The sequence below is a fragment of the Condylostylus longicornis genome, unplaced genomic scaffold, assembly GCF_029603195.1.
Source record: "Condylostylus longicornis isolate FDR11 unplaced genomic scaffold, ASM2960319v2 ptg000018l, whole genome shotgun sequence".
Lineage (NCBI taxonomy): Eukaryota > Metazoa > Arthropoda > Insecta > Diptera > Dolichopodidae > Condylostylus > Condylostylus longicornis.
Genome location: NW_026577987.1, coordinates 23,771 through 167,949, shown reverse-complemented (window position 1 = coordinate 167,949; position 144,179 = coordinate 23,771). Strand labels below are relative to the sequence as shown.

Sequence of the window (144,179 nt, the reverse complement as noted above, 5' to 3'; positions counted from 1 at the left end):
ATTAATTTTGATATGAAGTTGACAGAACCATGCGGTATGGACACGTATATGTATTCTTACTCACCGTAAAATTCTGCGTTAATTTGGACATCTGTCCGCCCGATAACTCAAAAATGAATAAAGCAATCGGCACCAAACTTTCACAAGTTGCTTCTTTTACGCAAACGACGGCTGGTATTGTAATTGGGCGAATTCGTACAAAGGATTCGGGTAGCTGCCATACAACTCAAAGAGGTCTTTTTTAATATTTCAAAAGCTAATAAAGATATGAATATCGAATTATGCAAAGATGTGTCCAAGTACACTTTACATATGTTCTGAAAGTTTTAACGGAATGGCTGCACTGGTTCGGGTAGCTGTCATACAACTCCAAAAGCTAATTTTAAATATTTGGACAAATAATAAAGTAGATTAATGAAACTTGACAGTCGTGTGTCCAATTATATGTCACATATATCCCTAAAGTTTTGGTAATATGATTTTAAAGCAAATTTTAATGATTTGGGAAAATAATAGAGTTAGATTCATGAAACTTGGCAGTTGTGTGTCCAATGGGTTAGACATATCCATGCAGTTTCTATAGAGTCGTTCGTCAGGTTCGAATACTTGGCATAACAATGAGAAGTAATTCTAGTTTTTTAAAAACAAATTTTAAACACAGATTGCTAACGTGCAGGGTATAATTCGGTCGGTTTATACCAACTGAAACGTTTTTACTTGTTTATTCTTAATATCGTTATAATGTTGCCGATTTACAATCTCATGCAGTAACTGATTTTACAAAAAAAACGGGGTTCTCTAGTTTGAAAAAGAGACTTACACGGCATTATAGTATTATACAATACTCTACAACTCTATACTAATTAATATTCTAATACTTAACTATACGTACTAAGGATGACCAGTTAATCAATCTGAAGACATCGCACATATATTTAAAGCCACAAATCACAAATATATAATATCTGAAAGTAATATACCTTCGATCATGACGAAACATATTCCAAAATATGTTCCATTTTTGCCTATATAAACTGAGACATTATGTGGCTGAGTGATTGTTGTAGAAAATTACAAACACAGAAGCAAAATTTTTATCACAGTTACATAAAAATGCAAACATTTTGGTGAAGTTTCTCTTAAAGTAGTCATTTCACAACAGACAAGGAGACGTCTTTCAAAAATCAAAATATGTATTTTGTTTTATTTTCCTTTAGAACCGTAGTAAAACACAGAAAAACTTAAACAAACATGGAAACTTTGAATTTGACTTCTTATGATTCTCTGTTTACGGTAACCTCAGTACAAGTGAATGAATTTCCGTGTTGGTTGCTATTTTTGTTTTTTGTTGTTCTTTTTAGCACTTTTCCAAAAAATTTTTTGAAAAAAGTGCTTATTAGTTTCACTCCGTCCGTCCGTCCGTCCGTCCGTCCGTCCGTCCGTCCGTCCGTCCGTCCGTCCGTCCGTCCGTCCGTCCGTCCGTCCGTCCGTGTGTCTGTTTACAAAACTTTTACACTCTTGAAGATAGAAAGCTGAAATTTTATATATACATAGATCTTTACTAGAAACTTATTTTCGTAGAACAAAATTTTTACCTATCTCCCCCCCTCTAGAAGTTATACCCCCCCAAAGCCCTAAAAATGGCCTTTTTTAAATATTTGTTGCAATGAAACCATAAGTATTTTTGAAATTTTGCAAACGCAGAAAGGCAGCGGCTTGCTTCCCCTAGCGCGGTATACTATAGTTAAACTTTAGAAAAACAAAATGGCCGTTGAAATTTACCGTTATCTAAAGTCCTTTTTTTCCAAATTTTTGATGTCGTTTTTCTTCTAGATCCTATATTCTAGAACTTTGAAATTTTAGGGGCTTTTAGACATTAACAAATAGTTCATTTCGTTAGAAGAAATTTTTTTTCCATCTCCACCCCCTCTCAAGTTATCACCTCTTGAAAATCGTAAAATTTGAATTTTTGACACCCTATATTTCCGAAACCGCAAGCTTTTCCAAATTTTTATAAACGCAAAAAGCTAACGGTAAATTTCGTGACACTAAAAAATATAATTATTTTTCTTAACTCACACAATTAACCCTTAAAATCGAGCATAATGTTAACCCCTTTTTATGTCAATTTTTGCTTTATTTCAAAGACTGCATATATGCGTCATCCTAAATATATGCAATCCTAGTAATAGTTTTGTATATGAATGAAAATAATTTTTATAGTGTGATAGGTATACATAGACTGTATTTAAAAGCAGAATTTTCACTTGTTGAAGGGAAAAGTGCTACAATACAAACCATTGGTTTGACCCAACTTTATTTATTCTTTATATAAATTTATAGAGCTATTATTGATTAGCTCGAAGAATTATTAAAATTATTACCACACTATTAAAATTATTTTTATTCATATACGAAACTATTTCTACGATAGCAGTTTGAAAAAGCTTGCGGTTTCGGATATATGAGGCTCCAAAAATTCAAATTTTACAAATTTCGAATGGCGATAACTTGAGAGGGTGTGGAGATGGAAAAAAATTTTCATCTAACAAAATCAACTATTGGTTAGTGTCTAAAAGCTGCTTTAATTTCAGGCTCCCACAACCTGGTGAAAACAACGTCAAAAATTTGGAAAAAACGGATTGTAGAAAACGGTAAATTTGAACGGCCATTTTTTTTTTTTGTAAGTTTAACTATAGTATGCCGCAATAGGAGAAGCAAGCCTTTTCTTTTCTGCGTTCGCAAAGTTTGAAAACTGCTTATGGTTTCACAGCAATAAATAGTTAAAAAATGGCACTTTGACGGTTTTTAAAGGGGTATAATTTGTAGAGAGGGAGAGGTAGGTAAAAATTTTCTTCTACGGAAATACATAAGTTTCTAGTAAGAATCTATGTGCATATTAAATTTCAGCTTTCTATCTTCAAAGGTGTAGAAGTCAAAGATAGACTGAAACTAATAGGCAATTTTTGTCTAAATATTTTTGGAAAAGCATTAATTAAGTTATAAATTTAAAAATATACCCGGTATACTCATTATTAACAAAGTTGGGTCAAACCAATTGTTTGTAATATAACACTTCGCTTTTCAACAAGTGAAAATACTGCTTTAAAATTACTATAAATAATATACGAATATATTTCAAAGATTGCACACAGAATGAGTAATGTATTAAATATTTGAAATAAAACGAAAAACATTTAAAGATTCTTTTATATAATGCTCGAATTCAGTGTTAATACACGAATTAAGAAAAATAATTATATTTTTTGAAAAATTGAAACTTAACAAATTTCGAGAGGTGATAACCTGGGTGCACATGGAAAAAAATTTTCTTCTAACGGAATGAACTACGCTCATCCCTCGCTTTACAGAACCAATATGTTCCGGAAATGTTGTCCGTAAATCGAACCTTTTTACTTTCATTACGTTACAACCACATAATTTTTTACCTAAACTTTTATAGGTACATATGTATATTTGCTGTTAATTTGTGAAAAATATAGTAGTTATTATTATTACAACATTAAACAACAAGAATCAACAAGAAATTTTAATTCTTGGAAAAAAGCAATTGCATACATAAATTCTTTGCATTATTTTACTCTGATTTCTGTTTCCTAAAAAACACAAGAGTACATATACATACATAATCACAATGGTTTTTATTTATCTACATTATAATTAACATTATATGTATGTGTATTTAAACAAAAAATTCCTAGAAATAAATTTTTTTTATAAAAATTGTAATTTTTTAGACTGATTTTTTTTTTACATTTTAAAAATTTGCGTAAATCGAATTTCTTTTCCGTAAAAAGAGACTTTGATTAAATTTTTGAATTCCGAAAAACCGTAAAAACGTTTTAGGAGCTTCCGTTAAACGAAGGATGAGTGTATTTACTAGGGTGAAAAAGCTGATAAAGTTTCAGGCTTCGAAAAACGAGTGCTAGAGTAAAACAACAAAGCATAGAGGTGAACTTTGTATTTTTTGTTTTTAAATTTAAGCTCATATTTGTTTCAAATAATTTCTAATCAATGGACTACAATGAGTATGGCTGGTAAATGGATGTAATTTAATTTAACTCACATAATTTTTAATTTTTCTTCCTTCATTAAATCAATGTACATTAGTAATTGACCAACTCACAAATTTAACCACATAAAAAAAGCCAAATTAAATTTAAAACTCAATGAATTGAAATTGTTTATATTCTAACTTCTATATTGTTTATATAGAACTTCTATTTCCTAAAACATTAGATCTAACAATGTCATTTTTTGCGTGTAAGATTTTAAGTTTGGATATAAATTTACGTTCAAACTACCTATATAAATGTGTAACGAAATATGTATAATTGTTTTCCCAGAAACTTGTATTAAAGTTTAGTTTTAAATATAATACATGTACTTTCTAATTCAACAAGTAGGAGTATTAACTTTTATGGTTTGAGTAATACATGTATGTAACAAACTATTTGCCATGGTTTTCTTATTTCTAAAATACTATCCTCTTTCAGTTTAACTATATTAGTATTTTATTACTATATAAAAATCTGTTAATTAAAAGTTTATTTTTCTGCTTCCAACTAGACTCAATTTACAAAATTGTTTTCTTGTCCCATTTCAGATACGTAAATGATTATTATTGTTTTAAATATTATTTAAAACAATATTGTTATAAATATTTGATTGAAAAAGAATTTAGGGCTGTGGTTTATAAAAAGTTCATAATTTTTTTTTAGATTTTTTATGTTCTTGCACTGATTTAAGATACGCTCTAATAAGTTTTACATTTTCCAACGAAATTCCAACATAAAAAACTTAAATCAGCAAAATATGCCTAGAAACATTTTGAAAAATTCTGTGACTTTGTTAACGAAATTTTACATTAATTTTAATTTTTAATTTTTTAAGAGTATGTGTGTCTATACATACTCTTAAAGTATTAAAACAGCATAAACCTTAAATATTCGGATAATTATTATTAAACATAAAGAAGAGTAAGTATAATTTAAAAGTGGAATAAAGTGGAGAAGCAGAACCTGATGTACAGTTTTAAAATTCAAGCACGTAATATATGTATATACATAAATAAATAGGAATACATATATCGATAAAACTGTAAAATTAATTTTCAGTTCATTTTTAAAAAACCGGAAATGTTTTTTTATAAAATTGATGATTAATTTTTAGTGTTTCTTTATATGTAAATGTTGCAAGATCTTGACCTTTTTTTCTTTTTCTAAATTTCTTTTGTTTTCAAATTAAATATTTTACAACTTAAAGTTCTAAATTTTCAATATTAGGCATAAAATTAGCACAGTTAATTTTTAAATTTATATAAGAAAAAACTTCTCTTCAGGTTAATCTAATTTGAAATTTATGTTATATGTGTCATTTAATACCATTATTGTATTAAAAAAAATCTGATGTTGTCAACATATTACCGTTCGCAATGTATATTGCCTAGTGTAGTGAAAGTGTTACAGAAGATTATGAAAATGCATTTCAAATACCGCGTTTCCATTTTAAGGAAGTTAGTAAGCTTTTAGCTAACATACCTAGAAAAGAGTCTAGCTAACATACCTAGAAAAATATACCTAGAAATACTTAAAAAGTTTGTCCCTTAGCAGAATTTTGCTTTGTGTCTTCCGAATTCCCTGAAGAGTTCACCAGCTAATTTTGGTGACAACCAGAACTGAGATATTAAATTTCAAGAAATTCCATCAATCCGTTCCATAGATATAGTAAAAAATGTAAAATCGGCCCCCAATTTGGTTTCCGAGCCCTGATCTTACTAAAAAATTTATAAATTTTTTGTTTTAACACCCAGAATTGGAAATTGGTTTTCCTTGCAATTATTTTTCTTTGTATACGCAAAAATGTAAAATTGGTCAAAGGTCTCTCGAGGTTTGATATATTCCAAAAGTTGATCAATCCGTATCATAGCCAAAAAACCGTAAATAATATAAAATTTAATCAAAATCGATTCAGCCGAACTTGAGATACACGCGTACACACAGACCGACAGACCGAAAGACCGACGTCTCTCTAAAAGGAATTTATTTACGCTCCCCTACTATGGAGAAGTGAGTTCCCACTGAAAACTCGACAAAATTTGGTGCCATCACATAACCTACCATATTGTATACAATGAGGTCGGTAATAATTAGTTTGTAAGGTTTAGTAGACATATAATCATGTACCTTATTTAAGACGCTAATTTGAAACAATCTATACAATTTTCGTTGTATAAATTTTGAGATTCCTTATTGTTTAATATGTTTGTTGAATTCTTGCTTTATTTATTGCAACTCATTCTCTAACGTTTACTCTTTACCTACCACAAATAATTGTATATAGTTTTACAATTTTGTAAAATTAAATAAACTATTAAGTAAAATTTCAAATTTTATATATTGAATTAAGTAGCGATTTATTAATGAAGACCCGTCACCCAAAATATTTATTTCATTATCATATGCATATAGATTATTTTTCAAAGATTATAAAATTTTATTCATTACAAATATCCAATCTAGCATTGTTGTATGAAAAACAAAATGCAAATTACTACAGAAGTCAGTTATTAATGTTTAACCATTTATAAAATGGATTGAATTCGGTAATCTATTTAAAACCAACTATCTACGCATTTAATAAACGTATTTTTTAATACTATTTGGGTAAATAATTTCACTTTCATTTAAGAAATGTCAAAAATATATACATATACCTATTTTGCAAATTGCAAAATCTCCTAAAATTCTGACTTATAATATATTTTTTTGTATATAGGCACATACATATAATGTTATTCCTTTCTTTGGTTAAATTTACATATTTAAATCTAAAAATTTTTAAAATATTAGAACATGGCGCGATTCGCAGGTCAATTTTTCAATGCTCGGCCAATTTTTGAAGCAAATTTCAGTTAATTTTGAAAATTTTTTAAAAATGTAAAGTGCAGAGAACAGCAAATTAGTCCTATCCCAGCTCACTAGGTCGCCTACAGCGCAAAAGTTGTTACAGTTTTCGGATTTCGGTGGGTATAAGTAAGAATTAAACGGTACAACAAACCACCAAAATTTCATTTCTTTTTATCTTATCCAGAAATTTGTTAAAAATTTCTTTGAAAATATATATATGTACATATTAAGAATAATTAATTTATTTATTCAAGACAATGAATCATGTATTCTTCACAATACTATGAAATAGAAAGCAATAGATTGCATTAATTATATAATTAAGCATTTCAGTTCATCAAACTTTATTAATATTTGAAACGAAGTAGAAATTCTGTTCTAAATATGTACATACATATCATTATGTAGCGATCAGACAATAAAATTATATATTACTGAATAAATACATACATTCGTATACTTCTTGTATATAAGAACAGGTATATAGAACTTGTCTTATGGTTGTGTGTCTTTCCAAAATTTATTTTAATTATGAAATTGAAAATAGTATCAGACACTAGTTAAATTAATATATTAATAATAACATGTTTCTGGGAACATAAAATAAATATATTGTGCTTAAAGTAAAAATGTTCAAATTTAATTTCAAAATAAATATTCGGATATATTTCAGGATATATTTCTCGATACTATAACGAGCTTATCAAGACATTGGAACATCGAAATTATTTAATTTCGTGCAGTAATATTACGTTATACTTGCTGTCGATACTAACAACGCTATTTCGAAATTTAAAAGAGAACATTGTAGGTACTTGTAAAAATTTTTACATGTCACATTAAATTTACAATTTTCGTAAATTTAGGTTAAATTTAAAATTAATTAAATGAACTGATCAAAAACATTTAGTATATACAACCAATAATTTTAATTTTTTAATTGAACTTTTTCTAAAATTCGTCACTTTTTCTTTTTAGAAAACAAAAACAAGAAAACTTAAAATTTTAATAGCGATCGGTATCAGAACATTTCCATTCACCAAATGGTACACAACCATGGAAATCATCGGTATCAGCAAAAAGATAACCATCATCACATGTCATCTTAATTGGTGGTAAATCTGGTTCCGGGCATACCCAATAATTATTTGGATTTAAATGCGGGTTTAAAATTCCATGATTATTTCTACAATCTGGTGGATTTTCACCACCTTTATGTGTACATTCCCATTCGCTAAAAGGTATACAACCAGTGTGTTTATCATTTCTCAAAAATCCTGTATCTCCTAAACATTTGACTTCAACACCTTGTTCTCCAGAACTTAAACATGAATAGAAATGGTTAATACTCGTTTCATGAGGCCAAATTCCTTCACCTGGACAAGTGTATGAATTAACTGTTGCTGCACAAATTGCGATTATAACAAAAATTGATAAACACCATTTTAAATCTGCGTATATACAATAATAAAAATATTGAATTTGTATTTTACTAAAAATTTTCTAATTTTTTAATTACACATAATTCTGCTTTTAATAATCCTATACAAATTGTGCAAAAGAAAATAATTTATTCCAAATGTGATTTTCTTAAATTGATCTTTATTTCGCTATACCGAAATGGAATGTGATTGAATTAAATGTTTTTAAAAGGGATTTTATACTAATTTTTGTTTTAAACTTTTTCAATTGAATGTCAATTAAATTTGCAGCTTATCAACAGTAAACAAGAAAACAAAAATATAACAATTTTTTTAAATCTCAAAGATAAAACTTTTATAACATTCTAACAATTAGAATTTTAATTAATTCTTGCATAAGTGTATGTTATCCAAAATTCCAAAAAATTTTTGTTAAATATTAAGATTTTTGTATTTTGCACACATACTTAAAAATCAGTTCCTCTATGATAAAATCGGCACTTGTTAAGATTAACGTACTCATAAATGATTTTCCAATTTGTACAAAAAATTAATTTAATTTTTTTCTTTTTCCACTCTTTTTTTACCTATGCCTTCACAATCTTATCTTTAATAATAGCGTTTTTACTTTTTACATTCATATGCCAGATTATCAGATTTAAAAGTAACTAAATTATAGTTTATTTACTAAATGATTTGAGACGTTCAATTTTTTATTGTAATACCTACATATATTCTCTTAAGAACATGATAGTTAATCCTAATAAAGTTTATTTACCTAGAAAATTCTTATTCGTAATACAAAACGTAATAATATCACGATCTCTAATAAAATATATTGAAAAGGCAAACACTCATAGAATTGATCGTAACCGACTTTGAGATATCTTTATGAATAAAAATTCTAAGAACTTTAAGTCAGAATGATTCTTAAAACATATGAATATGAATGAAAAGGTCGTATGAATAACTTCTACTATTGCAATTTTAAGATAAAGAACTTATTATCGAAATAATTGATGTTGAACGCTACATTTTGCATAGCAAAATGTTGTTTATTTGACCGTGTATATCGTAGTTTAACTATCTTAATATTATTTTATTCAATTTGGTCAGTGTGGATTTATTTCGAAAGTTTCTATGTATAGTGAAATAATTATTCTACCACGAATAAGACTTACTGAATTATTTTAAATTCACCCCAAACTCTGTCTTTTATTGTAATTTAGAACCAAATTTCCACAATTGTAATCAAGCAATTTAAATTATCATTTTAAATCCTCAAATTTCCTAAATCCAATGTAACACAGCCAAAGTATTCATTGTCATTGACAAAAACGCGACCTTTGTCACATTTCCATTTTATTGCGTGTTTCAAAGCAAGCACAAAAATAATTTGGATCAATATGTGGAAATAATTTACCATTAGTTTTTATTGAACAATTTTGGTATAAGTGAATCATTTTTAGTTGTACATTTCCATTTAGAAAATGATACACCACCATTAATTTGTTCATTTTAAATAAATCACGTTCTTATTGACACTTAACTTTTAACGCATCAGCATTTTCTAGTTCACAAAGATAATAACAATTGCAATCATGGTGTTGATAAAGACCATCTTCTGGACTTAAAAATCTACATGATTGTAGATTAATTTACTGCATGAATTAAAATTCAGCAGCAAATAAATACAATCTTTACCTGACATTTTGGCAATTTTTATTTTGGAAATTGGCCGCAAAATAAAGTTAAGTTGTTTTTATCTTTAAAACAAAATGCTTTATGTCCCAGAAAACTTTTCAAGTGCAAATTTATATAATATTTATTTTTAAAATACCTTGTTGTCTTTTTTACAATAATGGTAAAAATATTTTTAATAACAAATAAAATTTATTTTAAAATGATCAGATAATTTTTAGGTTTAATTAATTTCAAAAATAAATAATCTATTAACCTGACAAATATAGGCGAAGGGACTTTTTAAAATAATTGAAAATCCGAAATATTTGTAAAATACTCAAAAATGATAAATAATAATAAACTTTGCCACTAAAATCTTATCATCAAAAAAGGCGCGTTTCGTAGATCAGAATATTTGAGTACTGTTTTATTGAGAAAAAATCATTTAATTTCTTTTGAATAGATGATTTTTTATATAAGTGCGCAAATTTGAGTTTTATAAAATTTATAAAGTATAGCTTTATAGATATATAGAAAGGGTTGAAATTTCAACTTGTTTTTGTCTCACCTTGTTGCTAATAAAAATCAGTGGGACTTTTCAAATTTTTCTTCGGTACATTCTCATTTCATGTTTGAAAGTATACTATACTATAACTGTGTGTACTATAACTGTTGACTTGTTTTGCAAATGAAGAAAGTAAAAGCAATTTGAAGATGAAAACTACTAACGCTTTCTATAATTTTCGCTAAACATAATGAAATTAAAGATGTTAAAAAAATTATTGTAGTTTGCTTCAATGAGGGATTAGGATTTTCGATTTTAATCTGATTTATATAAAAGTGTGATAATTTGACTTGCTATATGAAAATTGGAAGTAATTCTTCAAAAGCGAATTCAAAATAGTTGCATCAGAATTTTTCGTTTGCTAAGAAATTATTATCTTAATCAAAATGTTAGATCGGTAATTGTATGAGTTTCGTTGCTTATTTCCGGTTTTTCTTTTAAACGAAATCAGTTATAAGCATAAATATTGCTTCTTAAAAAGCTTTCTACTCATACAGAAGCTTGACGGAAATTTTAAAGAGAAAATTTTTTATAAAATGAAGTTTCACCGAGAAAAGTTTATTTATGTTTAATAAAAGTAAAATTTATAACGATCATAATATTAGCATCGAATTTAGGCAAACCTAAAAAGACTTGGTGGTAAAGTTATTTGGATTTACAAAAATGGGGTTTTGTTAGAAAAAAAAACAAGTTAAGATTAAATTTTGGAAAATGTTAAATTCTTTCATTAAAACATCACATGAAATAGGACATTACTTATAATAGGGCTAAAACCATTTTAATTATTGAGGAAAAGAAACGATATTCTTTCTTTAGTATGAACGATACTGGAGTGGATTAGGCTGATCAAACAAAGCTAAACTTTTCGAATCCAGAAGTGCAATTTTTTATAAGTTAATCAATAATTTAGTTTGGCACTTTCTTAAACTATCAATGTAAGAGGCTACGAAACAAAATTTTAGGTATTATGAATAAATGCTCTTTCGATTTTAGGTAATTTTTAGTTCACTTGTACCCGTTATTTATGAATTACTACGAGCGCGATTTTAGACTACCGAAAACCATCTTTTAGGCTTGTAAGCTTGAGTTAGATTTAAGTTTACAAGTTCATACTGTTTAGATTATAAAAAAACCGTGAACATTTTATTTTTCTACTTTTCAGCTCCTCCTTTTTTCAAAAAATTTTTGAAAGAAAGTGCTTATTAATTTTACTCTGTTTGTTCGTCCGTCCGTTCGTTCTTCGACATGTTTATAAAACTTCTACACCCTTAAAGTTAGAAAGCTGAAATTTTATATGTAATATGTATAGATCTTTATTAGAAACATATTTCCGTAAAAAAAAAAATTTTCTATAAACTCCCCCAAATACGTTTTTTCCAAATACATATTTGATATCGTTTTTCTTCTAGAACCTAGGTTGTAAAAGTTTGAAACTAACAGCTTTTAGACACTATTAAATAATTCTTTGCGTTAGAAGAAAATTCTTTTCTACCTCCACTCCCACTCTCACTCCCTTTTTTCTCAAGTTATCGCCTTTTGAAATTTGTAAAATTTGAATTTTTGAACCCTTATATTTCCGAAACTGCAAGTTTTTTTAAATTCCTATAAACGCAGAAAACTAACGGTAAATTCAATCTCACTTAAAAATATAATTATTTTTCTTAACTCACGCAAGTAACCATTAAAATCGAGCATTATGTTAATACCTCTTTTATTTTTCTTTTGCTTTATTTCAGAGACTGAATAAATCGCTCATTCAAAATATATGCAATTCTCAATGAAATAGTTTCGTGTATGAATAAAAGTAATTTTAATAATGTAGTAATGTAGTAAACCATTAGTTTAACCCAACTTTGTTATATGTGCATTTGGCATCTCCAGAAACTATTATTATAGACTTAGAAATTTATAATTTCTGACTTCCCTTAAAAAAATTTAATAAAAAGCGTTTTTATGTGTGCGTATATTTTATGAAAAGTACAAACACGATTTGTTAGAAATACACATCACTGCATACTTATAATAAATATACAATTCAAAAATTTTTAAAATCCTAAAATCATTTTATTCAAAAGAACACTATGATTTTTTTGTTGTTAAAAGTACTGCCTGCGTTAAAATGTACACATTTTGTCATAGTATGTGTAGACTCTCACATATAGATATTTGTTTTTTATGAATAAAATAGATTATTTACAAATCGAAAGGGTTTCTTAATAAAAATAGCTAACAAAAATAAAAAATTTAGTTGAAACTTTAAATGGTTTGTAAAATAACAATTTTCCAAGTGAGAATACTGCTTTTAAAAAAAACTAGAAGCGTTAACATAATGCTCGATTTGAAGGATTGATTGAGTTATTTTTTGTTAGCTTTCATTCATAGAAATTTGAAAAGCTTTTCGTTTCGGAGATATGTGCTGCCAAAAATGCGACTTTTATAAATTTGGAGAAATAAAAACTGGCGAGGGGGTGGAGTTGGAAAAAATATTTTATTGGTATCTAGAAAAGGTTCAGACTTCTATAACCTATTTTATTCTATAACCGATATCAAAAACTTGAAAAGGAACGGGCTTTAGGTAACGGTTAGTTTTAGATAACGGGAAGCTATAAGTATTTATATAGGTTATAAATAAGCACTTATTTTTAAAATTTTTGAAGAGTCCTAAAGAAATTAAATGCAAATAAATGTAAGATAAAATAATCAACATCATTAGCATCATTTTTAATCATCCATCAACATCATTTTTAAAATTGTTTCAATATTTTTCAAAGTCCTCAAAATATTAAAATTTAATGAAATTTATAAAAAAAATGTAAACATTTTATTTTTCTACTTTTCAGCTTTTTATATGGGAAATTTCTACTTTTTAGTTTTAAAGAAAAATATACTGAAAATTACAAAATATATAAAAATATTGAAGTAAATACAAAAACCAAATATTACAATTATAGTTGATGACTTGAACCAATATTTTTTCTAAAAAACTGAAAAATAAAAATTTCCCTTAAATAAATTTTTTTAAGCGTATAAAATATAATTTTTAAAAAAGCGTATAAATATACATAAATATTTTTGTTAGAAACATTTTTGTTAGTTGTTATAATAAATATACAATCCAAAAATTTTTAAAAAATTTAAAAATTTTTAAAATCTTGAAATTATTCATTTCATATGATTTGATTTTCAACATTTCTTTTCAAAAGAAGACTATATATTTTTTTATTTTATTTTTATTATTAAAAGTACTGACTGCATTATTATGTACACATTTTATGAACAAAATAAATTATTTACAAATCGAAAAGATTTATTTTTAAAAATTTTTGAATTATATACTTATTTATTACCAGTATGTGACGATGTGTATTTCTAACAAAAATATTCGCATTTCTTTTCGTGTTTTTCATAAATATACGCACACAAAAAAACAATTTTTATTGAATGTTTTTAAGGGAAATTTCTATTTTCCAGTTTTTAAAAAGAATATTGGTTCGCGTCAGAAATTATAATTTTAATATTTGGTTTTTGTACCTACTTGAATATTTTCATATATTTTGTAATTTTCAGTATATTTTTCTTAAAAACTGAAAAGTAAAAATTTCCCATCCAAAAAAACTGAAAAGTAGAATTTAAAAAGCTGAAAAGTAGAAAAATAAAATGTTCGCGTTTTTTTGTATGAATTTCTATAAAACATTTTTTTGTATGACTTTTTCATTTCTGATAAGTTTTTTCTGATAAAATTGCATTTAAATAATTTTTTTACTTTATTCGATTTTTAGATTCAACAGAGTCATCTATACGTAAAAAAAAGTTTTCCAAACTATGAGACAAACCTATTTTCAGAAACTATTTTATAGGCTTATAGATTAAGAGATCGACTTTGAACCTTTTCCCTTCTCATTTAAAAGCTAGGAAAATTTATTTCTTTATTCAAATAATCTAATCAAAATTACAAAATTATTTTTCAGATATGATTATGCAGAAACAAGAAAATAATTTATGTGATCCTTGATACTCTTTTGCTATAGTTAAGGCAAACTCAAAATTTTATTGGAAAATTGCAAATGAAATTTCTTCCATTTGATATTTTTTCATAATCTTTTATAGATAAGAGCGTGAAAAGTATATAAAGTTTTAGAATCAAGTATTTCATATTTACATTTTTGAGTTATTTTGTTTATCGCAAACTATTTATTTTAAAGCAAAAACAAAGGACAGTAATTCTTGCCTCAATATAATATCTAAATATTCTTCTATACGTCAACCTGAATGAATGTGAAATTTTAAAAGCTCATAGATGTCGGTAAATAATATTTCTGAACAAAAAAAAAATCCTACCACTGCTGAGATATTCTCGTCACTGAAATTTCACAAAGTGCCAAAACTCTTTAACTAAAATAAATACAAAAAAAAAATTAAAAAGAAAAATAATACCTAAACAATTATAAATTTTTTACTGTATCCCTCAATAAGCAAAAAGATTAGTATATGGGACTGGGTACGGAATTTATGGAAGTGGTAAGAAGTAATTCGGCATCTTTTAATGAAATTGCCAAGGATCACGAAGTCCTCAACTATACTTGAAGCCAACTACCCAGAAACCAGTAGTCATCATCAGTAGAGCTTTTATAAGGAAGACTGGAGTTATCCTTCAACGATAAATTTCGAAAACTTATGTCCTCCAAGAGCTCGGGCGTGGAGTCTCTGGAGGAATCAGATAGTTCTCTAAACCGCGACGTGAAAAAATTGTGTATCAAGATATGTATCAAGACTAGACCAGCGAAACATGGAGTTACAGGTTTTTTCAATTGTTACTCCATGGCCTGCCATTTTCAAGCCAACTTTTAGCAAAGGTACATCTTTGCAGGATGAGCTAACTTGTTCTGAGTCTTGTTCTAACATTTTTAGTGTAACTCCCTAAACTTGCAATACCTGCATCAGGCCTTTTTAGTAACCAGCCGCAAGATCTTCCCTCAACTCTTAACCTCGATGTTCGATGCTATTCTTTTTAAAATTGATAACGACTACCACAGTAAGCACCCTTAAGTTGTAATTAAATAGCAAATTAAAGTACGATAATGTAACCGTAGCTAATATCACTCCAAGAAGCTTGAAATACAAGTCCAAATATAAGCCTTTCAGAGTTACTGTACCTTCTTCAATAGCTGATGACATAATTGGTTATAATTACGATTTCTCTTGAGTTTTTAACTTTACTGATATCGCGTATATGACGAGTGAGTTTTTCTTTTTTGCTGCGTTTGCACTGCTTATTTTGGTGGTCAAATCTAAAGATACTATTTCTGACCCTCGATGGTTTTCACAGGGATAAGGGGCTCCGCAAAAAAAAAGACTAAACTGTGGCGAAATCACTCCACTAAAGACGCCAGGGACTATGACAATTTCCAATTGTCATATAATCACTCTAAATTGGCAATAAAAGAACGTTATGATCAGTATATCTTTAAAGTTTTTTATGGTTTATGAACTTCCAAAGTTTTTTGGAAGTTCATAAATCATAAGAGGAAAAGTGATATCCTTTTTGAAGTTCGGTGGGAATACAACTAATAATTGCTAAACTATTTCCAAATTTTTTGTAATGTTTCCGCCGAATCTTACTCTTTCTCAAATAAATGTTGATAACATTCGGTACATTGATAACTATCCTAAAAATACCTTTACAAATTTTGTCACAAAATATTCTGCGGTTGAAAAATATTTTTCTGATTTAGGATCTATTTTGAATTATATATTTATTACTAGTATGGTATGGTGATGGTTTCTAACAAAAATATTTATATTTGTGTTTGTATTTTTCATAAATATACGCACATAGAAAAACGCTTTTTATTAAATTTTTTTAAGTGAAATCTTTATTTTTCAGTTATTTAAAAAAAATATTGGTTCAAGTCATCAACTATAATTGTAAAATTTGGTTTTTGTATCTACTTGAATATTTTTATATATTTTGTAATTTTCAGTATATTTTTCTTTAAAACTAAAAAGTAGAAATTTCCCATATAAAAAGCTGAAAAGTAGAAAAATAAAATGTTTACATTTTTTTTATAAATTTCATTAAATTTTAATATTTTGAGGACTTTGAAAAATATTGAAACAATTTTAAAAATGATGTTGATGGATGATTAAAAATGATGCTAATGATGTTGATTATTTTATCTTACATTTATTTGCATTTAATTTTTTTAGGACTCTTCAAAAATTTTAAAAATAAGTGCTTATTTATAACCTATATAAATACTTATAGCTTCCCGTTATCTAAAACTAACCGTTACCTAAAGCCCGTTCCTTTTCAAGTTTTTGATATCGGTTATAGAATAAAATAGGTAGAAGTCTGAATCTTTTCTAGCTTTAAATACCAATAAAAAATTTTTTCCAACTCCACCCTCTCGCCAGTTTTTATTTCTCCAAATTTATAAAAGTCGCATTTTTGGCAGCACATATTTCCGAAACGTCAAGCTTTTTCAAATTTCTTTTAATGAAAGATAACAATAAATGCAATTCCCAAGGTTTTTGAGTTAACATTAATTAGAAAGTGTCAGCTGGCTTCTTGAACAAGAAGCTAACGGTGACTAACATGGTGGAAACCACGACAGTTTTTCCAAATAATATGGAAAATGGGTATCAGACAGACGTAATTTAGACAGACTTGACCAAGGCTTTTGACATTTTACCACATGAAGTAATTATTTTGAAATTTAAACTTTTAGGATTCCTTGTTAACTTCCTAGGCTGGATAGAATCACACTTGTCTGGTAGGACTTTTTAATGCTGAATAAAAGAGGACTCAGTCCTCTTTTATTCAGCAATTCTAGTGTTCCAGAGGTTAGCCACTTAGGTCCACTGTTGTTCATAACTTCAGTTAATGATTTTGTTTCCATGTTGGCGCACAGTGAAGTATTAATATATGCTGATGACATATAAATTTTGAAATAAAAATTTTTATAATGTATCTAAACCGCTTTTATAAGGGTGTTTTAGTAATTACTTAAAAAGTAGTTAAAATAAATGTAGGACAAAACGGCCATTTTTAACAAACCATACCTTAAATGCCGAAGTTCCTAAAAGAGTCGATTGAATTATAGTATTTGCTTCGATAGCAGTTTAGTAATCCTTATGTCTTAAAATCCCTCTACTCATGCCTTGTCCGTCCTCATCTTGAATATGCTTTGCAAGTAGGGTCACCCTTTTACAATATACATGTTAGCAGGCTTGAGTTTACTCAAATATCTGTTTGGAATAAAAGACTGGATAAAAGACGTGATGTCGCGAATTTGTTATTAATTTTTCTCTAACCCACTAAAAACGACCACCACATTTAATGAATTAAACTAGTTGAAAACGGCTAATCATTTATTTTTTTAAAATTCCATTCGCTTGTGTTCTGCCAAAACGTCGTACTAGGTACTTGTTGTTCCAGATAAAAAACATTTAGCTAAAATAGTTTTGACGTTGATATGTTGAGATAAACTAATTTTCCCCTTCCCAGAAGCCATTTGAATTCTCTATATTTTTCTTCTGTTATGTTGATTTCCATTTATCATACACGCTCCTGTACTACAGATCATAAACATTATAATTACCTATGTACTTATATATATATACATAGCATAAACAGGTACCTCTGTATAGATTATAAGAACAGTACATAATAAGACTTTGTATGATAAACATCTAATTAGTAATTAATAATAAGAAATGAATTAAAATATAAAAAGCATTTTTAATAATTCAACATGGTGTCAGAAGTAAAGCGAAGAATAATAATATCGAAATAAAAAAAAAATTTTTTTTTTAAACTAAAGTCAAATTTTGGAATTATGGTCTAATTAAAAAAAAAAATAATAAAAAAAAAAATTAAAATTTATAATTCTAAAATTACTAAAAGTATAAAAACCTTTTTAGACACGCTTAGAAAAATTTTAAAGCTAAAGCACGTGTTTATATTAAATCAAAAAAAAAAAAATATAACTTAGCAGAAGACAAATATTGAATAAAAATTTAATACGAGTAGTTAATATACATCAAAATACTTACTAATTTTGCATTAAAAAAAAAATTTTTAAAAATAAAAAAAAAAATATATAAATATATTAAATAATGAAAAAATCAGAATCCGAAAGTGAAATAATGTCTGTCCCGTCTCCATCATATACTTCTTCGCCACAGTTCATGATGCCACCTCTAAATTTCGAGTCGACAAATTTACCAATGGCATGGAAAGATTGGTACACCCAATTTAAAATTTATTGTCGAGCAACTGGGGTAGAAAGTTATTCTAATGAAAAAACGGTCGCAATTTTACTGCACTGTATGGGTCACGGCGCTCTTAAAATATTTAGTTCGTTTAATGAAGATGTAGACAAAATTAAATATGAAGATCTAATTAAAAAATTTGAAAAATATTTTCTTCCAAAAATAAATCTAGCTATTGAAAGGCACAAATTCTTCACATGTGCGCAAAAACCAACGGAATCTATTGAGGATTATATTACGGGATTAAAAAATTTAAGTCTTAACTGTGAATTTGGCACCTTACGTGAAAGTTTAGTTCGAGATATATTTGTATGTGGCCTTAGTCAACAAAATATTCAAATAAAGGAAAAATTATTAAGCGAAGGAAATATTAGTTTAGACAAAGCCGTAGAAATTGCTAAAAGCGCCGTACTAACTAGAGTTCACTCAAGGCAAATTCAAAGCAATTCATCAGACTCTCTTGTTGTGGGTGCAGTACAAAATATGAAATTTAAAAATTCTACTCAAACCAATAAGTCATACAATAAAAAACCAGTCAACAATTTTTTTAATCAGTCAACCAAACAAATTAAAGGTAAACAGGAAAATATTTGTTCGAAGTGTGGTCAACTTCACCGATTTCGATGTCCAGCTATAGGTATGGTATGCCATAAATGCAAAAAAAAAAATCATTTTGCTTCGATGTGCAAGTCAAGTCAAATAAGAACATTACAACCGCAGTCTTCTAATGAGATCCAGTCGTTATTTTTAGGTGGTATACAATCAACTTCTAATGGTTCAAATAGTAATAGTACTTGTAATTGGTATGTAAAAATTTGTGTCAAAAATATTGAAATAAATTGCTTATTAGATTCAGGTGCGCAAGCAAATATTATTAGTCTTTCTAACTTTGAAAAATTAAATCTAAATCACAAAAAAATAAAACAAACAAATAAAAAAATTTGTACTTTTGGTAAACAATCCTTGCCAATAATAGGCACATATGAAATTAAATGTGTGTACAATAACAAAGAATACTTAATATTATTTTATATCATGAATATAGAATGTCAAACAATTTTAGGTTTAGCAACTTGTATTGAAATGAATTTAATTAAAAGGATAGTCACACAACCAATAGATATAAATAATTTAACAATTCCAAACGAAAAATGTAACTTTTTAAAAAATTATAAAGATTTATTTGAAGGTATAGGATGTTTACAAACAAAGTGTCACTTCAAAGTCAAACAGGATGCTCAGCCTGTTGTTGTCGCACCTAGAACTGTCCCTTTCAAATTGATGGAACCATTAAAATATGAATTAAAAAGACTTGAAGACTTAAACATAATCAAAAAGACAGATGAACCTACCGAATGGGTAAGTCCTATTGTTACAGTAAAAAAACGTTCAGGAGATATTCGAATCTGTTTAGACCCTCGTAATTTAAATAATGTGCTAGTGCGTTCTTTTTACCAATTTCCAAAAATTGACGATATTATTTCTAAATTAAATAATGCTCGAATTTTCACAAGTCTGGATGCAACATCGGGCTTTTGGGCAATTCCATTAGATGATTATTCGTCTAAACTGTGTACATTCATAACGCCTATGGGTAAATTTCGTTTTTTGCGTCTACCATTCGGAGTTAAAGTAGCTCCTGAAATTTTTCATGCTACAATGATTAATCTTTTTGGGGATATACCTAATTTAATAATTTACATAGATGATTTTTTGATATATGGGTCAAATGAAAATGAACATAATGTGACATTAATAAAAGTGTTAAACAGAGCAAGGCAAGTAGGGCTAAAATTTAATAAATCAAAGTCAAAATTTGGTGTTCAAGAAATTACATATATGGGACATATTTTTAATGGCAAAGGAATGAGACCAGACCCCTCGAAAATAGAAGCTATTTGCAAAATGTGTAGACCAAAAAATTTGCCAGATTTGCAACGATTTCTTGGTATGGTAACATACTTGGGGTCGTTTATTGAAAATTTATCTTCTGTTACAAGTAATTTAAGATCTCTACTAAAAAAGCAAACAGTTTGGAATTGGTCTGAGGTTCACGAAAAAGAATTTAATAATTTAAAAAATATTTTAACAAATGCACCAACTCTTTCATATTATGATTCAAATCAACCAATTGTTCTTAGTACAGATGCATCTAAGGATGCAGTCGGTGCAGTTTTACTACAAAATGGTAGACCAATTGCATATGCTTCTGCAAGTCTTACAGAAACCCAACAACGTTATGCACAAATTCAAAAAGAACTTTTTGCTATTCTATTTGGGTGTGTCAAATTTCACCAATTTGTTTATGGTCATTCGGTTAAAGTTGAGACCGATCATAAACCTTTGGTACCTATTTTTTCAAAACCTTTTTATAAGGTTCCGGCAATTTTACAACGAATTATGTTAAAATTAGCTTCTTATGATTTAGAGGTAACATATAAGCCCGGAAAAAAAATGTTCATAGCCGATACACTTTCACGTGCAGCATTATCAACTTTTGTTGATGAACAAATTGAAGAAGAAACCAATTTGTGTTGCAATTTATTAATTGCATCATTGTCGGTCAGTGAGTCAAAACTTTGCCAAATTCGAGAAGCAACAAAAAATGATTCTGTCTTATCAAAAATAAAAACATATATTTTTCGGGGCTGGCCAGATAAAATCAGGAATTTGCCATATGAAATTCGCCCATATTTTAAATTTAAAGATGAATTAACAATAGTTGATAATTTAATATTTAAATGCAACAGTCTTGTGATTCCTACAAGCCTGAGAAAGGATATTTTGTCACGTGTTCATGAAGGTCATTTAGGCATTGCAAGGTGCAAAAATTTAGCTAGGAATAGTGTTTTTTGGCCGAGCATGAACAATGATATTCAAAACGTTGTGTCTAATTGTGAAATTTGTATACGATACAGAAAGTCAAATCAAAGGCAACCAATAATACCACATAAAATAGAAGCTATTCCGTGGTATAAGGTTGGAATTGATATTTTCGATTATAATAAACAAAAGTACCTATTAGTTGTAGATTATTTTTCTACATATATTGAAATTGCTTTACTAAATACGGGCTTTACAGCCAAAAGAATTATTCACCATCTTAAATCTATTTTCGCCAGACATGGCATTCCAAAAGTTATGATATCAGATAATGGCCCGCCTTTCAATTCAAAAGAATTCAAAGAATTTTCAATTTCTTGGGATATAGATCATAATACTTCGAGTCCTTACTATCCTCAATCTAACGGCCTAGCGGAAAGATCAATTGGAACAATTAAAACACTTTTACAAAAAAGTAATGACAGTAAAACTGATCCTTATATCGCATTATTACAATACCGCACTACCACAAAAAATGGATGTCCTTCCCCAGCGGAACTTCTAATGTCAAGAAAACTACGAACAAAGTTGCCAACTCTTCGGGATGCCCTGAAGCCTAATACGATTGACGCTAAGATTTGTGAAGATTTGATAAACAACAAACAAAGAAAAATGAAATATTATTACGATCGTAATGTAAAATCGTTGAGTAATTTGAAGTCAGGACAAAACATTTTTTATAAAAAACATCCAACATCTGTTTGGTATCCTGGAAGGGTTATTGAACAATGTAAGGAACCTCGTTCATATATAGTTAAAGATAATGAGGGCAATACATATAGAAGAAATAGGGAACATCTGTTAGAAACACCTTGTAGTGATATTCCAAAGAACTTTGATAATGATAAAAATAATGAAGAGGTATTTTCTTCTCCTGAAAGGGAAGAAGGTAAATACATTACGCGATATGGACGTACTATTAAAGAACCGATAAGATTTTAAACTTCAATATTGAAAACAATAAGAAAATAAAGTTTAAAAAGTTTAAAAACAATAATAAAATAACAGACTTTGAGGTGACATTCAAAATAAAAATACAAATACTAATGTTAATAGAAATAAAAATAAAAACAAGGTTATGCATATTTATGTAATTAAAAATGAATTAATAATTTGATTTTATATTTGCATAATTAAATGCTTATACAGATATTGTAAAATACTTTCGTAAAATATTAAAAAAAAAATAAATAAATCAATTATTTGAAAGGGGAACATGTTATGTTGATTTCCATTTATCATACACGCTCCTGTACTACAGATCATAAACATTATAATTACCTATGTACTTATATATATATACATAGCATAAACAGGTACCTCTGTATAGATTATAAGAACAGTACATAATAAGACTTTGTATGATAAACATCTAATTAGTAATTAATAATAAGAAATGAATTAAAATATAAAAAGCATTTTTAATAATTCAACATCTTCTAGATGAGATCTTTTCTTCTTTATGTGTTCCTTCCATTTGAGGTTCGCATCTAACGTGGTACCCAGGTATTTCGCTGAATTTGCATTTGGATTTGACCTCGTTAAGTTTTATGTTCCATTTTTTAGTCCTTCTCGTGATTTCATTACTGGATCGCTGTAATTTATTAATTGACTCATTTAGATTTTTTCCAATTGCAAATATTGATGGATCATCTGCAAATGTTGCCTTTGCCACAATTTATATTTCTGGAATAACCCAAGTATACAATAAGTACAATATTGGTCCCAATATATTTCCCTGTGAGCCAATATCTCTCACCGAAGAATATTCTTCTTCTTGTTTAAATCAAAATACCCTATGAGTAAGGTACGATTCGAGTAGTTGATATTACTACTTCGGCAGTAATTTTTTGAGTTTATTTATTAACCCATGTTGCCAAACCTTTTCAAAAGCTTCGGCTACGTCTAAAAATATTGCAGAGAATATATGTTTTTCTTCTAGAGAATTTTCTATTATTACAGAAATTCGATAAATTTGATCTATCGTTGTTTTCTTCGAAAGCCGAACTGATGATTCGGGATCAAATCTCCACGTTCAATTATTGGTTGAAGTCTTTTTAGCAGTAATTTTTCGAAATTATCAGCAACAACGAGATTGGTCTGTAAGAAGCTGCTCCGTTTACTGATCTATTAAGCTTGTGTAGCATAATTCTCCAAATAACTTTTCAAATGCCTGGCACGTAATGAAGTAGACATCAATGAAGTTTTCTGCAAATTTCTTGGTAATAAAGAAGTCTATTAGATCTGAACATTTATTCTGATCGTTTGACTGGAAGTCAAAAATGCACCCAAATTCTCTAAGCGCATCCTTGAGCTCCTTTCCTATGGTCGAAGTTTTCAAATCAGCTTTAAAGATTCTTTGGTTATTTTGAACTTTGGTTGACAGTATAGTGCAGCCACTTTGAACTTTTGTTTAGTTAAAATGATTTCAACTGTAGTCATTTGCATCTCTTCTGACTATATCACTTTCCTTAATTCTGATCATAGCTCCTCCTTTTCCAATATTGGTGGGGTGTGCTGCAAATTTTATACCCACGAATCTGAAAATTAGTTCTTGATGTCATATACGTTTCTATTCGACCTCTGCGGAGGTCGGCTCTGCGGATTCTGGGGAGAGCCATTTATTGCATTTGATTGATCCGTTCAGGAGGAACGCGAAAACCCGGCGTTCACCACTTACATCTGATGTGCAGATTTGGAAAAAAATAAAAATATAAAAGGTGGACTACCGAACACTCAAGCTCCACAGACCAATAATTATATAAATATGAGTAAAGTTCAGGCCAAAAAAAGTGATGATCAGAATGCTGACATACATAAAAGGATTCGCAAACTAGAACAGCTCTGTACTTTTGAAAAACGAGGTTCTTTAACTGAGGGCTGAGGATGAGAAGCTAAAAAAAGAGGAACATGTGCAAATTACAAACAATAAGTCTAATGATAGTAGTCATAAAGAAAAAGACGCTGCATCACAAGCAAAGAAGGTGAGCTCAATCTTGGACGCCTACTCAACAGATGAGGAAGAACTCGCCAGAGAAACAGATTGAATCCTAAAGCAAAAGCGATCCAGTAAAAAAAGATAAACGGAATCATCCCCGGAAGTGGTCCAGGTGATGATCAACGCGGAGAAAGCGGATGTTCTTGGTTCTAAAAGTCGAAGCGATGTCACGAAAAACTCTAGGCCGTCTCCAGTAGTCATAAGTAATGTAGTTGATTATAATCAAAGAGAGTCAACATTAAAAAATAATGACATTAATTATAAGGTTAAAATGATGAAAAACAATCAATTTAAGCTTATCGTAAATTCCGAAATGGATTACATGAATCTTACCAGAGCCATGAATGGATCTGGACTAGAATAGCATACCTATGAAAACAAGCAGGCCAAACCAATAAAAGTCATGGTAAGAAATCTTCACCCCAGTTGTAAACCGGAAGATATAACAGAAGATTTAAGCTCTAGGGGTTACAAGATCTTAGAAGTAACCAATAAAATTAAAACAAGTAAAAACGTTTCAGTAAGTATAAACCGATTGAATTATACCCTGCGTCTTTTGTTGTTGTATAATAATTACTGGAGCCTGTGAGACCATTCTATAGAAACTTCGGAAATATGTCTGATTGGTACTTCGAAAGGATAGGACCATTCCGCAGTGTAAAAGGTGTCAAAGGTATGGGCATACACAAAAATTTTGCCAAAGAGAACCAAATTGTGTTAAATGTGCAGGCAAGCACTTAACATCAGATTGTAGTAAGCCAAAGAGTACTGCAGCAAAGTGTTCCAATTGCTTGGCGGCCCACCCAGCAAACTATAAAGGATGCCTTGTAGTTAAGGAACTGCAAAGGCGCAGAAATAAGAACAACAACAATAACTTGGAGAAGAATTCTGACCGGCTATTGAAGCAATTCACCTCGAGAATAGCCTCAAAAGATGTAACATGCAAGGACGTTTTCCAAGTGAAAACTGATTACGGTGGCATGAGCAATAAAGCAAGAGCCAGTGATGTGTATGTTTTGTATAAAATGCCAAGTATGATGCAGAACATGCTAGATATGATGGACAAGATCTCTTAGAGATTGAGTATTTTAGAGAGGGAAGAGAAAAAATCGAGTACCAAAAGATCTGGCACGAGGTAATTTTAAAATAGCAACATGGAATTGCAATTGTATTGCAAATAAAAAGGACATGCTTGAAGTTTTTCTACGTTCACAGAATATATACGTGTGCCTCGTAAATGAAACACATATGACTTTAAGAAGCAGGATTCGGTTTCCAGGTTATAGAATTTACAACTCGAATCACCCTGGAAATATTGCGAAAACGGCGGAACGGCGAATAAAAGAAAATATAGTACATTGCGATCAGCACCAGATGCAAACCGAGGGAATGCAAATGACAGCAGTTCAGATCACTTCGACTAAGCAAAAATTTAGAGTGGCTGCTTTATATTGTCAACCCAGATTTAAAAAACTTAAGGAAAATATAGTTATGAAAAGAGCAAAACCTGCACTGACAAATGGAACTACAGATTGAAAAAGATTTCGCTTAGAGATTGAACGACAAACAGATATAAGGAAAAGAACAAGAACGACCCAGCATCCAACATAGATGAGGAGGCCGAAAACTTTACTAAAATTATTCAAAATGCGGCTTGGAATAGTTCCAAAATTAATGTTATTAGAAGGGCAGACATTAACTATCCCCCACATATACTAGCAAAAGTAAGACGAAGCAGGCGGGCGAGAAAAAGCTGGCAGCAAACGGGTGATTCTACTGATAAAACCAGATATAATTGTGAATCGCAGCAACTAAGACGCTGTATTAGAAAATACAAAGAGGATTCGATTATGCTCAAAATTTGACGACGTGTGACAATCAATCAAACATTTCGCTGCTGTTAAAAACAAAGATGGAACGTGGGCAAAAACTGACAAGGACAAGGCAAATGCGTTTGCGGATCATTTTGACGATATATTCTGTCCGCATAACTGTCTCGGCGGGTATGAAAATGAGGAATCTGCTTTTGTGGAGGATAGCGTGACTGTTCCAATTTTCAAAGAAAGGGATGTTATAGAGGAAATCAGGATTCTTAAATCTACAAAAGCCGCGGGATTTGACCTAATAACGGCCGATATTTTGAACAAATTACCCAAAAGGGGTATAACGATGTTTACGCGCTTAATAAATGCGTGTATAAGGTTTAATTACGTGCATGAAATTTGGAAAGTTGCAGAGATAATCATGCTGCACAAACCTGGCAAACCTATAGACAGGGCGACTTCTTATAGACCAATCTCATTGTTGCCGATAATTTCAAAACTGCTAGAGAAACTTTTATTGAGAAGATTTCAGCTTATAATTGAAAGTAAAGGGTTAATGCCGAATCATCAATTCGGTTTTCGTCGGAACCACTCAACCATAGATCAGATTCATAGAATAACTGACCTAATAGAAAATTCACTGGAAGAAAAAACAATATGTTGTTTCATATTTTTGGACGTAGCCCAGGCCTTCGATAAGGTTTGGCATTGTGGATTAATAGAAAAACTTAGGCAATTACTACCAAGGCAGTATGTTGACCTGCTCGAATCTTGCCTGACTAATAGGGTATTTCGAGTTATGCAGGAAGAGGAGTACTCTTCGCTTAGAGATATCAAGTCGGGGGTACCACAGGGGAGTATATTGGGCCCGATATTGTACTTGCTATACACGTGTGATATTCCTGAATCGGAAAGAGTGACAACAGCTACATTGGCTGATCAAACAGCAGTTATCGCAATTTTGGGGAGGCGTTCTAAATTGACAATATACAACAAAGTTTTGATATATAGTCAAATATTTAAGCCTGGGCTTACGGTATTCAGTATGGGACTACGCTGCGCAGACTCATATCTAATATATTTAAAGATTTCAAAATAGAGTATTACGGGACATTGTGAACGCCGCTTGGTATGTCCGTAATGCCGATATACACAGGGATCTCACGATCCTAAGTGTCACATACGAAATTAAAAAGCAAGACCTCTCGAGTTAGTTTAATGTTTTTATCTGGAACAATGAGAACTTAATACGCTTGTAAAAGCTTGTAAATAATCAAAAAGGTTAGAGCAAAATTCATGGTTAGTCGTTTCCGACTAGTTTTATAATTTATTTTGAGGAAGGTGTTTTTTAGTGGATTAAAGTTCCACCCTCCTGCTTTTCGTCTGGCAGTGTCTTTTGAGATTCGTCACCCTTCCTCTCAGTAACTAAAAAAAAAAGAACGTGCGTTAGCATTTTTTTGGCAGTAACTGGTAAGATATTGCTTTTCGTTTGCAGGGCATTTTATAAGATACACCTTTGGACACCATACTGGAAGTGAAACGCTTCGGTATTTGGCTAGAGCCTTTCTTTTGATTGTTGCCTCCGCTTCTGCAGCTCGTTAGCCACAAGACATTCCCTATAGTTCGCTGGATGTGCCTCCAGGGAATTTGAACATTTTGCAACAGTGCTTTTTGGTTTGGTACAATCCGCAGTAAGGTGTTTGCCTGCCCATTTCATACAGTTCGGTTCTCCTTTCCAAATTTTTTGTGTATGTCCGAATCTTTGAATGAAGAATCCGAACCTACGATAAAGATTTCTTACCATAACTTTAATTGGTATGGTTTGCTCATTTTCATATGTATGCCATTCCAACCGTGATTCATTATAATATTCCTGTAACCCATCTCCGTATCTACAACAAGCTTCAATTACTTAATTGACATTTTTATTTTTCAATAAGGCTTCTATTTGATTGTAATCAACCAGATTACTTATGATTAAATGATGATGAAAAAACTTCTATTTACTTATAGTTAAGTATTGTTTCTTTTAATTTTTGTTTTAATTTTTCATTGTTCATTTTATTTAATGAAGTTTAGGCACTAATAACTTCTTGTATTGCATAATTTTAAAAGTTAATGTTTAAGCTAACAATTATTTGTTACAGTTTTTAAATATATATATATATATACATATGTGTGTTCTGTAAAATGTTTGAGCTTAACATCAATAAATAAATAATTTCTAACTGTATTCAAAGTTACATGGTAAAAAGAAAATTAGTTTAACAAATCTTTATTAGAGTAAACAAGTTATTAAAAAAACATAGACAAAGAGGAAACACAGATATATGTATATCAAAAGATAGCATAGACAAAAAGAAAACACAGATTATAAATTTGTTGCAGAACTTTTTTATTTTTCGTGTTCATTTTATTTTCTTGTAAGTTTAATAAGACTGTTACGCAGTAGAAACGATAACATACATTTATATATAATTTATTCTTAATGTTATTGCTTTGCTATACATTTTCTGCAAAATAAATAAAATCAGCAAACAAATATAATTCGTGCGTGAATCATCATAACTTAAAAGTAATACACAAGTTTTTTTTTAAAAAGAATAGATAAAAAAAGTCGCTCACAGGTGAGCGCCGACTCTTCGAACCTTTTAGATTTGCTCATGGGTCGCACGATGGAATCCAACGTAAGTATTTTTTGTATTTTTTGTAATCTTGTAACGCAACATGTTAATTTCGTTTTAATGTTTTCAAAAATATTTGAAATTAGTGCGATTAGCACTAGGGACTTCTATTAGTTAACCTCTATCAACCGACAATATCTTGTAAGATTTTTATAAACTTCGGATTTTTTTCTAAAGTTAACAATCACTGTTTTAGGTCAGATCTTTTTTCAATTCACATTAAATTTTAGATGCGTTTTTCGATTTTTGGATGATATATTTAAGTTTTAATCTTAGTTATTATTCAAAAAGTTTTAAAATTATATATTATAAATTAATGAACGTGTAATCAGAAAAAAATTAACTCAATAACTTTATTTTCAATTTTGATATGAAATTTTCTAATATGTGATTTTATTTCAACTTCAAAGATCAAGAGATGCACATATTAGACGTTCTGATTTTTAAAAACCTTGTTAATAAATTGTGTAGTTAGCAAAGTTCAAGAATGATACGAACGATAAAATACGTGCGACATGTTTATAAATGTGAATGCATACTGTTGTGTAACAACAATATTATTGTGAATTCTAAATTTCTTATTATTATTTCCCCATTTACTTAAATTACTAAAATTAAAATTCTAATTTGTCAAACTTAATATTAACTTAATAATGAAGAAGCTGATGACTTGATAGACATAGAGCAACAGCAGCGTTACAGAAAGCAGCATAATAAAATTAAAAGGTTTTAGCGAGTTTAAGGTAGACGAACGCTGCCACAAAAGGACTCTGCCACAGCGTGCATGCAGTATCTTGAAATATTGACCACATATTGGAAAGATATCATTAGGACAAATGACATCATTTCCCATGCCGAAAACGAACAAGAATCAGAATAACTAAAATATGAGCATTTCGAAAAAGTAGAACAGAAACATCGGGAAAACGTCGCATGAATAAGCGAGCATACGCAGAAGCAAATTCAATCTGGTGAATCTACAAAAACACAAGAAAACCAAGTAAAACTACCGAAAATTAACATACCAAACATAGCTTTCAACTTCATAAACTCATAAACTAACTTTTTTAACCTATTCAATTCGCTTATACATTCAAATAGCCAATTGGATAACGGAAAAATTTCAGTACCTTAAAAGTCTACTGTCGCCAGAGCCAATGTACTTAATAAAACCTCCGCTAGTAGGTAACGAAAATTACGTTACTGCTTGGGAATTAATAAGAGCCAGGTATAACAACACAGGAATACTGCTCTCAACATATATGAATAAGCTGCTATATCTACCTCCTTTAAATAATGAAACATCGGCTGGGTCAAACAAACTTAATGCAGATGCTTCAAATTTACAACATGAACGCAAATCTTATTAAATCAAATTCAATTATTGTAAGTAGTAATCAAATACATGATTATCCAACTAGATATGCTAGTCACTTACGGTTTCCTATCACTAAAAACTTGAATGGTTTAGAATCAATAATGAAAACAGCAATTAAAGCATACAATGATCTACCTGCTCATGTAAAACAGCTGAATAGAAACCAGTTTAAACAAAAATGCAAGAATATGTTAATGGAGAAATACTGATAATTTTGAATATTTATATTATATAACATATACGATTGTATACATATATGTATATATATATATTTTTTTTTTTTTTTCTTTTGCACTTTCTTTCTTCTATTGTTATTATATTTGATTTCTCATTGCTATTTTGATATAATGAATTAAGACTGAGTACATAGCTATTTGTGAAATTTGTGATGAAATTATAAATAAATATACTATAGGCATATTTTTTCTTTTTTAAATTTTGAATTTGTTACTACATAATTTATATATTACAATTTACTATGATTATCATTTTTCTATCATTTGAATATTGACAGTTTAACTTGATATTATTTACATAAACTTAATATACTGTAAATTGTTAAAACATATACTCTATACGAGCTATTATTGCTCTACTGAGAATAAAATAAAATAAAATAAAATAAAAAAATAAAAACATGTTGGGCACTACAAAATGCCTTTGTGCTATAAAAAATCTAGGTATTGAAATATAGTCCTGGGGCCACGAACAACAGGCAATCCCCAAGGAAATCCCTGAAGTGACATCTATGTTACAGTTTCTGGAAACAAGGTTTCAGACGTTAGAAGCTTTGGAGGGTCCGCCAACAAAACCAAAACGTAATGTACCACAGCGTGATGAAGGTAAAAGAATAACCAATTTGTGAAGAGTAGCACACAATGTACTCATGTCAAAAATTGAAAGACATGAGTATTACTCAAAAATAGGGAGCAGCAAGAAGGCGCAACTTATGCTCAAACTGTCTCAGCAGCAATCATTTGAGAAACTAGTACATTTTAAAGAACACTTGCATTAAATGCAGCAAAAATCATCATAGTCTGTTACATGATGAAAGCAGAGTAAAAACACATAATAAACCTAGTAATTCAGGTGGGCAAACATACAACAGCAGTTTTATTACCTACAGCAAATGTATGCATTAAAAATACACCATTGCGAGCCCTAATAGATCAAGAGTCGCAGTCGTCGTTTTTACCAAAGGAAGTTGGAAATCAATTGCAACTCAAAAGAACAAAAATTGATACCATAATAACTGGAATCTGCGCAAAAGCAGATTCATAACAATTACATCAAAGCAAAAGAACATAGAGTTAGCCGACCCTAAATTTGAAAAACAGGCGAAAATTGATTTTATATTAGGATCAGATGTTACTGATAAAAAAACAGTCTTTGGATGGATTGTAACGGGTCCTGGAGCAGTGAAAATCCTTAAAAAGAGCTTGATATACGAGTATTATGTTACACTGGGTGACATTTATTTATTTATTTATTTTATTATCAATCTCATAGAGAGCCCATTTGCTCATAACAAAAAAATTTATAACAAGTAAAATTAAAAATTAACAAGCATTAAAAAATTAATAAACTAAAAACTAAAAAGATGTTACAATTTGTAGGTACTAATAATAAATATAAAGAAATTATTTCGAAAATCACAAAATTAAGAAACAAAAACAGTATTAATTGAAGAAAAATTAATCTAAATTTGTTTTGAAAAATAATTCATTTATAATTTTCTTAAATCTAGCTAATTCATTGCAGTTTTTTATTACATATGGTAATACATTATAGGGTTTGTAAGCTATATTATATATACTATCACGTGCATTAAACCTAATTTATATTTTCTGCTGTTCTTGTGTTGTAAGAGTAACAGTTATTATTTAACGGTGGCATTATGTTTGTAATTATTTTATTGTTCAGTATCATATGTATTTGTGTGACAAGTTTGAATTTGATGTAGATGTCTAGTGGCAGGATATTATTATTTTTATGAATTTCCTTGGTAGGAGTTCTACGATGATAACCAAATAGATTCTTTAGCGCATTGTTTTGTAATTTTTATAGTGCGTTTAAATTTTTGTTAAATGTATTTCCCCATATGTATATGGAGTATGTAACGGTGCTGTGAAACATGTTATAAAATATTTTCTATATATATATATGCTATATATATTATATATATATGCTATATAAAATTTTCGCTATTTTTTCTTTTAAACATCATATACTTTATTTTCTTAGTATTTACTGTCATTCTATGTTTATTCATCCATTCAATAACTATAACTAGATCTTGTTGTATAACATTTCATAAGTTTCTAAGTCGCTGCTATACACAATCGCAAGATCATTTGCGTACTTAAATTGCAAGAGTGAAATTTCATCTGGTCCCGCCGCAGCTGAATGAGAAATCTTATTTAATATTTCTAAAGTCCTTTTTCTATTCACTAGCTCGAATTTAAATACATTATTAGTTTTTGGTTTTGTGAAGTAAATTGTATCTTTAAATATTTTAGCCATTTCTTCTCCTATTGTGCAATAATACTTATTAAATTCGTTAATTTTTCTAAGTTTGTCTGTATTATTTATGATATTTTTTATTACTTTCCAATTTTTCTTTTGATCTCCTTCTGCTTTTTCAAATAGTTTCTTTTCATATTCGGCTCTTTTTCTTTTTTTCAAAGTAGTAAATCTGTTCAACCAATATTTATATTTTGTTTTTAAATATTCACAACTTTTATTTTTTACTAATTTTCTATACCAATAGTTTTTCCTTTCTATAAGTTCAATACATTGATCATCTATCCATGGCTCTTTCTTGACCACGGTAGCGCTTTCTAAAATATTTTTCATTAGATGTCAGTTCAATAACTATATTTACCACCCATGTCTGATTAATAAAATAATTATTTAGATTACGCTTGACGTAATCAAAATTAATCTTTTTGATCAGCTGTTCATTTTTGAATTGTTTATTTTTATTTAATAAATTTTTAATTTCAACAATAATACCTAAATGATCTGAAATTTCATTGTCATTTTTGTAATAATTGGCTAATACATAATCAGATAGGTGTTCGAGTCAGTTCTGGTTGTTTGTTCATGGCAGAAGTTCTTCGGGTTAAGAAAGTTTGTTCTAATATGAGTATTTGCTGGCAATTCGCATTCCATTTCAATCTGATTAGAGCAGAACTCTTGCAATTTTAGAATTTGATGTTTTTCTAATAAACAAATTGCCATTCTTACCCATACAAATTCAAGGATTTTTTCTCGTTTCAAGTCCCTGGCTTTTTTAAATAACAGATCAAAATACTTTGTAAGGCGCTCATTGACGAAGATGATACTATCCTTCTTCGCGCCCTGATATCCAAATATTCCCATTGTCAGTTTCTTATTCTTCAAAGCCCTCATTAAATTTAATTTAGTTTCAATATCAACAAACTCAACAACTATATTTGATGGCTCACCTGATTTATATGACCTGGTTGGAGATTTATATATCTAAAGAGTATCCTTATCTTCCACTTCAATCCCAACTTCTCGAGCAATCTGCATTACTATAGATGCAGGAACCTTTTCAGTGAAATTAAGTGCGGTACCACATATTTCAATGAAGCAGAGAAGACTATAAAGCCGCATTGCTTAATAACGACAGTAAAAAAAGCAATCGCACGGCTCATTAATATGGAAGAAAATCAAAAACTTTCCGAAAGCTACAAAGAATTTATGCGACAATATGAGAATCTAGGCTATATGAAAAGATGTGAAATGGGCAACCAAGATGAATCATAACCTTTACCACAACTTGCAGTTATAAAAGAAGAAAGCGCAACCATGAAATTTCGTGTTGTATTTGATGGATCCCATTCGCTCATAATAAAAAAATTTATAACAAGTAAAATTAAAAATTAACAAGCATTAAAAAATTAATAAACTAAAAATTAAATAAAGTTGGGTCAAACCAATGGTTTGTATTGTAGCACTTTTCCCTTCAACAAGTGAAAGTTCTGCTTTTAAAATACAGTCTATGTATACCTATCACACTATTAAAATTATTTTCATTCATATTCAAAGCTATTTCCAGGATTGCATATATTTAGGATGAACGATTTATAATAAAACGAAAATTAATATAAAGAGGGGTTAACATAATGCTCGATTTTAAGGGTTAATTGTGTGAGTTAAGAAAAATAATTATATTTTTTCATGTCATGGAATATACCGGTAACTTTTTGTGTTTATAGAAATTTGAAATAGCTTACGGTTTCGGAAATACAACGTGTCAAAAATTCAAATTTTACAAATTTCAAGAGGCGATAACTTGAGAACGGGTGGAGATGGAAAAAAATTTTCTTCTAACGAAATAAACTATTTGTTAATGTCTAAGAGCCCCTAAAATTTTAAGCTTCTACAGGCTGGGGTCTAGAAGAAAAACGAAATCAAAAATATGGAAAAAACGGACTTTAGATAACGGTAAATTTGAACGGCCATTTTGTTTTTCCAAATTTTAACTATAGTACACCTCGCTAGGGGAAGCAAACCCCTGTCTTTATACGTTTGCAAAATTTCAAAAATGCTTATGGTTTCATTGCAATAGATAGTTAAAAAAGGCCATTTTTAGGGTTTTGAGGGGTTATAACTCCTAGAGGGGGGGAGATAGGTAAAAATTTTGTTCTACGGAAATAAGTTTCTAGTAAAGATCTATGTACATATTAAATTTCAGCTTTTTATCTTCAAGGGTGTAGAAGTTTTGTAAACAGACACACGGACAGACGGACGGACGGACGGACGGACGGACGGACGGACGGACGGACGGACGGACGGACGGACGGACGGACGGACGGACGGACGGACGGACGGACGGACGGACGGACGGACGGTCGGTCGGACGGACGGACGGACAGAGTGCTAAAAAGATGTTACAATTTGTAGGTACTAATAATAAATATAAAGAAATTATTTCGAAAATCACAAAATTAAGAAACCAAAAAGAATATTAATTGAAGAAAAATTAATCTAAATATCAATTATTAATCTAAATATAGTCTAACTAGTAGGAGCAAAAATCTTACGAACTGACATGTATGTAGCTGATGTAATGTCAGGTAGTGATACAGTTTAACAAGCCGCATAAGGCAAATTACAACTTGTAAACGTCCTAAAAAGCGCTGGCTTTCGACTTCACAAATCGGCAGGTAACAACTCACAACTCGTAAACAATACAATGTTGACAAAATGCGTTGAAATGGGAATTACACAACCTGAGTCAAGTAAAATATTACGAATACGGTGGTACCTAAAAGAAGACGAATTTAGAATAATAATCGACTTGCCGAACAAACCAAAGTATATCCCAAAAACGGTAGTACTCTTCGAAATTTCCAGAATTTTCGACCCACTTTAATGGGTAGCGCCAGTTGTATTAACCGCAAAAATGATTCTACATGATAAATACGTCATTTTAAGCAACGAATTGCAATTTATAAATCGCGTAAAAGTTCAAAATGGTTTTTCTACACTTCAACCAAACCACTTGAACTTCAAGTGGCATACTCACGACTGCCCCAAAATGGATATAAATCATCATTAATCACCGCCAAAACAAAGTAAGCATCGTCTTTGCAAAAACTTTCAATACCGAGACTAGAACTAATAGGAGCAGAATTACTAATAAAACTGCTTAATTAGCTTTCAGATGATTTAGAAATATCAAATATAGTACTATATTCATGGACTGATTACCCACTGACTTGGCGTCAAGAGGAATCTGCTCGAAACAAATTATTGAAAACAAATTATGGCGGTCAGAACCAGAATGGCTACATAATGATACAATAAATGTGAAAGACAAGGCACTTCAACCAACACAGTTGGAGTTAATAATTAGTTCCCTTACGTCAACAAAAACACGAATCAAAACTATTTTCCATAAAAAGATTTTCATCATTACCAAGAACTATCGCCTTCTACCAAAGTTTTTGTAATAATGCAAAAAAAACCTTAAAGGAAGAATACTGGACAATTAACAACAACTGAATTGGAAATTGCACTATATTCCATAATTGAACGAAGAGCAAATATCGACGACAATTTCAAACATCCTATTATACCAGGTTCTAGTCATTTGGCGTCATTAATAATAGACTATGCACTTCATAGAGGAAAGAATTTAATCATGTCATGGATCCTGAAAAAATTTACGATTAACAACGGACTCCACAGAGCTTGAAAAAGGAATAGCAGAGTGTTTCGTTTGTCGCAGATACAACGCAGGCCCAAACACCGAAATTTTCCGTGATCTACCTACAGCCAGAGTAACCATTTCCCCACAGTTTAAGTACCGTATCAGCCTTATTCAGCGAGGCCTTTATTGCCGCATTAAAGCGATTTATTGCAAGACGAAGAAATGTGACGCATATTTACCATGCAACGACACAAAGCTTGTATGAGCATACAACCAGTTAAAAACCAACGAGAAATTAGGCCATTTTATATTAGAATAGTGAATTCAATGGCACTTTATTCCTCCAGGCACTCTCCATTTTGATGGACTATGGGAAGCTGGAGTTAAATCGGTCATCTCCCAAAAATTATTAGCGATACCAAACTCGCATTTGAAGAATCAAGAACCCTTCTAGCAAAAATCGATATTAATTAAAATTGCCGTCCACTTACATCATTTACAGGAGACCTTGATGGGTCTTGTCATTTTATTTTCGTAGGTATGCCACTCTACTTTAGATTCATTTATTTTTTTTGTTAATTCTCTGTAATCTTGTTCTTCATCAACATTGATTTTAAGTTGATTATTATTCATCATGTAGACCCTAAAGTTTATTTTGGCCTCTTTTAGCATCTTCTTTATTTTTGAATATTCCTCCACATAGTTTAATATAACAGGAGGGGGTTTGATCTTTCTTGTAATGTTTGATTTTTCTTGTAGAGCATTCATCTGCACAGATTTTTTTATTTTGCTCACCTTGTCTACAGGACTTATTTCAGGAGACATATCTGCTCTTTGCGTTTTGCTTTTTTTCTTGAGAATCTAATGAGTTTCCCGAGCCAGATCCTCTTCGTACAGTATTCCATTTTGTTTGTCGTAACTTTTTCCGTATTTATTTCTTTTATTGCATTTACATTGCTTGATTTAAATTTTAGCTTGTTGTTTTCCTCTCTGAGATATTGGATTTCATTTTTTAATTCTTAACAAAGCGCTTCTAGCTCACTTATTCTTATATTAAGTTTTTTTTTTTTTTCCTTTGTTCACTCCTAGAAGGAGCATAGGGCTAGTGCATGATTTCTCATGCACTAGTTTCATAGCGTCATAGGGTTTAACTAGGTAGGTGACTAGCCTGCCGTAGTTTTTATTTATATATTAATTATTTGAGGTTATTAATATTTACTATTTATTTTTCTTAGTTTTTTTTTTAATATCGAATATTAGGAATATTTGAACATTACTTGTATAATATTTTTATTAGTATTGTATATTAAGTTATATTAATATTGAATATAATTTTTATAGTGACCTGACCGGGGTTTGAACCCGAGACCCTTCGGTTAAAGGACCGGTGCCATAACCACTGCACCAATGGTCAGATATTCTTATATTAAGTAGTTATCAGTTTTTTGATCTTTTATTTCATTAACAGCACCCATGTTCGTATTCTTTTGTTTGGCGCCTTTGGACATATTTCCTTTGCTTTTACCACATGGTGGTGTCTGCATGACCCAAGGTGTTCTTTCAAAAGGGTCAGTTTGATGCATTAAGTGGTCTCCCCCAGAATCCGTGAGACCAGCCTCCGAAGAGTGTGGATTTTCCAGATTTATTAGATTACCACCTGGGGCATAAAATCCTTTTGTTTTGTTCATTGCATTTGTTTTTGTTTTATTTCGGAGTTTACTCCTCCTAGCCTTTGGCAATAAATCGCAGACCAGAGAGCCATTGATCAGTCGCAGACCAGAGAGCCGTCCATTCTGGATCAGTCGCTTCTGGATTTTAGTGGACTCTTACCACAAGCATTCCTACTGCGGGTATTTCGCACCCCCACCAGCCGGGGAGAAATTAAGTTTTTCAATTAAACTATCTAACACATACCACTATTTATATACATATCATTAAGTGTCAATTAATCAGTTAAATTAATCCTTGGAATTTCATATTAAGAATTTATTTTATAATAAAAAATATAAGCAAATAAGTAACTGAAACTGTTAAATAAATAAAAAGTACTCCTAAAAAATAAAATCAAAAAATGTTTTAACTTTATTTACAAAGAAAAATATGCAATCGCTTAATCTACTAGGCAAAAATTATTAATAAACTCTCTGGGAATATCTTACAAGTACATACGCTTTCTTAAAGAGACGTAATGTGATAGTGACTTACCTATCAGTTGGATTTTTTCAAATGGCTATATTAAATTTGAAACACGTTCATATCAATTTCTTCTTTCAAATAACAGTGATAATTAGTTATACATTACAAATAAAATTGATTTAACTGTATAAGACACAAATTTAGATGAGGATAAAAAAATGCAGAAATATTAAATGCAAATTGATTAAATGAAAAATTTAATTTTTCTCTTGACTTCCGTAGAGTGTACTTATTATTTGTATCTTATACAGATCTTTTTAATTGGAATAAAAACAAAAAGAAAAAATTTGGAAAGTAATCTTAAACGCATGTTTAGAGTTCTTAAATTGCAAATACATTTCACAAGAATAGAATGCCGAAAACAAATAAAGTTGGGTCAAACTAATGGTTTGTATTGTAGCACTTTTCCCTTCAACAAGTGAAAATTCTGCTTTTAAATACAGTCTATGTATACCTATCACACTATTAAAATTATTTTCATTCAAATACAAAACTAGAATTGCATATATTACTAGGATTGGATATATTTAGGATGAACGATTTATGCAGTATTTCAAATAAAGCAAAAATTAATATAAAGTGGGGTTAACAAAATGCTCGATTTTAAAGTTTAATTGTGTGAGTTAAAAAAAATAACTGTATTTTTAATGTCATGGAATTTACCGTTAGCCTTTTGCGTTCATAGAAATTTGAAAATGCTTGCGGTTTCGGAAATACATATAAGGCTTCAAAAATTCAAATTTTACAAATTTCAAGAGGCGATAACTTGAGAAGGGGTGGAGATGGAAAAAAATTTTCTTCTAACGAAATAAACTATTTGTTAGTGTCTAAAAGCTACTAAAATTTTAGGCTCCCACAACCTGGAGTCTAGAAGAAAAACACATTAAAAATTTGAAAAAAAAACGGATTTTATGTAACGGTAAATTTTAACGGCCATTTTGTTTTGTTAAAGTTTAAGTATAGCATGCCGCGATAGAAGAAGCAAGCCGCTACCTTTATACGTTTGCAAAATTTCAAAAATGCTTATGGTTTCATTGCCACAAATAGTTAAAAAAGGCCATTTTTAGGGTTTTGGGGGGGTATAACTTCTAGAGGGGGGTGAGATAGGTAAAAATTTTGTTCTGTGGAAATAAGTTTCTAGTAAAGATCTATGTACGTATTAAATTTCAGCTTTCTATCTTCAAGGGTGTAGAAGTTTTGTAAACAAAAAAGTGTCCACGGACGGACGGACGGACTGACGGACGGAAGGACGGACTGACGGACGGAAGGACGGACGGACGGACAGAGTGAAACTAATACCACTTTTTTTCAAAAAAGTTTTGGAAAAGTGCTTAAAAAAAGGAAATTAGTTGATAATCGAACAATTCCACAAACTGATGAAAATAAAAAACAATTTATAAAAAACACAATGTATTAGCTGCCATCGTAATTTGATAATAATGATTTTGCGGACTCTAATTATATGCAAAGTGACAATGATATTAATGTTAAAATAAAAAATTTCACCGATTACCTTGGTAAAATAACATTCTAATTTTGTTCATTAATTAATGAAAATCAATAATTTAAATGATTATTTTGTTAAAAAAATTACAATTGGTTTAAAAATTTATTGTAGTTCAATTTAAATTTTTAATAAAATATGTGCTTTATTGAAAGAGAGAAATTGTGAATATTAATATTATAAAAATAAAAGTAATTAACCATACAAAGCAGTTCTCTCAGACTTAGATAAAATGTCAAGTGATGAGGTGAAAACCTCCCTATAAAATCTTGGCTTAAAGTGCATTAATGTCAAATGTATAATTAAAACAAGTAAAAATGTTTCAGTCGGTATAAACCGACCGAATTATACCCTGTACCTTAGCAATATGAGTCTGAAATTTGTTTTTGAAATATCTAGAATTAGCTTTTATTAATGTATACCAAGTACTTGAACCTGTCAAAACACTCTATAGAAACTGCACGGATATGTCTGACCTATAATTCGACCCAAAACTGCCAAGTTTCATGAATCTAACTTTATTATTTTTTCGAATATTTTAAATTTGCTTTTGGAGTTGCGTGGCAGCTGCCGAAACCTGGCAGGCCAATCCATCGAAACTTCGGGGATATTATTTTTCGAAATATGAAAAATTACCTTTCGGAGTTTTATGGCAATTACCCGAACCAGTGCAGCTATTCCAATAAAATTTTACAACATACGTAAATTTTAATGGAACACATCTTTGCAAAATTTGTTTTTAATATCTGTATTAGTTTTAGAAATATTAAAAAAGCCTCTTTAAGTTTTATGGCAGCTCGCGGAACCCGTTGTCCGAATTACAATAGCAGCCGTAAGAAGAGACACATATATAACGTTTGTAAATGGAAAAACTCCAATACTTCATTTCAACTAAATAATAACTGCAATCAAAATTTCCCCAACTCTAATTAAAAATAACAAAATTGTAAATGATATTATATGAATAATATTAGTTCACTCAATAGTTCAGTTACTTTGTTACATGATGTAAGTTAGTCTTCAAGTACAAATAAAAATTATAGTAGTGTTGTCAATAAAAATAGTAGAAGTATTAATAATAATTTTAGTAGTTATAATAGTATTCATATTCGTAGCTCTAGCAATGTAAATAGTAATTATGCAAATATAAATTACAATTTAAAAAATAATTTATTTTCAATTGAAGAAGTAAACAGTTGGACATCTGAACTTTTAACTCAATTAGATGGTTGTCTATTTGCAACCGCAATTTGACACTATCACTCAACTTACGTTTAAATATATGTATAAACATATCCATATTTTGGAATTTAATTTTATGGTATCTAAAGATATTCAAATTGGACTTCTTCGAAAATTGGCTTAGTGATAAGGTCAGAATTTCTCATTCTCTCTATATTTGGAAAATGGTGTGAAATTAGGATTTTTTATCGTTTACTTTCCAGGAAATAGCTATACGTGGCTTGATTCAAATTGTAAGGTAATTAAAAATACTGAAAATGGAAAAAGTAAATTATTTCATAATGAATAACATCTCAAGCTGGATCTGCTAAAGCCTTCTGTGACAGCTGGTTGATGTCAACTCTAGAAGTGAACCATGGGGTTGCTTGAGAGAAAATTTTCTGGTAATGTCCTGAAGGACCTATTAGTTACGGACAAGTTCAAGCTATTTTTTTCTCCGGGCTTAAGTTACATTTCTGCAAACTCCGGGGCAAATTGCTCTACACTTGATGTAATTTTAACGAATATTTCTCATTATTTTTCTGCCTTAAAGTCATCTCAGGTTTATCTTCTTATTGCTTTCCTGTGCTCATTAATCTTAATAAGAGTTGTTTTTCAATACACACCCAATTAGTGTTTCAAGACCATCTTAATGATGATGTAGATAATATGTTGGCTCACTTAAATGACAAAATCGGCGCTGCTCTAAGACTGAGAGTGTGGGGGTTTTCGATACTTCTCTTCCATAAAATATATAAAACTTAATTCAAAAAAGATATTAGAAATTATACTATACGAATAATGATGGATATTATACTATAAATTAATGGATATTATACTATACTATACGGCGAGAAATAACTAAGTTTAGAAATTTAAAATTGAATGGACTATTAAAATCTTTAATGAAGTGTTCAAGTCGTTTTTGGAAGATATGCAAGGTAATTAAAAACAAAACTCAGAATGTTCCTTTATTAATGGATGGTGGTGTTAAACATGTAATCCACTTGGATAAGGCTAACGTCATTGGTAGGTATTTTTCATGAAACAGAGCTCCAATTCACCACTTCAATATTTAGTTATTCATTCTTTCGTTCATTCATTCATTTGTTTATTTAGTATAATAATAACTATTTACAATTAATACTAAGGTATTTACATTATCATATTAAATTTTTATATTTACAAAAATTGTTTTTATTATTTTATGGTACTAAGTATACATATATTCATTAAAGAGCAAAGTTTTCTAATATGTGTCGAATTAAGTTTCTTTTAAATATTTTAAAATTATTCTCATACTTTAAATTTGTAGATAATTCATTAAACAATTTTAAGGACTTATACATCAACATATTTTGCGTTTTGGTTTTTCTATAAAAATTTAATCTAAAATCCAAGAAACTTCTTAAGTAATAATTTTGTGCATTTTCAACATAAATTAATCTATTAGTTAAATAACTTGGCATCATTTTATTTTTTATTTTGAACTCATCCATTTCAAAGACACCTACAAATTTTCGACACACTCATCCATTTCAAAGTTTCCAATATATATGCTTTGGAAGTAAATCTATTTAATTTTAATATTATTCTCATACCTCGATTTTGAAGCTTTTGCAACCTGCCCATCATTTCAACATTAAACGTAATATTGATGAACAGAACTCAAAATGAGGTTTCAACCTTACATTACATTACATCAACATTAAATTTTTTCTTATTTTTGAAAAAAATTCTAACTTTTTACTAATTTTTTTACAAATAAAATCTAAATGTGGTTTAAAGCATAACATACTATCTATAACTACCCCTAAATATTTAATCTCATTAACAATTTCAATAGCTGTTGAATTCATTTTTATCTCATTATTTAATTAATTACCATAAATTTAGTTTTTTTTAAAATTTAAATTAGAAACCACTAGTTTAATTGTTCCAAATCATCATTAATTTTATATATATGTTACATTCATCAATATTCTTACCAACCACATAAATTAATGCATCATCTGCAAATAACGCCAAATTTCCCGTTCTTGTTACCTTCTCCATATCGTTTACTTATATTAAAGTCATTAAAACGCCGATGTGCTTTATAAAATTCGTTAAAATTGCTTGGCTCTTTCTGGTAGCTGCCATACAACTTCAATAGTAGTTTGGCAAACACAGTATTTTGAAGTCATAGTCAACTTAAAGTCATAGTCTGTCCCATAGCACAAACTTGTTGTCGTCAATCGCAATCTTCCAGTTTGTTACTACAAGATTAATCAAAGATTCACAACTGTGGCGTTTCCTAAATCCAGACTGATGTTGGGAAATGAGATCATGTTTTTCGAAGTACTCTTCCAATTGGTTAAATACAGCCTTTTCAAGAATTTTAGATAGTATTGAAATCATGTTGATTGGACGGAATTCATTGCAAAGTTTGGTATTCTTTACTACTTTGGAATTCATTTCTTAAGTTTGGTATTATGATTTCCAAATCGATTTCTAGTCAACTGCTTCATCGATTATTCTATTGAAGTGATTTTATTTGCCTTTATCAAGTTCATTTTTATATTTATTCCTTAAAAGTCTATATTTGTACCACTGATTATGCCCACCAACTATTGCTGCTATTTTGTATTGCATTATGTTTTTATTTTTTGAAATCTCTATTTCACTGAATACCTCTTACAAACCTTATCTACTTTATTTTTAGTAATAATGAACTCGCTAACAATATTTTTCAAATAACTATTAAAAATTTAAGCTTTAATGTTGCAATCTAAAAAATAGGTTGTCATTATTTCAGTAGTAATTATTTATACCCGTACGAACGTATGTTCGAAGGGTATATTAAATTTGCCTTACCGTTTGTAACGCTAAGAAATAACGGTGCTAGATGTAGACTCAAGTGTATGTTTTTGATCAGCGTCGAATTCTGAGTTGATTTAGCTTTGTCTGTTCGTCTGTCCGTCCGTCCGTCCGTCCGTCCTAGCGATAACTCAAAAACTAATTGAGCTAAGTTCACCAAATTTTCACAAATGATTTACTGTAGTAAGTGCCAGAACCCTATTTAAATTGGACATGATCGGGGTACTGGTTCGGGTAGCTGCCATACAACTTTAAAATTTATTTGGCTATATCTCAGAAACTCTAAAAGCTGTTGTATTGAAATTTAACACAAGTGAATATATCTGTGGAAATTATCCAAAACCCGATAAGTATTTTTTTGCAATTTTACAGTATCGCAATTTTAAAGTTTTAAGAAAAAACCCTTTTTCGTTCATGTTTATTTTTCAAACAAAATAGTGAGCTAGTAAGCTGGGGTTTTTTATTTGAGTAATATAGTATTAGAGTAATGTATTAAAATAGTGCTCAGGTTGCTTCAACCTTTTGGGAATATAAAATTTGGGGGTGAAAAACTCAATCGGGTTTTGGCAAATTATAAGTAACGTGGGCCATTTTAATAGTATACTCTGCCAAAAAACGATTTTCAAAGAAATAATAGTCTTTATAACGTTATGTTTGTGTTATTATACTTCATATTTTTAAAAATGACCACAAAAAGAAAAAAAATTTTTTTTAAACAAGTTGTACAAATTCAGAACTATTTCTTTCTTGTAATTTTCGTCATTGTAAAAGATATTGTTCAAGAAAAATTTTTTATTAAAAAACATAAATTTATTCTTTCCATAATATTTTTTAAAACATAAAATAACAAACAAAAATTTATATGAAGTTCAAAAATTTTAAAATAATGATTTATCATAAAATATTTCCATTATCTTAATCAAATTGGGTAATAACCAGCTACCATATCAGTATCATAGGAAATGCGAAAATAGGCTTTATAAAAGTTAATATGAAATTACTTAATTTTTACAAAGAAAAGAAATTTCGTTTCCATAACTTTTTTTAAATATAAAAAAACAAACAAAAAAGGTATTTATACATATTTCAAAAATAAAATAGTATTATTATTAATTAAAATAATAGTAAGCTATCAATTATTAGCCTTTTTTATAATATATTTGTGTACTATGCACGCAAATCAACATCCTCTTAAGACAAGTAGTTGTAACTTGCATCATTATTGGCTTTAAAATTTTTACAAAATTCGTGACAAGAAATTAAATGTCAATTAAATGTAAAATTAACAATAAATCTGCCTTTTTTTGAATTTATGAGATTATTGTCCTTGAGAAATCTATTATTTTAAGGTTCGTTTCGTCTTTCAAGTGGTATCTAAAATAAACATTACCCAAGTTTTTGGTAATTCTTATCCACCTTATTTTAAGCCAATTCACAGGATTATCGTTTCCTTTTTTCTTTTTATAAGAATTGTTTTACAAAAATGTGAAAATATCTTGAAATCGTTGAAATTCAATGGAATTTTACCTGTGACGGTACGAACAAAATTGCACCAATCATATAACATTACACAATAACATTATACTCACGTCACAGGTTTTTTGGTCCTTTCAATGCGAGCGAGATCTGAATCGCATTCTAAATGTGTATGGCCAGGTACAAGGAATTTTTGTTCGATGTATTCAACATTCGTTTTTTGTATTACCGTCATTTACATGGCCGTCATGTTTAAATTTCTATTCTGGCCACCACATGTATCAGAGTACATTATACTTGATTGTTTCGGGTAATGAGATAACTTTTTTAAACAAGCACGAAGCATGTTCATGGGATCCCCGTCCAGCCACAGTTTCGTTCCACATATAACATTCTGTTTGCTGGTTAAAACAATCTCTTACCGTTACGGTATGGGACATATCGGGTTTTGGCATACTTGTATAAGACTGTTAAATGATTTTACGGTTTATTCCAAAGAACGATATGATAAATATCGGGTTTTGGCAACGGTATGATGTTGATAAATGGTTTTATTAAACTTTACCGGGTTATGGTTTTATGCACCAACGAACGCTTTACCTCTTGCATTGAATTATGAGACTTCGTCGCAGCAAAGATCTCATATTTACCATTCCATTTTCATTAATATCTCGATTTTGCCAAAAATCGACTTATCGGGTTTTGGAAAATTTCCACAGATATAAGAAGGGCCAACGTGCTTGATTAAAATCGTTGAAATTGCTTGGCTCCTTCTGGTACCTGCCATACAATTTTGAAAGTTATTTGGCTATATTTCAGAAACTATTAAAGCTATGCCATTGAAATTGCACACAAGTGAATATATTAGTAGGGCCGATATGTTTAATAAAATTCGTTAAAATTGCTTGGCTCTTTCTGGTAGCTGCCATACAACTTCAATAGTAGTTTGGCAAACACAGTATTTTGAAGTCATAGTCAACTTAAAGTCATAGTCTGTCCCATAGTCAGTTATGGCATATTTATTCGCATATAGGATAACAAATTCGTACGGGTATTACAGAGTTGACAAGGTCAACTCTATTTCTTTCTCGTTTTTGTATAAATCTGGTTCTATTGCATTTTGAATATTTAATCTGCGTTTTTTTAAATTAGATTTGATATTATCTTTAATATCAATTAGTATAATTTCATGATCACTAATCTTGGTATTTTCATTTATTTTTGCATTTATACTATATTGGTCATTTACTAACACGTAGTCTATTAGTGTTTTGGAAATTTTTGATATTTTCGTGAACTCACTCACAATTTGTTTAAATCCATTATCGGTAATAATTTTTTTAATTTTACTTTTCATATTATCATTCGATTTCCAATTAATATTAAAATTACCAGTTATGATTACTTTATAATTCACTTCGGAAAGTTCCTCGATATAGGAAGTAAAGTGCTGGTAAAATTCATCATTTGCACTCATATAACCTGGTTACCTTTATATCACAGCTAAATATAGTATTGTGTTGCCTTTGTAAAGTTTCAATACAAGCCACCATATTTTTAAGCCGATTGAAACTGATTTAACAACGTCAAAAGATCACTCTTTTTTGAAATAAATTAACACTCCACCAGTGAAGAAGATGTATTTACTCTAGCGACATTATAATTATTTACTTTTATCAAATCGTCTGAATCGTTATCAGATAAATGAGTTTCACTAAGACAAATAAATTCGAAGTCTTTATTTAATATCGTAAATTCCAATTCATTAAAATTATTTAAGACACCCTAGATAAGCACATTGAATTGTCTTTAATTGCTAATAACTTATTCTATTTTTTCTATATTAAGTTTTCTTTTATATATTGGGCAATCAAGACTTTTAGTGTTATGTTCTACATCAATATTTAATAAATTAAACTAAATAAATAAGTTATCCTAAATAAATAGTATAGATGACTCTACATGCCAAATTATAGTTGCTCTGAAGCCTCATAGTCATAAACTTCATACTTTAGATTTTCCTACATACTTATTTAAAATTATTAAAAACCTTTTGTAGAATAGAACTTATAAAATACATATTATTAAAATAGAATTTAACTTGGAACAATATTGTAAAACATGTTTACGTCGAACGTTCCGAATTTTCGAAACTGTTTTTTTCAATATTTCCTGATGATGCAACTATTAATTGTTACCTCGATTTGCTTGATACGAAAAAAGAAAATAATATTCAAACAACGCTAGATCAAACAAATGATTACTTTACCGTTTAAAATATTGAAAAAAAGTTGAAAAAAATGCGCTTTACTTTAGCTGTAAACGAAAGGGCTGCTATTTGCCGCAGAGTCTCCTATTCTTGAGCTTTGTGATTCATTGGGTGGATTCTGTTAAATACTTGGGTGTTACTTTAAATTCAGAAATTAACTTAAATTCAGAAATTAACTCAACCACAAATCTCAAAACTATAGATAAATATAACAAAGTAATTAAAAAACTGTACCCATTTATCAATAGTAGAATTATTCCATAGAATAACTAATATTATAGAAAAAATCTTCGAAAATAAGGAAATCTGCTCTTCTATGTTTTTAGACGTAGCACAGGCATTCGACAAGGTGTGGCACAGGGGCCTTATACTTAAGTTAGGGCAAATGTAACCATCGTCATTCGTAGAAATTTTGAAATCTTACTTAGCTGATACTCGTAGATTATTTAGAATTAAACAAGACGCTGAATACACCACGTTAGGAGAAATAAAGGCAGGTGCGCTTCAAGGCAGTATATTGGGCCCATCGTTGTACCTACTTCCCACGAGTGATTTGCCACAAATAGAAAATGCTACGATAGCCATTTTTGTTGACGATACTACAATATTGGCAGTAGAAGCGAACATTGACGATTCGACAAAAAAATTACAGGAGGCAATTAAAAAAATAAGCCAGTGGACTAGAGATTGGAGGGTGAAGTTGAATGAAATAAAATCGGTTCACATAAACTTCACCAATCCAAAAATAGTGAATCCACCACAAATTAACGTAAATGGAACGAACGTAGCGATCCATAACTCAGAACAATACCTAGGAATGACTGTAGATGTCAAGCTAAGGTGGAAAGAGCACATAAAGAAGAAACACATAGAATTAGAAAATAAATATAGAGAAAATTATTGGCTCCTAGGTCGTAAGTCCAATTTGGCAATTGATAGTAAGATATTAATTTATAACCAAATCATTAAACCAATATGGCTATATGGCATTCAACCGTGGGGTTGTGCCAAGAAGACTCACATTAACAAAATTCAGACCTTCCAGAATAAAGTTCTACGGGGCATGGTAAATGCGCCATGGTATATACGTAACAGTGATATCCACAGGGACTTAGGAATTCGTATGGGCGCCACTGTCGGAGTAAAAAGGCAGATAGAGCCGTCCTTCTTCGTCTTTCGAGATTTTTTTCATTAATTCGAATTTATTTGCGGAAAATAAATTAATTATAAGGAAAACCATTTTCCAGACCATATTGTTTAAAATTCTCCAGTTTGGAATAACTGTGCTAAAACTCACATTTCGACGCTACAACACATAACATACTCTTAAAAATGATGTTTAACCTTCTTTTTTACTATTCTACCTCCAAACTACACAAGAAAGCCAATTTGAAAACTATAGAATATAAATGAAAAATGATTAATATTAAAGGAGAAATTCAATTTTAAATTACAATTTTCTGAAAGAATTAAAAAAATATGTATCAACAATCACTAAAACATTTTAGTTACTGATAACAATTTTAATTTAGTTTTATGTATAAGTTCGAAGTCAAAGAAAGTTTTTTCCTTTCTTTCCTTGAAAATGTAAATTAATGTAATATCAAATGAAAATTTAAAAATATCTTAATAGTAAAAACTTTAAAATAGATAAAACTCTATAAAATTATTAACTAAAAATATTTAACAGCAATAATAATAACATGATCCTGTGCTGCACAACTTTTTGATACTCAAGGGCCAATTTTTAGCTTCAAATTTTAAATCTTATAAATCTAAAAAAATTATTAATCAACAAAAAGAAAAACAATAAAAACGAGAAAAAAAATAGAGTTGACCTTGTCAACTCTGTGATACCCGTACGAATTTGTTATCCTATGTGCGAATAACTAATGTGCCATAACTAACTATGGGGCAGACTATGACTTTAAGTTGCCGTATTACCATATTAATTTATGCAAAATTTCAGTACTATATGTTATTCAAAATACTGGTTGTGCCAAACTACTATTGATGTTGTATGGCAGCTACCAGAAAGAGCCAAGAAATTTTAGCGAATTTTATCAAGCACATCGGCCCTACTAATATATTCACTTGTGTGAAATCTCAATATCACAGCTTTTATAGTTTTTGAGATATAGTCAAATAACTTTTGAAGTTGTATGGCAGGTACCAGAAAGAGCCAAGTAATTTCAACGACTTTTATGAGACACATTGGCCCTACTAATATATTCATTTGTGTGAAATTTCAATACCATAGCTTTAATAGTTTCTGAGATATAGCCAAATAAATTTTGAAGTTGTATGGCAGCTACCCGAACCGGTACCCCGATCATGTCCAATTTAAATAGGGTTCTGGCACTTACTACAATAAATCATTTGTGAAAATTTGGTGAACTTAGCTCAATTAGTTTTTGAGTTATCGTTCGGACGGACGGACGGACGGACGGACGGACGGACGGACAGACAAAGCTAAATCAACTCAGAATTTGACGCTGATCAAAAACATACACTTGAGTCTATATCTAACACCGTTATTTCTTAGCGTTACAAACGGTAAGGCAAATTTAGTATACCCTTCGAACATACGTTCGTACGGGTATAAAAAAATCTGATATGCACATAACTGACCGCAATGTGTATTGTCTAGTTAAGTGCAAGTGTTACCAGAATATTATAAAAATGTCTGTTACATACTTTTTTTTCCAATATTTAGGACATTAGTAAGCTTATAGTTAACTCACCTAGAAAAATGTGAATTTGGCTCTCGTAGAGTTTCGCTTTATGCTACCCGAATTTCCTGAAATGCTCGGCAGTTAGTTTCGGTAACAACCAGAACTGTAATATCAAATTTCAAGAAATTACATCAATTCTACGGAACGAATGGTGAAAAATTTAAGATCGGCCGGCAGATCATTTTTCAAGCCCTGATCTTTCCAAAAAATTTATAAATTCATTGTTTCAATACGAAGAACTTAAATATTGAATTTCAATGAAATCGGTTGATTATTTCTTTTTCTATACGAAAAAATGTATACTGGACCCGTGGTAACCGTCTAGTTGCTGATGCCTGATTTCTTCCAAAAGTTGGAGGTTTCGCGGATGGTTGAGCGGATCTTATATATGAAATTTCAAATAAATCGGTTGAATATTTTCAAAATGGTCAAAAAATGTAAAACAGGCCCGCTGAAAAGTGCAGTTTCCGAGGCCTGATATATCCCAAAAGTTGATATATCCCAAAAGTTGAACAATGCGTGCCATAGTCGAAATAAACTTACATATAAAATTTCATCAGAATCGGTTCAGCCGAAATTGAGATACATGTGTGCACACACAGACCGACAGACTGACCTTGTAACAAAAATACACTTCCACACCATGGAGAAGTTCGTTCCCAGCGAAAACTCGATATGCAAAATTTGTTGCCAACCTACCTATTGTATACACAATGCGTATAAGTTACACAAAATGAATATAAGTATTTTATATGTGAAAAAAGAACATAATACGAATTTGATATTTTTTGAAACGTTATAGTTCATTCGCCTTTATTTTTTCACTATAGATAAATTGATTTGTATTTTTAGTAATTTTTCTTTGTATTTAATATTTTTTAACTGAGAAGAGCCATAAAAATTTTCAAACAGACAGACATATTGTACGTTCATAATATGAGTAAAACAAATACAAAATTTAAAATAACTTATGTGGTTTTAAAAATACTATATTCGCTTAAAGTTCAAAAAATAAATGTGCATGTATTGAAGAAGTTTGTAATATTTATGTAATGCAGTCGGATTTGAATAATTATATTAATACCCGTACAAACGTATGTTTGAAGGGTATACAAAATATGCCTTACCGTTTGTAACGCTAAGAAATAGCGGTCTTAGATATAGACTCAAGTGTAAGTTTTTGATCAGCGTCAAATTCTGAGCTGATTTAGCTTTGTCAGTCCGTCCGTCTGTCCCAACGATAACTCAAAAACTAATTGAGTTATGTTCACCAAATTTTCACAAATGATTTATTGTAGTAAGAGCCAGAATTCTTTTCAAATTGGACATGATCGGGGTACTGGTTCGGGAGCTGTCATACAACTTCAAAATTTATTTAGCTATATCTCAGAAACTATAAAAGCTATGGTATTGAAATTTCACACAAGCAAATATATTAGTAGATCCAACGTGTTTGATAAAATTCATTAAAATTGCTTGGCTCTTTCTGGTAGCTGTCATACAACTTCAGCAGTAGTTTGGCACACAGATTTCAATTTTTATTGTTTGTTGTCTTAATTAGAAGAAAATCAGCTTTGATAAAGTGTGTATGTAGCGCACGAAATATATTAGCAAAAAAATAAAAAAAGTATTTTATTCCGAATAAAAGGAAGTTTTCTTTTCATACCAATAAAAAAAAAAAGAATTATATTTCGGAAAAATTATCAACCATTGAAAAAAAAATTTTTTAAAAATTTGTTTTTGAAATATCTAAGAATTTGTTTTCATTGTCATATACTAATTACTATAATGCTGGTAAACCACTTGATGGAATTGCATGGATCTGTCTGACACATAATTGGACCCGCAATTGCCAAGTTTCACGAATCTAACTTTAATTTTTTTCCAAATATTTAAAACTTTTTTTTGGAGTTCTATGGCCGCTACCCGAAACTGTCAAGGAATTCCACCAAAATTTTAGGGTTATATCTGGCCTACAATTAGACACACAAACTGCCGAATCTCATGAATCTAGCTTAATTACTTTTATAAATACTAAAAATTAACTTTGGGATTTGTATGACAGCTACCCGAACCGGTGTGGCCATCCAATTAAAATTTTCAGGAAATATGTAGAACGTAATTGGACACATCTTTGCAAAATTTGATATTAATATCTGAACTTGTTTTTGAAATATTTGAAAAAACCTCTTTGAGCTGTATGGCAGCTGCCTGAATCCGTTGTTCGAATTGGTCTGATTACAATAGCAGTTGTCGTTGGAACAAAATGAAACAACTTGTGAAAATTTGGTGTCGACGCCGAATTTTGTGCTGAAAAAGAATATTTATACATGTCCATACCGGAGACGACTCTTTCAAGTAGTTATGAACTCCCTACCAAAGTGAGTATACCCTTCACCAAGGTGCAGGGTATAAAAGTTAAAATAATATATTTCACATTTAGAAAAATGAGACGGCATTTAGTTTTTTTCGCTTTATTGTATCAATCGTGAACTTAAGCGGGATATTCATAAGTACGTTTCCTGTTTAATTGCTTGAAAATTTTAAAAAATATAAAAAACAAACATGTTTAGTTGGATTTCTGTTAAACAGGACAACAATTTTATATGTCCCAAGGGACTTGGAATCAACTAAAATTGAAGGTATTATCTTTTCTATATTACACCAAAATTTTTCAATTTCAAAAGAGAATTAGTGCTAAGTTAAGTTATTTTTTTTTTCTACTAGGTGAAAAAATCTCGAAAGACGAAGAAGGACGGCGCTGTCTGCCTTATTCTTCCGACAGTGGAAGAGTGGGGGAGTAGGGGAGCGCGGCTCCTACCCTAAAAAATCACCTAAACTCTGAACGGATAAAACTGGTCCTACAGACCAACTATTCCCTCCGCGTTAACTTGGTTTTTTCGTACAGGAATTAAATACCTTCCATTATTTCTTATTAAAAACACCATTAACATTCCAAGTTACTATACGTACCTCATTTACGTACAATCTTTTTTTGGTGTCCCCGTATACAACTCAGTGTAATTTCTATTTTTCATAATCTTTTAGAGATTTCGTCAATTCTAATCATCATACTATGCATCATTTGCATAGTGTCTGCGTCAGTTTTTTTTATTTGTGCGGTTTTGTTCTCAGGTTCCTTATTTTTCCTGTTTTTCACCCCACACCCCACAGGTTTTGCTTTCAAGCGCTTGTGAATACGATATTCCCTTTAACACCTCGCTAGGTGTCGTTATTTTGCCTATTTTTGAAATTCTTTGTTCATTAAATTTAACTTGATTTTGTTTGGTTTTATTCTTTTTTAATCATGTTTTTTGCCATTTTTTTGCAACCAAACAACCTCGATACCTAGCAGGGTGAGCCTCACTGCAGTTCGCACATTTGGGTTGAAAATTATCCTTCTTGTTGCACTCTGCTGTCATATGATTACCAGCACATTTTACACATTTAGCCTCTCTTTGACAAAAATTTTGTGTTTTGCAGCTTCTAAGAGCTTCAATTTTTACTCTCATATACTTTATAAAGTAGAAAATAATGTTCTATTTTATAAATTGAACGGAAGTTTTACTAAAATATATTTTCCATTTTCTTTTTTCTTTTTGGTTTTATTTACAACATCTAGACATTTAAAGCCTTTGCTAATGAGTTAATTTTTATCTGTATATCTGTATTCATTTTCATTTTCCACATTTATTTTTAATTGGTCATTATTCATCATATTGACCCTAACCTTTATTCTTTCTTCTTTTAATATCTAAACTATGTGGAAGTAGTTTTTAATGTTGCTCAATATAACTGGAGGAGGCTTGTGCTTTTTTGGATTTTCAGCCTTCATTTTAGGGCTGGTTTCGTTGTTTTTTTGCATTATTCTGTTTTGAGATCCAGTTAGTTTCTCTAGCCAGTTCTTCCTCGTCGGTTTCATATATAATAACTTCCTTTGTTTTTCTTTTCTGTTGATGCAGATTTTATTTGATTTTTTAAATCTACATTCTCTGCCTGTAATTAGCAGATCTCGTTTTGTAGCACCTTACAAAGATTCTCTATTTCGGTTGTTCGCGAGTCCTGAGTATCCAATTTACTCTCCTGTATAAGATGCCTTCTCATATTACCCTCTTGGGTTTTCATTTTTTTGTCCTCTGCAAACCCATTAGACTTTTTCTCAGAGTTATCATCCTTAACTCTGCCATTTTTCTCGGCAATCACCAATGGGGGTGATCGCATGATCCCTGATCTCTAGAATCCATGAGACCAGCCTCCGCAGAGTGTGGATTCTCTAGCATTACTGGATTACCACCTGGGGTATTCAATCCTTGTGTATTGTTCATTGCATTTGTTTTGCTTTATTTCGGAGTTTCTTCGCTCAGTCTTTGAGAATAATTCCCTCGTGCAAGGCAGCACATATAATTTTGTACATAAACTGACCAGATTAATTGCTAGTAATACCAAAACTATACTATATAAAATAATAATAATAAAAATGAATGGATGACGAAAGAAATTTTGCAAAAAATGAGGGCTCGTGATTCATATTTGTTTATATGTATAATTATATCTAAATATAAAAAAAGTGTATGAATGACTCTAATAAAGTTGGGTCAGCCCAATGGTTTGTATTGTAGCACTTTTCTCTTCAACAGTTAAAAATACTCATTTTAAAAACAATCTGTGTACCCACCAACCATTAAAATTATTTTCATTCATGCAAGAAACTATTTCATTCAGGATTGCATACATTCAGGATGAACGATTTATGCAGTCTTTTGAAATAAAGCAAAAATTAATTTAAAGAGTGAGGTTAAGGGTTGATTACGTGAGTTAAGAAAAATAATTATATTTTTTAATGTCATGAAATTTACCGTTAGCTTTTTGTATTTATAGAAATTTGAAAAAGCTTGCGGTTTCGGAAATATAAGGTGTCAAAAATTCAAATTTTGCAACTTTTAAGAGGCGATAAGTTGAGAGGTGATGGAGATGAAAAAAAAATTTTTCTTCTAACAAAATAAACTATTTATTAGTGTCTAAAGGGTGTTCAAGTTTCAGACTCCTACAATGTACGGTGTGGAAGAAAAACGGTATCAAAAATTTGGAAAAAACGAACTTTAGATAACGGTAAATTTTAGCGGCCATTTTGTTTTTTTAAAGTTTAGATATCGTCACCCCTAAGTTATTTTGTCGCATATCCCAAAATTCGTGTTTTGGGAAATCGTAGTTGAAGAAGTAAGATAAAATTTTAAATTTTTATGATTTTTAATTATTAAAGAATTAATTAACACCGAACTCAAGTGCCTTGGCACAAAGAGTTTTCTGGACTTTTGAAACAAAGAGTTTTCTGGTCCAGAAACATCTTGTCGTATGTGCATTTTTTTACATAATTTTTCAATATCATTACACGTACGACAAAAGAATATTGCCATACGACATTATAATTCTGAAAATTATAGGAAACATATGAAGTTTAGATTATTAATCATTTTATTATTTTAGATTAATAAAATAGTTTTTTTTTAAATAGTTTTCATTTTACAAAATAAAGTTTTATAGTGTGTTACATATTATTTATAAGATGATAGGTATTCAATTCTATATCAAAATAAAAATTAATCTCTTATAATTAAATTTGAACCCTTTTAATACATTTTGTAAGTCTTAGCATATTATTTTATAATATATTCTAATAATAAACAAGATTTTCCTTAAAAAGTAAATGCTTCATCTTTTTTTAAGTAATATTTTATTTTGTGCTTATAATACTAACACATATTATTTCAAAGGTATAAAAAATTAGCTGATTTTATTATTTGTTACCTGACATACCTGGTGCTTGTCATTGTTTTTTTCGAGAAATATAGAAAACTGTTTTGTTTTTTATTAGAATCCTTTTTTACGTCGTCTTGTTACTTCTTTTTTTAATGAGTACTATAGAAACTATTTTTCTTTTCATCGTCCATATGCCAAAGTTTGGAATATTTTGTAGTCATCATCAAAAGTGTAAAGATAGAAACACGTAAATTGGCAAGGAGGTTTTAATTTTTATTCTTAAACATTTATATATAAATGCTCAATAAAATTTTACATATACCTTCCCTTAGTCGCTTATTTTGCGTTCAGTACAATAAAAAAAGGAGTTCCACAAGGATCTGTCTGACCGGTTCAAAATTTTTATAAATGATATGGCAAAGTTAAATTTCTAAGGGTCCATTCAACTTTATGAGAATGACGCAGTGCTTAAGTATGAAGAAAATAATAAACACGACTTAAAATATTCCATCTAAGAGGATTTGGAAATGGTATTTGAGTGTCTTAATGAATATCGTCTTTCAATTAATAAAAGGAAGACAAAATTTATGGTCTTTGGAAATAAAAAAATCAACAATACTTTCTTTCTTCTCGATAATACTATTATTACTACGGTCAAGTCATTCAATTATCTGGGTCTCATGCTTGACAATAAATAAAGATGGTCTGAACATATTGATTTACTCATCAACAAGATTACTTCATATGTGTTTATACTGTTACGACTACGAAACTATCTCTCTGCGGATGCGTAATATTCCATTTTTGTTCCTATTTTGTTAATATTTCTCAAACAAGTTCGAATAAGATCAATGTTCTTCACAAAAAGGCTATTAAAATAATAAATAATTTTCCAATAAGGTACCCTAGCGATGAGCTGTACAATGAAAAATATGTGAGTTTTGAAAACATTTTTAAAAAGGGGCTGTATATGATAGCATTTAAGGTAATAAATAATTTTATAAAACACAATTTCATTTTAAATAGGATGTTCAATATTCACAGTTATAATACAAGGAATAAATCTAATTTTTATCTTAGTCTTTTTAAAACAAACAATCAGAGAACTACCACTAGAACTAAAAAATATTGTTTATGTTCCTCAATTCAATCAATAGATCAATAGATCTCAATAGAAAGAAATAAAAAAGTATATGGGTATAAGCACAAAATAAACAAATTAAGGTTTTAAAATTGCGTGATTAAATTTGAAAAAGTTAAAAATATTTTAGTATTACACTTTTTAACAAGAAAAAAACATTTTTTGAATTGTACCATTTATTGATAATAGTTGCATAGTTTATTTTAAAAATAATTGTTAAATGTTATAATTATAAATTTAGGTTAAAATATTCTATACAATCTCAATATATCTGTATTATGAACATAAGGCATAGGGCTAAGATCAATATGTCTATTTTCTTTTCAGTGATATTGTACATATATAATTATTTATTTTTTTTTTGTTTGAATTATTAAAATATATATATATATATATATTTAACTGTTCTATGTTATATTAAACTGTTAAAATGTTTTGATTTAACGTTTGATATAATCAGATTTATTGAAAACAGCAATATTATCATATAACAGTCAAAACTACGTTAACGAGACTATTCATTATCAATTTTTGTTATTGTTTCTCGTTACTTTTTTAAATTTATATATAAATTTTAAATTTTTTTATGAACATAATTTTACTTTCTACATTTTATCTACCGTAATTTTTTTAAAAATTATCATTATCAACAAGGTACATTAATTTTTGTTGGCACTGCTTAAATTAAAAGCATGTGTCATATGAGTCAGCTGTTTAAATTAAACCATAAAGTACGAAAGAAGAGAAAAATAAAAAAGTAAAATGATCATCGCGTTGTACAATATTACAAAAATCAAGTGCGTTCAGCTTTGTATGATGTCGTAAAAATTCGTAAAATTTTTCAGTTGCAATTTAGACACCGTAAAGTTTAGTTGAATTTATTAATTTATAAAATCATACCGTTTAATTCATTTTTTTAAACGCTTTGGTTTGCCAGTATTTATATAAAAGAATAACACAAAAATTAAATATATAAGTTATATTCCAATTTTTGTAGTTCTTTAATAAATAAAATAAACTGTTAATTTACTTCAAACTTTATCTCTGCTTTTAAAAATAAAGTAAACAGTTTAGTTTAAAACCTTCAACTTTTGTAATACATTTCAAATAAGTAATCGGGATCTGTAAGGTCGAATGCAAAAACAGTAAAAAAGAGTAAGGAAAATCTTTATAAGTATTTATATTAGCTTTACATTCCATATTTTAACAACAATGTAGATGTTATGTATGGGTAACATACAGTACATATTCTAATACAGTGGAAATATAGACCGTGTGGTATTGCGTACTTATATCAAAATATAATTTACATGCATATGTTATAAAAAAGAAATAAAATACCAAATTATAGCCAAATAATTTACTTATCAGTCTTTGTTTTTTTAATATGATTCTTCTATGAATATGCACAAAGCAGACTTTCTTTTTTAAAAGTGATGTAAAGGGAAAAATTTTTATGTGTATATTTTTTTTTATTTTTGTAAACGCAAAAATAGAATTGAATTAAACAAAATTTTAGAAACTAAAAATCGAAAAGTTGTTAAGTCCTTCTATAGGGTAATTTTTTTTTTAAAAATTCAAATACATTTTTTGCAGTTTCGAAATATTTTTCCAAGCCTGGCAAATATTTTATGCTACTTTTGATTATGAAGGCTAAATAAGAATATAAAATGTTGTTCGCTATAAAAATAATTTAAAGAATATTAAAATGTAGTATGATGATCATTCGACTACATATTCGTTTTTATTCACTATTTATTAAGTTTCTAATTATTAAGTTTCTAAGATCGCAGTCCTTCTTTATAAGAACATGAGCACAAAAATTAAATATTAAGAGAACATTTAGCGGAAAATTTCTTGATTTGCTTCCTTCTCTTTCGCACAGTTAAGCAGAAAGTTTCATTTTTATTTGACTTTTTAATCTTTTTTAATGATATTTTTTTAATTTACCCCTTTATTAAATTACAAATAGAAGGCAAAGTTCCAAAATTACTCACATATTATAAACGTTTTCTGAAAATTTTGATAATTTTTGAGGAAGTAAAAGATACATGTAAATAGATACTCATAAATTTTAAATGCGTACGAACATACTGTGCAATACAAGCTCTTTCCAACTCTTATACTGCATATACATATAGATACATCTGCATACATATGTACATACTTGTTTCAACTATGAACATGAACAGATAATGATGTACTAAAAATAAGTTTAAAATAAATTCTTATTTAAGAAAATAAGAAAGGGAGAACTTAGAACTTCTTCTTATATTTTACACATATATTTATATACAGATACATTTAGATATATAAAAATGTATATCTATGCTTACATACACGTGTGTGTATTGATGGCAATACTGAAATTGATTGCATGGACCAAATGACTGGTAATTTGGCTCCAAGGGCTACAAATCTAAAGAAATTTTAAATTCAATTGGACATAGGTATCTACATACATATTCTTTTAAAAATAAAATAAATAATTTCATATACTTATTATGTGTTGATACTTGCATATTTGTGTTTGTACATATATATAATAATGTACGAACAAATAGTCTTAGAGGTTTTGTTGAGTTTAGATTTAGACAGATTTTTGAAATGTACTCTGGTAAATGTTATGTATGTATGTACATATATTGTGAATATGCCCAAGCATAAGTTTATATAATTAGTCTAAAAATAACAAAAATGATATGAATTACACATGCACGAGTACATTCATTTTTAAGTAAATAAGTATATACTATTTTCATACAACATAAATTATGTCTTTAAATGTATTTATAGCTTAGAAAAAACCGAAGAAGAAATAAAAAAGAAACGCAGGGAAAATTCTTAAAAAAGACAAGGGAAAAGTGACGAAAAAATTTCCTTTTCTAAATGTTACAGTTTTATCAATACGCCAAGGTTTCTCCACCAGTTTGGATCGTCGTGTTATTTTTCGGTTTCATTTACATACCTTCTTTTTTATTTAGTTCCTTAGAAAGCTCGGTTTTAATTTTTGTTATTCTTTGTAGGTTTGCATATTTTTCGTGCAGAATAAAATAATTATTTTAATTTATAAAAAATTCGTTATTATTTTCGTATTATTTAATTTATAATTAGATAAAATAAGTGGTTTTCTATAACAGTAAAAGTGCTACAAGCCAAAAAAGAACTTTCAGCGCAGATCATTAAGTAACGAATCTAAAATAATATTAAATAATAAAAGGTGTGAATTTTTAGAATATTGAATGTGTGTATTTTTGAATCACTTGGAAATATATTTTTTTTTCTTAAAGATTTTATTTTGGCATTCACTCATTTGCTATTAAGAAAAGAAACCTTTCTCGAATAAGTGGAGGTTTTTCTAAAATATTAATTACATATTATTAGAATTATTGAGTCCAATTTGAATTCGTTTTTAACTTAACACAAATTTGCAAAACTACATTCATAAATAGTTTATAAAATTAAATTCCCAAGATTTAGCTGAAAATTTCTCAGTATACCAAAAACAGTTCTGTTGATTTATGCAGTTGTTAAAGACTCTTCTTTTCAAAAAGGATCAAAAGGCAAATTCAAAGTTTGACAAGATTAAAAATTTATATACATATGTATCAAATTTCCAAAGCTTAGAAAATTTAAGTTATAAATCAAATAAAATTTAAGTCATACATATATCTAGTCACAAAATATAAGTTATATATGTACTCTTTTTATTAAATTTTTGGAAATGTAGAGAATTTTAGCACATATTGAGTCCGAAATAGTATACATACATACATATTGTGTAAACTTAACACAATAGATAATATACGTAAATCATATTCGTAAATTTACATACATATACGTAAATCATCTATAAGTTTTTATACCCGTACGAACGTATGCTCGAAGGGTATACTAAATTTGCCTTACCGTTTGTAACGTTGAGAAATAACGGTCTTAGATATGGACTCAAGTGTATGTTTTTGATCAGCGTCGAATTTTGAGTTGATTTAGCTTTGTCTGTTCGTCCGTCCGTCCGTCCGCCCGTCCCAACGATAACTCAAACTGCCATACAACTTCAAAAGTTATTTGACTATATCCCAGAAACTATAAAAGCTGTAATATTGATATTTTACACAAGCGAATATATTAGGACCGATGTGCTTGAAAAAATTCGTTAAAATATCTTGGCTCTTTCTGGTAGCTGCCGTACAATTTCAATAGTAGTTTGGCACACACAGTATTTTGAAAAACACAGTAAGGTAATACGGCAACTTAAAGTCATTGTCTGTTCCATAGTCAGTTATGGCTTATTTATTCGCACATAGGATAACCAATTCGTACGGGTATCACAGAGTTGACAAGGTCTCTATTTTTTCTCGTTTTATTTGTTATCAAATATGATTCATTTTACTTATGAAAATAATTAATGTTTTTTATGCCACAACAATGAAAAAAAATAAGTTGGAAATAATATGTGTGTATGTAAGTTTATTGAAATTTGTACTTAGAATTTTTCAAGTTCATTAATCTTATTAATGTGTATATGTATATACATAAATCTTTTAATACCGATGGTGTAATAGAGTTGAACATGAAATATTAAAAATTAAAAGACCTATACAAATTTTAAAATGGATTTATGTACACACATATATAAGTTTCTATGCATATATTTGAATGTATTTTACTCAATATAATTATAAAGAAATTTCATTAAATTAAAACCATAAGCCAAATACCATGCGGTCAAAGACGTTACAAACATTAGTTTAACTTTCATACTAGATTGACACATTTTTGCGGCTTTATTGTTCTTAAAAAAATTGCAAACCACTTGTGGAAAATGAATGCTTGGTAAAGCATGTATGTACATATGTCGTATATAAAAAATAACGTTCATAAGAAGTCATTATAAATTCGGTTTAGTTGTTGTTCGCGGTGTCTCGTAGTATTTTAAACATGTTTATAGTTAATATAATTTTATTACGAGATCATATTTTCAGAAATCGACTATTGCTGCAAAAGATTTTTACGAAATATATGTATATTATGTATGTTCACACATATGAATATACTGCATGCAAAACATAACTTCCGAATACATATGTGTTTATATTCATAACATTGAGCGTAATATTTAGATTGTTTTTAACTAACTTTCCGAGCTTTACATTCTTGTGCATAAACCAGTTGGAATAATCTAAATAACCTGGAAAAAAACTTACTTATGTACTTGTCTGAAGAAGATTAATATACATATGTACACAACATATTTTTGTACATTATATTTGGTTGAGAGTTAAATTAATATAATAAATAATTATGTTCAAATTGTATTTGAAATATACTTGAAATATACCATGATTTTGATTGTACAAAAGCTGGGTTCCTTTTTTTATTATATTAACATCTTTTCTGAATAATCTGGATTAAAGCGCAAATGTTTTTATTAAATATTTTTAAAATATCTCAATTTTTAATTTCAGCTTCAACTTAAACATCAATAATACGTAGATTGAGAGATTCAAGGAGTTTAATTTTCTTTATACTTCGTCAAAATCAAAATGAGAGAAATAGTTCATTTACAAGCTGGTCAATGTGGTAATCAAATTGGCGCTAAGGTAATCAAAAACAAAGTATATACCAAGTAAACTACACATAAACAATTTTTTTAAGAAATTTAAAAAAAAAATTATAATGTGGATTTAACAATACGTATTTCTACTAGTATAAATCTCCTGGTAGTTTATCAATAAATTAAGATTAACTTTTTTAATTCAGTAATTCTATAACTATGAACCCTATGTGTATATCCTAGTTCCTAAAAATTGAAATATATACCAATACCAAAACATAAAATAACTACATAATTATCCAAATATAAGTAATCCAATATCAGATTCCAATTGCCTTTATTGTAACAAAATATTGTTTTGCGCAACATTTAATGATAAACTCTAAAAGTACAAAATATTTTTAACTGGATTATACGCGTAAACATACATATGATAAATATGATTGAACACTATGTTGTGTCTTATACTTATAAACAGCCCCGGATTTATCATACATGCAAAGTATGCATTTGCAATGGGCGATAAAAAATAGGGGCGCCATTGAAAACTTAAAAAACCCCTAAATTTAAAAAAAAAAAATTTTCACCCAAAAAAAAGGATTCCAAGTTTTTTTTTATACATCAATTTATAGCGAAATTAACTTAATAAAATCTACCTACATGCAAACATAATATTTTGTTCCTATACATATTTTCTATTTGCACCATATAACAAAAAATGTTCATAGAATTAAAATTACTCATACATTTCTTTACTCTACACTACTCTTTCATTCTTATTTTTTATGTACTGTATATGCCTATAAACACAGAATATTATTTCACACAGTGTATACATTCAATCGTTCATATATATAAGTGAAATCGTCTCATATAATATACATACATATATAGAAGCAATGTACGCAACAAATAAAAATATTCAAAAATACACATGTACACATAATTTATATTGTCTAATATGAATAAGATCAACACTCATGCGTACACATATAATTATCTCTTAAAGCAAAATTTTTATTTTGCTGAGATTGCTCCCTATCAACACTCGCTCGTACACATATAATTATATCACAAAGCAATGTTTTTATTATGCTTAGTGGCTACACTCGTTCGTACACATTATATTTAAATTGTTTCATACATGCAAAATTTTATTTTTGCTTAGTTGGCGCCCACTCACCAAACAAACAAACACATTATTATAATGTATTACTTTTCTGTATACTATTGCATTAGTAAACAACAAGAACAAAACAAAAAAAACACAAATTAAGAATGAGAATAGAAAGAAATTAGAAAAAGAGAATGAGAGCAATATTCTTAAATGATGGAAAGCATAGCTTGATATTGAGATTGTGTATACCAATATTTTGTTTTTGTTTAACAACAAAAAATTTTGAATGAATTTTAAAATTACATGATCGTTATGAATTTCTACTACTATGTTCTGCTTTCGTTTTTGAAAAAACTGTTATCAATCACAGAATTAAATTTTAATTGATAAAATCTACTACTTATATTGAATTGAAAAAATGTTGTTTAATAATCAAGTGAATGTTAAGAATTTTTATGCTGAATTGATGTAGTGTAAGTGATCCAAAAAATAAGAGTAAAATGAAATGGCGCATAATTTGCTTCACACATTTATCTCCAAAATTAAAACAGTTAAGCAAAACGACATTCTGAAATTTCAAAACCACGAGCCTATAAATACCAGTAAATGCATTTATTTTAATAAAATCTAAAAAATATAATGAACAGTATAAAAGCTTATAGCTATGTACATGAAAAGCTTAGTTTTTAAGTCACAAATTTTAGAACGAAACTTTGATTTTCCTTAAATTTTTGAATGCAAGTCGAAACTTTTTTTATACGCTGCTTCATTTCTCAGGCGATTTGTGAAATAAAAAGCCAAATTTTACGAATAAAAATAAAAATAATTTTTTACTTTTTTTCATATTCAAATAAGCTTTGAAAAAGTTCATTTGATATAATTTTCATAGAACCTTTTACAATAAGTTTCACTTACGTCAAAAAGTAAATTTTTTGGTTGCTAAAATCAAAAAATCAAGTTTAAGTGATTGATATAAATCTGATCATAACCTCATAAAAAAACGTACAGTTAAATAAATTACCTTGTTTTTGAATTTATAAAACAAAAAATTGAAAGTTTAGTTCCAGACTTTAATTCTATAATTCAGCACAATAAGGTTACAAGAAACTGCTTTATGATGCACAATGTGCAATGCCTATTAAATTTTGTTCACAGTAATAAAATAGGTGGAAAGGTTGAAGGGGGGGGGGGGGGGGGGGCGCACTTTTTAGGAACCGCTTAGGGCGACGAATACATCAGAACCGCGCCTGCTTATAAATAAAAATTTTTAAAGTCAGCCGAATTCAAAATACAGAAAATAAAAAATGAAAAATAAAAACAAATGAATCATAATTAATTAATTCAACGGAAGGGAATTTATTTCTTATAAGGTTTCGTATAATTTGTTTATTGAATTTGCAATAATTGCAAATTACTGAAGAAGACTTATTGTTAAATTTAGTATGTCTTAAACTAAATTTAGTTTTTTATACCCTGCACTTCGTGAAGGGTATATTAACTTTGGTATGGAGTTTGTAACTACTTGAAGGAGTCATCTGCAGTATGGACAAATATATATATTCTTGCTTAGCGTAAAATTCTGCGTCGATTTAGACATGTCCGTCCGTCCGATCGCACGTCCGTCCGTCCGATCGCACGATAACTCAAAAACGAATAATGCAATTGACACCAAACTTTCACAAGTTTTTTCTTTTGTGCCAAGGACGAACCCTATTGTTATTGGACTAATTCGAACAACGGGTTTGGGTAGCTGCCATACAACTCAAAGAGTTTATTTTAAATATTTCAAAAACTAATAAAGCTATAAATATAAAATTTTGAATACATGTGTCCAATTATATTCTACACGTGCTCTAAAAATTGTAATGGGGTAGCTGCACCGGTTCGGGTGGCTGCCATACTACTCCAACAGCAAATTTTTTATATTCGGCAAAATAATAAAGTCAGATTCATGAAACTTGGCAGTTATGTGTCCAATTATAGGTCAGATATATTTCTGAAGTTTTAGAGGAATTGCTTGACAGGTTCGGGTACCTGCCATACAACTCCAGAAGCTAATTTTAAATATTTGGAAAAATAATAAAGTCAGATTCATGAAACTTGGCAGTCATGTGTCCAATTATAAATCTAATATATTTCTAAAGTTTTGGTGGGATTGCTTGACAGGTTCGAGTAGCTCCCATACAAGTCAAAAAGCTTATTCTTTATATTTGGAAAAATAGTAAAGTCAGATTCATGAAATTCGGCAGTTGTGTGTCCGATTATAGATCAGATATATTGGTGAAGTTTTAGTGGAATTGCTTGACAGGTTCGGGTACTTGTCATACAACTCCAAAATCTTATTTTACATATTTGGAAAAATAATAAAGTCTGAATCATGAAACTTGGCAGTTGTATGTCGAGTTATAGGTCACATATATTTCTGAAGTTTTGGTGGAATTGCTTGACAGGTTCGAGTAGATCCCATACAAGTCTAAAAGCTTATATTTAATATTTGAAAAAATAATAAAGTCAGATTCATGAAACTTCGCAGTTGTGTGTCCGATTATATCCAATTATAGGTCAGACATGTCCGTGAAGTTTCTATAGAATGATTTCACAGGCAATTGCTATCCAATAATGAGTGTTGCAGGGTATAATTCAATCGTTTTATACCGACTGAAACATTTTTACTTGTTTTATTTACATTATATAGAAATGTGACTGAAATTTAATCGATATTTTACAAATGCTGCTTGACTATTTAAAAGTTTTTAATTTTTTTAACTATTGTTACTTCTAGAATATTTTCGAGTACCTACATAAAATGAAAACGCGTGTTGTATTTCTTTATTTTTTTTTAAAGTTAAATCTTCTGTATTAATAATTTGTCATGAAAAAGGAAAAGTATTTTGTTAAAGGTTTTCACAGCTGGTACCATCATTATTTAAAATTTAACAATAGATTATTAATTGAGTTATTTGAGATAATAAAAGTAATAAAAAAGAACATTTCAGTCGGTCTAAACCGGCTGAATTATATCTTGCACCTAATTGACAATCCAAGTACAAACACTTGTTTTTCAAATATTTAGAATTAACTTTCATGGTTCTATGACAGTAACTCGAACCTGTCAAACCATCCCACAAAAACTTCGGGGATGCCTTTGACCCATAATTGGAAAGATGACTGCTAAATTTCATGAATCTAGCTTAATTATTTTTCTGAATATATAAAATAAGCTGTTGAGTTGTACGCCAGCTACCTGAACCAGTACAGTCATTTTATTAAAATTTTTAGAACATATGTAGAATGTAATTGAACACAAGTATACAAAATTTCATATTTATACCTTTATTCGTTTTCGAAATATTTAAAAGAAGCTCCTTGAGAACTGTTGTAACTGTTGTAACGATTTGTCCAATTACAATAGGATACGTCAAAAGAAACAACATGTGAAAGTTTGATAACATTTTTCTTTATTCGTTTTTGAGTTATCGTACGATCTGACAGACGGACGCACGGGCGGACATGTACAAATCAATGCAGAATTTTACGATGAATAAGAATATATATACATATATATATATCAATACCGCTCCTTCATGTGATTATAAACTCCATACCAAATTTAATATACCATTCATGAAGGTGCAGCGTATAAAAATAACATATGGTAAGAAAACATACGTAACGACAAATATTTCATACCGCAACTGATTTTGCAAGGCAAAATTGAGGGAAGAAGGCGTGTGGGAAGAAAGCAGATGTCTTGGCTCAGAAAGACAGGGAGGCATATAGAAATGTAGTCGCAAACATCCAGTAAGTAGATACGCAGAAGAAGAAGAAGAAGAAGAAGAAAACATATTTCTGCGTTTGCATCAGTGTCAAACTTCTGTGGGTTCGGGATCACCAAAAATTTAAAGTGAAATGAGCGGATGTATGGAGGGGCTAGAAGCTGGTCGGTCGTGGACGTTTCCAAAGGAGAACAGGTTTTGCTTCCCATAAACATTGTTAAGCTTAATATGTACAGGTGATTTAGAAAGGTATATATCATAACATATACCATTGGTTAGGGGTTAAAGGATCAAAAATGAGTAAAACTTTTGTTTCGGTATGGGCATCAAATCTTAAGTGCTTCCGAGATACAAACATTTTACCGGATTTTCAATTAAATGTCAAATAAATTCCAATTTGCTCAATCTTTTTTGTTTGTGAACTCTCGTTACGAAAAGATAGAGGCTTCTTACATACACATATCTTTTGAAAGCTTTCTCTTTTTCTTTAGCGCCCCAGTTTCTTAAGAAATTCTTCGAAACTTTAAATTTTTTTCATATTTAAACTCCATATAAATTTGGAACCTCTGATCTTGATGGCCTGGCATTACTTTCTTTAAAATCGTAAGTCAAAAAAGCATTTCTAATGAGAGCTCATTGAAGATTTTAATTTTATTTTCATTTACATCAGCAACTTAATTTTTGCATCAAATGAAAGGAAATCTACCTCATTTTATAATATCGTAACAGATTAATTTGTAATTTCTAAAAACTTCGTTGTTTAAAAAAATATATACATACATATATTTGAAGCGACAATTTCAGAAAAAAATAGAACTTTATGGCCATATAAGAAGTAAGTATAAGATTATGGTTATATGTCTTCAATGTTGCAAGTTTACGTAATTTCATTATCGTAATTAAATATACTTATAATATAATTTATGTATATATTTTAGTGTAATAAAAATATCAAACATTTGTAAGTTTATAGTTACGATTATATAAATGTTTCCTTAACATATCAAGGAATGTATTGGAAAAATGAAGTATAAGTCATCATAATTGACTTTTGACATTGTCGTGATGAAAATTTTATTTATCGACTTATAAACTATATAAGAATATAAATCGACTGATATATCTCGATTTTGACTGAATAGATTTCCTCGAATATTTATATCTAAGTTTACTTGAAGCATGATACGATTTGATCAACTTTTGGGGTATGTCAAATTACATTTTTTATTTTTTTTTAAGAAAATATTTAACAGTTTAATATGGAATTTTAGATATAAGCTTTTTCTGGCAGTATGAGAAGCTATCTAATTTTTCGTTACCGGAACATACTAATAAAGTCTTATGCATTGAATTAATTAATAAATTTAAGACAAATTATCGTTTTTCTAGGTGTGTTAAGTAAACTAGACAATAGTTTGCGGTCCCGTATATGCTGATCACATCAGATTTTTTTTATCTCAATATAGAACACTTTAAACTCAATATAGGTAAAGTTTTTTCATTTAGAAGTGGATTCTTCTTAATTTGAAAGTGAGATTTTTTAATCTGGCTATGATATTTTTTTATTATTTTTTTTTTTTTTTCTTTGTTCACTCCTAGAAGGAGCATAGGGCTAGTGCATGATTTCTCATGCACTAGTTTCATAGCGTCATAGAGTTTTAACTAGGTAGGTGACTAACCTGCCGTAGTTTTTATTTATATATTAATTATTTGAGGTTACTAATATTTACTATTTATTTTTCTTAGTTTTTTTTTAATATCGAATATTAGGAATATTTGAAAATTACTTGTATAATATTTTTATTAGTTTGTATATTAAGTTATAATAATATTGAATATAATTTTTATAGTGACCTGACCGGGGGAACCCGAGACCCTTCGGTTAAAGGACCGGTGCCATAACCACTGCACCAATGGTCAGATATTTTTTTATTATAAATTATTCATATTAAATTCAAATTTAAGAAAATGAAATCGATTTTTGAGTACGCACACATACAAAATGAAATTTCATTTTTTAGTTTCATAACTTTTTACTTTTCATTGGATTCGCGGAGCTTTACTACCATATTTTAATCAAAGTTCATTTTATTAAAGTCATACCTAAAAATCTTAAATAAAATTTGGCAACATTCATAATAATTTTGGAAATTCAAAGATTTTGAAAAGAAAAATTGACAAAGTTGTAAGATTTTTTTTTTTAACATTTGTAGTAGGTTGCTCATGGAGTGAAAACGTTCTTTGTGATCAATGATTTAAAAAAATTTTTTTGGTGAAAATAAATTTCTTAAAAATATTGTTAGTGATTTGAAAACATTAAAATATTAGTGTAGTGATTTTATAATAACAATTAACTTACTTTCGTAGGTTACAACATTATAATTTAAAGTAGTGATATAATTTTTTGTATTAAAATTAACTATTGTTATATTGATATTTGAAAAGAATATTGTTTATATATGATAAACAGTGGTTGCTATAGCAAAATTATAATTTTTAGTAATTTTATTATTCGCAATTGCGGGCCATGAAATGGGCATTTCGGGTAATTTCTTCGGGCCTTTGACTGCTTTGGATTATTGGCATAACTTGCCGGGTAAACTTAAGAAAAGGAAATTGTCGGTAAAAATTAATTTTGCAAAACACTTTGAAGAATTTCCTATATTAGGTTCGAGTGAGGTTAGTTTGAAAAAATTGTGTCAGAAAAAATTCGTAACAATGAAGTTAATTGATTCTGAGAAACCGATGCGTGCATTCAATATTTATATTGTTTCAAAACTCATTAGTAGCCAAGCTAAGCCGGATTTTAATAAGGACGGAAACATAATTATAGAGTACCAAATAGAATTAGGTAATATTGGTGTGTTGTGAAGCCCAACAACAATTTAAATCAATCAAAAGGGACCTTTTACTCTAGAAATTTTTAAATTGAACTGATAACGAAATCTTGGAAGGCCTTAAGGAAAAAGCAAAGGTGTTATCAGAATTTATAGATATAAAAAGAAATTTTCTTTGATGATATTACCAAAGAAAACTACTCAGGACTAGTGCAAGTCACCCTCGATACCACGGAACATCCTAAAGAAGTATAAGTGGGTTTTTTGACAATTAATGTTAGAAAATTCTACCCTGTCCCAATGAAATACAAGTTGTGCCACAGGATTGGATACAAGTTTAAATTGAATATGCTACAGAGTGCGAGCCCATTAAATGTATAAATTGCATTAGTTCATCCTTCGATGATAGGTACTCAGCAGATTCAAAAGAATGTCCTCCAAAGGAACGAATATCAAAGTAAAGAATATCCTTAAATTAATCACAGACAATAGAATAACACGCAAAAGAGCTATCAAGAAATATAATGAATTTAACAAATTTATCGCAACTTAAAACTCCAATAAAAATAACTACTTCTATTAATAAATAATAACTCTTCATTTTCTGAATTAGTATCAATAGTAAAGAAACGATTGTATCAATAAAATAACTTCACTGACAAATAACAAATAAAGCCATAGATTCCTCAAATAATGTAAATATAGATATAATAAGTACATTTGATAAGCAAGCTGCTCTTAACAAAATAACACAGGCAGTTCTTGAAGGCTGCGAAAAAATTAGGACCTTTTTTCTTTACGTAAATCACATGCTGTTAATTCTTGTGTTTCAAGTTTTAAAAATAATAAAACTTCTTCAAAAAATATTTTAAATTCGGCTAGCGACCATTTTTTTTCGGGAAACTCAGATATTGAAGATAATTTAATTAAAAAAATCAAAATAAAACCATTATTCAATATTAAAATAAAAATAATTTTTCCATTAATAACAAAATATTAATTATAGCATTATTTCAACTATAGCAAGTAATTTTTATGGTAAATTTTACGCATAATACAAAAAATTTCTCGGTTTTTCTGCTAAAATTATATAAGGATTTCATTTCCTGAAACCTGACTTAGATTTCAGCATTGATAAATATAGGCCTCGCATTTTGGCTCTTCAAGAAACCCATTTAAAGAAGTCCAATATGCCTTGGAAATATAGGAATAGAAATTTTTATTTTAAAAATTCTATTCAATTCTTCTGGAGGCGTTGGTTTTTAATAGATACTACCCTAGATTTCAAAAAAATTGATTTGGGAGTCGGAGTGGTAGCAATAGGGGTTGAGGTTGCAATGTCAGGCCTTTCCAATAGAACCTTAATTATTAATACGTATTTTCGGTCGAAAAATGCTTTTAATAAGCAAGTGTTACAAAGAATTTATGAAAGAGCCTCTGTACCTGGGCCCTATTGCAAACACTTATCACTTAAACGAACAGACTCAAAGGAAAAAAACTTGCCGTTTTGAAAATTATTATAATATATGCTTAATTGTAACACGTGATAAACGAAAGTTTTCTAATGTATTACAATCAAGTTCATAGCTTATTCTTGGTCGTATCTACGATCAGATGCTTATAGACCTTCTTCTTCAAAAAGTTTTTCGAACCGATTCATTACCGACAGTATTGTGTAAACAATAGGTAGGTTATGTGATGGCAACAAATTTTGCATATCGAGTTTTCGGTGGTAACGTACTTCTCCATAGTAGGGAAGTGTAAATAAACTATTTTTAGCAACCTGTCGGTCTGTCCGTCTATCGGTCTGTCGGTCTGTCCGTTTTTGGGTCTGTCGGTCTGTCGGTCTGTGTGTGCACGCGTGTATCTCAAGTTCGGCTGAACCGATTTTTATGAAATTTTATATGTAAGTTTGTTTCCACCATGGCACGGATCGATCAACTTTTGGTATATAACAGGCCTCGGGAACTGCACTTTTTAGCGGGCCTGTTTTACATTTTTGAACATTTTGAAGAAAATATTTAACCGATTTACTTGAAATTTTATATATAAGCTCAGCTCGACCGTCCGCAAAAATTCGTATGTTTTGGAAAAAATCAGGCATCGGCAACTAGACGTTTACTACGGGCCAAATATACATTTTTGTGTATATAAAGAGAAATAATCAACCGATTTCATTGAAATTTAATATATGAACTCCTCGTATTAAAACAATAAACATATAAATTTTGTGGAAAGATCAGGGCTCGAGAACTGATTTGCGGGCCGATTTTACATTTTTCACCATATCCACAGAACAAATTGTTGGAATTTCTTGAAATTTGATATTTGAGTTCTGGTTGTTACCGAAACTAACTGGCGCGCATTTCAGGGAATTCGGTAGCACAAAGCGAAACTCTACTAAGAGCCAAATTTACATTTTTCTAAGTATGTTAACTGTAAGCTTACTAATGTCCTAAAAATTGGAAAGAAGTATTTAACAGACATTTTTATAATATTCTGTAACACTTTCATTTAACTAGACAATACACAATGCGGTCGGTTATGTGCTGACCATATCAGATTTTTTTTTAATTTAATTATACATTTTTCTAAACTTTACTCGCAACTTAATATATTTTTATTTTTAAAGTACTTATTGCATTAATTACCCCATCAAGAGTGATTCTTGGCTTAACTTTGCCTTAAACCTCATAATATAAAATGTACATACATATATCATATTTGTACGTACATACATACGTGTGGCATATATACATATATGTTATGGGCAATGTGGTGCACATTAATTTTAGCCGGATTTTATGAATAATGATTAATTGAAGTCACATTGCCAATAGCACAATATATACATATAAATACACATTTATGTTATTTTATGTTTGTTGTATGCATAAATATAAGTTTGTGTAATTAAATTCAATACACTTTTCTTTATTATACCCGTACGAACGTATGTTCGAAGGGTATACTAAATTTGCCTTACCATTTGTAACGCTAAGAAATAACGGTCTTAGATATAGTATGTTTTTGATCAGCGTCAAATTCTGAGTTGATTTAGCTTTGTCTGTCCGTCCGTCCGTCCGTCCGTCCTAACAATAACTCAAAAACTAATTGAGCTAAGTTCACCAAATTTTCACAAATGATTTATTGTAGTAAGTTCCAGAACCCTATTTAAATTGGACATGATCGAGGTACCGGTTCGGGTAGCTGCCATACAACTTCAAAATTTATTTGGCTATATCTCAGAAACTATAAAACTTGTGGTATTGAAATTTCACACAAGCGAATATATTAGTAGGGTCAATGTGTATAATAAAAGTCGTTGAAATTACTTGGCTGCTTCTGGTACCTGCCATACAACTTAAAAAGTTATTTGGCTGTATCTCAGAAACTATAAAAGCTATGGTATTGAAATTTCACACAAACGAATTCAAAATTTATTTGGCTATATCTTAGAAACTATAAAAAGTGTGGTATTGAAATTTCCCACAAAAGAATATATTAGTAGGGCCAATGTGTATGATAAAAGTCGTTGAAATTACTTGGCTCTTTCTGGTACCTGCCAAACAACTTCAAAAGTTCTTTGGCTATATCTCTGAAACTATAAAAGCTATGGTATTGAAATTTCACACAAGCGAATATATTAGTAGGACCAATGTGTTTGATGAAATTCGTTAAAATTTCTTGGCTCTTTCTGGTAGCTGCCATACAACTTAAATAGTTGTTTGGCACACACAGTATTTTGAAAAACACACAGTACTGAAATTTTGCATAAGTTAATATGGTAATACGGCAACTTAAAGTCATAGTCTGTCCTATAGTCAGTTATGGCATCTTTATTTGCACATAGGATAACAAATTCGTACGCGTATCACAGAGTTGAAAAGGTCAACTCTATTTTCTTTCTCGTTTTCCTTTAAATTCAAGAGAAATTTTTTTTAGCAAAATATGAAAAGTGAAATTCCTCCAATCAAAAAAGTCGATAAGTTATCAAATAATTTAATGCAAAGTGATAAGTAAATTTTTTTGGCGCAAGCAAAAATGCTAATTTTTAGCTAATTTGATAAACTTTTCGCTTATCACTAAGCAAAAAATTACTTACACTCTTTTTCAGTGAATTCTTTTCAATATTGATAAGCTTATAGAGTACTTATCATTTTCACTTTTCACGAAAATTTTATAAATTTTTTTATAAGTTGAAAAGTAGTAAGTGATTTTGGGCGATTTTAACTGTAAAAATCAACTATGGGGAGATCGAACATGTAACAGGAGAGAAAAAATAGTGGAAAAATGGCTTGAAGATCATGAAAAAATATGTATTCTTCAGGATGGCTCACCAAGTTTTCTTCAAATATGGGATACTATAGCATAATAGATTTATCTTTTGTGCACAAAGGCGTAGCTGATAAACTTCGCTGGAGTTTAACTGATAATGTAAAGGGTTATGATCATATTCCTATAATTATTCAGACGATAGAAATAAGTGAAATATTACTAAAAACTAAAAGCAGATTTATAAGGAAATAAGTTGAAAATGAAATAACCGGAGAAAATTCGGCTTAGAAATAGCAAAAGAATTAGGAGGGAAATTACAGTCAAGAAGCTTCAAATTTAATAACAGGCCAAAAAATGAAATGTGAAGAATTTGCCAATAGTATAAAGAATTGCAATCTTTCTAGCACTTGGAAAAAGTCCAAGAACTTTTTATAGAATGAAAAATTTTCTAGTAAAATTTATATTGAGGTAAATGTAGAACTTCTCACTGATCCGGCAAAGATAGTAAGTGTTTTTGCAAACTTGGTTCAGTCAAAACATCAAGCCTTATATAACATAAATTATAAACCTTGAAGACGAGTCTTATGAATTTGTTGAAAGCGATTTTTATTTAAATTTGGGAGATTCGCTGGAGGAAAAAATTTCATGGGATGAATTAAAAGCAACTATTAAATCTTTGAAAGGGTCAATTCCTGGTCCTGATGGGATAATGTATAGGACGATTGAAGAATCCGGCACTCCTTTTCTGTTACGGCTTTTAAATTTCTATAATGAAATTCTTAAGAATGGTATTATTCCACAAGTTTGGAAAATTGAACACTAAAGCCGATTAAAAAGCTTAATAAGGCTCAACATCAAATAAATAACTACAGAAATATATTTTTACTTAATACCATGCGAAAAATATTTCAAAAATTATTTCTAAAATACTTAATTATGTAGCAGAGAACATTCTCAGTGATTCAATTCACGGTGATTATTTTGTGAATTTAGAACTTAAGAACAAAGGCCGCATGGATTTAGTAAGTTATGATCTTCATCAGGCTTTCGATTTCGTGCACAAAAGAATAATATTAAAAGTTCTGGGCTGTCTGTCCAGTAAAATTAAAATAAAGATGGGAATTCCTCAGGGTTCCTCTTTGCCTGTTACACTTTTTAATGTTTTCATGAGCACTTTACTCAACCACATGATAAATTTTCCAGAAATTAAGCTTTTTATCTAGGCTGATAAAGTATTGACGTGCTGGGCAGGTGATAGAATGACAAGAGAGGGAAGCATATGCCGGGCCCTTCAATATTTAGATGATTGGACGAAAGAACATGGCTCTAGCTTTTCTAAAGACAAAACAGAAGCCATTCATTTTTGTCAAAAACGTACTTGTGTGAAACCAATATTTAATCACACAGAATTAAGTACAACATACATACTATCAATGTTATTAACAAAGTGAAGAAAATAAATGGTTTGTTAAGATTTCTATGTAGCAGCAGATGTGGCTCGCCTCCTGAAACAGCACTGAGAATAGCTTGGTCTCCAGTTATGAGTACAATTGATTTTGAATTGAATTTCTATGATTATTCAGCTAATTTACAATCCAATTTACAATCAAGCACATTTTATCTGAATGTGAAATCACAAAGGATTCTTGGCCTATTTGAAGGTAACCCCCTATCAAGGCACTTACAAATGACTCCATTGAAGACAGGAAAATGTTAAACAGGCTATTAATGATTCATGGCTTGTGGAATAAAATTTAAATCAGCTAATTTTTTATAACTTATCATTTTGAAACTAAGAATTTTACTGAAAAATTTTTGTCATAATTATTTTTCACAGCTTGCATTCCTGAGGAATTTTGATAGAAGAACTGATTAATTTTTAATATCATTATTCTAATCAATCGTAATTATTAAATATTGCATATATTCAGGAGAAATGTTATTTATATAATTGATTATTACTTGTTTAACAGCTTTCATAGCAGGTAACAATTTGGAAATTGATGATTATGATGAATGTAATAATTTTAATTTTTATTAATTTTTTTAATTTATTATGAAAAATAGAAAAATTTTGTTTTTATTTACTTCGTTAATTAAATGAAATATAATTTTGTCATTACCTTCAACTAGTAATTTAGATTTAAAAAAGAAGAAGTTAATTTTTGTTAGATAAGCTTTATTTGTAAATGTTAGAATATTATAATTAACTTTAAATCGTTGGCTAACAGATCAATTTATTAAGAATCATCAAGGGGAAGATATGTAAAAATTTTGTTATTTTGTTATTTATATACATATAAAATTTCAACTTTCCGTCTTTAAGAATGTAAAAGTTTTGTAAACATGTCCAGGGATGGACAGACAGACAGTATGCAATAATAAGCACTTTTTTTCAAAATTTTTTTGGGAAAGTGCTAAAAGAGAGACAAGTTACCTGTTTTTGGGTTCTTTACTTAATTCCAAAGTTCCTTGCTAATTTAGGTTCTTTATTTAAATTAACAAAATTCAAGGAATAAATATAATTTAGTCTCTTAATGAAATTGAAATCAAAAGTCAATTTCTGCATTTGGAATTAAAAAAAGTAGATCTTGTTACTTTCAAGCGAAAAGAATTGACCATATTTTTTGATTTAGTTTTTATGATACTTTTTTTATTTAACTTCTACAATTTCTCAAATTGAGAAGTATTATTTAAAATATGGTAGAAATATTTCTAATATTTTCTAATAAAAAATCACAGAAATTTGATTTGCAATGGAGAAAGTTTTTGTTTTAAAAAAATCGCATTTTACACGTTCGCTACCGGAGCTTGACAAGAAAAGCTTGTACCACAGACCATGGAAATTTTTGTTATGAAATGACTTTAAATGGCATTAAAATGGCAACTATTAAATCTTTGAAAGGGTCAATTCCTGGTCCTGATGGGATAATGTATAGGACGATAGAAGAATCCGGCACTCCTTTTCTGTTACGGCTTTTAAATTTCTATAATGAAATTCTTAAGAATGGTATTATTCCACAAGTTTGGAAAATTGAACACTAAAGCCGATTAAAAAGCTTAATAAGGCTCAACATCAAATAAATAACTACAGAAATATATTTTTACTTAATACCATGCGAAAAATATTTCAAAAATTATTTCTAAAATACTTAATTATGTAGCAGAGAACATTCTCAGTGATTCAATTCACGGTGATTATTTTGTGAATTTAAAACTTAAGAACAAAGGCCGCATGGATTTAGTAAGTTATGATCTTCATCAGGCTTTCGATTTCGTGCACAAAAGAATAATATTAAAAGTTCTGGGCTGTCTGTCCAGTAAAATTAAAATAAAGATGGGAATTCCTCAGGGTTCCTCTTTGCCTGTTACACTTTTTAATGTTTTCATGAGCACTTTACTCAACCACATGATAAATTTTCCAGAAATTAAGCTTTTTATCTAGGCTGATAAAGTATTGACGTGCTGGGCAGGTGATAGAATGACAAGAGAGGGAAGCATATGCCGGGCCCTTCAATATTTAGATGATTGGACGAAAGAACATGGCTCTAGCTTTCCTAAAGACAAAACAGAAGCCATTCATTTTTGTCAAAAACGTACTTGTGTGAAACCAATATTTAATCACACAGAATTAAGTACAACATACATACTATCAATGTTATTAACAAAGTGAAGAAAATAAATGGTTTGTTAAGATTTCTATGTAGCAGCAGATGTGGCTCGCCTCCTGAAACAGCACTGAGAATAGCTTGGTCTCCAGTTATGAGTACAATTGATTTTGAATTGAATTTCTATGATTATTCAGCTAATTTACAATCCAATTTACAATCAAGCACATTTTATCTGAATGTGAAATCACAAAGGATTCTTGGCCTATTTGAAGGTAACCCCCTATCAAGGCACTTACAAATGACTCCATTGAAGACAGGAAAATGTTAAACAGGCTATTAATGATTCATGGCTTGTGGAATAAAATTTAAATCAGCTAATTTTTTATAACTTATCATTTTGAAACTAAGAATTTTACTGAAAAATTTTTGTCATAATTATTTTTCACAGCTTGCATTCCTGAGGAATTTTGATAGAAGAACTGATTAATTTTTAATATCATTATTCTAATCAATCGTAATTATTAAATATTGCATATATTCAGGAGAAATGTTATTTATATAATTGATTATTACTTGTTTAACAGCTTTCATAGCAGGTAACAATTTGGAAATTGATGATTATGATGAATGTAATAATTTTAATTTTTATTAATTTTTTTAATTTATTATGAAAAATAGAAAAATTTTGTTTTTATTTACTTCGTTAATTAAATGAAATATAATTTTGTCATTACCTTCAACTAGTAATTTAGATTTAAAAAAGAAGAAGTTAATTTTTGTTAGATAAGCTTTATTTGTAAATGTTAGAATATTATAATTAACTTTAAATCGTTGGCTAACAGATCAATTTATTAAGAATCATCAAGGGGAAGATATGTAAAAATTTTGTTATTTTGTTATTTATATACATATAAAATTTCAACTTTCCGTCTTTAAGAATGTAAAAGTTTTGTAAACATGTCCAGGGATGGACAGACGGACAGTATGCAATAATAAGCACTTTTTTTCAAAATTTTTTTGGGAAAGTGCTAAAAGAGAGACAAGTTACCTGTTTTTGGGTTCTTTACTTAATTCCAAAGTTCCTTGCTAATTTAGGTTCTTTATTTAAATTAACAAAATTCAAGGAATAAATATAATTTAGTCTCTTAATGAAATTGAAATCAAAAGTCAATTTCTGCATTTGGAATTAAAAAAAGTAGATCTTGTTACTTTCAAGCGAAAAGAATTGACCATATTTTTTGATTTAGTTTTTATGATACTTTTTTTATTTAACTTCTACAATTTCTCAAATTGAGAAGTATTATTTAAAATATGGTAGAAATATTTCTAATATTTTCTAATAAAAAATCACAGAAATTTGATTTGCAATGGAGAAAGTTTTTGTTTTAAAAAAATCGCATTTTACACGTTCGCTACCGGAGCTTGACAAGAAAAGCTTGTACCACAGACCATGGAAATTTTTGTTATGAAATGACTTTAAATGGCATTTGTCTTGTAATATTATATTTATAACATTAGAATAAAAAAATGTTATTATTTTCAGGCCAAGAACACTTTGCAGTTATTTCATTGTTCTATTAAATCTGTTTTTGCCACAAAAATAGTGCAACACCGTAGCAAAAACTGATAAGATAGTCACGCCGCACATTTGCGACGCCGGGCTCAAAAGCAAGAACCGATGCGTCGCATAAAATAATAACTATCAAATTGAAGTTACTACAAATCTACCATTAAAATTTAAATATGTGTACATCAGTATAGTTACTCTTACTACAATTGTAGTTTTTTACTACATTTTGGTATTTTATACTACCATGCAACTGCAAAGCCATTTTTACTACTTTTTTGCATTTATACAAGATTTTTTTACATTCGTTTATAAAAATTATTTAAAAATAATTATAACATTGTTTCAAAAACGTTGCCGCGAAAAAAACATCTAACCTTGAAATTTCATATTACTGAAAACTCGCAGTTGTCATCGTCAATACGAAGTATATGCCATAGTATACCATTTTTGCATGAAGTTTCACAAATATTTCTTTAGCAATTTCATTGTCAATATACTTAGAAATTTCTTATCAATTAATGTTGATCTAGTTTTAAACCCAGGGTTGGCAGAATTAGTTGTGCTTTTCTAATTTTTTCTCTTTTGTTCTTTTCATTTTGAATAGAACTCTTTTTCAGACCTCTTTTCGTATTCGAAAGTGTAAATAAACTAACTGTCGTTCTGTGTGTGCGCGTTTGTATCTCAAGCTCCGATTTTGATAAAATTTTATACGTAAGTTTATTTCGACTATGGCACGGACTGATCAACTTTTGTGATATATCAGGCCTCAAGAACTAGACCTTTTGACTGTCTTACATTTTTGTTCATTTTGAAGTAAATATTCAACAGATTTACTTGTCAGCAACTGGATTTCATTTAAATTTAATATTTAAATTCGAATAATATTAAATTCAAACTGTTTTAACAGTGAACCTATAAATTTTTTGGAAAAAGCAGGCCGCAGAAACTGATCTGGGGACAATTTTACATTTCTTATCATAAACTACGGAACAAATTGATGAATTTCTTGAAATTTAATAATTGAATTCCGCTTGTTACTAGAAGATACCGACGACTTTTCGTATAATTCGGACAGCACAAAATGAAACTCTGCTAAAAGCCAAATTCACATTTTTCTAGGCACGTTAACTAAAAGCTTACTAGTGTTTTTGCAAATTGTAAAGAAGTGTTTATATGCATTTTCATAATACACTGGAATACTTTGACTAATTTAGACAATACACATTGCGGTCGGTTATGTACTGACCACATCAGATTTTTATTTCATATAAGACAAAAAACGCTCTTACAATAGAAAGTGGCATTTTATTTTATTTAATTATGCTAGTGTTTTATCAAACTCATCATATTAGAACCAAAGTTGCACACCTTTCAAACCGACCGATTTTTCAAAATTTTTTCTAAACTTTTGTGATGATCGGATGGTTAGTTTTTACTGAGGTTAGATTTAGAATTAAGAAAACCAAAAAAAAAATTTAAAACGAGTACTTATTAGTTTCACTCTGTCCGCTCGTCCGTCTCTGGACCCGTTTACAAAACTTCAGGATAGGAAGCTAAAATTTCATATATACTCAAATCTTTACTAGAAACTAATTTACGTTTAAGAAAATTTTTACTTATTTCCCCTCCGTTAAAGAACTACACGCCCTCAAAACCCTAAAAGTGCTTTTTTATATCAATTTACAGTAGCAAAACCATAAGCATTTTTACAATTTTGCAAACGCAAAGAAGGTTGGCTTCTTCCAAAAAAGGGGCTTTAAAATTTACCGTTATCTAAAATTCATTTTGTTCAAATTTTTAATATCCTTTTAGTTCCAGATCGCTGGTTTTATGAGCCTAAAATATTAAATTTGTAAAATTTAAATTTTTGGCACCAAGTTTTTATAAATGCAAAAAACTAACGGTAAATGCCATGCTTTTAAGAAATATAATGGGTCAAATGCTAAATATACAAATTTATAAAGTCTAAATCGATTTCTAAACGAAGAGCAAATTATTCTCGACAATGTAACAAATGTTGTTACTTTGTTTGAAGAATTCATATCAAAATTCAATGAAAAAGTTAACATCATATCGTAGTACTAGAAAAAAAATAATAAAATTGAAAACCCATGGATTGATAATGAACTACTTCAAGCTGCGAATGCAAAAAATTTTTGGCATTCAAAATGAAGGATATATTTTACCAAAAAATTTTCTGAGAACGCTAACAATTCCTCAAAAACGTGTCACTATATTAATGAAATTTTGTGTAAATCAAAACAAAATAGTTTATTAAATGGTTCAAACAAAAAAGAAGAACTACAAAAAATAAACGAACTAAATCGGCACTTTGCAACTATTGGAGCCGTTTTATGAACGATTCCACACAAAAAAGTATTTCAAATTACAGAAAGTGAACAAAGAACAAATTTACAATATTGTTAAGCATTTTAAAAATTTGAAAGCTTTGGATACATTCAATATGTCAACCGAAATACTTAAAAGTTGCAACGAAAATTTATGCTGATCAATATCGGTTCTGGTAAACAAATCACTAAATGGCGGAATATTCCCAAACCAACTAAAAATTGGAAAAATAGTATCAGTATTTAAAACAGGCAATAAGAATGATTTTAAAAACTACAGACCAATATGTATAGAACCGGTTTTGGGAAAAATCATTGAGAAAGTTGTCAATAACCAACTAGGAGAGTTTCTAAATAAAGAAAACTTGCTTCATAAGTACCAATATGGATTTAAGAAGAAATCTACCACTGAAACAGCTCTTGTGGACATTGTAACTTGCGTTCAGAATTTAAAAGATAAAAACAAAATGGTATCCTTAGTATTTATGGACTTGGCAAAAGCGTTTGATACTGTCGATCACAAAACACTATTGCAAAAGCCTCAAACTTTCGGCATAAAAGGAAAAGCGTTCAAATGGTTCGAAATATATTTGAAAAACCGAACACAATACACACAAGTGTAAGGAATTTCAAGTCAAAAGCAACAAATTGGTTGCGGCGTTCCGCAGGGCAGTATTCTCGTACCATTACTATTTAATATGTATATTGAGTCACTACAACTGCTTAACATAGAAGCAAAAATGTTTTTGTTTACAGATGATGTATGCATTGTATTTAGTGCGGAAAACTCTAGTTGCTTACAAAACAAAATGAACTCATCGTTATTGAAAATTAGCCATTTAAACATTAAAATTACAAGCGACAGACTAGAGCAAGTGGCTGAATATAAATACCTTAGATTTTGGTTGGACGAAAATTTCAAATGGAGCTCACACATACAACGCCTAAGCCAGAAGCTAAGCTAGATTGCTGGAATATTTTACAAGATTGCAAATATCTTACCAGACTCTTTAAAAAAGTCGATATATTTCGCCTTGCAGTATTTTCACTTGCTGAAGGGAAACCATTGACTTTTAAAATTCACTTAATACAACGTTAGATACTAAAAGTAGCAAAATATTTTATGTTCTCAAAATTCCACCAATTTACTTGAATATTTTGAATTTCACCGGAATTTCGCGAACATTATTTAAAATAAAAGACATTTGACATTAATTTTTAAAAGTATTTAATTTCAGTTTTGTATCCTTAATTGTCTACACGTCATATAAAACATAATTATGTCAACCTAAGATTTCACATTTGAATGCACAAAAGCGAGGCAATGTGGCATCAACCAATTCTTTAAAAAAAGGAAAACAGCCAAATCTCATCGTAAGTCAATCATCGAAAATCAAAGATGAGCGGACCCTAACTGTTATAGGACTATCTATAGAGGGCAACTTTAACCCAACCTAAAACGCACCTGCATGGTCATAAACTTTTATAAATAATTAAACTGACAAGCTTGGCAATTTTTTTGTGAATAGAGCCATATTGTTTTTATCCATAACAATCTTTTTTAACAAACGCTAGAATTTAGTTCATTTGGTTGAAAGATTTTTTCCAAGTGATCAACAAATAGTTCATCCTTATCTCTATTGCTTTATTTGAATTTGCTTTATTGATTTCTTAGTACTCTTCGTTGGTCTACGCAGCGAAGAACTCGTTTCTTTAGTTGCCGATAATCTCTTTATATAATTCTCATATCATACTGATTTTGGGTTTTTTCTACTTCCTTTTAGCGTTGGAGAAAGCCTATTCACAATCGTTTTATTATCTGGGTGACGCGGTTCTTGCCATATACGTCTACTCTATCTTTTTTGTACTATTAAATTAGTTATACTTTTAGGATAACTACTTGAAACAGGTTTGAATTCAGTAACTCTTGTATTTTTTAATTAAAATTACCTTCCAAATTAAAAAAATTGCTGAAATGCTATTAGATATAAAAAAGTCAATAAGATCCCGGACTTTGTTGGTATCAGTAGTCCAATAAGTCGGATTGCCAGTAAAATAGCTTTCCTTAATTTTTTACCTACTTACTTCATAAACCTTCTCCATCTCAATTTTGGATTCCTCATTTTGCTTTATGGATTCCTTAATTAAAATAGCACTACCTCTACTCGAATGGTTACCAGGTTGATTTTCCCAATAGCATTTATAAGCCTAGCACATCCAAATCTTTCCCAAAGTGAGTTTCTGACAACAGACCTCCAATTCGTGCTTTCTATTTAGCGTTCCATGTGCCAATTTGTATTTTATTTATTGACATTTTTCAGAAATCTCTTCGGGTTGTTTGTATATCTATTCTTCATAGTAGTTAATCTCTTTGAGATTTCCTAAATTCTTTGTAGCACGTCTTGCGTCATTTGCATTATGCTATCGCCAATTTCTTTAGTTTTTATGCCTTTCTTTATCTATATCTATCTTCTAAATTTTTCGAAAGCCACTTGTAATCACTTTTTACCTTATTTGATGAAAAAGCATCATTCGTCCGTTCATGATTACCCAGAATTGTATTGATTATGTCCATTCATGATTGTACATTTTTTCTTCCTAACCCATCGGGGAAGTTTTTGTTTTTTTTTAAAGATGAAGATAATATTGTGTGTCTTTAATTTCTAATTCCAGAATGTTCTAGATCGAGTTACGATATATTACTTTACGAGAAACATACTATATATAAATAAATTTAATTAAGAGAAGAAATTAGAAAACGAAAATATTTAATTTTGAAATAACTGATGATGTTTACGATGTTCAACTAATCGAGTGATTCATAAAAATGATGCTTGATTGAATATTAAGCTAGGATCATATTGAATTTATTTATTACTTTATCATTACTTATTACCGATCGCATTGCATATAATAAGAGATGTTATGTTATGGGAAGAAATTTTGCATATCAAGTTTTCGGTGCAAAGGCACTTTTCCATGGTAGGGAAGTGTGAATAAACTATTTTTAGCATAATGTATCTCTGCCTATATATGCACGTGTATATCTCACGTTCGGCTTAATCGCTGTTCATGAAATTTTGTGAAACGGATTGATCAACTTTTGAGACATGTCAAGTGTCTAAAATTAAGTGTTTTTACAAACCAATTTTACTCTTTTGCGTATATTGAGAGAAATAATCAACCAATTTCCTTCAAATTTAAAATTTAAATTCAGGATGCTAAAAAATTATAATTAAAACTTTTACATTATTTTATAAAAAAATAGTACTTTTTGTTGCATTTTAGTTCAAATTATATTATATTTGACGTTTTCTTTTTCAATCGTATTCTTAACACATTTCCAAAGAAGTTAGAAAAAGATATACTTATCAGTTTTACTCTGACTATGAAACCGAATGAGTTAATATTAACAAGTGGTGATTTTAGCCAAATATAAATTTTTGTCACCTCATTTTTGCAAAACTGCAAGTTTTGAGTTTGTTCGGAATCATCTGATAAAAGTTGCACGATTTTTTCAAAATCGAAAAAAAATTAAATTTTAATTTAATTTTTGATACAATGTACATATTCTTTTTTTTTAAACACATTGTATTGTTTTACATTTGAAAACTTAAAAATATTGATGCATTGTATTATTTAATTCCATAGCTTAGTATAATGAAAAATTTTTTGTTTCAATTTATTTTAATTTAAAAATTTCTACTTACAACTGAAATAAGTATACAAAAAAAGCTTATGTGAAATCAAAAAAATTTTGAATACGCAATTTGACAAATATTTCAGTATTAACAACGTCGCAGACACAACACCAAATATATTCTGAACATAACACATGGCAAAATTTTTTTATTGATATTTTATAAAATGATACGATATGTCTGATGCGTCGTAGATGCCATTCCGAAAATACCCTTTAAATTTAACAAAAAACATACGGTAAGTAGTCCTGTCAACAAAAAAAATTATTTATCTTGGTTAATATAATTAATTGTTGAGTTCAACCATTATGTTAATGCTCCTAATGGTGCTGTCATTTGAAAGTTTTGCAATAGTTATGGTATATTTTTGTGAATTTATAAAAATAATTTGAAAAATGAGCGCTTTGTTTTTAATTACAGTTAAATTTGTTATCCGAGTCTGTATACTATGTTATATACAACTCGGTTACATTCGCAAAATTTTCAAACAACAAAAGTCTCCATTTACTTTTACATATATTCGAACTCGTTTAATAGAAACATCACTTCACAGCAAATCTTCTTTACGAAATAAAAATTTCCAATTTTATTTTAAGCTATTTTATATTTAGGCAAAAATATTTCATAACCCGGCTAAATAATACCCTGCACTTTAACAATCTGAGTTTAAAATGTGTTTATAAAAAATCTAGAATTAGCTTTCATTGTTGAGTGGCACTAATTCAAACCGGTCAAACTACTCAATAGAAACTTCACGGATATTATGTCTGATCTATAAGTGGACACATGACTGCCAAGCTTCATGAATCTAGCTTTAATATTTTTCCAAATATATTAAAAATTTTCTTTTGGAATTCTATGGCAGCGGCAGCTACCCGAACTTGTCAAGTCATTTCACCAAAATTTCAAGATTATATCTGACCTGAAATTAGACACACGACTGCCGAGTTTCATTCACAACAGCCGTTGAGAAAAAAAAATAACTTGTGAAAGTTCGCTGTGGATTGCATCATTCGCGAATTTCATACCGGAAAGGCCCCCTTCAAGTGGTCATTACGTGAAGGTGCTACCCTTCAAGGTTTTGGTGTGATCCAAATTTATTTTGCTATTCGCCATATACGTTTATGTATGTACAACAATTTAATCATAAGCTATGTGCATATATAATATTATATAAATCATGAACTATGTTACATACATAAATACATAAATGTATAGATATAATTTTTAGCTTTATACATTCATAAATATATACACATATGTATATAAATCTCAAAATTTTTCCTTAAGTCGCAGTTAATAAATTTTTTCATGAAAAAACAAAAACAGACAAACATAACTTTGATTAAATTAAATTAGAAGTGAATGATAGTATCCATAAAAGCAAAATCTTCTTACAAAGTTTCCTACAAAATAATTGAAGTTTGAGACTTTGCCACATTATAAACGTTTGCTTTTCTTTTGCTTCTAAAATGCTTGTATTATATTTGGTTATAATAATTATTAAAACCCCAATTAAATTAATTTTAGTATATACTTTTTACCACACATACTTTTTTTGTTTTTGCGAAATTCTTTATTCCAAGTGGGCTTAATGATGAATTGAAATAAAGTACATATAACAATTAATTATTTTGTTTGCGATTTTTTATATAGAAGCAATATTATTGTGAGTACAAATCTGTTTTTGATGACATGTTTTTATAGTATCACTGTTTTCCACGTGTAGTAATAAATTTTTATTTATTAGATCAGGTTAATTATAACAGGTTATGGTCAATTTGTGACAGTATCACAATTTGTACGAACTAGAACTTGGAATTTATCACCATAAGAGCTTTGATTGAGATTAGAATTTATCACCATGTGAGATGCATATATAAGTTTCATTTATTTTTAACATTAATTTTTTTTTAACACTTAAAAAAAATAACAGTAAAAACGTATCAAAGAGAATCTTTTGAAGTTCAAAAACTAATATTTTTGCTTTTCCAGTTCCAGAAATTTTTTAAATAGAAGGAAGTCCCAGATATACTTCAAAACAAATTAATGGATTTAATTTACGGGATTTTAATTCAATTAATAGATTTAATCTATTCATTGAGACAATATTACTAAAATATCGAAATATTTCTTTATTATATCGTTGAATTTTCCGCGATATTTATACTCGATATTTATGATTTGGATATATCAGTCTACCAATACCTTAATTGTCGATATTAATTGAATATTTGAATATAAACTTTAAATATTTCCCAACGCTAATTTTATATTTTTTGTATAGATATACCTTTAACAATTTCATTTATTTCTTCCGTAACAACATAAGTGGCCGAATTTTTGATAATTTTTCAAAATGGAAGTAAAGTTATTTTACAAATTTTAAGTACCAATCCCCATGCACGTACATATGTACATATAAAATTCAGATTACACTTTTTCTTAATACTCAAGTAAATAAATGTAAAACGAGGCTAATATCTCAACAGCTGCCTTTTTAGCACAGCTTATTTTTTCAAAACGAAGAAATCTCCCCACCTTTTTGTTTTCTAACGTGTTTTTTTTGTAAATTTTACCAGGATGATATAAATTTAATGATTTCGTGAACTTCTAATTTTACGTGTTGTTATATAATTTTGAGGAATATGAATTTGGAGTTTGGTTTACATATTTTAAAGTATCGAAATTGATAATATTTTTGACTACTAGGTTTTTAATACTCACTTTTTAGTGACGTTTTTTTTTAGATCATTGATTTTTGGAGTCTTCATTAAAACATGAATTGTCAATTTGCAAACATATTTGCCTATGTGCATTGTAATTTGTTATCTTGTGTTGCACAATGAAAATACCTTTTTTCCAATTTTAAAGAAGTTAGTAGTCCTTTAGTTATCATACCTAGAAAATACATTTGGCTCTTAGTAACCCAAGTAACAATTTTCAAGAATAACACCTTAAAAAGTTAACCAAAACTCTCATAAAATTCTGATACTACACTCCAATACTCTCATAATTTTTTTTTGTTTTTTTTTTGGTTTTTATGCAACTCTCGAAAGGTTCTTATAATAAAGACTTAGCACTTGAAGTGTTAAAAAATCTGCTAGTCTCATAGCAAAACTACTTTCAGCAAGTCATAAAAAATTTTAATTCTCATAAAGTATTTTTTATAAAACTTATAGAATTTAGTTCTTAAAAAAATTCCTTTGTAAGTCTAGTTGTTAGGCTATTTAAGTATTGTCATTTTTCCTTATGTAAATTTTAACTCTAATGATATTGAGAATCTAGTTCGGTTCTTAAGCTCTAATCTTTCTTGTTCGGTTCTTAATTCGTAATTTTTCTTGTCCAGTTCTTAAGCCCTAATCATCTTTCAGATGTAATGATTTTAAATTATGTTTTTGATTATGTCCTTTTCTTTTAATATTTGATTTCAATCTAAAAGCATACTGGTACTAAATGTTGATTATTTTTTGTGATACAATGGCTAAAATGAAACATTAAAATTTTTACATATATGTACAGTGGCTCCCACTTATATTCGTATAGGAATCATATTTTAATTCTATTTAATAAAACAGAAAATGTGAAATATATTTTACAAATATTTTAATCAGGTTTTATTATTTAATAATAGTAGTTACATTTAACAAACAAAATTGTTAAAAAAAATATTATTAAAAATCATTGAACAAATTCAAGTCAAAGTCGTATTCGTACAGCATCACATTAATTATATTATTAAAAGCACAAACTTAATTTAATTTTAAGTCTAGTTTTTTGTTGCATAGCCCTCATTCCCAATGACATCTTTTAATCGGTTTGGCATTGATTCAACAAGGTTTTTTGTGATGTTACCCGAAATTTGACGCCATTCTTCCACTAATTTGGTTTTGTTACACTTGTTATTTATTGTTTACGAACTCGGTTGTCTAATTCTTGCCATAAATTTTCAATCGGATCAATATCCAGAGATTGGGGAGGTGTCTGTACAACGTTCGGAAAGTTATAAAGTAACCGTGATCGAATTTTATAAGCATATATGCTTGGGATCATTATCTAAATAAAATTTGAACCTTTTGAGAACACCCCCACACCATCACTGAACCTCCACCATGTTTTACAGTTGGTTATAAATTTTTGTCTGACAATTTGTCTGCCCTCAGAACCAAAAACATTAAATTTACTTTCGTTGATAAAAATTACGTGCTTTTAAAACTCAAAATTTTGTTTTTTTTTGTGCTGGCTTGCAAGTTCTAAGCACTTCAACCTATTTTTCTTTTTGAAAATTTTTTTTCTCGCAACTCTACCATCATAACCATGTTTTCTAATAGTCTATCGAACTGTTTCTGGCCTTACATTTTGAAAGTTGAGTTTTTACTATTTCCACTAGCTTAGGAGCACTTGTTTTTAGGTTATTTTTAATTTCTCGGATAATAATGCTTTTATCTCAGTTGCTTAATAGCTTTCTATTTAAATTTCGTGGCTTATTCTGTATTCTATTTTCATCGTTATAACGTTTTATAATATACATAATTGTAGAACGACTCCTTTCCACTAAATTTTTATAATAAGCTACAATCAATTTCCATAACTCTTTTGAAGTTTCTTTCGATTTCCTGTCCACAGTTTAAATAAAAGTAATATATTTCGTTAAAACGCAATAAAAATTATGTATTCAAACACTTTTAATTATTGATCGAAACTAAGGAAAATGATTAACAACTATCAAAACAAACATTGCACAATTTGTTTCCAAGAATTTTGGTGCCTTTATATACTCGTAACTGTACGAATATGACTGTGAGCATTTTTTTTTCCTTGTTTTTGTTTTTCTTGAATAGTTCCAAAAACAAATATTATTTTTTTTTTGTTTTGATTCAATTTTAATGATAAGCAACCAATTTTGTAAAAAAACCAAAATTAAGAAAAATTTGTAGTAATTTATTCATTTGGAAAAAAAATCAAATTGCGCTTCGTTATATGAATACGAGTGGGAGCTACTCTATGTACATATTAATAATTTCAATTCAATGAGTTGTGTATAATAAGTACACAAATCATACTAGATTTTGGCTTTCATTATCATATAATAATTTTTATTATAAAAATTAATTATAATTAAATTTCATTATAATAGAATTAAAATTAAAGTAGTTAGGAAAGTGAATTTCAAAATGTATATGTGTTTTTAATATTACCGCAGACCGACGTTATTTCTTATAAATATTGTGAAAAATCTTTGCATAAATAAAAATGTGTTGAAAACAAGTAACTTGAATCTGTTTATATTAAAAAGTTATGGTAGGAAAGCAAGTAGATGGATAAAAATATATTTTTAGTTGCATTACATTGTTATAAATTCTATACCACGGATAAATGTGTTTATTTTAAATTTATTAATACTTATATAATTGAAATTTTAAATGACATTTAATTGTTTTCCAACTTCAGTAAATGCATTAATACATTTATCAATTTCTTCAATTGTATGTGCAGCTGATATTTGTACACGAATTCTAGCTTTTCCTTTTGGCACTACAGGATAACTAAAGCCGACTACATAAATTCCCCTTTTCAACATTTCCTCTGCCATTTCGGCAGCTAGTTTTGCATCACCTAACATAACGGGGCAAATTGGATGGTCTTGCCCACCAATAACAAATCCGATCTTCGCCATTTTTTCTCTAAAATGTTTAACATTTTCAGCTATTTGTTCTTGCAATTCATTGGAATTCATTAACATATCCATAACTTTGATACCAGTAGCTACAACTGGTGGTGGTAATGAATTAGAAAATAAATAAGGTCTTGATTTTTGTCTTAGTAAGTCAATTAGTTCTTTTGGACCAGTTGTATAACCACCAGCAGCGCCACCGAGCGCTTTTCCTAGTGTTGAATTGATTATATGAACTCGTTGTTTTAAATCAAAAAATTCTTCAGTACCGCGTCCTGTTTTACCAAAAAATCCTGTTGAATGACATTCATCAATGAATACTAACGCATTATATTTATCAGCTAAATCACAAATTTCGTTTAACGGTGCAATATTACCGTCCATTGAAAATACACCATCAGTGGCAATTAACTTAATTCTTGAACTTGAATTTTCTTTAAGTAAATCTTCTAATACTGCCATATCACAATGTTTATAACGGAATTTTTTTGCTTTACACAAACGTATCCCATCAATTATCGAAGCATGATTTAATTCATCTGATAACACAACGTCGTCTGGTGTTAATATAGATTCAAATATACCTGCATTGGCATCAAAACATGAAGCGTAAACAATGGCATCTTCACGTTGATGAAATTTTGAAATTTTCTCTTCCAATTCTTTATGAATATCTTGTGTACCACATATAAAACGTACTGAACTTAAGCCACATCCATATTTATTAAGAGCATTTTTACTGAATTCTATAATATCTTTATTGTTCTAAAATAAAAAATTTACAAAATTGCATTAAAAATGAAAATTTGTATGAATACATTGTTGTAAAAAAAATAAACATAATTAATATATGTGGTGTTAATTAATAACACCGAGTTTTAAGTTTCAAATATCTATTTTTTCATCGTAATCGAAGTGTGCGTGAATTCAAGGTCATGCTACCTTATTATAATCGTAGTGCAATTGCTCTTTAGACAGGTTTAATATTGTAGAACATATTTTGTTTATTATATATTTTTTTTATGTAGAACATTACTGAGTCAATCAACGTTTTACTTAAAAAATAAAAATATCTTCTTAAAAATCTTCTTTTGTAAAATATGTTATGGTTTATTTAGTTTAAAACAGTGTTGTCTACCGAATTTGAGAGCTCTAATACAATTTAAAAAGTTCTTGATGAATACATTTTGAACATTTACATTAATCTATTTAGTACCTGGTATAGTTTCAAACTGTTTTCAAAATTTTTTTTAAATGTATGAAATGACCTTGTTAATTTTTTGAAAGCGAAAGATCGAGGTAAATTTAAAATATTCAATTATATATACATATGTATGTGTTCATAAGAGCAAAAAAAATTATATTTATAAAGTAAAAAAATGTGTTTGTTCTTAGCTTACTGATAATCCTAAATAATTGTTAGCACAAAAATTCAATACTGAATTCTTAGTACCACTGACGCTAATCTGTGTATTTTGGGCTGACGTTATGATCCTTTCAGATTTATATGTTCCATTTTTTTTGATTTCACTAATTTGTGATGAAAGAATTTTCTTTAAATCATTTTCAGCTGAATTCGATTTAAATCGAATGCAGAAATATATTATGTGGCCGCTTATACTCAAATTTTTTTTTTTCAAAATATTCATTTTAATTTGCAATTCTTAAATGAAACCCAAATATAGTCCAGAACGTAATGAAAGTTGATGGCAAACTGAAAATTTATTGTTCAGTTAATAAAACATGCGGAGAAAAAATATGATTTTTTCCTTATTTTGTCACAAGTATATGCATATATGCATAAATATTTATATACATGTATATATGTTTACGTTAATTTATTATTTATAAAATTAAAAAAACAAACTATATATAATATGCTATTACCTATATATGCATTGATATCTATATAAATATGTAAGCAAGTATGAAAATGACTTTTTGCTATGGAAATATATTATCCAACAATAAAAACAATGTTAATATTAAGCGTGTGATATAGAATGAACTGGTACGAAAACTCTGGTTTTTTAAAGATAATTTTTCTTTACGATTTTTCAAATATGTACAATTAACATACAAGACACATAATTAAAGTACAATATAATAAACATAATATTCACATACATATATTTATTTGTATGAAGACTTTTGTACACCCTTCTGAATACATGTCCCTAGTTATTATATTATATGTACATACTTATTTATACACATTTATTGTTATTTTTAATGTCATTTAGGAACGTAAAATAGAAATGTAAAGAATTTGTACATTAGATTTCATTATGATTTCCATATTTCATATGGTACTATGTGGAATTATATGGAACAATATATATGTTGAATTCATGAATTTCTGACATTTCATGAATTTATAGAACACTTATATAAACGGAATTTATAAAGCTCCAGCATTTATTGTGTTGTATTTTGTTTTATATATACTTATGTTTATAAATGTCGAAAAGTAAAATTAACAAAAAACGAGTGAAAACGTTTCAGTCCGTATAAACCGATCGAATTATACCCTGCACCTTGGCAATCTGAGTTTAAAATTTGTTTTTGAAGTACCAAGTTTTAATTGCTGTATACCAAGTACTCGAACCTGTCAAACCACTCTATAGAAGCTGCATGGATATGTCTGATCTATAATTGGACACACAACTGTGAAATTTCATTAACCTACCTTTGTTATTTTCCCAAATAATTAAAATTTGCTTTTGAGGTTGTATGGCAGCTACCCGAACCTGTCTAGCCATTCCAACAAAATTTTAGGAATATCTGTGACCAACAATTGGATTCATGACTGCCAAGCTTCATGAATCTAGGCTTTTTATTTTCCGAATATTTAAAATTAGCTGTTGGAGTTGTATGGCAGTCATCCGAACTTGTCAAGCCATTCCACCAAAACTGCAGGGATATATGTGACCTATAATTAGACACAGGTAATTTAGTAAATGTGACTTTATTATTTTTCCAAACATTTAAAATTGTCTTTTGCAGTTGTATGACAGCTACGCGAACCTGTCAACTCATATTACCAAAACTTCAGAAGTATATGTGAGCTGCCATTGTACACACGGCTGCCAAGTTTCATGAATCTAACTTTATTATTTTTCAAATATTTAAGATTGTCTTTTAAAGTTGTATGTCAGCTACCAGAACCAGTGCAGCCATTCCATTAAAATTTTCAAAACATATGTGAAGTGTAATTGGACACATCTTTGCAAAATTTGCTCTCTATTACTTTTTGAAATATTGAAAAAACCTCTTTGAGTTGTATGGTAACTACCCGAATTCAAATAGTTGCCGTGCTTGCCAGAAAAGAAACAATTTGTAAAAGTTTGATGTCGATTGCATTTTTTGTTTCTGAGTAATGCGCGATCGGACGAATGACGGACGGACATGTTTAAATCAACGCAGAATTTTACGCTGAGCAAAAGTGAGTATACCCGAAGGTGCAGGGTATAAAAAAACAACAAATTTTTACAATGTTGCTGTTAAAACAATTTCAAATTGTAGAAAACAATTTAATATTGTAGTACTTGTTTTGACTTCTTTAAAATTATTATTTTTTTTTTTAATTCAATGTTGTTCAAAATCGAAGTAAATGTAGCTAAAAAAAGCCCAACAATTTAAAATTATTTGCACTTGTTCATTTTTTTATATTATTTTGATCTCATATAGCAATGTCTTTTAAATAGATACTATAGATATTAAAATTTTTAACGTCTTTTAAATACTATAATTTCAATAATGCGCTTACGACGTAAACTTTACAAAGTATCAAATTCCAAAAAGTTGAGTAAAAGCTCTTGACATTGTACATTTTTCATAAATGCGTCTTTATATGTAGTGGATACGTAAAATGAAAGTAAATTGGGTATCACAGAAATAAACAATTAAATAAACAAGCATATATTTTCAGCAATAAAGTGCCAGTTATTAAGCTTTTTTACTGAAATACAGAATTAAAAATGCTATGTTTTTAATGATGTGGTAACGTTTGTTGAAAATTAACATTTACACAGAACTTTAAATTGAAATTTTCAAACAAACGTCAAAGTATGTATTAATATTATTAAAAATGTATTCAAAAATGCATCAAAAGCTTTAGCAGTTTTTTTTACAATGTAAAGGTATTGTAATACCGTACTTAAGCTTTTTATGAAGCACAATTGAAGTCACAGATACTATCAACAGATTGGCTATGGTCTTTGAAATATTTTTGAAATAATTTAGCTTAAACGTACATTTCATTTTGCAATATACATAGAAAATGGAGTAGTTTTTTTGAAAAAGTAGTAAAATTTCTTTACTATTTTAAAGATTGGTAGCACATTATTTGATTTCGTATACAGTTTATTTTTATAAGAATTATTTATTATTAAAAATAGATTCAAAGTTAGTTTGCTTGTGCGGAGACGTAGATGATTAACTTTCTTATTTAATTGAACTGAAACTGAAAGTGATCATTTTTCAAAAAAAAGAATTATAGAGCATTATTACTTCATTTATGATATTACAATATTTCGAATACGTATTACGTATGAACGTATTAACTGTAAACATGTTATAAATTTTTTAATACAATATCTATCACTATACCTTATGTTCCTTAAATTTCTTAAAATGAAATATTTATTTGTAATTGTTATTTTCCTTTTATTTCATCTACATTTTACAACGTTAAGTTAGATCGCCGACTAAGTTACTACTTATATTTTTGTGTCATTTTCAGATATTTTCATATCAATGCATTTTCCATCTGTTATTTTGTATCATAAAATTATGTGGTGCTAATACATATCTAAGATAAAAAAAAATCTGAGGTGGCCAGCATATAACCGATCGCAATGTGTATTGTCTAGTTAAGTGAAAGTGTTACAGAATATTATAAAAATGCCTATTAAATATTTCTTTCCAATTTTTAGGGCGTTAGTGAGTTTTTAGTTAACACACCTAGAAAAATGTAAATTTGGCTCTTAGTAGAGTTCCGATTTGTTCTACCCGAATTCCCGCTCGCGAGCTAGTTTCGGTAACAACCAAAACTCAAATATCAAATTTCAAAAAACTGCATCAATTCGTTCCGTAGATATGGTGAAAAATGTAAAATCGGATCAGTTTTCAAGCCTTGATATTTCACAAAAATTTATATGTTCATTGTTTTAATACGAAGAATTTAAATATTAAATTTCAATGAAATAATATTTAAATTCTCCTAATATACGCAAAAATGTATATTTGGCCCGTAGTAAACGTCTAGTTGCTGACGCCTGATTTCTTCTAAAATTTGGGACGTTTCGCGAAAGGTCGAGCGAAGCTTATATATGAAATTTCAAATAAATCTGTTGAACATTTTCTTCAAAATGTTCAAAAATGTAAAACAGACCCGGTAAAAAGTGCAGTTTCCGAAGCTTGATACATCCCAAAAGGGGATCAATTCGTGCCATAGCCAAAATAAACTTACATATAAAATTTCATTAAAATCGGTTCAGCCTAACTTGAGATACACGCGTGCACACACAGACCGACAGACCGACAGGTTGCTAAAAATAGTTTATGTACACTTCCCTACCATGGAAAAGTGTATTCCCACTGAAATTTCGATATGCAAAATTTGTTGCCATTACGTAACCTACCTATTGTATACACAATACGATCGGTAAATATTGTTACATGTACTTACATATATATAAAATTGGAAAGCTTATCAATGAGCTTGTCGTTCAATATATTGCTTCACGGATAAAATTAAAATAATAACTCAGAATCGAAGAAAAATATGTAAACATTTCAATTTTGCCACAATAACTTTGTTAAGATTTTTTTTAGAAATAAAGAAACCAAATTAATTTTCATAAATATTTATGAAAGATATTCCAACAATAGTGTTACTAAATAATCAATTATCTAATTATGCATACTAATACTAATATAAAGATTATTTTCCTTTGATTTTTTCGTGGGCTAGAGGCATTTGTATAATATTTACATAATTACTTAACTTTGTAAATCCAATCCCACAATATTTCCAAAAAGTTTTTTATTAAAAGTATTGCTTGGAAATTCAAAATGCTCAGTACTCAAAGAACAATACTAAAAATGCTCTCCAAAGACGACAATATATATATTTGCTTAGCACGTTTTCATAGAGCTACCATTTTCGGTATTACAACAATGTTCTCCGACGTCTCAATTAGTTTCAAATTCAAATCCAATGCACAAAATGTATTAGTTTTATTACATTATTTAATGTTCTAATATTTAGTCAAATTTCAAAAATAGATCTTTATAAATTGTAAAGTATTTCGATTGGATCTATCAGTGATGACTTCGATACGTATTTAAAGAACTAATAATTGTGAGAAATTTTCAAAAACCTCTAAATGTTCTTGTAATGTCATAACGCAATTAAATAAACAGATTATCTATGTAATTTTTGAACTCTAAGATTGCAAGTTTCTAATTTTTTTATACCAGTTTTATATAAACAGGTTCCCAAAGAAAAAATAAAATATGAATATTATAATAATTTTTACATTTATAAATCAGAAATTTTTTCTTTTAATTAGCTATATTAACTATACCAATAGTTTTCTTTTTATTGAAATTAACTATATAAAAATTGAATATCTTGAAGTAATTCTCTCGAAAAAATTAGTGAATTTGAGATTTTTTAGCAGAAGGGCGACGATTCATAGAACAAGTACGTTCGAAGGATATACTAAATTTACCTTACCGTTTGTAACGCTAAAAAATAATGGTCTGAGATAAAGACTAAAGTGTATGTTTTTGATCAGCGTCGAATTCTGAGTCGATATGAAATGGATATGATCGGATATGATCGGGGTACTGGTTCGGGTAGCTGCCAAGCAACTTCAAAATTTATTTAAAAACAAAAATTAATTTAAAGAGAGGTTAACATAATGCTCGATTTTAATGGTTAATTGCGTGAGTTGAGAAAAAAAATAATTATATTCTTTAATGTCATGGAATTTACCGTTAGAATCTTGTGTTATATTTTGCATATTATGTTATAAAAATTGAATTTTTAGGATTATTAGGTGTATAAATTCTAGAGGGGGGAGATAGGTAAAAATTTGCTTTTACGAAAATAACTTTCTAGTAAAGATCTATGTATATATTAAATTTCAGCTCTCTATCTTCAAGGCTGTAAGAGCAATCTAAGAGCTGCTAAAATTTTATTTAAGACTCCTACAACCTGAGGTGTATGTTAGAAGAAAAACGATATCAAAAATTTGGAAAAAACGGTTTTTAGATAACAGTAAGTTTTGACGGAAATTTTGTTTTTTTGGAGGGCTATAACTTTGCGAGATAGGTAAAAGTTTTTTTTACAGAAATAAGTCTCTAGTAAAGATCTATGTACAATTTCAGCTTTCTGTCTTAAAGGGTGTAGAAGTTTTCTAAACATGTCTTCAGATAGAATATCTGAAATATTCCATTTAAGAAAAAAACTATGTGAAAAACTTAAAAAAAAAAATGATTATGCAAACGTTTTTTAATTTTATTTTAATGCTTATCTTAAGCATTTTATAAAATTTAGAAATTAATAAAATTTGAACGTTAAATTTTCTAAAATTTTTAGAAATTATAGTCGACTTCAATAAAATAATTGACAATAGCATAAGCTACGTTACATAAGAAGATACAAACTTTTTATTTATGTAAATACATACATATGTGATTACATACAGCTACGCCACAAAATTATCAAAAGTTCATGAATAAAAATTAGGTACACTGCAAAAAAATCTGATGTGGTCAGGACTTACCAATTGAAATGTGTATTGCCTAGCTCAGCGGAAGTGTTACAGAATATTAAATAAATTTAAATAAATAAATTTTTTTCAACCTCCACTATTCCACTGAAATAAGAAAGTTAACATGTCGTCGAACCCCCAAAATTATACTGTCGTACAACGCAAAATGACAAAAAATGAGTTAAAAATGCCATCTTTAATAATTTTTGAAGCTCTATCCATCCCTATCACTCTCACGGTCCTAGCTCTTTTGGTTTCTAAGATATTTTTGCGTTTTTTTGTCATAAAGGACAGATAAGTACATTGAACTTGCGTTATTCTGTTGTAATGCAAATTTGTTGATGTACAACAAAAATTTCATATAAAAATAGTGTTTTAAATTTCAGCAATTATTTTGTCGTACGTTAATAAACAACATAGTAATATTAAATATCTTAAATTTTATTGTGTTGTACGTCCATAGAAATAGTATTGTATACCACATAATAATAACAATTCGACAGAGCATACATTTTGTTGCACGTCTTTGAAATTGTTGTTGTGCTATGGTATCTCCACATGACAATGATTCAAGTTAATTAAATTATTGTGGCATTTACACTATTTTATTGTTATATAATAATGCCATATTTTTTATTCTCTTAGTTTAAGCAAATTTTGTAAAAATATAGAGAATAAGTAATAAAAGAAATAATAAGAAAAAATAATAATTTAGGTCACATATATCTCTGAAGCTTTGATGGAATGACTTGACAGATATTTCAAAACCAAATTTGTAAACTCAGATTGTCAAGGTGCAGGATATAATTCAGTCGGTTTATACCGAGTTGTTTAAATTTAAAAATGGTTCACAACTTCTGTTTGGAAAAATTAGTTAGCTTATTAAAAAAGATTGAATTTTTTGATAAAATATCTAATTTTATCAAATATAAATATTTTTGGAAAAATTCTTTCTGTTACAATTTTTGGCAAACTTTGGTAAAATATTTTTTAATATTAAACAGTATTAAAAACAGTATTTGGTATCAAAATAATAAAAAAATTTTAACTATTTTTTTCATAATAGTTTTTATTAAAATCTATTATTTTTACATTCTTATGTTCGATTAGTACATTATCTTCTGAGATACCCAAATAAATATTGCTGCTCGAATACATTTTCTCTGAAAATGAAGTAATAATTGAAATATTATGTAAGAAATCATAGATTTTAATAAAAATTATTATTGTGGAACAAAGTGTTGGTGTTATTTTACACTTTGGATATTGAAGTTTGTTTAAAATATTTAAAAAAATTCATTACGAAAGTAAATATTTAATTCATAATTTTTACAATCGAATTTGTAAGAACGTTGTAGTCTTTTGAAAGAACTGTTTTGTTTTGAATAATTGCATCATTTTGAATACCTTATATTTAATTTTTTGTAAATTAATTGAAACTTAAATTGTGATACAATTGTTAACACAAAATGAAAAGTGATACAATTAGGTATTCAAGAAGAACTGTGATACGAAGTACTCGTAAAACCAAACAAAGCGGTTTTACTTCATATCATAGAGCAAAAAGAAAAGTTTAACTGTGTTATGAAGTACAAATGTTTATTTTATTTGTTAAAATATTAAAATACTCATTGTGCAATTCTCTATCTCGTAGGCTATTTGAAATAGATTAAGTTATTCTTAAAATTCATTCTTAAATAGGAATCATAAACCCATTTCCCACTAAAACGACTTTGAATTTACATTAGATTTTCGAAATATACGAAAAAAACTTCGGGGTGACGATATCTAGAAAAATGTAAATTTGGCTCTTAGTAGAGTTTGGCTTTGTACCATTCGAACTCCCTAAAAAGTTCACCAGTTAATTTCGGAAATAACCAAAATTGAAATATTAAATTTCAAGAAATTCTTCAATAAATTCTGTAGATATGGTAAAAATTTAAATCGACCGAATTTTAGATGCACACGTTAACGCACAGACTGACATATCTCTAGAAGTAGTTTATTTAGGCTTCCCCACCACGGAGAAATGCGTCCGTGCCTCTACCGCTGTTAACATACTCAAATGACGAGATGAAAAAAATTTATGAAATCGATCACATAAACAGGATGAAAGTTAGGGTAGAGGCACCTCGAAAGGATAGGAAAGTGTAAAATGTGTCAAAGGTGTATGGGCATACACAAAAATTTTGGCAGAGAGAACCGAATTGCGTTAAATGTGCAGGCAGGCACTTAACATCAAATTGTAGTACAATTTAAAGTACTGCAACAAAGTGTTCCAATTGCTTGGAGGCCCACCCAGCAAACTATGGGGGATGCCTTGTAGATAAGGAACTACAAAAACGTAGAAATAAGAACAACAACAACAACTTGAAGAAAAGTTCTGAACGTCCACCGAGGGAATTCACCTCGAGAATGGTCTCAAAAGATGTAACATACAAGAACGTTTTCCAAACGAAAACTGATGACGGTGGCACGAGCAATAAAGCAAGGGCCAGTGACGTGAATGTTTTGTATAAAATGCAAAATATGATGCGGAACATGCTAGAAATGATGGACAAAATCTCTCAGAGATTGAGCATTTTAGAGAGCGAAGGGAAAAAATCGAGTACCAAAAGACCTGGTAAATTATGGCACGAGGTAATTTCAAAATAGCAACATGGAATTGCAATGGTATTGCAAATAAAAAGGACATGCTTGAGTTTTTCTACATACACAGAACATACACGTGTGCCTCGTAAATGAAACGCATATGACCTTAAGAAGCAGGATTCGGTTTCCAGGTTATAGAATTTACAAATCGAACCGCCTTGGAAATATAGCGAAGGGCGGAACGGCGATAATAATAAAAGAAAATATAGTGCATTGCGATCTGCACCAGATGCAAACCGAGAGAATGCAAATGACGGCGGTTCAGATCACTTCGACTAAGCAAAAATTTGGAGTGGCTTTTTGGAGAAATGTTTCAATACGTTTTGACAGACCTGGGCGATAGATTTATATTGGGGGGCAACTTTAACACCAAGCACACTGATTGGAGTTCAAGGCATACTTCAACTAGAGATAGAGAACTTAGGACAGCAATTGGCGGCACGGGGTGCCTTTTTCACTCTACTGCGAAGCCAACGTATTTGCCAACCGATGTTAATAAGTGTCCAGATTTAATAGATTTCTTCATAATAAAACGGATTGCGAAAAATTTCATCGAGGTACATAATAACTATGATCTTAACTCCGATCATAAGGTGGTTATTCTTGAACTTAAGGAAAATATGGTTATGAAAAGAGCGAAACCAACGCTGACAAATGGAACTACAGATTGGTCGAGATTTCACTTAGAGATTGAGCGGCAAATAGATCTAAGGAAAAGAATAAAAACGACCCAGCACATAGATTAGGAGGCCAAAAACTTTACTAAAATTATTCAAAATGCGGCTTGGAGTATTTCGAAAATGAATGCTATTAGAAGGGCAGGCATTAGCTATTAGCATCATAGTGAAAAAGCAAGATGGCGGAAAGTAACTCAACATCGATTTGTAGTAAATGTAATAAAATTTGTAAATTAACCGGAACTAATTTTTTAATTTGCGATGGTGATTGTAAAAAACCTTTTCACAAAAACTGCACCGGTTCCAATCAGAAATTTGCGAATGTGTTAAAAAACAAACTTATTTGGTTTTGTATAAAATGTACATTAGAACGTGATCGGCGTCGTAGTACGATATTTTCTACACAAAATATTAATGGAACAACTTCTCAAAATTCAATGAAAACTAATGCTACAAGTGAAAATCTAAATAATTCTGTATTTAACATTTCAGAAAAGGATAATTTAAACATGAAATTGTTGTGTGAAAAAATGGATATATTGATACAAAAAAATACAAATATGGAGAATGAAATCAAAATCCTCGGAAAAAATGTAGATGATTATAAAAATATATGTGAAAATTTGATAAATATTCAGAAAATATGAATTTAAGTAATGAAGTTAACATAATAAAAAATAAAATAAAATTTAATATTGAATCAAAAATATATAAAAATAATCAAGAGAAATATAATAAAGTCATAAAAGTGTGTGGTATTACAGAGGAGACAAATGAAAATTTACATGATATTGGATTAAATATTTTAAAAATATTTGATTTGGATCCTAAGGATCATGTAATTAAAGATATTTTTAGAGTTAATTACATTGATAATAAATCAAGTGGTCCAACACCAATTGAAATTAAATTTTCCAAAATGTCCATCAAATTAAAACTAATGGATAAATATAAAGAATATAAAAAAAATAAAAAAAGGTTTCTTCATAGTGGTATGGTAACTAATAACAACAGTAACCATCCAGTTTATATAAATGAAAGTTTATGTAAATATTATAGTTTCTTGTTCAAAAAAGCAAGAGACTTGAAAAAATAAGATAAAATTGCATTTGCTTGGGTGTTTACCAAAATGGTGGAAAAATTTTTATCCGTATAGATATTAAAGGTAAAATTTTTCATATAAAAAACTTAAATAGCCTAAATGAGTTTGACAGATAATTTTAATCTATTTTTGTTTAACCCAAGTAACAAATTTTTCAATACTATGTCAGAAATTAAACTTGAAAACAACAACAAAAAACTAAATATTCTATACTTAAATGCACGAAGTATAAAAAACAAATTAGAAGAAATAGAAATCATGCTAGAAATCTTGGAAAATAATATTGACGTAATATGCATAACTGAAACCTGGATTAAGGCAAATGAAACAAATTACTTTAACCTGATGAATTATAACTCCATATTTTCTTGTCGAACTGATAAAACTGGTGGTGGTTGTGCCATTTATATTAACAAAAACTTAACTTACCAACAAAATTTTATATTCAGTAATAACTCCAACAGATTTTTGAGTATTAATATCACTAAGAATAATAATAAATGTAACATCATAAATATTTACAGAGCACCTAGTGAAAATTTATCTGAATTCAAAGAATTTCTGAATATTTTAGATGATTGTTTAATTAAGACAAATTGCGCTTTGGACACACACATAACAGGTGATTTTAATATTAATTTATTTGAGAACACCAATAGAACCAACAATTATTCTAATTTTCTGAATATGAATTATTTCTATAGTTGCAATAATAAATTAGCCACTAGAATTTTATCTAATACACTTATTGATCACTTATTCACAAATAATTTAAACATAAATTTATCTCATGTTTACATTGATTTATTTGATCATAATATTATTATAATAGAAATAGATAAAAACAAAGTCATAATGACATGTGTTGATGATATAGGATCTGACAGGGTTGGCTCACTTAAATGTAGGTCAAAATGACTCACTTATTGTGTCAAGAGCAGATTTGCCTTGATAACACAAAAAACTGCGAAGAAATATTTTCCGATTATATATCAGAATTTAAAGAAAAAATAAATAAAGCAAAAATAGTAAAAAAATGTAGAAAAAAGCCTTTACGTAACAATAATAAAGTTGGGTCAAACCAATGGTTTGTATTGTAGCACTTTTCCCTTCAGCAAGTGAAAATTCTGCTTTTAAATACAGTCTACGAGTATGTATACCTATCACACTATTAAAATTTTTTTCATTCATATACAAAACTATTTCTAGGATTGCATATATTTAGGATGAACGATTTATGCAGTCTTTGAAATAAAGCAAAAATTAATATTAGCAGGGGCTAACATAATGCTCGATTTTAAGGGTTACTTGTGTGAGTTAAGAAAAATAATTATATTTTTTAATATCATGGAATTTACCGTTAACTTTTTGCGTTTATAGAAATTTGAAAAAGCTTGCGGTTTCAGAAATATAAGGTGTCGAAAATGCAAATTTTACAAATTTCAAGAGGCCATAACTTGAGAGGGGATGGAGATGGAAAAAAATTTTCTTCTAACGAAATGAACTACATGTTAATGTCTAAAAGCCCCTAAAATTTCAAGCTTCTACAGACTGGGGTCTAGAAGAAAAACTACATCAAAAATTTGGTAAAAAAGGACTTTAGATAACGGTAAATTTGAACGGCCATTTTGTTTTTCTAAAGTTTAACTATAGTATACCGCGGTAGGGGAAGCAAGCCACTGCCTTTCTGCGTTTGCAAAATTTCAAAAATGCTTATGGTTTCATTGCAACAAATAGTTAAAAAAGGCCATTTTGAGGGTTTTGGGGGGGTATAACTTCTAGAGGGGGGGAGATAGGTAAAAATTTTGTTCTACGAAAATAAGTTTGTAGTAAAGATCTATGTACCTATTAAATTTCAGCTTTCTATCTTTAAGAATGTAGAAGTTTTGTAAACAGACACACGGACAGACGGACGGACGAACGGACGGACGGACGGACGGACGGACAGAGTGAAACTAATAAGCACTTTTTTTCAAAAAATTTTTGGAAAAGTGCTAAAAAGCTGTATGGATTTGGAGTTAAAGGGAAAGAATTCAACTGGTTCGAGTCGTATCTAAAAAATCGTTCTCAATTCATCAAAATTGATGACCTTGAAAGCAGAAGGGTTAATATAAAAATTGGAGTACCACAAGGTAGCATCTTAGGACCACTTCTGTTTAATTTGTATATCGATAGCATATATTTATACGCAGACGATATTTGTTTAGTTCTTCAAGCAGAGAATTGTAATCAACTAGAAATTACAATGAATATGCAAATTAAAAAAATATTTGAATGAATGTCGACGCATAAACTTGTGATTAATATCAGAAAAACCAAATACATGGTTATTGGAACATTCTCTCCTAAACTAAATATCTATCTTCACAACTAAGTCCTCGAGCAAGTAACGGAGTTTAAATATTTAGGGTTGTGGATCGATCAAGAACTGAAATGGAACACACACACAACTAAACTTAGTAATAAACTCGGTGATGTAGCTGGAGTATTTAAAAGAATCTCATTATCAATTCCAAAAGCTGTCAAAAAATTGATTTTTTATTCTTTATTTCACAGTCATATAAACTATGGAATTAAAATATGGGGTTCTGCTACTAAAGAAACAATTGGTATGCTCCAGACAATCAAAAACAGAGCGTTAAAGAATTTATTTAATTACAATTGGAGAGAACCAACCAAATTCATTCATCAGGCTAATGATATTCTGCTTATAGATGATTTGTTCAAAATAAAATTAATACTTCATATCCATGATTTAAGGCACCTTAATATTCATTCTTCAGCCGTTTTAACAAAAAGAAGTGACGTACATTCAGTAAATACGAGATATAAATATTTGTTACATGTAAACAAAAAAAATACCTCGCAGTTTGGAACATCAACTTCTATGTATATTGCCATAAAACTATATAACGAGTTTAATAATTGCTTAAAACAACTCGATGCATTTAAATTAAAAAAAGAGTTAATCAACAAACCACTACAGAGTTACAGTTTGACACTATAGAAAAACATATTATTGTTTTCTATTTTTCTATTTTTTGTTTTCTTAAAAATTCGTAATTCAGTTTTTTGTTTAGTTTTTTATTTTTTTTTTTGATTTTGTTTTTAATTTTATAATTTTGATTAGTAATTCTTGTTTTATATATGTACCTTTCATTATAATATCATTATAACATCAATTTTGCTTAATACTTACACACATAAATACATACTTGCTTATTTTTGTTATCTTTATAATTTTTAAAATCATGTACATATTTGATTTGTATAAGACGCTGTATTAGAAGATACAAAGAGGATTCGGCTGCCAATTATATTCAAAATTTGACGGCGTGTGAGAAAACCAATTACTCACTGTGGAGGGCAACAAAGAAAATGATGCAACCTATCAAACATCGCGCTCCTATTAAAAACAAAGATGGAACGTGTGCAAAAACTGACAAGGACAAGGCAAATGCGTTTGCGAATCATTTGGCCGATATATTCCTTCCGCATGATAGCCAGGGCGTGTATGAAAATGAGCAATCTGCTTTTGTTAGGGATAGCGTGACTATTCCAATTGTCAGGAAAAGAGATATTATAAAAGAAATCAGGACTCTTAAACCTAAAAAGGCCCCGGGATTTGACCTAATAACGGCCGATATTTTGAAAAAATTACCCAAAAGGGGTATAACGATGTTTACGCGCTTAATAAATGCGTGTATAAGGTTTAATTACGTGCATGAAATTTGGAAAGTTGCAGGGACAATCATGCTGCACAAAGGTTTGGCATTGTGGATTAATAGAAAAACTTAGTTGACCTGCTCGAATCTTACCTGACTAATAGGGCATTTTGAGTTAGGCAGGAAGAGGAATACTCTTCGCTTAGAGATATCAGGTTGGGGGTACCACAGGGGAGTATATTGGGCCCCATATTATACTTGCTATAAACGAGTGATATTCCTGAATCGGAAGGAGTGACAACAGCTACATTTGCTGATGACACAGCAGTTATCGCAATAGGACGAAATGAAAATGAATCTAAACAAGAATTACAGAGGGCCAGTGATGAGATCCCAAAATGGACTAGAAAGTGGAATATAAAACTTAACGAGGTGAAATTAGTACACGTAAATTTCACTAATAGGAAAATTGACAATTCATTTTCAGTTCGAATAAATGGCGTCTTGATTCCGTCCGCAAACACAGCGAAGTATTTGGGAATGATGTTGGACGCTAAGCTCAGATGGAAGGAACACATAAAGAAAAAGGGATCTCAACTAGAGGAGGAATATAGAATGTTTGAATGGCTTTTGGGGAGGCGTTCTAAATTGACAATATTCAACAAAGTTTTGATATATAATCAAATATTTAAGCCTGTCTGGGCTTACGGTATTCAATTATGGGGCTGCACTGCGCAGACTCATATCCAATCTATACAAAGATTTCAAAATAGGGTATTACGGGACATTGTAAACGCCGCTTGGTATGTCCGTAATGCCGATATACACAGGGATCTCACGATCCTAAATGTCACAGACGAAATTAAAAAGCAAGCAGCCAATCATAAAATGCGTTTATCCAATCATGTCAACATTGAGGCGGCTCGATTGGTTGACAATCAAAACTTTGTTAGGAGACTTAAACGTACGAGACCTCTCGAGTTAGTTTAAAGTATTTTATCTGGAAGAAAGAATGAGTACTTAGCACGCTATTGTGCCAGATCAAAGGCTTGTAAATAATCAAAAAGTTTGGAGCAAAATTAATGGTTAGTCGTTTCCGACTAGTTTTATAGTTTATTTTGAGGAGGGTGTTTTTTACTGCTTTTCGTCTGGCAGTGTCTTTCGAGATTTTTCACCTGTCCTCTCGGTAAAAAAAAAAGAAAAAAAAAAAAAATTGTCCGTCCGTCCGTTCGTGGACATCCGTCCGTCCGTATAAAGCTGAAATTTTATATGTGCATAGATCTTTACTAGAAACTTATTTCCGTAGAACAAAATTTTTACCTATTTTACCCATATAAAAGTTATACGCCCCTAAAACACTAAAAATGGCCTTTTTTAACTATTTCTTGCAATGGAGCCATTTTCATTTTACAAATTTTGCAATCGCAGGAAGTCAGTGGCATGCTTCTCCTATCGTGGTATACCATCATTAAACTTTAAAAAATGGCCATTCAAATTTACTGTTATATAAAATCCTTTTTTTCCAAATTTTTGAAGTCGGTGTTCTTTTAGACCCCAGGTTGTAGGAGCCTGAAATTTCAGCACCTTTTAGACACTAATAAATAGTTCATTTCGTTAGAAGAAAATTTTTTTCCATCTCCACCCCCTCTCAACTTATCGATTCTTGAAATTTGCAAAATTTGAATTTGTGACACTTTATATTTCCGAAACCGCAAGTTTTTTCAACTTTCTATAAACCGAAAAAGCTAACGGTTAATTTCATGACTTAAAAAAAAATAATTATTTTTCTTAACTCACGCAATTAACCCTTAAAATCGAGCATTATGTTAAGTGCTCTTTAGATTATTTTTTGCTTTATTTCAAAGACTGCATAAATCGTTTATCCTAAATATATGCAATCCTAGAAATAGTTTCGTATATGAATGAAAATATTTTTAATAGTATGGTAGATATACATTGACTGTATTTAAAAGAAGTATTTTCACTAATTGTTGAAGGGAAAAGTGCTATAATACAAACCATTGGTTTGACCCGACTTTATTAATCCTTGGTGTAGAGCTTAAACTTTTTGGTTTCAAATGAAGTTATAAACCTATTTTAATTTGATTAACAAATTAGAAAGCTTTAAGTTCTACAACTTCAAACCCTAAAAATTTAAGATAAAAATTTTTCAGTTTTTAAAAAATGTTTAATAATTCACTAATTTAAAAACAGATTTCAGTTTAAACTACACAAGTTTTCTTTAAAAGTTCATGATTTAAAATTTATATTTAAACAACGCACTATAAATTTAGAACTTAACAGTTTTATAAAATTTAAGATTTAACCAACTCAGTCGGTCACTATAAAGTTTGTTATTTAGATTTTCAATATTTTTTTTAAATAAAAATTTATTAGCGAGAAATAAAAAATCTTCCAGCGTTTAAATTTTAAATCAAAAGGTGTAGTACCTGAATGTTCCATTATGAAATTGTTGGAAAATTGACTTTTGATTGTAAAGGTGACAGGTCCGATCCTGAATTGTGATAAGAGACTTAATTAAAACAATTATTATCAAAAGTTTTCTATTTTTTCCAACTTTCTTTTCAATAATTTGTGCTTTAAGTTTTTAACTAACAACTTCAAAATTTAAACTTTGCAGATTGAAATTTAAAATTTAAATAAATTAAGTATAAAATTTAAATTGTGATGACATTATTACATATTTAATGAACTGTAAAAAGAATAATGCAGGAACTTCGAATTTCTTCGATAAAGTTGGAAAATCAATTAAAAAACGGTAAGTGAACAACGGTATAAGATAAAAATGTCATAAAGATCAAATGACAAAGCGTCCGGTGGGAAATAGTGTTTGGCCATATTCTTGAAGATTTTCATATCGTCTTTATACACCACTGCCTCATTACTTTTCAAGATCTTCCATGCGAACAACAAAGCTGTAAACGAGTCGGTGATCGACGCCCAGAAGGTCACTTTGTATACTGCAAGGAGTATTAGAAGGTGCAAACTGATTCAGGCAATAAAAGTATTAGAAAACTTTATAATTTTACCTTTAAGATTATGACGTATATAATGCATAAAAGATTTACTGAAGTGTGTATAAATTTTGTGAATCTGTTACCAAACCCCCATGTTATTTCATGTCTCCATGGAACGCTTAAGCCCCTCTGCTTTTAAAAAATAACAAAACTGTTTTGTTATTGTTTTGAGATAATTTGTATTTGCGGAAAAAGAAAAGCTATTTCCATAAGAAATTATACAGTTTTTAAATTAAAATAGTTAATTTTTATATTTTATGATAATAATTGATTATATCATTCCTCTATAGAGAAAAAATTAAGTATATAAATACATTTACAAATAATTCAAAACCACGGTTCCCTGACATCTTATCATACGAGACATTTCATCATTGTAACATTTCATCATTATAGCAATTCATCATTGCACATTTCAACATTATAGCAATTCATCATTATTGTATTTCATCAACTTCCATTTTTTTGTCTGTGATATTATGATTTTAGATTTCCTGTACCATTTTTTAGAATGATATTTATGGCAGCCCTGTTTGCCCCTTAAATTAAAGTAATTATTATTATATTTTATTCTGTTCTAATACATTAAGAACTCTGGATATAGCAATTATTAAGATTTGTTTTAGCACTTTTTCTAAAAATTTAGAAAAGAAGTTCTCTTTAGTTTCATTCTATCCGTCATATGTACACAGATCTTTACTAGAAACTTATTTCCATAGAAGAAAAATGTCTGCGGAAAAAAACAAAGATTTATTGGAATTATCAAAATTCATACCCCAATTACACATTCATTACACATTACACATTCTATGAAGGTAAGAAATCCGGATATGAAAAAAATAATTACGCATTCTATGTGTTTCACATTCTATGAAGAGTTTAAAAGCGCAAACCACGTCGATGCAACTATTTTTACTTGATATTCGGAAAATAATTAATGAAATAATTTGAAAATGCATTTTTTTTTTATTAATTCATTATTTTTAAGAATAACTTATAATTTTGTGATATTATCATATAAAAAAATACTATCATATTAAAAAATATTATCATATAAAAAATATCCACAACAAATTAAAAAAAACATTTGAATTAAACCACAAATTTTTTAACATTTTTATTTATATGCAATGCCAAAGTGGCGTAACCCACTAAAAAGCGGATTTTTTTAAAGTTAAAATAAAATAGTAGTAAACCAGCTAAAGTACGAAAAACACTGAGAATAGCAATATATAGTTTTAAGTCAATACAGCTATAATACTGATTTTTCTGGCTCATTAAAATTTCGTTTTATCCAATTGCATTTTCTGCAATTGCATGGAATATGCCACTCTGCCTCTGGGCCCCTCACATAATATAGTGTATTTTAACAATTTGAGTTATTATTTAGTTTCAGCTATTTAAAAGATACTATTGTAGAATATTTTTAAATAATTTCAATTAGTGTTTAAGTTATAAAAAATTTTAATATATTTCGTATATGACTTTATAAATGCTATTTATAACTGCTTTTAATAAGTATAAATTTATTTCCTTATTTTTTCTCAAAAAATACTAATTCCGATATAAAAAAAAATCCATATGAAATAAGGTCGTGCTTTCGTGCTTCTTTTAACATTGGGGCTCGTTCTTTCCACTTTTGTTTTTTCACTTTTTATTTAATGCTCCAGGTTGCTGTTGATATTGTAGTTTACTTTTAATATTTTGTATATTTCCTTCCTAATGTTTTCCTTGGCTCCATTATTCGTCCCTCTTATGGCTGTCTCCACGTCACTATGATATCTTTCATATCTGTTTGTTTAAGTGTAATTGTCTATTTTAGTCATTTGTTACGAATCTGCTTTCCCTTGTAAGACGATTTACTGACTATTATGTTGTCGATGGGATGAGCATGAGTGATAGTGGGTTTAACAGATTTTTGGACATTCCGTGAAGTTCCCAGATTTCTCGCTATTAAAATTGTTTAAAATTATTCTTTTTCTTATTTTCTTACATTTTTCGCCGACCTTTATCTTCATTAATAGTCTATTGAAGTCCTCATTGGAAGCTTCTATTTCTTTGTAAATCCAGGACAACCTCAAATACGCAATACACGAAATCAAGTTCTTACGTGCCAATGCTGCGCGTAAAATATTTAGTTTCTATTTGAAAAATTATTTTAATAACATCGGTTTAAAATTTTTTATTGTTTGTATAATCAAAAACTGGCAAAAGTAAATTGATGAAAAGTCCCTGTTGGTAATAATAAATTAGTACTAAATATGTTTTTTATATAGTGAATACTAATTTTTATAGTTTTTATAATGAAAACTAATACAACATGTAGTTGTATAGAACATTTCGTCGGCAATTTCTTTATACTTCTGGAGCTCATTGGTAAAGTGTCCGCTTAGAAAACGGTAGGCCACTGGTTCGAGTGAAGTTCAAGGAGAAAAAATTTTAATTTTTTTGCCTTTAACTCGTTCCTTTGATTACATCATCCATCTGTTCTGCAGTTGTATATAGAAATTTCTATTAAGTTAATAGGTCTTTGTAGTTTATGCAGCTTTATAACATATATTAATACCATCAATAGAGTTGTGATACAGAATCACGATTTGAAAATTCCATTCCTTTCCATATTTTAAGAAATACGTTGGTTTGGAACTTAAAAGATTTCTTTAGAAAATTGCTTTAAAAGTTTTACTTTTTTTTAAAGAAAATGTACTTGTTAAACATCGCTCAGTTTGTTCAAGTTGAATAAATTCTGTTCAAATATATTAGCAATTATATGTACATGAATAAATAATTTTTGAAAAATGTTATATTTATGATAATTAAACCAAAAGAAATATTTGACTTAAACCTATAAAAATTACAAATAAGCAACGTCAAGGAAATAAAAGCAATCAAAACAAAAATTCTAAAACATCAAATTCTGACTGTAATTTTGTATTAAATTTTGAATACAGTTTAGTAGATAGATCGAACTTTTTCGGAAATGGACTTCAGTTACTGTTTCAAATGAATAAATTTAAATACTTAGGACCGATGCTTTTATTGAAAAATTAAATTCATAATAACTTTTTCAAAATCTAGAACTTTGGTATTTTTTATATATAAATAAAATAAAAAATGTGGCAGATTTTTAAATTTGCTGTCTAATGGAAAATTCATTTACTTTTAAAAAAATATTTTTTGATTTTATTTAAAAAAATTTTATTAAAAAAACGAACGTTAAAAAAGATTATCATCTATTTTTGGCAATACCTCAAATCTGTAAAAACGATATAATAACATAGGCCTATATACAATAAACGTTCCACTTTGAATGCGACAATTAATTTTTTTGTATATGAAGATCCAATTTATTTCTAAAAAAAAACAGAATATGTAATATATATTTTTAAATACGCGTGTTACATTTACATATTTATTAATTTTTTAATAAAAGCCAAAAATAAATTTAATTTCTATTAATGGCGTCACATGCAACACAAGCACAAAACATAGAAAAGGAATTCTGTAATGAGGTGTAACATCATCAGTGAGGCATATTTTTTTTGTTTTCTATTTTTTCTTGAATTAACAGAAATGAAAGTGAAATTTCAAATCTAAATTTAAGCAAGCAAATCAAAAATATTAGGGTAACTCAAAACTTTTACAACACGAAAGTCAAAATTATTTGAAAATTTTCTAAGATAAAAGAAATTAAAAAACATTTAAAAAACCAAAGTGAGAAATTTATTCCTGTGTATTTTAGTTATTTTAAAATTAATCTATAGGTGTATTTATAATGTATATTTGAGACAATTTGTGTAGTACATATGTATTACAAAGCGGTAAAGCTGCACATAAGTATAGTCTATTGCACATATTTCATATAATTAATGTGACAGAGAACGGGAGAAATAAATTTTTAACTTTCGGTTTAAAATAAAATTTAAATTTTAAAGAAAAAAAACTTGTATATTGAGTAAATTAAGATTTTTGATGAGCTATGATAACATATAATAGTATAGAACGCTTATAAAATTTTTATAAACATTCTATCTATGAAGGATTTTCAACAAAGTAAAATAGGTGATGGTATTGAATTGATATTTTTAATACAAAAAACTAAATTTGTTTTTTAATGACCGATACTCGTACAAATATTAAACTTTAAAGCTTACGAAAAATGATAGTTTAACAAAATGTTAGTAAATTTATATAATTTTTTTTTAAATTACAAATTTCAAAGGATTCTCTTTATATATTTAATAAAATATGTATTATAATACAACTCAATAAAAAAAGAAGAGGTGTCATCTAGTGTTAATATACAAGTGCATATATTGTGTAATAAAATTTGCTAGACTTACTTTCAGTACGGAATAAATTCAGCCTTACGAGAGCCATTATTATGTAAATCGCCATTTATGTACCCTTATTGTCGTTAGCGAAAACAGTCTGTTAGAAGCAGTAGGAAAATCTGTGTAAGTCTTATGTGTACATCTGTAAGAAATTGTTTTAAAATAACAACTTTATTTAGAATTTTTGTATAATGCGATTTAAGCAAGTTTAAATTCGGTTTAAATAGATTAAATTATTAGCAATTTTAAATAGATTAAATTATTAGCAATTTGACTATAAAGACTTGTTTTTGGAATATTGTTTATGTAATTAATATTTTTTTATTAGTTATAGTGAGGGAGTAAATCAAACATTTGAATGACAAAATGGCCGTTTCAATTGACAATTTTATTTTTCAATTTAACGTATTTTAATCCGTTTTTACTCTAAAAGATGATTACAAAAAGCTAACGCGATAAATGCCATGTCATCGAGAAATAAAATGATTTTTCTTAATTCACTTACTTAAATATAGATTAAAATTGTTTTTTATTAATGCTTATCTAAATGTAATTAAAAATTTCCGCTATAAGTTTTAAATACAATTTATACACATGTGTTTATAAGATATCAAATATAAATTTATTTTTCATTACAAATTTACAAACCTAGATACTTGTGTTTGCGTCAAATTTAATGAAAGTTTAACTTATATTTTCAGTTTTGGGAAATTATCTCTGAAGAACATGGTATCGATCCCAATGGTGTTTACACAGGTGATAATGATCTTCAATTGGAAAGAATAAGCGTTTATTATAACGAAGCTTCAGGTAATTAAAAACTAAAACCGGATTTGACAACAATATATAAACGAGTACTACGTAAGTAGAATGATTCTAGGTATGACTCTATGTAAACGTGTTGCGTGTAATTATATTTCAAGTTTTTGTTTTTCTATCATTATGCAATTACTTTCATTGAAATTTATTCTACATTCATTTCCACCTGCTTTTTCTACTTACGAAGAAACTAGGTAATTTTTATTGTGGAACGTAATGATTGCAAAAAAGTACTTTAATTGACCAATTTTCCGTTGAATACTATTAGAAAATTTTCATTGAAAGCCGTTAGCAGTGATAGATATTTGTTTCAAATCATCTTAAAGCAGTTATCATGCTAACACTAATGCTAAACTAGACATTGAGAAATTATAGAAAGTTAGATAGATAGAGAAAAGATAGTTAGATACAGATATGTTTGTCCTTACAAAAAGCTAAATTAAGTGAATTTGTTAAGTTAAGGTTTTAAAAAATTTTTACATCATTTAAACTTTGTTTAAATGATGTAAAAATTTTTTTGCACTTTGTATAAGTTATAAGCTTAAGTTACAATTCCTAATTCGTCATTATCAAAGCTTGTAAAGTTTTTGATTAATATTTATCCTCAAAACTTGAAAATTTTCGAAAAAATTGTACACGTTATAATATCTGGCATGTTCTTTAACCAATCTAATCTTGCACATATTGATAGATTTTAACTTAATTCAAATCAAAAGATTCATATGTACATATTAATAATTTTACTAGTTCAAGTAAATTTTTTCATGTTAGTAAAATTATTTACAGAATTTTTTTGATTCCACAAATTTTCAAATGCATAATTTGATATTTTATACCTTCATTAGTATTCGATGCATTTATACATACATATAGAAGACAATACAAAGATTTTTTTAATCTTTTGATATGTGAAAATAAGGAAATACGCTTTAATTGATTCTTGACTTTTAACATTTTTCCAAAAAAATTTTAGAAAAAAAGTGCTTATTAATTTCACCTTGTACGTCTGTCCGTCCGTCAGTTCTTTCGTTCGTTCGTCTATTCATTCATCTTACCGGGCAGTCTCCAATAAAGAAATTCGCAATAGCTCGAACCCGATGGAAGAAACCCTTTCACACATGGAACCCCTTCGTACCACGCCAGGGTGCACATTCCGTCCCAAGCAGGCAGGCAAGCCTAGCTCGCACGGCAGAAGAAAACAGCCCACAGAAAGGCAGTCGTCGCACAAATTCAGTCCTGAATGAGAATGAGTTTGCCGATGACAATTCCGCGAGCGCAGCAAGGCAGATCCAGATTAACTTGGATGTAACCTGGGCCGACTGTAGCGCCGCCCTACTGTCCCAGTACACACAAAATACGATTTTTATGCCTATTTTCCAACTCAATCTTTATGGCATGTATTGCATGGCTTGAAATGAATCTTGAGTCTTACAATACGGGTCTAGACAGCATTATATGATAACACTGTATAAGAAAAAGTAAAGTTTTGTTTTGCTCTAAAAATAAAAATTAAAATAAATTATTTTATTTGATGAAAATTGTAAATTTAATGTAAATTTATTGCAAATATCGTCTCGTGTCATGAATGTAAGAGAATAAGAAGAGGTGAACGTCTAACAAGTTATTTTATTGCAGTCGGATAAAATGTGCGCTATATGAGTTTGCTATTGCCGTTCTTTCCAGAAAATCGATCAATAAGATTTATGTGCGACGATTGTGTTAATAATGTATGTTCAAGTAATGGAAATAGCGTTGAATAGTATCAGAGATAAGGTTGAAGAAAATAGATCACAACTTAAGTAATATAAAAATTAATTTGACGAGTTTTTAAATAAACATGAATTTGAAATTAAAAATTTGCATTTGAAGCATTTGAAAAACGGTATGATGAAAGATTGTTGACTTTAAAAGATTCTCAGTAATCACATTATAAAAGTACGGAAGAAATAAGAAAAATGACTGAAGATTGCAAACTGCAAGGTGAAAATATTATGAAAGAGTTGAATTTAAAAAATAATAACAGAATTGAAAAAAAAAAACTTCCGCTGGAGTACTGAGAAAAAATTCTATGGTGGTAGTAAAACCAAAAGAAACACAAACAGCTAATACCACTAGAAATGAACTAAAAAATCAATAAACACTAATCTTAATACAAATCTGCGTTCCCAATTAATTGGATACATTTTTGCTTTGAATTTAGCATGGATACAAAGATACTCAAATCTGCTAAAATACCGAAATTTGCTACATTTGAAAATTTTGCTGAAATAAGGATACATCAAACACTAAAATAAATATTATAAAACTGTTAAAATACTGCAAGTATCAAATCGTGAAATTGCTTTATCTTCAAAAAATTTTCTCCGGCTTCCTAATTCGGAAGCAGACTTCCGAATTTATTAGAAAAAAGTAAGAAATATACTTTAGTACTGCTTTCTCCTGTATTCAAATCTAGAACATTTAGACAAGAAGGTATCAGACATGTTTTGGTGTAAGCTAGGTGTAACAGAAAATGCATTGGTTGTACATATTTTTTAAAATTTGTCCGTTTTCATAGTGAAACGTCTTTACTGCATAGTTCAACAACTACAGAAAATATACATATTATATATTCTCTGACCTTAACTTCTACATTTAAAATGTATTAGAAATTGTATGTGATTGCTCAAAATAATTTACTTTAAAAATTCTTATTGTTGAATTAAATAAAATTCTTATTGTTGAGTAAAGCAAATTAATAATAATTATGGGTTAATTTGTAAAAAATAAGACGACTTAGTACAATAATTCTTCTTTAAGAGGTTGGACACATTTTGTTTTTACCGAGTGGGAACAAATGGAATATCGAACAAAAAGAATGGGACTGTAGCAATTTTTTGCAATGACATCGAATCAGTTGACACTATGAAGAGGCAAGTTGAGAATAAATTAAAAGATAATTATGAAGCCATTATACGAAAAATTAAAAATTCCAAAATATTATTTGTTGGTATGTCAGATAAATATCCAAATGATGAAATAATTAGTAAAAGAGTAGCTTAAAATAATACAAAAAATAATAATGAAATGAAGATTATTACGGTTTATTAAACAAAAAAGAAGGCACATATTAATACAGCAAGTATACAATTTAATGTAATAGTAGAATTAAGTATCGCGGCTTATAGAACGGTTTTAAGTGAAGTTAGGGTAATAGTTGGAAGGGCATAAAGTAAGGGATTGCACAGCTACTGATTGGAAATGCATTAACTGTGTAAGGGCAAATGATAAATATAAATTAGGTCTTAATACTAATCATAGAGCAAATGATAAAATTTATCCGACATTAAATAGAAAAAATTTTACTTGAAGAGAAAAATTTTTTTTTAATAAATGATGAGAAGAGGGAAGCATTTTAAAAGTATTAATGATGAATATTCAAGGGATTAAAGGAATTTTTGCTGAAGTAGAAGAAGTAATTGATCCAACCCTGACTGGAGATCAAGTAACCAACCCAATGTGGAAGCAAACCCTGATGAAAAAAGGGGGTCGAAAGAAGCAAGGTGATCTGGCTCTCCTAAAGGGTACTGGTCTTGAGGCTTACAGCCTAATAAAGGAACTAGTTGTGCCAGTAAAAGACAGAATGTGCTACATGAGATTGATGGGTAAGTTTCAAAATTTATCTTTGATCACAATATATGCACTGACTGAGGGCGCTGATGAGACCAACAAACTGCAACAAAATAAGCAGACATAATAATACTAATAATGTACATGTAATTTTGCTGCTAGTCCATTTATGTGGATTAGCAGCGTTTCGTTTCCTCACAAAAACGTACATAAAAATTCCCGGTAGGAATAGTGCCAATCTCACTAACCACATTATGATTGACAAGAGGCATGCAACTTCTATAGTCGACGTTAGGTCTTACAAAAATGCGAATTGTGATTCAGACCACAATTTAGCTGTTGCTAAAGTATATCAGCGGATTAAAAATGTAATTAATAGAAATCATCCCAAAAAAATCATGTGGAACACAGAAAAGGTTATCGAAAATACTATTGAAAAAGTTAGGGCTTGGAAACGTTGATAATATTTCTGGTATGTAAAGTTCGTACGGGTATATATATGTACTGAAGTTTAAAGAAGCAGACAAAGAAATTCCAACAAAAAAAAAACTTATGCAAGGATTAAAATGGTAATACAATCAAATACAAGGAAAAGATCATTGAAAGATGACTAAAGCACTTTAACGAAGTCCTGAATAATGATAATACTATTGAACTGCATAATGAATGGAACAAACTATACTGTAGAAAATAAAATAGATCTGCCCATGACTGATAACATAACGAAGACTACGTAAAAGCAGAGCTTCTGAAATATGGCTGTATAGGAATTTTCACCAAAGTACAAGATGACAAGGCTGGCATGCGTCATAATCCCAGTACACAAAAAGAGCGATAAAACAGTATGTTATATCTACCGAGGTATATCGCTACTAAATACTGGATATAAGGTATCCAGTATTTAGTATGTAACAAATGTGTTACTTAAAAAATTGAATGTGTTTGCAGAAGAGATACTAGCCGATTATCTAAGTGCATTTAGAAAGAATCGATCAGACTTCAAAGAACAGACCAAACTTTCATTTTGGGTCAAGTCTTTGAAAATTTTTTCGAATATTCAATTGATATTCACTGTCTATTCATAGATTTCAAACAAGAATTTGATAGTATAAATATATCAAGAATAGACAAAATCCTAAAAATTAGTGTATCCGAAAAATTAATTGAGCTGGAAATTATGACGCTAATAAATACGAATCCCAAAGCGCTTGCTTAAGGCGAATTATCAAAAAAAATTTAAAATTAACTGTAGGGTAAAGCAGGGTGATGCTGTCTACTACTCAATAGTGTCATTCAAGACGTAGATCAATATATACGGGCATAATATTTAATAAAAGTATAAAAAACATAAACGATTTAAGAGAAGCATATGAAAAGCTTGGAAAAATATCTAAAGCAGTAGGGCTAAATAAAACATTAATAAATCAAAGTGCATGCTTCGCACAAACAACACGGCACGAGGAGGTAGAGAGTTTACTTATCTGGGTGTGATACTAAGATCTGATAAAGATACATCGACTGCGATACAGGAACGAATTAAATAAAGCATATTTCGCCCATAAAAAGTTATTACACTCCAAATTTATATCGAGTAGCCAGAAACTTCAAATGTACAAAACGTCAGTAAGACCTTTACTAACATATGGCTGTGAAAATTGGACACTAAAAACTATACATATCCATGCATCTTTTGAAAGAAAAATATTAAAAGGAATACATGGACCTATTAGAACTGACGATGAATTGTACTGTATTGATATCACGTGATCGAAAATTTAATACAAAGACGAAATGTAATCAGGTTCACCAAAGCACAAAGAATTAGGTGACTGGGGCATCTAATAATAACGGACGATGCAAGAGTGGTAAAACAAGTTTTTGAGTTCCCGAAGGATATAGAAGACGCGGTAGACCGAGAAAAAGATGGATTGACAATGTTGAAGCAGATTTAAGAACAATGAATATCTCTATTTGATACAATCTTACAAGACAGAGAGATCAGTGGCAGACAGCAGTAGCAGAAGCAAACGTTCACATAGGAATGTTTAGCTGAAATTTAGCTGAGTCCTATGAAAAACAAATATGAGAAGAGATGATGAAAAACAAATATAACTTTATAAAATTGTCCGAAACGCACATTATCAAAGAAATAGAAACGATCGAATATAATTTGTCCGGTTACAACGTATTCTCTGTATACACCAATGCAAGACGTTCAGTTTATATCACAGAAGATATTGACTCAGATCAGGTTAAAACAATTGCGATGAATTCTAAAATATGGATTTTGATATTTGAAATAAAATTGGCAAAGGAAAAGTGGAATATTGTCCCGTACAGATCACCAGAAATGGTAGCAATGAATTTATAAGTTCATTAAAAGATATTCTCGAAAATAATTACAAGTGCGAAGAAAGTTTTTTAGTATGCAGAGATTTCAACATAGACTACAAAGTTCCCGGTAATGAAAAGATTGAAATAGATGAGGTGATTAGTTGTTTTGGCCTGAAACAATTAGTAAAAGTGTACACTAAGGTTTCAAAGATTATGTACTAGTGGCTCAAACTCTGATGCCAACAGGATCGTAAACAAAAACTGTAAGATATCCCATCACGAAGCAATTACAAAATCCATATAATACTCGCATGCGCGAAAAAATTTAGCGCCCAATAGAGTTTACATATATTTAATTTGACAAAGACTCCCCTACCAAGGGATTGGTTGAAAATAATTTTGAAAATATTTTCAACTATAATGATTTAGAAGATAATAGTAATAGATTTAGCGAAATAATTGAATCTGAATTAAGTAAATTAAAAAAAAAAAAATTTGGAAAAAATAGAGTTAATTGATTTGATGATGAACTATAAAGACTGAAATTAAACAAAATTGAATTGTGTAATATTTATGTCTTATCAATTTATGATATTAATAATTGGAATAATTATAAAACAGCTAGAAATAAATATAAAAATGCTAAGAGAAAATAAGCAAATAAATGATATTATAATATATGGAAAAAGAAATAAGTAAAAATATCGAAATTGCAAATAAGTTAAATGAATGTTTCGTTAATAGTATTAAAAAAATTAATGAAGAAATACTTTTTGCGAAATATGAAGATGAAGTAAACTGCAGTGAATTAGAAAAAAGAAATTATTAGAGTGTCTCGAAAAAAATGATTGGAATGGGTTACACAGTAGCACACTTCTAGAATGTAAAGTATTATTATTTTCTGTCTTAACTCATCTTGTATGAAAATCTTGAATGAAGGAAATTTTTCAAGTAGATGGAAGACAGCATAGTTCCAGTATAAAAAGTAGTAAACACCAAATTAGCTGAAAATTTTAGGCCTATAACCATTGTAATATTGTACGAAAGGCTTGTTATCATTGTACGAAAAAATATTAGAAAAACTAGTTTTGTTTGCAATTGGAGCCTACTTAGAAAGAATAATATTATTAATGGGATGCAATCTGGTTTTAGGGGTATTCAACGGAGCTGGCTTAAAATTGGATATTGCATGAGTGGAACAAATATACAGGTAAAGGTAAAAAAATTATAATATTTCTATATTTCAAAAGTGCTTATGAAACCCTGGATGAGATGATATTATCTCGAATTCCAAATTAGTAGATCTAACTGTTCCGCAAGGGTAGAAGATATTGGGAGTGCCTTTTTTTCTTTTGTATATTAATGATATCAGCTCGCCATTAAAATTCTGTAAAATTTCTCAGTTTGACTGAGAAATAAAGTCAAATCGACCCCACTAGAAACAAAGCCGATACAAAAAAAAGTAATGTAGAATCCGAAACCTTTTCGACAAATGGAAATAAAATCGAATATGCTGTGTTATTTCTATTTATTTCTTTTTTACTTACTGTTGATAATAGCTGGTGTCCACTGTAGCTGCTCTCGTTAATGCTAGTGGATTTCCAAGGATAAATACTTCAACATCTAGTGTAGCACATGCAACATGGAACCAATGTTTGCAATTTTCACTACACCGTAAAGCTTTATCTTTTAATGTTATTGTTGCACCGAAAACAATCTCTTTTATTCGCCATTTTCACGTTTATTTTTTCATTATTTTCTCTTCGATTTTGTTTATAATCACTGTTTTTTAGAAATAGGATCGAATTAAAAATTGAAATTTTGATAATATTGGAAAAAAATTAGCTGTGACAACCCAATCATCACTTCCAAAGCAGATTACGGTAAAAGCTGTACACATTGTCCCCTAGGACTGTTGAACTAGGCTGGGTTATATAGTTAACTCCGCGCCTTTTTAATTCCCCCTTTCAATATGTAAGTTCTACTATTTACAATGTAGATATGGAGTGTGTGTTCAACTATGGCGGACTTGATCAACTCATATACTCGTCGTCACATCAATGCCATGTTTGTGCAACAACTCGTCCTCAATGTTAAGGAAGTGGTCAACTGCCACCTCCCACAAATCCAGTGAGTTTTCGAGGACATATTAAAATTCATTGATTGACATATTGGGATTCGTGCAAGGGATTGGTTCCCACTGCGCCCTCGCATATAAATCTAGAAAGCACCTTTTCGGTCGATTTGAATAGAAAATAATAAAATCTAACGCTCTTTACCCCACCACGAAACTTCCTATTGCTCCAATTTCGCTTGGCTGTGCAGGTCCCATGATGGGCACTTCTAACAACCATCGTCAGGGCCTCGCTAGCCAGTTCCATATCCGTTATCGTCCTGACAGAAGTAGACAAAAAAGCAACACCATTCATAAAGCCTTTCGGTTTGACTCCAATTTCTGGACCGAGGCGTCAGAAAATATTTCTTCTGCCAAGCCCCGGAAACCAGAATATCAAACTGAGTGCACAAAATGATGTCAAGGACTTCTTCTTTAATTGCGTTTGTCAAAGTCGGCCTGTTGCCTTAATTTATAACCGTTACTTTATTGATATGTATAAATTCAAGTAAGCACTTACCTTTTTTATTCATATCATTGCCAGCCAGATGGTGGGGTTGGCAATGGCACCACTTTCTATTTTCAACTGCAAGTTCTCCGTAAGTACAACGAGCATGCAACAAACTCTGTCGAACCCTGTTTTCGACCTACCGGTTTGCCTTCTTTTTTTGACGTCACAGACCCAGCTCTACTTTTTGACGTGAAGACCTTATCACAACTATGTTGTAACTGTCATAAGGCTTCATCTTACTGCCGGCACTGCTAATCCAATTCCCAAAGTCATAACGGCCATTTTCTTTTTTAAAGTTCAGAAATGGTATGTCGCAATAGAAGAAGTAAGCCACTATTTTTCTGCTTTTACAAAGTTTGAAAAATGCTTATGGTTTCACTGCAATAAGTGGTTAAAATATACCATTTTTAGCGTTTTAGGGGGGTATAACATTTAGAGGGGGAGAGATAGGTGAAAATTTTGTTCTACGAAAATAGAAGATATAATATTTCAGCTTTTTATCTTCAAGGTAGATAAAAATAGGCTATTCTGGTAGATATCAAATTTTAGCTTTCTATCTTGAAGGATGTACAAGTTTTGTAAACAGACACACAGACAGACGGACGTAATAAGCACTTTTTCTCAAATTTTTTTTGGAAAAGTGCTAACAATTTTATTTAACTTAAGTACTTTGTGATCACTTAAACAAATTACGTTTCTGATAGAATTAATTCAATCTAATTACAATATAATTTTTTTTCCATGAAATCAAGTTAAAAAATTGATGACAGCATGAGTATCCCTTTCATCACTATGGAATCTAGCTCCATAAAATTCATAATTTATGAAGATTTAATTTGATGTGTTTCAATCACAATACTATAACATGAATCTGTGCTTGGGGATTTTATTTTAAACTAAATTTTAATGTTGTTATTGTTGTTTTGCGTATACAAAAAGGGAAATTCAAATTGAGTGATAAAGAAATTCGCGAATGCAATTACTTTTTTATAATTTTTAAATATTTTAACCATGCCTAATTCTTAAAAACTTTTAACTGATGATCCTTCAAACCAAAATTTAGCTGCTTCAACCAGTTTCATACTTGCTGCCATTAAAATTACTTTCTGATCTATATACATCTGTTGTATATCCATTACCTTTTCTAACCATTTCTCTGGTGTTAAACATTTGTTGTCTTTCGGATTAAATTGCGGAATTAATTCATCAATATCTCTTACATTATAAAATTTAACAAAATTTTTCCTTGCCGGGTTGGTAGTAAATTCTTCATCAGGTAAATAATTTCTATCTTCATTATCAAAGAAATCCCTTACTGACTGTCGATAAACCGAGATTTTGCAACCTATATTTTAATTCTTTTACTGTTAAATTTTCCATTTTTATTCTATTTTTACACCCGTACGAGCGTATGTTCGGAGGGTATACTAAATTTGCTTACCGTTTGTAATGCTAAGATATAATGGTCTGAGGTACAGACTCAAGTTAATGATCAAAAAGATCAACGTCGAATTTTGAGTTGATTTAGCTTTAACTATCTGTCTGTTCGTCCGTCCGTCCGTCCCAACGATAACTCAAAAACTATTTAAGCTAAGTTCACCGAATTTTCACAAATGATTTATTATAGTAATAGCCAGAACCCTATTTAAATTGCACATGATCGGAGTACTGTTTCGGGTAGCTGCCATACAACTTCAAAATTTATTTGACTATATCTCAAAAACTACAAAAACTGTGGCATTGAAATTTCACACAAGGAAATATATTAGTAAGGCCGATGTGCTTGATAAAATTCGTTAAAATTTCTTGGCTCTTTCTTGTAGCTGCCATACAACTTCAATAGTAGTTTGGCACATACGGTATTTTGAAAAACACATAGTACTGGAATTTTGCATAAATTAATATGGTAATACGGCAACTTAAAGTCATACATAACAAATTCGTACGGGTATCCCAGAGTTGACAAGGCCAACTCTATTTTTTCTCGTTTCTCGTTTATTTTAATTTCGATTTTAAAAACCAAAATACTTAAATATAGTTATTCTTTTTTTTTCAAATAATTTTTTTATTAGAATACAAATAATAATTATCTACCATTTATTTATTTTTTCAAAAAGTACGACAACAACACTTTTATTTTCCTTTTTTCAACACCATCAAAAAGTAAATGTTAAATGCATTATAATATCACCATATAAGTAAACAAAATTTAAATTTAGCCGACTTGAAATTTGCATGCTTCGATTTGAGATTCTGTTCTTCTAAACCAAAACTATTTTGTTATATATACATATATATAGCTACTTCTCAGGTATCAAAAAGGATACGGGTACTTCTAGAAGGGCTAGATACATGGGACAAAAGGTATTAGATAGGGTTTTGCCTCCAGGGTCCCAGAAAAATCTGACATTGGAACTTTTTAGCCCCGAAATAGCTCTATTTTAAGATTATCTGCAAAAATTTTTGTGTAACAAAAGCACATTTTTCTTTTATACTTTTTATAATTAGCAACACAAACCAAGAAATAAATGATACGTTTTACGTTATTATTAGACACACAAACCGAGAAATATTTGAAAATATAATGATCAATAATATTTGAAAATATAATGATCTCACATATTTTTAGTTCGAAAATTCGAAATAAACTTAAATAAATGTCAGCTTTTATCAAAGGCATCAGATGTTTTGCGAAATCCGAATGTTAATACTTCATTTGTTATTGTTTTGAAAATTATGTTTCGTCAGCAAGCTTTAAAAAAATATACATACACAATTTATGTACGCATGTACTTAAAATTTCATTTTTATTGTTCGAGCCAAAAACTCTAAAATCCTAATTTCTAAAACATTCATATATATGTACAGGTATCCCGTTTTCGATATAACGCGATTTGGAAAAATATTCGGTTTCAGTACAACGCGAAATTCGGACTTTTATAACGCGAAATTGAAAATCCCAATATCAGATAAAAATATCTTTATCATTGTTTTCACAATCATTTTGGCCATTGGGATGTGTATTCATACTTGTTTTCAATGTAAACCGGGAATTTCCCATTTTTGCCTTCGAGACGCTCCTCCTATAACGCTCACAACTTTCTCGAAATAGGATGTTTGAAGACAGCGAAACAGATTAATTATAATGAAGTTTGTTTTAGTTTTTTTTAAATTTAATTATATGTATGAATCTATTTTATTTTGTTTTTTGAATTGTTATTATTTTTATTTTATGGTTTTAATTTTAAAACAAAATCTGAATTTTAGTTTTGAGTTGAAATATATGTTATTTCTTATTAAATATGTATTTTATTTTGTAAAAAAACTTATTGGAACATAACCCCCAAATTTATATGAAAACTAAGTCTTACATAATGCGAATCACATAACGCGGAATTTTCCTGGAACGTAACTATCGCGTTATACAAAGGATACCTGTACATACATATATTTGAATAAAATTATTATTTTGTTTATGCCTAAGCCTTTTCTTTATTTGAAAAATTTATTTCTGTATGTTTACCCCCATGATTTAATAATTATTTGTTTAAAAGTTATTTCTATATGCCAAACCACAGTTTTGAATATTATTTAATTCATATAGGAAGCTTAAAAAAACCGTTAGGAAACTTTAAAAGAAATATACACACATGTTTAAGTAATTTAAATTTTTTGCGAATTTTTCCAAACTATCATAACAATATTTTTTTGGAAATTTTTCTTTTACTTTTATAATAATACATATTATTATATAACTTTTATAATAATACATATTTATTTGTTATACATTAAGAAAAAAATTTAAAATAAAATACAAAAAAAAAATTTAAAATAATCCAAAAAAAGAAAAATATGAAAACATCGATCAAGCATCGATCCAATAAGCTTCTGGTTATAAGACTACCGCACTACCCATCGAGCTATGCAGTACCTTGAACTTGCCTTATACTTTATATATACAGGGTCATTCAGAAAGGTATACAACAACATATACCATCGGCTAGAGGGTCGAAAATGGGTAAAACTTTTATTCCGGAGTAGGTGTGAAATCTCAAGTGTTTTCGAATTTGTTTACATTGACTGATACATACAATCTACTATTAAAACACACAATAATAAGAACATATATATTTATAGGATTGTGCCTATTACACTAATTATATTATGAATTTTACTTTCGAACCAGAGACCTACCGCTTAGTACAAATACTTAGTAATCATGTGGATTACAATATAAAGCAATGCAGAGACAGTTTAAAGCAATGTATAAAGCAATATCCGTTCGTGGACATGTTTGCAAAACTTCTACACCCTTGAAGATAGAAAGCTGAAATTTTATATGTACATAGATCACTAGAAAGTTGTTTCCGTAGAACAAAATTTTTACCTATTACCCTCAGAAGTTATACCCCCCAAAACCCTATGATTTAACTATTTGTTGCAGTGAAACCATAAGCTTTTTTCAAATTTTAAAAACGCAAAAAGGCAGTGGATTGCTTCTCCTATCGCAGTATACTATATTTTCGGCATACTATAAATTCACCGTTATCTAAAATCCGTTTTTTTTTCAAATTTTTGATGTTGTTTTTCTTGTATACCCCCGGTTGTGGGAGCCTAAAATTTTACCAGCTTTTAGACCTTAACAAATAGTTCATTTCGTTAGAAGAAAATTTTTTTCCATCTCCGCCCCCTCTCAAGTTATCCCCTCTTGAAATTTGTAAAATTTAAATTTTTGACGCCTTATATTTCCGAAACCGCAAGCTTTTTCAAATTTCTATAAACGCAAAAAGCTAACGGTAAATTCCATGACATTAAAAAATATAATTATTTTTCTTAACTCACGTAATTAACCCTTAAAATTGAGCATTATGTTAATCCCTTTTTATATTAATTTTTGCTTTATTTCAAAGACTGAATGTAATCATAATCCTAAATATATGCAATCCTAGAAATAATTTCGTATATAAATGAAAATAATTTTAATAATGTGGTAGATAAACACACAATCTTTCCATTTCCTTATTTACGTAGATTTTTAATTTGGTAACTTTTATTTGTATTGCATTTATTGCATTTATATTAGGATATAGGCATGTCTGACATGAATCGGTAAATTTTATTTGTATTTGTATTGCACTTTATTTATTTTTGATCTGTTCTCGTTCAATTTTACTTGTATTGTATTTATATAAGCAACTGATTCGGTCACTTTTCTGTATATAGAATTTCATTTATTTTGCTTCTCATTTGCTTTTATCAATATTCCATGTAGGAGTATATCGTTCGTTTTCATGAGTATTGGAATTAGTATATCGTTCAATTTTATTTGTATTGTGTATTATCAATACAGAAAGAAATAAGGAAAAATATAAAACGTACACCAATTACCAATGTATATGAAGTAATTTTTTTCAATAAGTAAAAGAGAAAATTCTTAGTGAACAATGAACGATTCATTTTTGAAGAAGTGAACTAATCAACTAAGTTATGTGAAGTTATTCGTTCGTTAAGATTAGTTCGTTTATGAACGACACATGACTAACGAACATAATACTTGCAAAGCTTGCCATGCAAGCGCACACAGCTAGTTTTATATACAAATACATGTACGTGTCAGGCAAATGTAAAATTTAAAAATATTAAATACTGATAGTGTTTAAAGTAGGTACAACAAAATTTCTATAACAGGTTTCAACATGTATAAATACATAAAAATTATTGTGTTCACATATTTTGTTCTTAAAAAATACAAATTGAGGTAAATCTCAATGCGTATATTATTCACATATACAAACACGAAATAGGAGCGCACACAATATTGTTCGCTTGAACTTTTAAACCTAAAAGTTAATCTAACGAAACTTTGTTTTTACTTTTGAGCCTATGAATTTTTTCTTACATTGCAAATTATGTATGCGAAATTTAAGAAAATATGATATTCAATATATTTTTCCGAATTTCCCAATTTTCCACAATTATTATAATCTTGTTCCCGGTTATAAAACTAAGCTTTGTTTTTCAACACAATTAATTTTTTTTTATTTTGATTACTGTCTGGGTATGTACTTTACCCCACACCTGAATTATAAGCCTTCAAAATTTAAAAGGCTTAGAAAGAATGTTATTATTATACATATATATTTATTATATATACTTATATTATATATATAATTATATATAATATAGCTTTCTCCTCTTCTCTGGAACCTGGTAATCAATCGGTTACTAGTACTCCTGGAGGGGGAGGGCAGTGTCTGGGAAGCACCTCCATACACTAAATGGCCTGATACAGAGGACTCTTGGCCTAGTTTCAAATTGGGCGACCGACTGTGGGCTATCTATTAAACCTCAAAAGACGGAGCTGGTCATTTTCAGTAGAAGATATAAGATTCCAGGCGTGGCTCCCCCGAAGCTTGGCGGAATCGGCCTATCCTTCAGCAGGAAGGCTAGATTCCTGGGGCTTGTTCTTGATTCAAAGCTGAACTGGAGACTTAACATCATGGAGAGAGCAAAGAAAGCAACTATTACGCTTTACTCGTGCAAAAAAGCCATCGGGAAGAGGTGGGGCGTGAAACCAAACATGGTTTATTGGCTGTACACCGCGGTGGTGAGACCGGTTCTGATGTGCGGAGTTCTGGTGTGGTGGCCGGCGCTCCGTACTTCCTTAAACCTGAGGTTAATCAGCAGGGTTCAAAGGATGGCAATGGTGTGTGTTGGTGGAATTGTCCCACTGGTCACGCTTCGATTCTTGCGGACTGGGGTCACGGGGTGGGGTCAATTGATTTGGTTCCTTCCGTGCTCTAATTCGTGAGGAATTTCGAGGCATCGGTCCTGCTGAGGCAAAGCTGGCAGGACGCGGTCAGGGATAGCTCCGTCCATTTCTACACGGATGGATCGAAACTTGACGGAAAGGTGGGTGGGGGTGTTCACTCCGAGCATTTGGGAGTTGAGCTCTCCTTCTGCCTGCTGGACCACTGCAGTGTCTTTCAGGCAGAGGTGGTCGCACTGGGGAAGGCTCTGCGCTGGCTTGGTGAGCATGTGGTGTCCGCCCAGCAAACGATCTCTGTAGGAGCTGCTGTGACGGTGAGGAGGAGGAAACGGTGACCCACCTGCTATGCTCGTGTCTGGCGTTGCCGAACTCCAGGCAGAGGTTTCTTAGGTCCCACTTTTTTGAGCAGGCCACGGACCTAGCGAATGTAAATGCTAGGGGCCTTGGCCGGTTTCTGAGGAACTCGGGCTGGTTCTAGTGTGGGAGAGAGGGGGGATCCGGCGGCATCACAACGGGCCTTAGTGGCCTAGGTGTACCCTTCGGAGGCCGTGCAACCTAACTTAACATAACCTATTTATAAATAACACAAAAATCATATATATTTTAATAACTTAAAGATATTAATCTTTATTTTATATTTTAGTACATTTTACTAAAAAAAAATTAATTTAAATCGTATTTATCTGCGCGATTGTAACCGATTACACTTGACAATTATTATTTCTATTTCTTTGCGTTTGACGTGTGAACGTCAAGTTTAGAACGTTGTTTACATTATTTGTTTTATATCGCCTTTACACTTATTTGTAAGTTTTTCAAATTTTTAAAAAATGTCTTCTAGTATACATATTATTAAACCAGTCGTGTGGACTAGCATTGCAAGTATTGCAAAGTATTATGTCTGTAGTTTTGAAAATTTATGTTCCATTCTGTGATTGAGGTATTTCAATTTTCAATTTTTGTTTCTTCAAAAAATACCTTATATACACCAGAAATTATATATATATAGCTACTTCTCAGGTGGTAAAAAGTACGGGTACTTCTAGAAGGGCTAGAGACATGGGACAAAAGGCATTAGGTAGAATTTTGCCTCTAGGGTCCCAGAAAAATCTGACATTGGAACTTTTTAGCCCCGAAATAGCTCTATTTTAAGATTTTCTGAAAAAATTTTTGTATAACAAAAGCACGTTTTTCTTTTATACTTTTTATAATTAGAAACACAAACCAAGAAATAAATGATACGTTTTACGTTATTTTTATTATTAGAAACACAAACCGAGAAATAAATAATATTTGAAAATGCAATGATCTCACATATATTTTAATTTCGAAAAATCGAAATAAACTTAAATAAATGTCAGATTTTATAAAAGACATCAGATGTTTTGTGGCAACTGAATATTAATGCTTCATTTGTTATTGTTTTGAATATTATGTTTCGTCAGCAAGCTTTAAAAAAATATACATACACAATTTATGTACGTATGTATCTACCTAAAATTTTATTTTTATTGTTCGAGCGAAAACCTGTAAAAAATGCTAAATTCCAATACATTCATATATACATACATACACACATATATTCATATATACATTCATACACATATTTTTACATACATAAATTATTATTTTGTTTTTGACTAAACCTTTTCTTTATGTTTAAAATTCAATCCTATATGTTTACCCACAGTTTAAAAAAAACAGGTATCCATTCATAATTATGTATATTTGCATTTATAATTTTATTTATAATTTTTCCAACAGTAAAATTTCAAAATTTTCGATTCCAATACATTCATATGTACATACGTTCATATGTTGGAACGAAAAATTTTAAAATCTTCAATTCTAATCCATTCATATATACATACACACATATATTCATATATACATTCATACACATATTTTTACATACATAAATTATTATTTTGTTTTTGACTAAACCTTTTCTTTATGTTTAAAATTCAATCCTATATGTTTACCCACAGTTTAAAAAAATCTGATGTGGTCAGCACATAACCGACCGCAATGTGTATTGTTTAGTTAAGTGAAAGTGTTACAGAATATTATAGAAATGTCTGTTAAATACTTCTTTCCAATTTTTAGGACATTAGTAAGCTTATAGTTAACATACTTAGAAAAATATAAATTTGGCTCTTAGTAGAGTTTCGCTTTGTGCTACCCGAACTCCCTGAAAGGCTCACCAGTTAGTTTCGGTAACAACCAGAACTCAAATATCAAATTTCAAGAAACTCCATCAATTTGTTCCGTAGATATGATGAAAAATGTAAAATCGGCCCGCAGATCAGTTTTCGAGCCCTGATCTTTCCAAAAAATTTACATGTTCATTGTTTTAATACAAGGAATTCAAATATTAAATTTCAATGAAATCGGTTGATTATTTCTCTTTATATACACAAAAATGTATATTTGGCCCGTAGTAAACGTCCAGTTGCCGATGCCTGATTTGTTCCAAAAGCTAGGAATTTTCACGGACGGTCAAACAAAGCTTATATATGAAATTTCAAGTGAATCGGTTGAATATTTTCTTCAAAATGGTGAAAAATGTGAAATCGGCCCGCAAATCAGTTTTCGAGCCCTGATCTTTCCAAAAAATTTATATGTTCATAGTTTTCATACGAGGAATTTATATATTAAATTTCAATGAAATCGGTTGATTATTTCTCTTTATATACACAAAAATGTATATTTGGCCCGTAGTAAACGTCCAGTTGCTGACGCCTGATTTCTTCCAAAAGTTAGGAGGTTTCATCGCCGGAAGAGCAAAACTTATATATGAAATTTCAAGTAAATCGGTTGAATATGTTCTTCAATATGCTCAAAAATGTAAAACAGGCCCGCTAAAAAGTGCAGTTCCCGAGGTCTGATATATACCAAAAGTTGATCGATCCGTGCCATGGTGGAAATAAACTTACATATAAAATTTCATCAAAATCGGTTCAGCCGAACTTGAGATACACACGTGCACACACAGACCGACAGACCGACAGGTTGCTAAAAATAGTTTATTTATACTTCCCTACTATGGAGAAGTACGTTCCCACCGAAAACTCGATATGCAAAATTTGTTGCCATCACATAACCTACCTATTGTTTACACAATACGGTCGGTAAAAAACAGGTATCCATTCATAATTATGTATATTTGCATTTATAATTTTATTTATAATTTTTCCAACAGCAAAATTTCAAAATTTTCGATTCTAATACATTCATATATACATACACACATGTATTCATATATACATACTTACATATATTTTTACATACATAAATTATTATTTTGTTTTTGACTAAACCTTTTCTTTATTTGAGAAATTAATTTTTGTAAGTTTACCCCCATGATATAATAATTATGCGTTTAAAATTTATTTCTATTTATTCTACAGTTTTGAATATTATTAAATTCATATAGAAAGCTTAAAAAAATTACTCAGTAAGCTTTAAAAAAAATATACATACTACATACATATTTATGTACTTAAAATTTTTGCGAATTTTTCCAAACTATTATAAGAATATTTTTTTGGAAATTTTCTTTAAACTTTTATATAACATTTATCAGTTATATATTAAAAAAAAATAAAACACAAAATTTAAACAAAATAAAAAAAAAAATTTTTAAAATAATCCAAAAAAAGAAAAATACAACATCCAGGCAAGCATTGATCCAATAACCTTCTGGCTATGAGACTACCACGCTAACCACTAGGCTACGCAGTACCTTGAATTTCCCTTAATAATTCTATATTTTATTCATATATCGTATAACTCATCAAAAACCATCATATTTTACATTATATATATATAGCTACTTCTCAGGTGGTAAAAAGTACGGGTACTTCTAGAAGGGCTAGAGACATGGGACAAAAGGCATTAGGTAGAATTTTGCCTCTAGGGTCCCAGAAAAAGCAAGGATTCCACCCGCCCTCCCCCTTCACCCCCTCCCAAGATGTTTTGTAACCGTTTTTTACAAAATGGTTTTACATCCTGTAGGGGTAATTTTTTACTTACTTTTGGAAGTATTAATATTGCATATAAATTCATTTTTGGAAGTGTGAGTTATAACAAAAAATGAAAACTTTCTTAAGAAAATTGTTTTAATAAAATCTACATTGTTTTATAATAAGTGTGTACATATGAATTTAGTTGTGCATTCTTTTCGGGATCTGTTGCAACATGTATTAGAAAGCAAAACATAAGTTTACATTAAACTCCTTGACAATATATTTTTAGGGTAAAATTTTATAAGAAAATGTTATTCTATTGCATTAAACTTTTTACAAGTAGGGTAAAATTTTTAGAACGGAAACTCGCTGATATTGATTTGGTAAGGGTGAAGGTTTTTTAATTTTATTTTAAAAAAAAATAAAATTATCAATAAAAAAAGTTGATCTGGCAAATCGCATTTTGCAGGGTTCGAACCTGAGACTTTTCGCATAGAAATCGTATGCAATACGTATTACCCTATATACGTTAGTATTGGTGTTAACCCATTCTACAGTCACGCGTTTTATTCGCATGTATTATAAACTCCAAATACATACGTGCATGAATTGTAGTTTATAATTAACAATAATTTATGGCTAAAAGTGTTTATTGTAGAAGGTATTTTACGATTTTATGCGACATAACTCAAAGTGAAGTTTTAAAATAAATTACTGAAAAGGTATTAGATTTCAAAGGAACTAATTATTTGTTTAATTATGTATTTTTGGGTAATTATTTCTCAGAACTTTTTTATTTTAAGTTTTAAGTTTTATCTTATTATTTATCAGGAAAAAACATATCTATATGTATATTATGGGTGTGTTTTTGAAGAAATAAAGTAAACTTAAAATATCTCAGCCACAGAATGGAAGACAATTTCAAAACTACAGGCATCATACTTGCAAGGCTTGCAATGCAAGCACACACGACTAGTATACTTATAGAAATGTTTTTTTACTCATAAATAATATCAAAATTTAAAATAAGAAAAGCTATTAAAAATAATTACAAAAAAGTACATAATTAAAAAACTTATCCTTTCAAGATCTAATAACTTTTGAGTAATTTATTTTAGAACTTCGCTTTGAGATATGTTTGCTAAAATCTTTAATTACCGTTGACAGTAAGTACTTTAAATTAGCAGTTACTGTATACGCATAAATTAAATCGTTTCTAAGAAGAATTTATGTACATACATATGTATTTGGATTCCATAACACATACGAATAAAATGCCTGAATTTATAATTACGTAATATTAATAATATTTAGGGTAATGCATATAGTATACGACTTCTGTGCAAAAGGTCTCAGGATTGAACCCTGAAAAATGTGAATTGTCAGATAAACTTTTTCTTTCTTAATGATAATTTTATTTTTTTTTCTTATTTAAAATGGAAATAAAAAAGGTTTACCCTTAAAAATCAATATCAGCGAGGCTTGGGCCCTAAATGTTTTTTTGACAATACCCTATTTGTAAAAGTTTAATGCAATAAAATTTTTGCAACATTTTCTTATTAAATTTCGTCTTAAAATTATATTGATAAGAAATTTAAAGTGCACTAACGTTTTGCAGCAAATAGCAAAATGAATACATAAGTAAATGCGTACGTAAATACTTATTATAAGACTATGTAGAATTTATTACCTTTAAAAATTTCACTTCTTTTTCTGAATAAAATTTTCACTTCTTTTTATAATTCACACTTCCAGAAACTAAATTATATACAATATTTATATTATCAAACGTAAACACAAACTACCCCTATATGATATAGTACCATTTTGTAAAAAGCGATCACAAAGTATCTTGGGGGGAGTGAAGGAGAAAGGCGAGTGAGGTTCTTGCTTTTTCTGGGACCCTATTTGCAAATCCCTATCTAATGCCCTTAGAAGTAGCTATATATATATATATATATATATATATATATATATATATATATATATATATCTATAATGGATCCAGATGCATATGTAATTCAAAAATACATCGAATCCAATCTAAATCGAATATCATAAAATTAAACCAATCGAATATCATAATATTACATACCATGCTCTATTAAAAATCGAAACAAAAAATAATGCGCATTTAATTTAAATAACTTGTGAGGTTTTTAGGAGGAGTTGGAACAAGTACAATTCGCATTATACTAGAAATACATAGTGCACTAATTTCGTTTATGCTTAAAAACATTAAAACAAAACTAACACGAGCTCCATGAACACAAAAACAACATACTTTGCGGAAACGGTGAGAAAATCTAGAAGGCTTGCAAAAAAGAAATAACTTATTCTAAGTCTCCGTATCACAGGTAAAATTTTTCAATTTAAAGAAACGAAGTTTATACCCTGCACCTTTCATTGTTGTGTAGCAATTACCCAAACCTGTAAAACCATTCTATCGAAACTTCACAGATACGTCTGACCTATAATTTGACATACGACAGCCGAGTTTCATGAATCTCACTTTATTATTTTTCCAAATATATTTTAAAGTTAGCTTTTGGAGTTGTATGGCAGGTACCCAAACCTGTTAAGTAATTCAACCAAAACTTCAGAAATATATCCAACCTGAAATCGGACACGCGGCTGCTGAATTTTATGAATCTGGCCTAAATATTTCTTCGAATATTTAAAATTTTCTTTTGGAGTTGTATGGCAGTTACCCGAACCTGTCATGTCATTCCGCCAAATCTTTAGGGCTATATCTGACCTGAAATTGGACACAGGTTTGCCGGGTTTCATAAATATAGCTTTGTTATTTTTTCAAATATTTAAAATTAACTTTCAGAGTTGTATGGCTTAAAATATTTGAAAAAACCTCTTTAAGTTGTATGGCGGCTATGTATTGCAGTTGTATGGACGGACATGTCTATATCAACGCAGAATTTTACGCTGAGCAGGAATATATATACAGCTTTTGTCAACTAAATAGCACATGCATTTGTTTTTGAGCATTTTTTTTTTAGTAAATAAATATTTTTGTTTTTGATATATATAGTGAAAGTTTTCTTCTACGGAAGTAAGTTTCTAGTACCGATTAAATTTCAGCTTTCGATCTTCAAGGGTGTAGAAGTTTTGTAAACATGTCCACGGACGGACAGAGTGAAAGTAATAAGCACTTTTTTTTATAAAATTTTTAGAAAAGTGCTAAAAAATTTAATTTAGCATTTTGAGGATTTTAAAAAATATATAAATAATTTTAGAAAAGATCTTGGTGGACTGCATGTTAATGATGTTGATTATTTAGCCTTTCATTTTTTTAAGACTCTTGAAAAAATTTTAAAATAAGTCCTTATAGTTTCAAAACTTCTAAACCCTGAAAAAAGAAAGTTGAAATTTCATAATATGTATATATGTAAATGGATCTTTACTAGAAACTTACTTCGCAGAAGAAAAATTTTAGCTATCTCTTCCTTACCTCTAAAAGTTATACCCCCCCAAAACCCTCAAAATGGCCTTTTTTAACTATTTGTTGCAATGAAACCATAAGCATTTTAGAAATTTTTCAAACGCAGAAAGACAGTGGCTTGCTTCCCTTAGCGCGGTATACTATAGTTAAACTTTAGAAAAACAAAATGGCCGTTGAAATTTACCGTTATCTAAGGTCCTTTTTTCCAAATTTTTGATGTCGATTTTCTTCTAGACCCCAGCCTGTAGAAGCTTTAAATTTTAGAGGCTTTTAGACATTAATAAATAGTTCATTTTGTTAGAAAAAAATTTTTTTCCGTCTCTACCCCCTCTCAAGTTATCGCATCTTAAAATTTGTAAAATTTGAATTTTTGACACCTTATATTTTCGAAACCGCAAGCTTTTCAAATTTCTATAAACGCAAAAAGCTAACGGTAAATTCCGTGACATTAAAAAATATAATAATTTTTCTTAACTCACACAATTAACCCTATAAATCGAGCATTATGTTAACCCCACTTTTTATTAATTTTTGCTTTATTTCAAAGACTGCATGTATGCATCGTCCTAAATATATGCAATCCTAGAAATAGTTTTGTATATGAATGAAAATAATTTTAATAGTGTGATAAATATACATAGACTGTATTTAAAAGCAGAATTTTAACTTGTAGAAGGGAAAAGTGCTACGATACAAACCATTGGTTTGACCTAACTTTATTAATTTTTAATTTCTGAAAAACGTGTACGTAGTAACATCTAACTCAAAAATACTTCAATTCATAATCGCCTAGATACTAATTTCTGGTACAACATAAATGAGTGCATATATGTTACATATAAGTTATAAAAAGAAGCTCAGGAAGGGTATTGATTTGATTTTTTTTATATTATTTTTTTTGTTAAATTGAAATAAATTAAGTTAGTATATATATAATTTAAGTTCATGAAAATTCTGTTAATCTATTATTTCACTTTTATTTCTTTCATACTTAGTTTCAGATACGTTAAAAGAAACTTTTTTGAATGCAATGTTTATGCAATTCTCAGAACTTTTATTTTCAATATTTTTACATTTATTCATAGTATATTATGTTAGATGCATGATGCTAACATTTTAGCACAAAATTTTTAGGAATTTTATCCGAATTCTAGTATAGATGTATAATTATAATTTAAACTATGTTATAATTTATATCATATAAACGTTTTGTTTGACAGATTTGTTTGATTTGTTTCTATTAAAAAAATATATATTATTGAAAAAATGATTACATTTTTTAAAATAGACACTAAAGACGCAAAATTAAACTAATAAGTACTAACTCCATTTGGAATTTTTCAGCGAATAAAATGATTTTAAATTTAATTAATTATTAAATTATGAGTTGAACAAGTTTCTTTGTTTACTTTTGCTGTGTAGCTGTAACACGTTTATCAGGTGGCAAATATGTGCCACGTTCAATTCTCTTGGACTTGGAACCTGGTACTATGGAAGCTGTTCGTTCTGGAGTTTATGGCAAACTTTTTCGTCCTGATAATTTTGTATTTGGACAATCTGGAGCTGGTAATAATTGGGCAAAAGGTCATTACACTGAAGGTGCTGAATTAGTTGATGCAGTATTAGAAGTTGTACGCAAAGAATGTGAAAATTGTGATTGCCTTCAGGTATATTACCTATGTATTTTGCGTATTATTCTCCTAACTAGCATTTCAATTTTTTTAAATACAAATAACCGAGTAACAGATATTAAAATTCTTAAAATCGTGAACATACTGTTATTTAAAGTTGTGCATTATGTAAATTTTAATAATTTTTGACTAAATTCTCTAATAAACCTTTATTTTATTTTTATTTCAGGGCTTTCAGTTAACTCATTCACTTGGTGGTGGTACTGGTTCTGGTATGGGAACCTTATTAATATCAAAAATTTATGAAGAATATCCTGATCGTATTATAAATACATATTCAGTTGTACCCTCACCTAAGGTTTCGGACACTGTTGTTGAACCGTATAATGCAACATTATCAATACATCAATTGGTTGAAAACACTGATGAAACATATTGTATTGATAATGAGGCTTTATATGACATTTGCTTTAGAACATTAAAATTGCCGAATCCAAGTTATGGCGATTTGAATCATTTGGTATCGTTAACCATGTCTGGTGTAACAACATGTTTAAGATTCCCAGGTCAATTAAATGCTGACTTGAGAAAATTAGCTGTCAATATGGTACCGTTCCCTCGATTACATTTCTTTATGCCTGGGTTTGCTCCGTTAACATCAAGAGGTTCACAGCAATATAGGGCGTTAACAGTACCAGAGCTAACCCAACAAATGTTTGATGCTAAAAATATGATGGCAGCATGCAATCCAAGACATGGACGTTATTTAACTGTTGCAGCTATTTTCCGTGGACGTATGTCAATGAAAGAAGTCGATGAACAAATGTTAGCTGTTCAAAATAAAAACAGTAGTTATTTCGTTGAGTGGATACCTAACAATGTCAAAACAGCAGTTTGCGATATACCACCAAAAGGTTTAAAAATGTCATCTACATTCATTGGCAATACGACTGCTATACAAGAATTGTTCAAACGTATATCGGAACAGTTTTCAGCTATGTTCCGCCGCAAAGCTTTCTTACATTGGTATACCGGTGAAGGTATGGATGAAATGGAGTTTACAGAAGCTGAAAGTAATATGAATGATTTAATTTCTGAATATCAACAATATCAAGAGGCAACTGCTGAAGATGAATTCGATACTGAAGCGCATGAAGAGATTGAAGGAGATTGTGTTTAATTTTTTTATTATTTACTTATTTTTCAAATACCTAAGTATATTTTACAGTATGTAATATTTGAATATTGATTTTTATATTATAACCGTGTAGTTAAGTGTATTCTTCTCTTGTTTTTTTTACTAAATATACATAAATTATATATTGAAATCAAACTTTGCTTCTGAAGAAATTAAAAAAAAATATGTTGGTAAAATCTTCTAGCAAAAATTTAAATTTAATGAGCTTTTAAAAATTTTATGGGGTCCTCGAGTTTAAATTATTTTTTACAAAAGTAAGAAAACTCTGTCTTATATATTCAATTTAGCTATGTTCCAATTGAAGTTTTTTTTTGATATTTAAAGTTGTCTCCTTTTTTAAATTTGTTTTGAAATTATTAAACATTTTTTTTTATTATATTAATTATAAAATACGGTTAAAACATTTGATACGTACGTATGTATGATTGTACACAGAAATATTTATATTCTATCAAGCTATTATTATAGCTTGATAAAATATTTTCCACATTGAATGTACTGTGTAATTTTGGAAATTTCATAATCCAATATTAACAAGATACGAAGTTCCTACATCTAACAACAAGTAAAATGAAAAATATTATGTAACATTAAAATCATTAAAATAATAGTATTTTTACAATACATATATTTTATGACCATATATAATGACAACAATATATAACTTTTGATTATCATTATTATCAAATTTATAACTTTTCATAATTTTTTTTAATTTTTAAGACTAAAAATAACTTTATTTAACTTTAAGAAAACTAATTTTTGCAATTGATTTTTATTGCTTTTAAAATATATTGAAGATTTTATTCTAAAGAAAAATATTTGTTCATAATGTTCAACAAACGTTTTTAAAGCAGTAAAATACGTTATATATAATCTTAGTGACATTAATTGGCATAATTAGAGATTTATGTGTAGTGAAAATTTATATTTGAATAAATTATTATATTCACTGGAAAAATAATAATTTGTGAGCGTCGCCAAAAGATAAAATAAAAAGCACCAAAACACAATTTAGTTATATATGAAATTTTCTTAATTTCAGTAAAATAAAATAAATATGAAAACAAAGCAATTATTTTTAAATATCAAAAAAAAAATTATTTCAAATAATATTGATCTAAAATAGTGAAATAATTAAAAAAATAATAACGTTTTTTAAAATATTTTCTTTTTATACCCTGCACTTCGTGAAGGGTATATTAACTTTGGTATGGAGTTTGTAACTACTTGAAGGAGTCATCTGCGGTATGGACATATATATATATTCTTGCTCAGCGTAAAATTCTGAGTCGATTTAGACATGTCCGTCTGTCCGTCCGTCCGTCCGTCCGTCCGTCCGTCCGTCCGTCCGTCCGTCCGTCCGTCCGTCCGATCGCACGATAACTCAAAAACGAAAAATGCAATCGACACCAAACTTTCACTAGTTTTTTCTTTTGTGCCAAGGACGAGCCCTATTGTTATTGGACTAATTCGGACAACGGGTTCGGGTAGCTGCCATACAACTCAAAGAGTTTATTTTAAATATTTCAAAAACTAATAAAGGTATAAATATAAAATTTTGTATACATGTGTCCAATTATATTCTACACATGCTCTGAAAATTATAATGGGATAGCTGCACCGGTTCGGGTGGCTGCTATACAACTTCAACAGCAAATTTTTCATATTCGGCAAAATAATAAAGTCAGATTCATTAAATTTGGCAGTCATGTATCCAATTATAGGTCAAATATATTTCTGAAGTTTTAGAGGAATCGCTTGACAGGTTCGGGTACCTGCCATACAACTCCAGAAGCTAATTTTAAATATTTGGAAAAATAATAAAGTCAGATTGATGAAACTTGGCAATCATGTGTCCAATTATAGGTCCGACAAATTTCTAAAGTTGTGGTGCGATTGATTGACAGGTTCGAGTAGCTCCCATGCAAGTCTAAAAGCTTATTCTTAATATTTGGAAAAATAATAAAGTCAGATTCATGAAACTTGGCAGTCATGTGTCCAAGTATAAGTCAAATATATTTCTGAAGTTTTGGTGGAATTGCTTGAAAGGTTCGAGTAGC

At 29.3% G+C, this 144,179-nt stretch overlaps 2 protein-coding genes across 4 annotated transcripts; one reads left to right on the top strand and one right to left on the bottom strand.

Annotated features, from left to right (window-relative positions):
• The first annotated feature begins 29,209 nt into the window (after positions 1-29,209).
• On the top strand, positions 29,210-142,177 carry LOC129606243 (tubulin beta-3 chain). 3 transcript variants are annotated; one of them, XM_055516448.1, is made up of 5 exons: positions 29,210-29,263; positions 63,452-63,586; positions 116,409-116,517; positions 140,710-140,954; positions 141,148-142,177. In XM_055516448.1, the coding sequence occupies exons 2-5, from the start codon at positions 63,530-63,532 to the stop codon at positions 142,096-142,098; spliced, it is 1,362 nt and encodes a 453-aa protein (XP_055372423.1). In that variant the 5' UTR covers positions 29,210-29,263; positions 63,452-63,529; the 3' UTR covers positions 142,099-142,177. The 3 variants fall into 3 exon arrangements, with proteins under 3 accessions (XP_055372423.1, XP_055372422.1, XP_055372420.1); XM_055516447.1 differs by lacking the exon at positions 29,210-29,263 and adding an exon at positions 59,021-59,138; XM_055516445.1 differs by lacking the exon at positions 29,210-29,263 and adding an exon at positions 60,971-61,203.
• On the bottom strand, positions 92,154-94,149 carry LOC129606244 (2-amino-3-ketobutyrate coenzyme A ligase, mitochondrial). The gene is made up of 2 exons (XM_055516449.1): positions 93,853-94,149; positions 92,154-93,217 (listed from the first exon to the last, which is right to left on the bottom strand). The coding sequence occupies exons 1-2, from the start codon at positions 94,099-94,101 to the stop codon at positions 92,198-92,200; spliced, it is 1,269 nt and encodes a 422-aa protein (XP_055372424.1). The 5' UTR covers positions 94,102-94,149; the 3' UTR covers positions 92,154-92,197.
• Positions 142,178-144,179: the final 2,002 nt, after the last annotated feature.

Bases quoted from the DNA above. Each gene is read 5' to 3' on its own strand.
- LOC129606243 (XM_055516448.1), top strand. From the start codon at position 63,530: ATGAGAGAAATAGTTCATTTACAAGCTGGTCAATGTGGTAATCAAATT. The intron at 116,518-140,709 runs GTAATTAAAAAC...TTTGCTGTGTAG, and splicing joins TTATTATAACGAAGCTTCAG to CTGTAACACGTTTATCAGGT. The intron at 140,955-141,147 runs GTATATTACCTA...TTTTTATTTCAG, and splicing joins AAAATTGTGATTGCCTTCAG to GGCTTTCAGTTAACTCATTC.
- LOC129606244 (XM_055516449.1), bottom strand. From the start codon at position 94,101: ATGAATATTTTGAAAAAAAAAAATTTGAGTATAAGCGGCCACATAATA. The intron at 93,218-93,852 runs GTAAGCTAAGAA...TTTTTATTTTAG, and splicing joins ACAATTATTTAGGATTATCA to AACAATAAAGATATTATAGA.